This window comes from Ceratotherium simum, chromosome 1 (genome assembly GCF_057802395.1).
Source record: "Ceratotherium simum simum isolate JZ-2026a chromosome 1, ASM5780239v1, whole genome shotgun sequence".
Lineage (NCBI taxonomy): Eukaryota > Metazoa > Chordata > Mammalia > Perissodactyla > Rhinocerotidae > Ceratotherium > Ceratotherium simum.
The window spans coordinates 38,804,034-38,948,212 of NC_141900.1; positions in this window are offsets into that span (position 1 = coordinate 38,804,034).

Sequence of the window (144,179 nt, forward strand, 5' to 3'; positions counted from 1 at the left end):
ACATGATCTTCCCTCTACTTAGAACCTTTCCTTCCTCCTTCTTACCTCCAAGCTCCAGTTTATATCTAACTCATCCTTAAAACCTCAGCCTAACCCTGCCTTATATAAGAAGCCCCCACCCAAGAAAGCTCCCTTGTTGAGTTTTATCACAGCACATTGCAGTGTCCTTTCCTTTGTTATGATCCCCACTCAATGTCTGCTTTGCCCAAAAGACTGTGTATTCCTTGAGGAGAAGGAGCTTATCTGAGTTGTTCATAGCTATACCACAGTGCCTGGCATGTAATGGATGCTCATCAAAATATTTGTTGAATATATGAACATATTATTCAATTAATTAATTTGACATACAAATAAAAATGCTACAAGTGCTACTACATTATATATCATTGTTAGTACTAGGATTTATTTAAATTTAATAAATTTAAATCAAACTATATAGGATTATATAGTCTATTTAGGGAAATTGATTAATATGTCAAATATTACTCTGTGGGAAGACAGGACCTGAATTCTAGACAAAAAAACTCAGCAATAGGGCCGACCCCGTGGCTTAGTGGTTAAGTGCGCACGCTCCGCTGCTGGCGGCCCGGGTTCAGATCCCAGGCGCGCACCGACACACTGCTTCTCCAGCCATGCTGAGGCAGCGTCCCACATACAGCAACTAGAAGGATGTGCAACTATGACATACAACTATCTACTGGGGCTTTGGGGAAAAAAAAAAAAAAGGAGGAGGATTGGCAATAGATGTTAGCTCAGAGCCGGTCTTCCTCAGCAAAAAGAGGAGGATTAGCACGGATGTTAGCTCAGGGCTGATCTTCCTCACAGAAAAAAAAAAAAACTCAGCAATAATTTTCTGTAACACATCCCAATTATAATAGGTGAGCTTCCTCCCATGTCTTGACATTTACACACGATCTTCCCTCTACTTAGAACCTTTCCTTCCTCCTTCTTACCACCAAGCTGCAGTTTACATCTAACTCATCCTTAAAACCCTTAAAACTTCTCATGTATTTTTGTAATAAATGCTATTTTATGTTGTGTTATTTAATTTTTACATTTTTTATTTCCTATCTCTTCAAATAGATCATAGGGGCCTTGAGGACAGGGAATATATCTCTCATTTATTTGTATTTTCCACAAATCCAAGCAGTTTCTGACACATACCAGGACTAAGGTAAATGTTGGTCTATTAGATTTAATTTCTGCCTTAATAAATTGGGCATGTTTAATAAGATAATCAGTTTCCATGAAAGGAATAAATGACATCTGCCTCCTCTTTGGCTTTTTGAATTATTGCTCATTCATTATTCATTTGATCACTCAGTGTTTGTAGGACCTTTGCATACTTGGCTCTATGTTAAGAATTTGTTGTACAATGTGAATGAAAAGCAACTGTCTTCCTTTGAGGAGTTTGTAAGTAAATAGATAATAGTAATGTGAGATAAACGCTAATGGTATAAGCCCAGAAGCAGCATTAACTCTAACTAAGGTTGTATATGGGGTCTTGAAGGGTGGGACGACAGTGTGCCCAGGTTATTGTTTCTAACAGTATAGGGGCATATGAAAGCAGGGGAGTTAAATGGCATCCAGGATATAGGTAGGATAATGGTAGAGAATAAATCTGGAAAGGTAGGTTGAGTGTGGCCTGGGATTGTGAGCTACATTAATGAGTTATAATTTCATCCTCTTGGGTGGTGTGTAGATGCCATAAATGCAGTCCAGATCCCCCTTTGAGAATAAAAGACTTAACTTCCCCAGCTGCTAGGACTGCTGCCAGCAGAAAGCCCTTAGCCCTCCATTGTTGGCCCTGTCTGGGCATTGCTTCAGCTGGAGAAAGCCAAGGTCGTGCCTCCTTCCAACCGTGGCCCACATTCAGTGATTGATTGACATGGGTAGATAAAGCCTGGTTTCTTGACCCCAACCCAGGACAACTGAGAAGGGTTATCTCAACCTCAGAACTCCTCAACTGAGGCTCCACTGAGACGGCTTCTCATTTTTACTTCTCCCTCTGCTTAATTCTGCTGTTTTTTCCTTCCCTCCATCAGTGCAGACCCTGAAACCATCCCCTAATAAAACTCCTACACAGTAACATAGTTTCCAAGTCTGCTTACTGAGGAAACCAACTTGCAACAGGTGGTGGCAGGGAGTCATGGAGGAGTCTTAAGCAAGAAAGTGACATAATCAAATATACATTTCTTCACCACGAGCTTTCCCACACATACAAAAACTAATTAGGCTTTAAACAAAAATGCACATCAATTAATTTATTTCATCAGGGATTATTCCTGTAGGGCTGAAAAAGCTGGTATGGGAGCTGCAAAAACATGTAGTGTTGATATTTTTCAATAATAGATCATTTTTCTTCATTATTGACATCATATTCATCTTTTTTAGGATATTTTTTAAACATCAGAATGCATTAAACTTTGTCTCAGAGCAAAAGAACTACAAAGTAAAATCTTTATATTCACAACTTGATAATCAGGAAATTATCCTGATTAAGAAGTAAAATATATTTCTGATTTTTAGAATATCATCCTAGGTAGAATGTGGGAAAACAAGAAATTTTCCACAACATTTACCTTAGTTTTTAAAATTCTTTGACTTTACTACGGCAAAATTAATAAGTAATTCTACAAAATGGGATAGTTTTGTTCCACCATCAGATGTTTGAAAAATGCATACTTTTAATTCTGTCTTTCAAATGGTCAAATCCTAAAGACAGATTAGGTAAGCCAATGGAGAATCGTATGGAATAAGGGTCACAGTTGACCTTTCATATTCCCAGTCTTTTCTTCCACCTCTGTTGAGTATTATCAGATTACCTTTACATCAATCATTCAATCTACAGCTATTGAGAATCTATTATAAGGAAGGCGCAGAGGGTGGTCATAAATAAAACCCATCCAAACCTACTAACGAAAGACCCAGCGCTTGTCTTTGCCTCCTCGTCTGCTACTGGGAGTGTCTCATGTGAGTTCCCATAAATCCAAACACCGTGGGTTCAGCGGTCATGTTGGGCTCTTGTTTTCTCCTCTTCTGCTCTGGCTCCCTCATGCTGAGCACCACCACTATTACTCCTATGGGAGTTTTCCACACCCTGCTGGCACAACAGTCTCCTGCAGGCACCCCTGGGGTTCCCTAAGGCCTGGAAGAGTGAAAATTCTCTCATGGCAGTCTCTGCGGATTCTCTTCAGCCCCAAGTTGAGGCCCTGGAGCCCCGAAGTTGCCAAAACTCTACCTTTAGTTCAAACAGAGGAAGGACTCTTCTCCTGTTCTGTGTTGCACTCTATTATGGGTGTTTCCATTTTACTTATTCAGACATTAGCCCTACGTCATTACAGGATATGAGCTGAGACATGGGCACCGAATGCAGACTTGCCCTTCCCTTCAGTGACTAAGGCTTTGTCACGACTCCTTCTTCTCTTGGAATGATTTTCCTTCCAGGACTCCTCCTGGTTCCTTAAACACACAGACACATATGGATCTAATCCATAGTTCACTGTTTCTGAACCCTGTGGTGGTCACAGTCTGGACTGGGCGTACTACAAAACATTAAATGACTATGCGATATCTGCCTTAAGAGATTCTAGGGTTTCTCTAATTGCTAACCTACCTCAAAATGAGTCAAAGCCATCAAATATTTGTAAATAGCAAGGAGAACAAATTGCTGCTATTTCCAAATAGTCTACTCTCTTTTTCTCTCTCAGAGTGTCATAAATTCTAGATTTTTATTAATATATTTTTTAAAACAATAACTGATTCAGTATTGTTCCAAATTGTAAGAATTGTCTTATTATCTCACATGAACAAGGCTTAAACATTTGTGTGGATGAGGGAGATTTATTTAAAAGGTTACTGAGAAGTTTACTATAATACTTTAGAGACTTGACAAAAGGTGATGGTGAACCATTAAAAGGGCTGTCATCTGAAAAATGGAAAGAGGATTTGTGCCACTTAAAGCCAGGAAAAAACCTTTAAAAATTGTATTATAGGAAAACATTATAATTTCTCAACAGAAAAAAATTAATCCCTATTCATCATTCAGTATATCGTCATTTAATATGAAGGACAGCAGAATGCACTTATTAAATGCTGAATAAATTTGCATTTTAGAGTAATTGAATTTTCACTGATGTAATTTGGATGACTCAAGTGAAACATAAAGGACTTAATCCAGCAGATTATTTCAGGTATGTTAGTCCCCCCTTATAGGCGGTTTCACGGTCCCCCTTACCTGCGGTTTTGCTTTCCGCCTTTCAGTTACCCAGGTCAGCAGGGGTACGTTTTCGCAGATAACTGAAACCTTGGACAGAGAAACTTCGGGTAAGGGGGACTATGGTATAAATTTTACAGACAAAATATATTGCCAGGTACAACACACATTTTTATTCCTAAGAATAATTTTGAGCACTTTAAAATGATAATCATGTTGCAAAAATCATAAAGTTCCAATAAATTTGAATGGTTTAATTTCAATAAGATTTTTTTTCTTCCTTTGTAATCATGAATTGGACCTCTACCTCCAGCACTTCCATTGTTCATAAAACCATTCTATTTCATTCAGAATTGTTTCTTCATACACTGATGGTTTATCGCAGAGAATTACACAAGATATTAAGATTTGTTAGAAGGAAAAAAAACAATCAAAATTCTATTTGAATAGACAGCAACACCAACACTAGCTATCTGGATTTCCAATTCCAAACATTTAGGACCACTTGATTTTCAAAGACATGTAAGGAAGAAGTCTACAATATTTCATCACTTCCAGCAACTAACAATTCATATTGCAGGAAGTTAGACACAAATGCTTGTTGTGATACGTAACATATACCATGTTTTTCTTAAAAAAAAAAAACAACAGAAAAGTCTGATGTTATCACCTTGTCTTTTCTTGAAGGACTGGGAGTTAAAAGCTTAGGGGAGAGAAGTCAAAGCGTTGGTAATATCTAACAGAAGTCAAGATCTTTACAGAAAAGCAAAAGGACATTAAGAGACATTTTATTTGGCTTGAATTTGGAAGTGCTCTTAAAAGAGGTTGGAATGCCTAAGATAGAATGATCCTTTATTTTTTTAAACTTGGAACTGTATGACCCTGTCTAGTACAAAGGGACTCATAGTATTGCTATGAGCCAACTGGTTTCTTACAGCAAGTGGAGTTTGCCAAATCCACGATATTTGTAGATTTCTAGACATGTCTACATTACACCATACCACTTGAATATATGGTCAGAAGACAGCTCATTCTTAATTTTAGCACATGCAGAAACAGTTAAAAATTCTAGACCAAAATGACAAAATATTTAAATTACACATCTAAGGTTTGTATCTCCCAGAGACAACTTAGCTTAAAATGTATATGACTATTAAGGTTTTTATTTGGGGGGACGGGGAGGGTATACACAACATATGCATACATTTGCAACATATATGTCTTTTGGCTTCCAGATTTTGAGAATAATTTTAGCAATGTGAGCTGTGGTTTTTTGTTTTTGGTTTACCTGATTTCAACATTATGCCACGTGTAAAAATTAAGTATGATAACGTTTATAGGTCTCCATGCTATTTTAATTCAGCAACAATATCTGAATTTATGGATATTTAGAGGTAAATGAGACTCCTTCTTTTCTCTTTAAGTGTCTCAGACACTCTATCAAAGCCAAAAATTTAAAGTGAACTCATTTTACTGTGGTAACACTACCAAAGTAAAAAAAAAAATCTGCCCCCGTGTCGTACACGGACTTTTCCATCTTATAAAGCTCCCCACCAAAGAATAAATAAAATAAAATAATAAAATTAACTCAACATTTGTTAGCATAATTGAAATATATTTGAAAAATATTTCTACTTCATCAGCTAAATGTTCTATGAATACTAAAAATTGAAAGTTAGCTGAACACTTGCTAACATAGTTGATATGTATTATAAATATTACTTTAAAATACTTCTATTTTATCAGGTAACTTTTTAAGTGTTTAAGAACCTTTTCAGGAACTAGCCAAAAGTTTTCAGAATGCAATAAAGCTGCTTATAATCATTTCTTTTGATTTACAAAATATAGAAAATGCAAAAATTGAGTAAGTGACTGTAACAAAGTTAATTATTATAAAATATTAATCTAACAATAATATTCCAATATATTTTTGACTTTTCAAGTTATCCTGTGTATACTGTAATGGTACCATTTGACAAAATACCTTTATCTTCATAACAAGTCCTGTACATTTTTCAGATATAAGACATATGCCATCTCTGTTCCAGCCATGTTGAACAGGTAGCATTATGAAAATTTTAAAAATCATTTATATTTTAAAATATAGCATTAGCAACAGTGTCAGTGAACAGTGAATGATAAAAAGAAAATCTTTTCAAAGTTTTATGGTTCCATCCATAAAATATAACTATCCTTATTTGAGATGCCTGTATTTTTTCAGTTGAAAATATTTTTATAAGAAAATAATTCTTCCTTCGTGTTTTCATGCATTATTGATTGAATAATGTAATATCATATATTAATGTATCTAAATTAATATTTATAACATGTTACAGTGCTTAATATTATTAATATTTATTAAATTTATTTAATTTAATTATTTGCAGCATTTTAATGACCATGATTTTTGTGGTCTCCTCTGTTGATGTATGGTTTACATAGTTTTGAATTTTATGAGAATAGTTTTTAATAAGCATGTGATCAGTTTTTTCTCGTTGTGGCCAGATCTATTTTTGTAGTGCTCGTATTTGCACATAATTCTCACAAGTCATTTTTTAGAGTAGAGAGACAATTATAACATAATTTATGTTGATTTCCAGAAATCCAGGAAGTTTAAGCAGATTTAAACATTCACTTCACAACAATTCACAATGAGCCTCATGCTGTGGCTGACCACGTTTAAATCATAACAATTCTCGTGACCAGAGTTGTTGCGGTATTTGAATGTTTTATGTTTTGAGCATCAGCTTGATTTTGGGTTTTGAACATGATAAACCATTATTTCAATCATTATCCCCAGTTGTTATGCTTTCAATTCAGTAAGGAACTCTCATTCCTTGTTAATTCATTAGTTTTATAGGCCAAGCAACTTAATTGTGCATCTCTAAAATAAATATGAAGTTGAAAATACTGTTTGAAGAAAAATATACTAATATTTATTAGTAGATTTACTAATAATTACTGCTATACTACTATCAATGAACTGTTACAGATTGTATGCAAAAGACACAATTCATACATTACATCTTCTTTCAATAAAAATATATTTCTGACTACTACAGAGCATATTCTTTCTTGTGTGACAAACCCTTAATACACTCTGCCAAATGATGGCTCATTTCTCCTAGCTTTACCACTGGGTGTCCTTGGGTATGTTATTTAACTTCTTTGTTCCTTATCTATAAAATAGGGATAATAATAGTACCAATTTGCAAGTTGCTCTAAACATTTGTATTAGTTTTTTATTGCTGCCATAACAAATTATCACAAATTTGGCTTCTTAAAACAACACCCATTTATTATATCTCACAGTTCTCTAGGACAGAAGTCGAGGTAAAGCATGACTCAGTTGGGTCCTCTGCCTAGAGTCTCATGAGGGCGAAATCAGCAAGATTGTGTTCCTTTCTGGAGGTTCTGGGGATGAATCTGCATCTGAGCTCATTTAAGTTGTTGGCCAAGTCCAGTTCTTTGCAGTTATAGCTCTGAGGGCTTCATTTCCTTGTTGGCTGTCAGCCACCAAGGGTCAGTCTTTGACTCTATGGGCTGTCCTCATTCCTTCTCACACTTTCCATGTGGTTCTCTCCAGCAACAGTGGGTTGAGTCTCTCTCATACTTTAAATCTCTCTTACTTCCGTGCATCTCTCTGATCTCCAGCCAGAGAAAATTCTCTGCTTTTAAGGGCTAGTGATAAAATTGGGCTCATCCAGATAATCCAAGATAATCTCCCTATTTAAAGTCCATAACCTTAATTACATCTGCAAAGTCCCTTTTGCTGTATATGTAACATAGTCACATGTTCTGGGAATTAGGATGTGGACATCTTTGAAGGGCTGTTATTCTGCCTCTACCACAAGATTAAATGAATGAATTAATGGAAATTGCTTAAAACAATGTTTGATACAATTGGTTCTTATTTTTTTATATTGTAGTAGCTGTGAAACTTCATATGTACAGTGCACCATGACATCATCCGTATCCAACATTTTGTGCAAACCCATCACTAGCATGTATTAGTATGATTGACTATGGCTGTAATATTAGCCCACAACATTAGGAAAAAAAAAAAAAAATTGCTCTGCCACATTATATTTGTGGTGTCAAAGTAAAGTGATATCTTAAAATATATTTAAAAGCTAAAGTCAAATCAGGATATATCTTTCAATTATGAATTACCACTTTAGAAGAGAAATTTTGTGTTTATGACTAAGAAAATAATTCAATCTGAGTACTCAATGGACTTTGGGCTATTGCTATCACTTTGCCATTAGGAAGTTAACAGCAACCAGGCAAGCTCATTAACGCGTTCAAAAAAAAAAACTATCACTTTAGGGTACCAGTTTGATCAAAAACTCAAACACAGACATGTTTTAACTCTACAGCAGTTCTTGGTTATAGGAAAGTCATCCCAATGTTCTCAAATAGGACTCTATTAATATTTCCAAATGATTTTAAAATTGTAACATAAAATTTAAGATATCTCATAGGGAATTAGAAAATCCTTGATAATACATGGAGTCCAGTTGGAGAAATATTTCGGCCTGAACAAAATGTTTCGTAGAACTAAAATATACTACAGTTGCTTATGTGAATCCTCTTCTCTGGCTTAAGCTCTTTAAAAAAAGAAACTGTACTTCTTTTTACATTTTGTAATCCTTCATTCTACGTAGAAACTTTCTGTACAAAGTTGGTTAAGTGAAATTTAACATATTGCTTAATAAACATATCAAAGGAAAATTAGCCAGGCTTTAGTATCCATACATATGTTAGGATTTTCATTTTGGCTTACGTATGAAGTATGATTAGTTCTTCAATTTCACAGAATAAAAATCAAAATGAAATAAACAGAGAAAATTTCTAAGGTACTATTTCCCTTTCAGTCTCATCAAAAGATTAAAATCTGTATATCTCAAGTGTTGTATATTTTCCAGATGCTTTTCAAGCATTTAATTTTCTGTTTATTGCTGCAAGAGTCTGTCATTACTTTGATGGGGCAGATGAAGAAACCAAAAAGCTATTTAGCATGCTAAAAGCTAGTGGCAGAGCAAGTAGCCAAAATAAAACAGAAAAGTATACACACAAAAAGCCGTCATGATCAATATGGTCCTCACAGACTTAGACTGACATCTCTCAAATCCTTTAAGTAACAAGATGCTTGGTAAATACATACATACCTTGTTAAATACAATGGCAAATTGATTTGTTCTGAGAATAACCTCTAGGGCTGAGAGGAACTAGTACTCCCCTGGTTCTGACTCTGAAATCTACACTAATTGGAAAAGTTCAAATAGAAAAACAAAACTTCAATAAAGGAGGATTGAGACAGAACTAAAAAGGAAACATTAAAAAAGAGAAACAAACAAACAAAAAACAAAACTGTTCAGAACATGCCCCTGGAGCCATTTATAATTCCTCAATATAACTCAGTGTTTAAATTACTTGTCTGTTAATTATCCGGACTGCAACTTATCATGTGGCCACATGTTTTAGGCAGAACACAGGCTAGACCAGAACAAAATACTGATCAATGGGAATTAGTTCCATGATGTACTATTGATTGTATATGAAACAAGGAGGATTTAGGGTTGATCCCACTGCTGACAAGTGTTTTTTTTCTTCCACAGATGTGGCCATTAGTTAGGAGCATAACATATGGCTGGAGGGTAATTGAGAAGCTGGTGCCTAGCAAAATACAAATAAATAAACTGGAGGATGCAACCATGTCACCTCCCTCTTCCCTACTGGTCTTTGTGACAGAACTTGCCCCATGAATAGTGGTTCTACTTGATGACATGAGGGACTCCAAGGAAAAAACAAGCGTAGGGAAAAGAGGAGAGGAAATCCACAGTACAATTTGCACATGCTAAGTTTAAGTGTCTATTAGACATTCATGTGTAACACGGATCAAACAGACAGATATTCAAATTGAACTCAAGAAAAAGGTTAGGGCTGGAGATATAAATCTGGGGGTTAAGATATAAATGATATCTAAAGCCACTGGGAAAGAATGAGATCACCCTGGAATAAGTATAGAAAATAAAAGTATAGAAAATGAAAGACAATTGAGGACTGAGCCCTGTGGTTCTCTAGCATTAGATGTCAAGAAGAGGAGAAAAACCAAAAAAGGAGACTGATAAGAGACAGCAAGTAAGGACGAAGAAAAAAGAGAGATGCTCTGCAACACCAGTAGAGGTGTTCCAAGAAGAAGGCAGTGATCAGTGAGAGGCCAAGTCAAATGAAAACTGAGAATGGACCACAATGTTGGGTAACATGGAAGTCATGGACGACTTGAAAAGAGCAGTTTTAGTGGAGTGATGGGGACTGGAGCAGGATGAGAAGGTGTTCGACATCATTGCTCTTTAAAGATGTTTTGCCATAAAGAGGAGCAGAGAAATGTGGTAGCAGCTGAAGAGGATCTGTCAAGTGGTACAATTGTAATTTTTTTTTTGATTGGAGATATTACAGCATTTGTGTATGCTGTATCGGAGGGAAAAGTTGATAACGAAAAGTTGATAAAAAAGAGAGGGATACTCATGGTTAAGCAGAGTTCTAGAGCAGGTGAAAATGGTACTCCTAGAGGAACTAGCCCTAAATAAAAGCCAGAGAGTTCATTGTCCATTATAGGAGAGCAATTATTGATAATGATAAGGACAAGAAGGCAAGAAGGTCTTGATCGTTAGGGCAAGTGACTAAGGCCAGGTGCATAACAAGATCACAGGAAATGTGAATGTGAAGGAAGTGGGGGGGGTAAGCTAATGGATGAATCATCTTGGCACAATCCACTCTCCATAGGCAATAACTATTAGAAGTTCCCAAGAAGTGTTTTACACAAAACAATGAATGAGAACAGAGCGTCTCTTGTCTCTGATCATAGCTACTCTGAACTCTTTCCATGTTGGCTACAGATGCTCCCCAAACTTAAGAGTGCTAGGACAGCTCTGCAGTCTACCTCAAGACACAAAAGGGAGAGGCCGGCCCTCTGCTGTGTTACACTGTTTAAATGTTGGGCCTGAAGGTGCTGCTCTTGCTTTAAAATCACAGCACATTTTCTCCCTGGGGGCTGTTACACCACAGGAGCGGTGTGGTCCGGGTGCTTTGATTACATTCTCCCTCCAACTCTCAGACCTTATCACAGAATCCTGCTCATTGTGTCCGACTCCTTTTTTCTTATTATAAATTTTATCTTTGGGCCCCAGTTATTGAAATTATTTATGTTTTTCCTACCGAAACAATATCCCGCCCTATATAAATTAGTCATTACAAATACGTAATGGGTGATACCTGCAAGCTATGTCTCAATATCAGTTACAGCCCTGCTTGGAAAACCAAGGTGCCCATCATACGAGACAATACAAATAGTAGAAAACATGCAGGGCTTACGGTATAATAGTAGAGCCTGATGGTCAACATTGGAACATGCTCTCACGCAGTTTCACAGAGCACTGTCTGGTGTGGAGATTTCAGCTTGCATAGCCTTGATTTTAAAAGTATCCTCTGCATATAGGAATATTCCCCTGTTTGACCAAGAGCGCAGTTTTGATGGGAAGTACATAGAATGGTGAGAAAAATGGGGACACACTCCGGCCGGATAGATGACCTTCTGAATAATGAGTGACAGATGCTACAGCTTGATCACTTTCCCAAGCAGGAGGCTGAATCCATCCTCTACATTCTGGGGACAGCCAATATGGGAAGGAAAGCAGGCATTACCAAGAGGAAAGGAGTTGGTTCCGGCATCCTAAGTATTTCTTGTCTCCGTCAGGACTGGATTTCAGGGACAGAGGCTGATAATACGTGACCTTGACTCATTGTTAGTATTGCTGATAAGTCTCATAAAGCAACTGATTAGAGACGTCAAGAAGGAGAAGATAAACATATTAGCAACTGATCTGAAGTTAGAAATAACACAATTTATGGATATTGAAGTGCATAATGGATATTGGGTTAATTTTCAATATAATTCTTCATAATGAAATTAGAAATCATATAAAATCGAAGTCACAGCTAAAAACGTCAGAAGTAGCTAATTCGTTTTGTCCTTTTTGAGGCAATAATCTTAGGCCTTTATATTTCTTGGAGACACCAGAATCTAGGTATACATTTCAATGAATTTCTAATTTACGAGACATCTTGCCTAAAGGGGAAAAAAAACATACCTATTGGAAATGTATCTTTTTCTTTCCCTTTCAATAGGAAAAGTTCAGCTAGCTTGAGAAAGAGAAGATTTGGAAGTCCACACTGCTTCTGTAATTCACATCATGACATTTAACTGTCAGCTATTATTTCTAAACTATTAACTTTTATGAAAGCTATTTAGACACTGATGTCAATGGTTAATAATATTGGCTTCAAAAAACATCAGTGGATAAAGGACACAATCCTCACAGCAGCAGTTTCTTGAATTCTGAATCTTTCTTTTTTGGAGGAAAAATTGGGGGCAATAGTTGGGCATCATCACATTGTCTTTCACTTAGAAGCATTCTTTTCTTTTTTTCATATTAAACACCTTCAAGGATTGATGCTGCCCTGAGAGCATCGTAAGAAGATTTTCAAACTTCATGTTAGAATGGTCCCCACAGGTGACTTCAGTGCCATGTGCCTGGTGCACAGTAGGTGCTCAAGAACCAGCTGCTTAAAAGGGGATAGTAGCTGGAGTAAGTGCTTCATCCCAATCGAGAGTTGATAGCAGTGTGGGTATTAGGAAGGAAAGGCCAAAGGCAAAATCCATGCAAAATATTCCTCTTATTGCATTAATTTTTTGGCTCTACAGTTCCTTTCACAGTTTCTGCTTATAACACTGTGAACAGTTCCAAAATTCCTTAGCCAAGTCAGTCATTAATTCTTTGAGAAAATTCAATTTATTTTATTAAAAAAAAGCAAAAATTTCTCTAAATCTTGTTAGTTGAGTTGTTTGTTTCACCAAACTAATCTAACAATACAAACTCAGGGATTTTTAAGGGTATTAACTAGAGAGACTTTTAAGGATACTTGGGGATTTTATGAACCGTAAAAAGAAGTTGTTAAACTCTAACATTTTTAATTCATTTTTCAAATATTAGTCCATTAAGACATTTCTTTTCTCTCATCTGATTTTTCCCCGAGGCAAAAAAAAAAAAAAGATATATTTGTTTATGTAAAGGATCAATAGAAAAGTGATTCTCAGACGGAAAATCATTAAGTTCTCCTCCCTGGAGGTAGATAGAGCTCTACTCAATAAGGCATGAAGTAGTTTTATTTCTTATTAATAACTCCAGACAAATGATTCTTATTTTTGAGTGTGCCTGTGTCTCCAGGTTTAAGTTAAAATGCTCACACTCTTTGTTGGCGATTGTCATTCAAAGCACAAAATGGAGCCCGGGTTCTGTGCACCTTCACAGGGAAGCCTTAGGGTATTCTCTCAGGAGAGATGATTTCTCTGCCCATGATGGCAAAACAAACCCAGACTTCCAGAAGGGGTCAAGGCCAGGGTAGGGCAAAGACAATGAGACCATCCCTAACACTTTCAGCAGCACAGAGGCAATTTCAAGGCGTTGCCAAGCAGCATTTAGAAGACAGCCAGAAGTAACCAATCCTTCTCGTAAAAATAAAGTCCGCTAGAGGCTGAGTGAGCGGTCTATTTAACCAGGACAGGATTTTTAACAATCTTTAAGGATAACTCAAAAATTTGAAGAAATGTCACCTACAACTCATACAGCAACTTTAAATTTTCAAATACATTTTTATTGACACTGTCCTAATGTGATCCTCAGATCACACATCCATAAGAGATATTTTATAAATGGAATCATTGGTATACAAAATAGTGAAGTGACTTTTCTAAAGTCACGTGGAAATTGAGTGCCATTCAGATTTCGTGATTCTGAACATCAGGCTCTGTGTATAGTTCAGTACTGCCCTTTTCCAAGGAAAGAATTTAGAATTCTCATCTCTGCCATCATGACAGAGACATTTGGAAAACACAGACTCACTAATTATCTACATCCTAGAGCAAAATTTGAGTTAATTGTCACCATTTATTTTCATGGAGGAATTTAGTCAAGTGATTATGAAAATTATTTCAAAGAACAAAATCTGTTGGCAATGATGGACTCTAATGAGCAAATATTAAGCTGCTACATTAGCTCTCCAAAATTAGTGCCCTTTCTATTTCGTCCTTAAATGTAACAATTTCTGCAAGTAGAATTAGATATTATTAGTCCTTGACGTCAAAAGCCATGGGGAGTTAATTACATAAAGTTGAATGAATATCTTAACTTTGTTGTGCGGCAGGCCACTGCCAGGCTTGTTCATGAAAAGCCCCTAAGTAGACGTAAGTGGAAAACACCTGGACTCTATAGACACAAAGAAGGAAGAGTGTAATTGTGGCTGAAGATGGCCAGCTGTTCACAGAACCCATTTCCTCTTCCTTCTGTGCTATTCACTAAGGCTGCAGGTAGCCACACGACTTAATTCTAGCCAATAGAGTCTAGAAACAGAAGTGATGGGCGCCAATTTCAGGCCTGGCCTATAAAAACTCCTTCAAGCCATGTCCCCGTTTGCCAGGTTGATGAAACAAGCACAGTGGCCTTGGAAGCCATGTGCTGAAGATGACAAAGCCACAAAATGGAACAAGCCCAGATCCCTGAATCACCACATGGACAAGTTATCTCCCAATCAGGAACACCAATTTTGGAAGTTATGTAAGAACTAAACTTCTATCATGTTTGAGCTATTATACATGCTGGAGTTTGTGACAACAGGTACAATTACTTCAATTAATGTGTGTGACTCCCTGCATACCCACAGAAAAGAGAACTTTGCATTAGAATGGTTCAGCAAGATTTCAGGACTTGGAATGTAGACAGCTTGAGTGCCAGGATTTTGACGAATAACAGAATTATTGTCTTATATGGAATTACATCACATGAGTATTAGCGTGCCCCTTTCAGGAATAGTAAAGTTTAAAGTCTGGTGTAGCCCTCTGTTCTGGTCCCCTTAGACTGGGAATATTCGTCTCCTCGAGCAAGGTGTAAACCATCACTGCCACTCTGGGTGCATTCTCAAGAGGAATGAAAGGAGGATCCGGGGAGACGATGATCACTCAGATATATCCATTGTTGATGTTCTTCTCATATCCCTTTGGTCTGTGATAAAGCTTGTCAGTGGGACTACTCGTTGTTGGTGATTTCTGCCATCAATAAACTGAGCCCCAGTCTTCTCTGGTCATTTGTATGTGCAAACACTATGTATAGAAAGCAGAATTTACTGTGTGGTAATCAAAAAGCAACTTTATTTTTATTCTCATTGCACCTTTAAAAGTATACTGTGGGGGCTCCTTTGTCCCCTGCCCCTGGATGAAATTTAAGGAATGTCCCATCATTTTTCTGAGTACTGTCACATAAAATATAGGCTCAATTAAGAGATTGCCATGGCTAATCCACTGTCACGTTTAACAGTTTAAAATTTTTTTAAAGTTTCATGTTTGGTCCACCTTGTTCTTCTGCAGGATAGCCACCTGCAGTGGCAGAGTAGAGCATATCTCTTTCCCCTCCTTGTATTTAAAACTAGTTATAAGTATTTAGACTTAGAGGAATAAAAGGTCTGTGGATATTATTGTGTGGAAATATAAAATCTGATATCTAATAATCCAAAGGTATAAAATTAATATAATAAAAGTGAAAATATCTACACTTAGAGAAAATTAAATTAAAATTTTTCTCTGTTAATGGTTATAATCATATCTTAGCTACTACTCATTAGCAACTATTGAACATCAGCCAAACAATAATTTTAAATTCTAGGCCTTAAATCTTAATTCCATCCAGAACACTGTGTTTGTTTTTAGGAAAAAATAATATACTTTCTCACTGAATTATAATTCAGTGTGAGAATGCGTTACCTCAGGCAACCATATGAGATACTATTAAAAATGCAATTTATTCTACTACATAAAAAATAACTAAAAATGCTCCAAATCACAGAAGTGATGTAAGCAGTGAACTGAAACATATTTCAAAACCATTAAATGTCAAAGTATGTTCATTCTTCTATACACAAACTAGCACTCAAGAAAGTTGATACTGTTTATTAAAATCTAAATTTCATTATAAGAAGAAAACGTTTTGAAAAATGTTAAGAATTGTTGAACTGGGTGAGGAGTACATGGGGATTCACTATATATTCTTTCAATTTTTATTTATGTTTGAAAATTTACATTATAAAATTTTTTGTTGTGATAATTGTGAGAGCTATATTATTTGAATAAAAATATATTTATACTTGAGCCAATTTATTTAGCTACTGGGAGGACATCAGAGTGGCTCTTTCTCTGGAAGTCAATTTCCAAAAGGAAATGAGATAAATAAAGAAAGTGAAAAATATGGAATGGAAATAGTTGCCAATCAAAGGGGCAGACCATTTCTAGGAAGTGTAGAAGATTGGGTATCACCCCAACACCAGGTTCAGGTGTAGCACAAGAACCAGAAAAATCTGAAGTTAACACATTAAGTGTGCACCTTCGTCAAGGTGAAATACCCCAAAGGCACCAATTGGTCCCCTGGCCCATCCGAATTTAAATGGCCATTTGTGTTTCAATGTCTTAGCAATGTTAAACCACCTATACCATTAATAACCAGAATCCTAACTTTTGTGATAACCAGTGACTTGTTTCTTGGTAATGTTAACATATAGATGCATCCCTAAATGATATATTGCTTAGTTTTGTCTACTTCTGAACTTTATGTGATTGGAATAATATTATATGTATACATTGTTGACTTGTTTCTTTCATTTAAAAAGACATTTGAGAGGTTCATCCATGTTGAAGTGTTTAACTGCAGTTCATTTATTTTGTTTCAATTCTTTGGTATGAATATATCACCAATTTATTATTGTTGATTGTTCATTACCAATTTACTTTTGATGAACTTTTGGGATGTGTTAATTTTCTGGTTATTACAAGCAATGCCACCTTATTAATTTTACGGTATGAGTTAATCTAGGACAAATCTAAGAGTGGAAGTTGCTCAGTCAGGGAGTACAGGTTCAAGTTTTTTAGGTAATGTCAAACTGGTTTCCAAAATTTTTGCGCCAATATATATCAGCAATGTAGAAATTTCCCATGGCTTTACATTCTTACTAATACTTTCACTTTCACCATTCAGGCATATTTTCAAGTTTAAATGAAGCAATGCCTATGATGATAAGCACCAGGAAAAGAGAAAAATAATGCAATCTAAACCCAAGTTTATTACTAGCCTCAAGAGTTTCACATTTTTTCAGACTTTTGCCAATAATAATTTTAAAAAAGAAAGCAAAGGATACCCTCTGGGAGTTGCAAGACAATTACTTCTAAAGTAAGTCAGGAATAACTGCTGGGAAAAGCTAAAATTAAGGGGGGCAGACTTTTTAAATGAATAAAAATGAATATTGACATTTAGGATGTAGTACTTATATTCGATATCTTCCATTGCCCATTTAGACCAACTTTCACACTTCCCCATCCTGCTCTCTGTTCTGGGAGGCTGACCTATAAGGGCAAGATATCAGTGGGACCCATTGCCTTATGACTTCCGGTTGGACTCAGGCAATGGAGAGCTCCAACAGAAAACAAGAAGGGGAAAGCTTCCTCTTGTGGGGCAACCGTGACTTGCTTGGCCTGTATCCCAGAGGTTCCAGCTTCTCTCAAGGCATCACCTGCACAAGACCTTCCCATTTTGGACTCTCACTCCCCTCATCCTTTCAGGCATAGGGATGGTAACAGCTTGGCTATTACAAGCTCCAGGGTACTCCATTATCCTTTGTGCTTCCCTCTCACCCTGGCTAACATTTATAAGTAATTCCTTTATTAAAACTTTCTTGAGTTGTCCTAATTTGAACATGGCATCTGTTTCCTGCTGGGACACTGATTGACAGACTATTCCAGTAGTTCTCAAACTTTAGTATGTACTAAAGTCAGCTGGCAGACTTGTTAAAACGCAGATTACTAGATACTCCCTCTAGAATTTCTGATTCAGTAGATCCGGGTTGGGACTTGTGAATTTAGATCTCTAACAATTTCCCTGGTGATGCTCAAGAACCAAACTTTGAGAAACACTGTAATATTCTGTGTTTCAAGTTTAGCAGGGCTTAGTCACCACAGATCTGGAAGAAGTACCAGGTCCCTATTACAAACACAAGTTCCTTTGAGGAAGGAATGTTGCTTGAGTAGGGTAATATGCCACAAACCCTAGAATCTTAAGATTAGGGAAAGACGCTATAAAACATCTTAGGTGTTAACAGAAATATTCTCTGTCTCTCTGTCTCAATCTCTCTCTCTCTATCTCAATCTCTTTCTCTATCTCAATCTCTCTCTCTCCCATTCTCTCTCTGATTTCAGTGAATGAAAGGAAAAAGGCTATTTCTTTAATTTAGCTTTTTCCTTCCCTGAAATAAATGAAATCTATTTTAGTCGGAAAAACTTCATATAAAAATTCTTCCTTAGCAGCATAAAAATATATCATGTTAAATTATGTAGCTTGGAAAATATTGTTAATTTTCTTTTACAAATGGAAAGTGGAATAGACAGTGTGTAAAGAGAAAAATATCCAGGTGAAAAATATACTGTCTTTAAAGCTCTTTAGCCTATTGGAAAATGGTAGGAAGAAGCCAATATTTATTGAGCACCTATTACTTGCCAGTCTTTTATAAACATTGACTCCTTTTATGTGCTCCCTAAAATCTGTGTAGTAGATATTATCACCTGCCATTTAAAATGAGGAAATAGACCATGAGAAGTGAAATATCTTGTCCAAGACCACACGGCTCGTGATAAAGTTAATATTGAAACTCAACTCTGTCTATCTCCAATGACTGTGATTTTCCCACTAAGTCACACAGGTCCCAAAATAGAATATAAAGATTGTCATGGCTGCTATGCAGCCCTCAGGACTGAAGGACTTTGTCCTTAGTGGCTGGAAATGTTGCCAGCTGACAGCTCTCAGGCCTCAGTTATCTCGGAGCATTGCGCTCAGCCAGAGAGAACTGCTTTGCCCACCATCACACTCCTTCCTGAGGAAGCCTGCATCTAATCACTGAGGGAGTCGTTCAGGTAGTATCAAGTCCTGGATCCCGTGGCAGGCCTTTTTGTGATTGGACCACAGTCCAACTACTCCCTCTACCCAGTCCTACTTCCTTCTTTTCCCTCCCACATTGGCTGACCCAGACGACATTCACTAATAAATTGTCAACATGCTAATCTCCATCTCAGCGAATATTTCCCAGAGAACCTAACCTATGACAAAATAGACCCTTTTGCTGTTTTAGATTGATGACAGAATAAGGAATGGCTCATAAAATCATAAACTTCCTTATATTGTTGCATGGTTTATCATTTCTGTGCTCAAAGCTCCATTAAAAATGTTGACAATGATTTAACTGAAAAGGTCAATAGCTCCTATGCCCAGTCTTGAATAAATGGATGGATTTCTAAAAGAATAAACAAAAACAGAAAAATTCAGGACCAAGTAAGATCCTTAAGAAAATCTGAATATGCATTTTCTTGCCCTATCTCTTTCTCTCTCTTTTTCTGAGGTTCTCTTGTTCTTGTATTCTCTCTCTCTTTCTCTATCTTTCATGTTCCATTGCTTTGTCTCTCTTTCTGATCCTTTCTCTCTCTTTTCTGTAAGTGTGTGTCTTGTGTTTCAGAGACGATTTATTTTTCTTTTCTTCTTCTTTTCCAGCTTTTAAAGGGAGTATCGGCATTTACCACAGTCATTTTGATTAAAGTTATTTTCACGCCCTTGTTTATTAAATTCTGAAAATAATCATTCTCTTTTCATTGTGGTGGCAGCAATTTTATTGGCTTTCTGTCCCCTGAGATTCCTAATCTCTTTCCTCAAGGTCGACCTTAGTTAACCTTACAAATCCCAGGAAGAAGTTTTGTAAATTCCAAAGTTGCTTATTCTATTATAGAACATTGATTTGAACCTAGATGGGGTAGATGCTCATTTATCTAACATGATTGGAGCTAGTAGTTATTCAGTTAATCAAAAACCAGTTTGAAATGAGTAGGCATGCAAGTAATACATACATCTTAAACATTTTAACTTAAAAATTACAAATATGTGTTCATTTGCCAATTTTTGCATGTGGAGCTAAGGTCATTTCATTAAGCATGGATCAGATGATCAGAGTTCCATATCATCTTTCTTGACTAAACCAGTAATGTATCATCCTCAAGTTTTAGTTTCACTTTCTTTAATGTGGAGCAAAAAACTTCAAAGACACTTGTGAAGCAGACTGTATGAGGAAACTTCCCTGACACACACCCCATCTTTTCAGTGTTCTTATCCACACCTAATAGGGCCAGAATTATGTTAACCGTTCACTTTTATTGAGTATTTCCAAAGTATGCAACTTAGGTTCCACATAAACCTCTTCAAACTTATATTTCATTGTTTTGTTTTCATCTACTTAATTATCATAATTTCAATGTCATTTGGTACTAACAGATTTGGTAGCAACCACAACTTACTCTTGGTAAGTTTCCAACTCAGTTGGAAGTAGCAAAAGTATGTGGGCTGGCCAGAGAGTAGCCTAGTGGCCATAAGCACCTCATACGCCATGGACATCAATAGGGATGATTTACAGAAGGAATGGAGAGTGGCAGTTAAGCTGGCAGCATGGTTAATTCAAAGTTGGTTAAGAAAGCTTCTCCTGTATTTCCACACTCAAAGAGTTAACTGAATTATTCCCAAGTTATCTGTATTCTCTGAAAATTCATTTATTCACTTTTCTAAAAGGTTATTTAATTTTCATGATTTTCACTCAATGCCCCTTCCCAACATACTTGCCGGTAATACCTATTGTTTCCAAAATATCGTGGAAGAATCCTGTTCTATGTGGTCATCACCATATTATATATATTCATAGAACGAGTACTTAGAGAATTAGCCAAAGTGTGTGTGTGTCTGTGTGTTTGTATGTGAGTGAGGGGGTAAGTTATATTGGTGGAGCCAAATTCAGGAGATATTTCAATCATAATATATTTTTCACAATCTCTGAATACTTTCAAGAAATGTCAGTGTGTTCTGCTGGCTGATTGAGTTTTGACATTCCTCTCTATCTTTACTTCTCAGGGATTAGGGATGAACTCACAAACTAATTGTAACCAATTTGGGATTATTTTATCACTAAATATAATTTTACAACCCGTGGTGAAGTACCATCATTTTAGGAGAAGAAATTATTCTTTTCTCAAGACATCAGGATGGATAACAGCTTAGACGAGATAAATGCTAATGAAATTATTTGAGTTGGAATTAAGAATGAAAATTTTTTAAGTAAATTTTTGAGGTATAAATATTAATTTTTCTCTGAAAGTAGAGTTACACAGTAGGAGAAAGGAATGGTAGAGAGAGGTAAACACCTTGAAGTATCTTTTCATTAAGCATGGATCAGATGACCAGAGTTCCATATCATCTTTCTTGACCAAACCAGTAGTGTATCATCCTTTTGTTTCACTTTCATTGTTTCTAAAAACAATGAAAAGACCTTAATGCTCAGCGCATCTCCCTTTCTTCAGACACAGTGTTCCCAAAATACGGATAAAATTAGGTCAGAGCTTTCTAAGAATCCCAAGATGAGAGAGAAGAGTTGCAATCCCTCTAAATGCATGACTCTCAAACAGATCAGAAGACAACCCATAGTAAAAATAATCTCCCTCCCCGCAATACAATCCACAAAAAAGCCCTAGGTAACGTACACGTATTATCTGAAATTATGCATTTTTAAAAATGATAACTAAACTTGATGAAAGTACAGAAGCTCTGGAGAGTTCCTCTGTGTCTGTCGGGTACCTGAGTAGTTCCAACTCCCACACCAGCAGAGTGAGCATTTTAGTGAGCTCAAGCGGAAGACTCAAAAGGCCTCTCCGACCTTGGATAGCACTTCTTCCCCTGAAGACCAAAGAATGACCCAATATTGGGTAGACTGTCCTCACAGTGAGGGGGCAGTCATTTGCCTCTACCACAGGTGAAAGCAGGAGGTTAGTGAGACTGTCCCATGACTGTCACGTTCTGCCACAATTGTTCCCAGTATTGAAAAATCACCCAGGGGAGACTGCACCCAGTACATTTATGAAATCTCATAAGTCGTAATAATTTATGTAAGATACATCTAAAGAAATGATTGACTTTAAAGTTAAATATATTTTGAAATTATCTAAAAATTCTAACAGAGCATTTGAGCCCCTAGCTAGCACTCTGTTACTCCATCCCAAGAAAAGGGAGCCCGCAGTGTGAGAAACACACATTTCCTTCTTTCAATACCCACTCAAACTGAAAAAGAAAAAGCATTAAATTTTTTAAATGCTTAGAAGAGGAAAAGAGATTCATTGGCAGGAGGTAAACAATATAATACTCTTTCAACACCTGCGGTATTTATATGATAAACAAATTTACCAAATCCTAAATCATCTGATGACCAAATTTACCAAACCCCAAATCAGGCGATATGTTGTGATAGATATGAGCATATTTACACTAATATGACTGTATGAAGTTGGGAATATGCCTAAACAAACAGATTCACAGAGAACAAAATTATATAATCAAAAATTAGGACAGAAATTTTCAAGACATTTTCTAGAAAATGTATGTTTGCAAAATTTGCATGTTTGCAAATTTCATATTCATTTCCAAAATTTTTCAGGATTCAATAAACCTGTACTTTGGCATGCAATTTCAGTTCTCTCTGTAATTGCCAGGAGTCTGGCTCATATAATAGCAAGAGCTCTAGAATGACAGACCTGATTCCAGATCTATTGATTACTAACTAGCTCTTTTCATCTTGAGCAAGCCTCTTAAACACTCTGCTCCAGTTCCTTCCATTTGTGAAATAAACAAGAATAATTCTTGTCTATCAAGTCAGAATGAGAATCAAACAAATCTACAAAAACTTTTTGAAAATTAATGATAGCTATAGATATATAAAGTATTATTATTGCACAGAAACCACTTGTTAAGGTGAAGATTAAAAGTCAGTTAAAGTCATCTTCGCTCATGGTGTGGCACAGCCAGGAGCCTAACTACATAAATATATCACCCATCACAACTTCCTTTTCTGCCTGTCTCTTGTAATAAGACAGATCTCACTTTTCTGGCTTCTTCCATAGCTTCTTTGGTAATTGTTATATTCCAAACCCTTTCATTGACACATTGACATATCCTTCTCCTAAAATGCTTCTCAGAGACATCATCATTGATCCCTTTAAGTCTTCTTCCACTTGATAGAATCGTGCCTGCTCGGTCTCTGACACTGATCACTTCATATTGATAAGTATGAAGACAAGAATAGCTTCCATTAATTTAAAAACAATGGTAGGGCTCTCTTTTAACTGATTTCACACTGAGAAAAGTTATTCTGATGTTTTTAAAATTGCTTAGTTCTATTTCAAAATTCGAAACCAGCACAATTTTACCTAAGTATAATAGGGCATCTAGATCTGTAAGCATATTATTTTTGAATGGGGTAAAGGGCTTATTAACAATGCAGGCAGAGTTCCTCTCTCAAATCTCAAGCAATAAATCATCCATGATGATTTATGATAAGAACTTTTACTAGGGCAGTGACCACGGGAAGAAAGGGGGGCTATGACAGGATCAAAAGTCCTGTGGAAAACAAAATCGATAATACTGATTGTCATAGTACGTATTGGGGAAGAGAAAGCCAGATATTTTCTAGGTAAATAATTCAATAAATAATGGTACTATCAACCCAGTACAGAATGCCCACCCTAAGCATCCAAGCTAGCTAACCATAGGCTGTCCTGGGTATGCAACTCCCCCTCCAGAGTCTCTTCACATTTGCACAAACTGGGCCATTTGCACTAAATGTCTCTTTCTTCCCTTGTCTGCCTAGAAATCTCCTTCAAAGTCATGTCAAAAGTTTTTGTCTCTTCTAAGAAATTTTCTTTGAGTCATCAGGCACCTATAGGCTCCTCTCTCTTGCTTCTTGATCTACTTCTCATACTTCTAGTATATTACCTACATTTTATACTATAATTATTTACAAGTCCATCTCCTGGTCCTCAAGGACAGGTCTGTGTTTTACTCATCTGAACATCCCCAGGGCAGCGAACAATATGTGGAATTTGCTACAGATTCTACAGATATTTCCTGAAAACATGAATGGAAAGATAATGAGTGAGGTTTGGTTTCTTGAGTATGAATGTGGAGACATTAATTACAGAGTTGAAAATATGGATCAGAAACACAGAGGTGGCCCACAGATATGGATGCGCAATTGATTTAGATCACTGAGAAAGAATGTGTACCAGAAGCGGGGGAAAAAGGGATGGACAAAAGTTAAGGAGGCAGGAAAAGAGACAGAGCAAAAAGCGGCCCCCAAACCGGGTGGAGAATCAGGAAAGAGTAGTTTCACAGGAACTAAGAGAGGAAGAGAGTCCCAGTGGAGGAAGTTGTTTACGGTGTCAAGCAAAGCTGTTTCCTTCTTTATAAAATGTGGACTATAACACCTAATACACAGGAGTATGTTGAAGACTAAGTGGAATATGTGACAATGCTTAAAACAATTCCAGGGACAGAATGGTGACTGAATAATTATTTCGAAATCAAATACAATGAAAATTGAGATGAGAAAACTGGATCTGGCAATGAAGAAGTAGATGGAGATGGCCATTGTGGGAACAGCTTCATTAGAAAGGAAAGGACAGAAGCTAAATTTCTGTGGTGAGCAATAAAAGTGGAGTGAGAAAATAGAAAGCAAAAAGAGACTTTCCTTTTAAGAGCTGTATTAAGGGAGGAGAGAGGTTGGTGGCCTCAGGAGGAGGCAGGCTTGTGTGGGAAATGTTTGGTTGTAGGACATGAGAATTTTGAGCATGTACCTAGCAGCGGAGAAGGAGCCAATAGAGAGGAAGAAATATTAGACCAAGGGAGGACAGAAAAGTGAGGTTGAGATAGCGGTACATTTAACGGAAAATTAAGGGAAGTTACAAGAGTTCTCTCTTTTCCAAGGGATGGGAGATTAGGTGTCCTGATAACAGTGAGGATGGTTTTGGGGTTTAAGAGAAGTCATAAATATGTGAAGTGGCCATCATGAGAATGGGAAAGGAAGCTGTTGAGGGGTAAGCAAAAAAAAAAAAAAAATACTAAACTGCATTGGTGTCTGTCAGTCTCTGCCTGCTGCTCTGATGTTTTCATCTGATCCCAAGTATTGCCTGCCACCCACAGAGTTACCCCTTCATCATTGAGAGTCCCTTTGTCCTGCTGGAGAAGAGGGAAGAGTCCAGAGAAGAACTCTTGTTGACCAGGATCTTTCCCTCTAGGGCCAAAATCACAGTGGGGCAGAGCCCTGGGCACTGAGAGCTGATCCACGCTGTCCACAGGACTGAATCAAGCAGATGAATTCCAGATGGTCAAGCCAAACTAAGCCTAACATTACCTGGATTCAAAGCGTGAAATAATTTTGTAAAATGTAGTTTTCGTTTAAATGGTATAATCTGATCCCAGTGTTTTGAATATGAAGCTCCCAGTCTCCCAAAGATGACACAAGGAATCGGACTCAAGGCTTCACAAAATCATTTCTACCCTTAATTACAGAAAAGTAATTTTCACGTGCTTTGTTGCCCCCAGGTCATTTCAGTTTTCAACAAAACCTCTGCCAGGGAGTCCGGATCCTCGACTCTCCTGTATTTTTTCTATAACAGCTTCTTTATGCTCCACTACCTACCCCTCCCAATCAACTTCAATCAGGAAACCCTCAAGGAAGAGGCTTCATCTAATCCTTTTATTTTTTCACTTGTTTTTGAAGGTTCCCAATGTCAATAGTACCCATCTGATCAGTTGTTCAAGAAATTCTTAAGGACAGATGAAATAAGATAGGTCCATAAGAAGAATATGACCTGCACTCAGATATCTCCACTCAGATATCTACAGTGTCCAAGGCTCTTTCTCAGGTGCATCCGGACTTTGGTTCACTGCCACAAGCCCAGAAACCCAGCCTGCTTTCCTCTCCTTCAGCAAAGGCCAGCAACCACTCTATCCCTTGGGTTTCTGAGCCCTCCCCCAATAGCTGGATACAGAACCCGTCACATTCTTCTCAGCTCTTCCTACCTCCCTCCCTTCTACCCACTCTACTCATCCTTTCTTTGCTTCCACTTTAGACAAGCACCCTGGTATTCTTACATTTAAATGTGGAACTGCTTAACGTCAAGGACAGAGACAGGAGGTGATCAATATAACAAATGGGTAATTACAAAGTTTAAGGTATCTCACAAATCCCTGCAGTAATTATCCCTGACTGCAGGGGTGAGGTGGTAACTGGAAGCCTTTGGGCTTCAGCTCTCTGCTTTGACTCTCCCAAGGGTACATGGATACCTAATGTCACCCAGCCAGTGGGCAAAGCAAAGCCTTAATCTTAGTCTGTCAGGTTCCAAAGCCAATGTCCACAGGGGTAATGCTACTCTGGTTCAAGGAGAGCTTGAAAACCTGCCACGTTATATTACCTTTATTTACCTGACAAGTATTACCTATATTTACTTGATGAGTATTACTCTTAAGGATGGAAAAATTATCGTTAACTTCCACATCTTTTTCTTCCCCAGTATTACTTATAAACGTAGTTGATAGGAATCCAACTATACGCTGGTGTGGGTCTCCCAAGCACCCTCACATAAAGGTGCCTTCTGGCCTTACAAGGTGAGTAGATCTTCCATTGTCAGAGCAGCTAAGGGTTATACTAGAAAATCACAGACTATTCCCATGGGCCCTCACTTACCCACCTATAAGAAAATACACAAGTAGGCAGGGGGAAGAGGTTGACAGATGTTCTACCTTTCGTCTGTACCCAGAAGAACACAAGGTTGGCTCTACGTATTAGTTTTCCATTTGCTGCTGTAACAAATTACACAAATGTGGTAGCTTAAAGCAATCCAAATGTATTATCTTATATTTCTTTAGTTTAGAAGTCCAACATGTGTCTCACTGGGCTAAAATTAGGATGTCAGCAGGGCATAGTTTCTTTCTGGTGGCTCTGGCAAGATTCTGTTTCTTTGCCTTTTCCAGCTTCTAGAGGCTGCCTCCATTCATTGGCTCATGGCCCCTTCCTCCAGCTTTAAAGCCAGCAGGGCAGCATTTTAAATCTCTCTCTGACTCTGACTGGTCTGCATCCCTCCTCCACTTTTAAGAACCTTTGTGATTACATTGGACCTACCTACATAATTCAGGATAATCTCCCTATTTTAAGGCCAGCTGATTAACAACCATAGTTCCATCTGCAACCTTAATTCCCCTTTGCCATGTGAGCTGAAATATTTACAAATTCTGGGAATTAAGACAGAAATATCTTTGGATGCTATTGTTCTGCCTACCATACTTTTTTAGGAATTGTACTTGAGAAATAAGGCCCACCAGTCCAGGGAGCCAAAGACAAAATCATGTGGTACATAAGAGAGCCTTCTTTTTTTTTTTTTTTTTTTTTTTTTTTTTTGTGAGGCAGATGAGCCCTGAGCTAACATCCATGCTAATCCTCCTCTTTTTGCTGAGGAAGACCGGGTCTGAGCTAACATCTATTGCCAATACTCCTCCTTTTTTTTTCCCCCAAAGCCCCAGTAGATGGTTGTATGTCATAGTTGCACACCCTTCTAGTTGCTGTAAAGAGAGCATTCTTTTTTTTTTTTTTTTTTTTATTTATTTATTTTTTCCCCCAAAGCCCCAGTAGACAGCTGTATGTCATAGCTGCACATCCTTCCAGCTGCTGTACGTGGGACGCGGCCTCAGCATGGCGGGAGAAGCGGCGCGTTGGTGCGCGACCGGGATCCGAACCCGGGCCGCCAGCAGCAGAGCGCACGCACTCAACCGCCAAGCCACAGGGCCGGCCCAAGAGAGCATTCTTGAAGCAGAAGCTTGAAGCCAGAGCATCTCTCCTCTACTTTTCTCTCTCTTCTCCTCCTCTTCCCTCCTCTCCACTCCTCTAGCACATATGAGACTATAAGGCAATATACCAGCCAAGAGTATTTTCACAGCAGGCAGAAATCCAGAGAGAAGAAAAGAGGTCATTCAGTTGAAGGTGTGCAAAGTTGCGAGTTGCCTACTGGAAACCAGGGTAGATAATTTGGAAGGTTCATCTTTCTCATCTGCTAACTGGAGTTGCTGTTTGCCTCTCAGGTTTGCGTGAGGATCCAGTGAGATAACAGACTCCATGCACTTAGCACACTGCCCTATCATCTTCTGGACTGCTTCATGAGTGCAAGGATGTTACTCGTTTCACATCTGTCCAAGGACAAAAAAAAATGTTTTGTTTCTCCACAATTTTTTAGAATTTTAGCTCTGAAAAGGAGACAGCAAGATTTAAATTTCTGGTTCATAAGCAATGAATTATAAAAGCTGTTAATAGGTGACATTGACCCAGGGTTTATTGATTAGGACATCTTTGTTATAGTCAAGAGAATACAAAAAATAAATTTTTCTATACACTTAAGAAAAGTTCGCTGGCAAAGGAAGTTTGCATAATCTTTAGGAAAGGGTGCATATAGTGAAAATAGGTATTTATCATAATTCTTACTAGCAAGCATCTAAAATTAAATCATGCATAGTTAGTAATAATGTTAAAACCCATAATATTCTTCAATTATTATAATGATATCTTACCTTTAGCAAATGTACTACAAGTCTCAAAGCACTTCAATTTACATTAGTTCACTTTTAATGCATATATAGTTCCTGTCCTAACCTAATTTCCAGTTGGCCCATAAATTGATTTATTTATGGTACTTAGCTCTTGGGATTAATCAACTCTTGCAACTCTTTTGAATTTACCTAAATAAATAGGGCTTTCCAGATACAATTAGTCCAACTATTATGAAGTAACATGGAATTTAACATGAATAATGCTTATTTTCCTAGGAAATGTCAGACTTTTCACAGTACAGTCTAAGCAGTTTTAGCCTCCTACCCCCACCCATTTGGCGTTTATAGTATATGCATAATAGAAAATTATGCTACAACTCCTAATCAGATAGAAGTTCTACACAGCATCTGTGCTCACAGATTTAGGATTTTTGAAGGCAGCGTAAAAATTTGCTACAATATTCCTAAATCCTCTTGCTAGAATAAAATCCTCTAACAGTGACTTTTACACAGTGATCCGTAAGCGATAGTTCTGCTGAACCAGCTTACCACTGATGTGGTCACCTCTCCCAGTGTGTAGCTAAAGGAATGGACTCTCTGTGAGTCACAGATCATCTGAACGGGACTTATGACTAACCTGTAACATGTGCTCACCTTTTATTTCCTAACCTAAGAATGGTCAGTGTAATGACACAACTCCCTTACTCTCCATCATGAATGTTCTATGTGTATTCACAGACTAGATATATGAAACATTTGGCTTAAGCATTTTTCCCATGGGATCAGCACCCTAAGCTGGAGGTGAGGAGGGGAGTTAAGATGGGGATGTAGGGTCAAGGCTGCCTACTTCCTATTGGATCAGAATTCTTTGAGCTGTACCAGTGAGAGGGATGTTTTAAAGTCATTTTATCAGAAATTATTCAGTTTATATTTAGGATGAAAACTGAAAATGGATTCTCTCCACTGCAAGGAAAATGGGTGCAATGCCATTAGACATTTCCATGGAAAGAGTATCTCACAATGCTTCCGTCTGATGGCTTCACACCCAGCCTTACAGGGTTGAAGCCTAGAAAATAGTATGTATTACAATGTAAAGCCTGTAAATAATCACTTGAAATAACTTTTTGCCAGTGATCGATGAGAATATTAAGTTTATTAGCAAACTCTACTTCTTATTTTAAAAACTATCTTTTTTTAAATTCTGAATAGCCTCTCATCCAAAAGACATTTAGACTATTTGATAATGTTGACAACTTCATCTCTCGGTTTGTTGCAGTAACTGAATTCTTACAAATACTATGTGTCTAAGTTATGAACACATGTACATACTCATGGCTAACCACAGGTGCATGTGCACACACATACAGTTTCTTGTGACAGCATTTCCCTCAGCCATAAGTTTGTCATATGGAAAAAAAATCCAATTTTACATAAAAGTAGGATGTGTGGGTAATTATTTTGAGATTTTCTTATCAGTCCTTGGCATAATTTTTTCAAACAATCTAAAAGATTGCACCTAAAATACGTTTATTTTTAATATAACTGTTTGCCTCTAGGCAGTTCAGATTGAATCGTTAACAATGTTTCCCCATTCTCTCCTATTTAAACTTACTTGATAATGGAATGTCATATTGTTGTCTTGCTTTTAAAATTTTTTAATAACAACACTGGAAGGTGAGAATCCTATTGTGGAGAGTTTCAGAAAAACATCTCAGGTCAATAAGCTGATACTTTTCCCAGGACTTAATTTGAAAACTCATAGCAAACACGGAAAATAGCGTGAGAAACGCAGATGAATCACCAGCATCACCCAGCAATCCCTGACATGACCAAGAACGCGCCTCCAGCCTCTGTCGTCCAGTCCTGCCCCCGACTCGGTGCTCCTGCCCTCTGCCCTTCTGTTTCTGATAAAGTGTAATACAGCTTCCTGTCCAAACCACATGTGGTTATAGTTCCCTGATCTCTATAGTAACAACAAAAAACAAAAGAAAGAAAGTTGACTCCACTACAAGTGAACCAGGAAGTTAGAAATTCTTCTGGGCTGATTAATCATCTATCTGCTACTGAACCTTCCTGTCCTTAATCTAAGAAATCCTGTTTACGTCACACTATAAGTGAGATTGCAGACAGCAGTGTCTTTCTTAATGAAACAAAAAAATTAGGTGGGATGCAAGGCATTCATGGGAAAGTTTACTCTTTAACAGTGTAGATTTGGAGGGGTGATATTTGATCAAATTCCCTACCATATAAAAAGGCAATTTGGGTAAAGCATTTGTTCTCACCAAAATGCTGTTACACACAGGATCTTTTTACAATAAACTTGAAAGAATTGTCTAAGTTTTTTGAATAAAACGTTGTTTGAAGTTGAAATTTCAGCTGGAGACTGATCTCATTTTGTTACATGGAGACTTTTTGGTAACAGCTTTATTGAGATATAAGTCAAGTACCATACAATCCACCAATTTAAAATGTACAAGTCAATGGTTTTTAGTATAATGAGTTGTGCAACCATCACCACAATCAATTTTAGAACATTTTCATCACCCAAAAATAAACCTCTGTACCCTTTGGCTATGACACCCACAATTGCCTCACCTCCCATCCCTCAGCCCCCAGCCCTAGCCAACCAGTAATCTACTTTCTGTCTTTATAAATTTATCTATTCTGGACATTTTATATAAATGGAATAACATAATCTTTTGTGACTACCTTCTTTCATCAGCATAATGTTTTCGAGGTTTGTTCATGTTGTAGCATGTATCAGTACTTCATTCCTTTTTATGGCCAAATAATATTCCATTGTATGGATATTGTTTATCCATTCATCAGTTGATGGACATTTGGGTTGTTTCTACCTTTTAGCTGTTATGAATAATGACTGCTATGACCATTCTTTTAAAAGTTTTTGTGTGGACACGTTTTTATTCCTCTTGGATATATAACTAGGAGTGGAAATGCTGAGTCAAATGGTAACTCATTTAACTTTTTGAGGATTGCCAGAATATTTTTCAAAGTGGCTGTAGCATTTCATGTTACATAAGATTTAATTTATCAGAATTTGATTCTATCATTAGTTGCTGCTTCTGTGTTCTGGTTTGGTACTTAGTCTAACATATCTTAAAGCTATTTGTCTGGTCACCTCAATTATCAAAACTCTGATGGAAATCAGAAGAGAAGGCGGGGGAAGCCCTGAGGGGCCAAAACCAATACCAAGTGGTCTACCCACTAAAATTCACATCTATGCCTAGAAAAATCCCATAAGCTCTCCCTCATAGTCTTTGGGCTAGTTATAATAACTTCTTTTCCTGATTTCCTGAACCTTTGAAGATTAGAAGAAAATTAAAAAATTGGTGAGAGCTTCTGGAGACCAGATTGTTGACAGCAACAAGAAAAGACAACTGAATACCTCATAGCAAGAAAAGAAACTGAACACAAAACCATAAAAAAATACCTAAGGCTTCTAAACACTGGGAACTGCTTGGTTTCAGGGGAGAAGCCCCTGTAGACCTATAATTACTCTGAGAGGTTACTGTATTGCATCATAGTACAGTTATTGACACTTAGATTTATCACAGTCTTCAATAATTAAAAAAGATACAATTATACTATTAAGAAAAGTGTGGAAGTTTTCAGTAATGGTTTGAAGGGTTACATCCAAAATGATGCAATTTTTGAAAGCTCATCTGTTAAAATTATAGACTCTCAGGGCTGGATGAGACTTTAATGATCCTCTGCTTAATGTGATGCCATACAAAAATCTAATAGGCGGATCGTAGAGGACTGGTTGAAGATCTGTAGGTTTGTGAACTTGAGCACAGAAGAGTAAATTCAGGTCTTATTTTCATCATACATAAGGTGCTGGATCTGAAATGGATAAAATACAAAACTTCTGTTAGATTTTTTATTCTCCTCTACCTCTTCCTCACAAGGAAGGCTCTATGAAGAGTTAGGCATATTCTAATTTCCCAAAAGAAAATAAAAGAATAAGATACTTTGAGTACTTTGAGAATCTTTTTGAACTCATAGACTCTTCATTAAAAACAGTCATTCAGGAAGCATTAAATATCTACTAAGCATCAGGCTTTCTGATAGGCTCTTGAGATACAAAAATGAAGAATGATAGTTCTTTCCTTCAAGAATATGCAAACCATGCATCACATATCTATCATTACGAATGACAGAAGTTTACAGAGGTAACAATGGTAACAGTGGATCTCATTTATTGATCATTTTCTATGTACCAGGAACTGTGCAAAGAGCTTTACACAGTTTCGTAATTTAATTCTCATAACTCTGTGAGGCAGACACTATTATTATTCTCAGGCACAGAGAAGTCAAGTAAGTTGCCAAAGATCAAAGAGGTGGTCTGGTTCTAATTCCAGAGAGAACACAATAGGAAGAGAACAGTTATACTGGGGAGGACCTAGACTTTCAATACATCTAGTACTTTCCTTTCCTAAGCCCTTCCAGCAGCGCTGCACTGGAAGCATGTGATAAGGATGTATTCCACTATTGTATAAAAGTTCAGATGCAGGCAATAGAAAATACTTTAGCTGTTTTTTTTTTTTTTTGTGAGAAAGATCAGCTCTGAGCTAACATCCATGCTAATCCTCCTCTTTTTGCTGAGAAAGACCGGCTCTGAGCTAACATCTATTGCCAATCCTCCTCATTTTTTTCCCCAAAGCCCCAGTAGACAGTTGTATGTCATAGTTGCACATCCTTCTACTTGCTGTATGTGGGATGCGGCCTCAGCATGGCCGGAGAAGTGTTGCGTCAGTGCGCACCCAGGATCCGAACCCGGGCCGCCAGTAGCGGAGCGCGCGCACTTAACCGCTAAGGCACGGGGTTGGCCCTACTTTAGCTGTTTTAAGCAGAAAAGAATTTAATACAGGAAATTAGAAAAGAATTTAATACAAGGAATAAGGTATTTACAAAATTGTTACAAGAGCTGTAGGAGCTGGCTCTGGGCTGGGCCTCCAGGAATGACTCCCAGAACCACACAGTAGAACTGGCCTGCCAAGAGTATTACAACTTCTGGGAGGGAATTCAGGAGCCAACTCCTGACTTCAGAATCACCCTTGCCTTAGCTGTGATCTTGGACCAAGAGTCCACCACTGCCACTGTCGGTCCCAGTCATGCAAAACCTGCTAAATCTGCACCCGCAAAATGAGTGTCTCACACTCTAGGCCTCGCTCCTCCGTTAACTCAGTTCTGAATGCAAATGTCATTTGAGAGCGTCTGATTGGCAGGACCTGAATCACATCTGGAATCCTCACTTCAAACACATCTGGGATTTTCTCTTTTTCTTTTCAGCCTCTGATTATTAGAAGGAGGTTGAAATGGATGTTTAAAAGAGCCAATCCAGCATATCCACTATAACCAAGAAAAAATTCCTGGGCAAACTCCACAGTTCCCATCAGAATTTCATTCCAATATTTTAAAAGTCCTTGTGGTTTCCTCCACCATTCTTGATGGATCTTCCCACATTTTAAAATGCATTTCATGGGCCGGCCCCGTGGCTTAGTGGTTAAGTGAGCGCGCTCCACTGCTGGCGACCCGGGTTCGGATCCCGGGCTCGCACCGACGCACTGCTTCTCTGGCCATGCTGAGGCCGCGTCCCGCATGCAGCAACTAGAAGGATGTGCAGCTATGACACACAACTGTCTACTGGGGCTTTGGGGGGAAAAAATAAATAAAAATAAAAATAAAATCTTTAAAATGCATTTCTTTTTAAACATGTGGTCTTATTACAACTCCAATTTTTCATTTTATTTTTTCTTACATATAAATGAACAAGCAAGAAATATTTTAAATAAAAGTAGCTGCTTGGTGGTTGGTCCTCTAAATTTAACTTGATAATTACAGTATTTTTTTTTTTTTTGGCAAGAGTAAGCATTTTCTAATGCTCTTTTTTGGAATCTCACATGCTGTTATTTTGTCCATGGAGTTGTCATTTGTATTTGAATCTAGCAAGCTGCCTGAATTTTTATGATATTCCAGGTTTGAGGGGAAACAAATGGGAGCAAGTTTCTGGTTTCTTAGGGTCCTTTTCTGTGTAGAAGGACATTCTCAAAGTGCTGAGATTCACTTTCCTAATCCATCCTCAGGACCCCCATTGCAATGCCCAGTGCTCATTGGGGTTACAAATTCCATCGTCAGTGCCCACCCGCCTCCCCGTCCCGAGATCACTGGATACCGTTAAGATCCTTCACTATTCAGCCCATATTCTGGTCTTTTTGCAATTTTGCTTCCTTACCCTAAACCACAAACACACATCTCTGATAAGTAGAAAAATGTACTAACCTACAAAAGGTAGACGTGTTGCCTAGAGAAGCTCATCTTTATGGAGTCCCTGAATTGATATCTATTAGCACATGCAAAGGAAGACTAGTGCCCCCCAAATCAAGTTAAATCTTGATGAACTACTATAATTTATTTCAGATTCCAAATTTTTAACAGAGCATCTTCAAAAACTAAAAAAAGCAAAATATATTCTGTAGAAAATGTTAATGATAGAAGGCTTATGCATAGTCCCTAAAATTTGGAAAGAATATCATGTTATTAAAAAGCAGAAAACTTGAAAATGATGATAGACAATACACTTCTCAGCAATGTCCTCTTTAGTTCTTATTAAGCTGTTAATTTTTTTCCTGATTTTTTAAAATCATGTCATTTAAAGATGATATCCTGGCATGCCCCTAACACCCCATCTCTGCTGTTATGTAGGAAGGTAATGAGGCAGCAAATATACTATTTTCCCATAGGCTATTTCTTGTTTTCTAGCTTTATGGAGCAATTTTAAGTACTTGTACTTGCAACCAGAGCCACTATATGCTTCTGATCTTTTCTAAATGCCAGCTACCAGATAGATAGATAGATAGATAGATAGATAGATAGATAGATAGATAGATAGATAGATGATAAGAACCCATGCTCCATTTTCATCAGTCTTAGAAAACACTTATCACTATCATAAGTCCCAGGATCTGGGTGCTGCTGAGAAATTTGGTGCCCCAAGAAACAGATCAAGATCACGTGCTAACCAAATGTTCCTATGACTGAACATATCACTAGGTACTTACGAACCTGGTTCCCTCCCCATTGTAAATGGTACTAAGCTGTATAAATAAAATTACATATATATGTTTGTGCGATTCTGTGTGAGTATGTGTGTGTGTGTATTTTTTACTGGGCCAATCTCATCCAGTAACCAAAAAAGATTTGGAATCTTTTTTGACACACAAGGAGACTAACTGGTAGACATGATGGGTTTCAGTCCTGGTCACAGATAACCTGGCTTATGTGATCATGGGAAAGCTTCTTATGTCTGCAGGAGCCACACTTTTTCATGTGTAACAAAAGAGTTAAAGTAAATGCTGAGATTCTGTGTGTCTATAACTGAATATGACAGAACACCTCTAACTCAAAATAGAGTATTTAAAGGGACTCTTAGAGGAATCTACCTGAGATGCAAGTGTATGTATAGTACGGTCCCTAACTGCTTGACTTGATGTTGTATATACGTTCAGTCTTTCCATAAAGTCAATAGACTACAAATATTATCCAAAATTCTTACAGTTTAAAATCCACGAAAGAAAACATAATTTGGGGAATAACGAGAAATATGCCATTCTTACTAAATTCCATCTCTTAGTTGCATTTTCTGAAATGTCTAAAATAGTCATTAATAATCACAAGGGCTCTTCTCCTCATTACAATTATTTTGCTTTTTGAGAAACAAAGTAACACACTGGTTACCTCAGTCGTAGTTTCCTTACAAATGATTTCAGTTTTCTAACTGCTAGTTCTCAGAGTCTCTCATAAACTGTACTCCTTGAAAAACTTATAAAATGTATTCTATTATCATCTTAAAACCTCTTCCAAGTTATGCCATCTTGGTAAATTCAAGTAAAGTGTTCCTGGCGTTAGTTTAACCATATCAGCTATTTCCTATCTGTAATTCTTCTAGAATTTAATCCTTTATTTAGGAAGATTCAATGACTTTGTTCTTTCACATAATCACGGTTTTAGTAGCAAACAACATACATTGTATACTAAATAGCATCATTTATTTTTAAGGAACATTTACATAATGGTTGCCATATGGATATTGAAAACAAGATGGGTAATGTAAGTCTATTATGTTGCTTAAAATATATTATGAGCATAACTAAAGGAAATATTGAGCCAATTTGTCACAGTTGTTTATTCTAAAGTAAAAGGAAAAAAAGCCTTTCTTTTATAATAAACGGATACCCATGTCAGCATTGGAATTTAAATCACTTTGCTCTTCACTTTTCAGATAGCCTAGTTTATTTGTTGTAACTTTATGAATTAGGTATTTTTCCAAAGAGAAATTTTAATTCATAAATTCACTGAATTACCGTTAAGATGTTCACAGTTGTGGATATAGACATAATGCAATGATTTCCTATAACACATTGCTTATTCCAGAGATGAGCAGATTCTTTCTCACGAGGGCTACATCTCTTTTATATTTACAGCCCACGTGAACCCCTACGACATTCTCGACACTTATTTATTCAACACTTATTTTCTCAGTGTCTACTATGTGACAGATATTTTTTGAGGTGCTAGAGAGTCCATAAGTCAAAAGGCTGAAAATCCTTGCTCTCGTGGAGGTATAATTCTAATGGGGAATTCAAACAACCTACAAAATAAATAAGTAAAATACGTTGTATTTTAGAAAGTGATGTGCTTAGGAAACAAATAAAGATGAGGAATATGAAATGTCAGTGGAGGTAGCTATTATGGAATGAATGGTTGTGTCCCCCCAAAATTCATGGGTTGAAACCCTAATCCCTAATGTGATGGTATTTGGATCTGGGGCCTTTGGGAGGTGATTAAGTTTAGATGAGGTCATGAGAGTGGTGCTTTCATGATGGGATTAGTGCCCTTATAAGAAAAGGAAGAGACAGGAGAGCTCTCTCTCTCTCTCCATGCACACCCACAAAGGAAGGGTCACGTGAGTACTCAATGAGAAAGCGGCTTTCTACAAGCCTGGAAGAGGGGCCTCACCAGACACCAACCCTGCTGGCACCTTGATTTTGGACTTCCAGTCTCCAGGACTGTGAGAAATAAATTCCTGTTGTGTAAGCCACGCAGTCTGCAGTATTTTGTTATGGCAACCAAAGTTAAGATGATGCCCGAGTTTGAAGTTTTAAGTAGAGTAGCCAGGGAAGTAAAGATGTGAAGGAAGTGAGGAAGTGAGCTATGCAGATACTGGAGGAAGAGCATTCCAGGCAGAATGTACAGCAAGTGCAAAGGCCCTGAGGGAAAAAGAGGATCAAGTGGAGAAAATAATGGGGAAGGCAGTAGGATATAGGACAGAAAAGTAATCAAGAATGGCTTTATAGCTCATAGTAGCTATTTTGGTTTTTATTTTGAGTGAGATGTGAAACCACTGGAGGGCACTAATCAGAGAAAGGAGAGATATAATCTGGTTTATGTTCTAACTATATAAATCTCTCTGCTATGTTGAGAATAGATTAAGTAAACCAAGGTCGGAAGCAGGGAGACCAGTTTGGATTCTATTACCACCATACAGATGTGAAATAATAACAGCATAAGCCAAGCTAATGGTATTTGAGATGATAAGAAGTGGAGGGATTCTGAGCATGTTTTGAAGGTAGAGACGACAAGATTTACTATCAGGCTGGATCTGGGTTATGCAAAAGAGAAATTAAGGATGACACCAAGGTTTTTAGCTTGAGCAACTGAAAGGGTAAAGTTATCATTGAAAGGGGCTGGTTTTGTGGAGAAAATATTGGAAACTCAATCTGGGTTATGTGTTTTAAAGAGGAAAGAGTAATCAAATACCTCTGTTTTATCCATTAAGATGAAAACTCAGAAATGACCGTTCGCCCTGAGAACATTGAGGTCATTGATAACTGTGATAAGAGCAATTTTAGGGTAGTCATAAAGCAAAAGCTAGATTGGAATGTATTCAAGAAAATATGGAAGGAGAGAAATTAGTAGTGAGCATAGGTTCCTCTTCCAAGGAGTTTTCCTGTAAAAGAGAGCACAATATGGAGTAGTGAATGGAGACAGAATGTAATTTAAGAGAATTTTTTAGAGGGGAAAAGCAATAGCATATTTTTAAACTGGTAGGAATAAACCAATAAAGAGTAAGAAATTGATGATGCCCCAGGAAGGGCATGATGAACGAACAGGTGAAAGAGCATAGACTCTCATGCACATACATAGAAGCTGGCCTGAGCTACAGACAGGGACAATTCCCTCCATAGTATCTGGTGAGTAGAGTTTATAGGCATAGGTGCTGATGAATAGGTGAATGTGGTGGTGGGAACTTTTAGAAATTCTCTTCTGGTTGCTTCAAATTTGAGGGGGTTAGGTAAAAAGCAAGATTATCCATTGATATGAGGATGAAGAAGGAGATTTGAATTTAAGGTGAAAGAAAAAGGTATAAAATAGTTGCCTGGAAGAATGGGAGAGAGGACAGGCTAGTTATTAACTGGACTCTAAGATCTACTATTTTTGCATGAGTAAGACTATGTAGTAATAATACAACTATTTGCATAACTAAAACCTTATTTAAGAAAGCAAATACCTCAAATCAATTTAGGGTCACTGGTTGTCCAGATTTTTCCCACTGTGGTCCTATCTTTAGATTAGGATATACATTGTTAACCATGCCAAGAGGCAAAAGTCTGTTTTGTGTGTGTGTGGTCAATTTTACATATCTTCATTTGTATATTCCAAGAAATAGGCAATGTTTAATATCACAAAGTATAGAATGCTAGTATCGTGAAGTAATCTGGGCCATTGCTGTCATTTGACAGATGAAGAAACCAAATCACAGAATGATTAAGTGACTTTTCTTATATTGTGTGTATATATATATAAATCTTATATTCAGCTGCTTGCTCAGGAAAAACCAGGACACAGTTCTTCCAACTCCTAATTCATTGCTCTTCTCCAAGCATTTACATGCTAGCTTACATATAAAAAGTGAGAAGGGGGCCAGCCTGGTGGCGTAGTTGTTAAGTTCAGGTGCTCTGCCTTGGCAGCCCAGGGCTCGCGGGTTCGAATCCCAAGTGTGGACCTACACACTACTTATCAAGCCATGCTGTGGCAGGTGTCCCACATAAAATAGAGGAAGATGGGCACAGGTGTTAGCCCAGGGCCAATCTTCCTCAGCAAAAAGAGGAGGATTGGCAATGGATGTTAGCTCAGTGCTAGTCTTCCTCACCAAAAAAAAATTGAAAAGTGAGAAGCTACATCTACACACATATTGTTTATATTTTCAAAGAAAGCAATTGAAAGAACAAATTAAAACCTAACAAAAATGATTACCTATAAGCGTACGGAAGAAACAGGGTAGAGAAGACAAGGTGGAAGCTAGATTTGTTTTGTGTGTGTGTGAGGAAGATCAGCCCTGAGCTAACATCCGATGCCAATCCTCCTCTTTTTCTGCTGAGGAAGATTGGCCCTGGGCTAACATTCATGCCCATCTTCCTCTACTTTATATGGGATGCCGCCACAGCATGGCCTGACAAGCGGTGCGTTGGTGTGTGCCCAGTGTCCGAACCTGTGAACCCTTGGGCCGCTGCAGCGGACGGTGCACACTTAACTGCTGTGCCACCAGGCTGGCCCCTGCTAGATTTTTTTGAATGTACCTGGTTGTATAGTTTGGCTTTCAAACCATGTAAATATTTTATATTAAAAAATTAAAATTTTCAAAATCAGAAAAAAAATTAAACAAATAGATCTAACTCTATACTAAGTTGTTTGCATAACCACACAGAGAATTATTTCAAGTGACTCCAAAACATAGTATTTTGACTGTAAATCCTTAGGTGGATATAGCCTAAGGACAAAATGAATTGCAAAGTAATCTTAAACTACATTCAGTTAGTTGTAATAATATTTTTGGTATTTTGAAGCTATTCTAGGCATATTATAGAACCAAGCAAATAAAGATTATGTTAATATCATTAGGAATCATGATTTTCAGTGAAAAAGAAATACAAGTCTAAAATCAAGGAAGTTAAGTGAAGTCCTACAAGCTTAACTCAAATTGAAAACATCAATATTTTCTTTATCCTTTCTAAAAATGCCTAGTTCCTAGCTGTGTCCATGGAAATGCCCTAGCGGCAATGATAATTCAGGAGGAATGAGCATCCTCGGTGGCCAGATTCTGATCTTTAAATACCATTTCCCATCCTACACTCCTCCCCAAGAAAAAAACACCAAAGCTCCTTGGAAAAATTCGTGAATCTAGGTCAAGGGTTAGACATGTATAAAGTGAGCCTAGTTCCTTTAGATGTGCCAAAAAGCAAGAAACTTCTCAAAAAATGAGAGTTATGTCAAAAGGATGGTAGAGGCAATTTGAAGGGGCTTTCACTGGGCTGATATAGGTAATTTGTGCATCAAAAGAATAATGGCTGCAATAGATTGAAACACATTAGGAATATGAAAATCCACAAGTTCATAGTGATGTAAGCACCACACAGGCACTCAATGATCCTCATTAGAGGCTTCTTGGAAATCAACTCATTATTCCAAAAAATAACAAACAAAGGCAAATAGTGAAGCTAGTCTTTGCTATACAAAATCTACTTCAGTGTAATCAATCAGTTGATAAGGGAAAATTCCTTAAAGAATTCCAGCTGATAAATGCAAAGGGAATGACAGGATTAGAAAATCACAGTTTTGCAATCCCTAATGAAATAAGGGATCTATGCAACTACCAACATGGACATAAAACAACCAGTGAAAAGTTGTTGGGGAACTCGATAATGGATGCATCACGCTGACATCATCTGGACCCATCTGGATCTTAGTATCACTTAAACAAAACAATCAGGCATTTTGCAACAGGAAGTACATAGCATCCCTTATGCAATGCTCTTGTCAAAACTTTTTAATCAAGTCTATATATCTACCATTTTACAGTAAATATAAGGAAATGAAGAACGAGTTAAATGGCGTATTGAAAAGCAATCAGCTGAATTCAGTTTGTGGGAAATTCTACAATATAAATGAGTTTCTTTGATAAATAAATGGTGTTAAAAAAGAGGGAGAGGAGGAACAGTTGCAGATTAAACAAAAGAAGAAGAAGCTAAAAGACATAATGAACCAAATGTAAAATATGAAATTTAAGATTTTAATTCAAACAAATCAAATCTAAACAGACATTTTTGAGAAAATTGAAGAAATTTAAACATGGGCTGGGTAGTAGATAAATATTAATAACATTCTAATTATGTTTTATTACAAAGTCTTTATTTGTTAAGTATACATACCAAAGTGTTTGTGGAATGTATCATATTGTTTTGGGCTTCTTTAATATACTTGGTCTCCACACCTGAATAAAAGTGCAATTCTCCCAAATAAAAGTACAGGGGAAGACAGATGAAAAAAATTAGCAAAATGTTGGTGATTGTTGAAACTGGGTGATTTAGTTAATAGTTCATTATACCATTCTCTCTCTATTCTGGTATGTTTAAAAATTTTCCATAAAGAAGTTTATTTTTTTAACAAAGAAGAAATACAGCAGCAGTGAAGATCATTGTTCATAAATCTTTGTGCTCGTATATTTATCCACTTAGAATAATTGCTTAGAAGTGTAATTGCATATTTCAAGTTTTGACATATGTTTCTAATTTGTATTCTGGAAAAAAGTGTCAGTTTATATACTCACTCCAACAATGCATGAGCAAGTCAATTTCCATTCTCTCGCCAATCTGAGTTTAATAAATCTTTTTAAATTTGCTAGTCAGAAAGGTGGCAGTATCTCATTATTGTGTTTGCGTGTGTTCATTAGATTACTAATAAGGCTGAAATATATATATAATTCACTGACCATTTATACTTCTTCTTTGGTGCATTTCCTGTTTATATCTTTTTGTCTATATTTCTTTTCAGGAATCATCTATACCCTGTTCAGTTTTAAGAGTGCTTTGTATATTACAAATGCTAACTTTTTTTCCATCACATTCATTGCAGATTTCATTTTCATCAGGCTTGTTTATGGTGTTTTTTGCTGAGTAAAAGTTTTCGGGTTTTATGTATTCAACGTTTTAAATCTTTAGTTATATACCTTTCTGGCTTTTATTTCAGGCTAAGAAAAGTCTTTACCATTTCAAGATTTTAAAAGTGTCCCTTTATATCTTCTTCTGGTTCTTTAATAATTTTATTTTTACGTTTTGTCTTTGATCAATCTGGAATTTATCTTTGTAAGGACTGTAGTAATGTTCTAGCTTTATTTTTTTTTAAATGGCTGGTTAATTATCCCAACTGTTTATTAGAGAATCCATCATTTTTCCTACAAATTTCAAGGCCATTTTTACCATATGGTTATTTCCCATATGTACCTGGTTCTATTTCTGGAAGCTTATCTACTTCATTGATTTATCTATTAATTTATGCATCAAATTTACGTGGTTTTAATTACTTCAGCTTTACAACATGGTTTAAAATGTAGTGGCTAAAAGTCATTTCTCAGAACTTTCTCTTTTAATTTCTGATTCTTCTCATATATTTTGTCTTTATAAACATTGGAAGAGACTTGTCATGGTTCGAAAACGAAATAAAGTTTCATTGGGTTTGGCATTGTTAGTGTATTAAAATCATGGATTGATTTAAAGAAATTGACAATTTTATACTGATGAGTCTTTTTATCCAATAATAAAGATGCAAGATGAGTCCCTTTTTAGTCAAATCTTCTGTTTATATCCCTAGTAGAGTCTTAAAGTTCTTCATAATTGTCCTTGATATTTCTTGCTAAGTTTAACCCTAGGTAATTTATACGCCATGTTGCTATTGTAAATAGTATCTTTTTCTTTTATATTTTTATATACAATAAACGGTACTTATTTAAAGTGCCCAGTTTGGTAAGTTTTTTTTGTTGTTGTTGTTGTTGTTGTTGTGAGGAAGATCAGCCCTGAGCTAACATCCATGCTAATCCTCCTCTTTTTGCTGAGGAAGACCAGCTCTGAGCTAACATCTATTGCCAATCCTCCTCCTTTTTTTTCCCCAAAGTCCCAGTAGATAGTTGTATGTCATAGTTGCACATCCTTCTAGTTGCTGTATGTGGGACGCGGCCTCACCATGGCCAGACGAGCAGTGCGTCGGTGCACGCCCGGGTTCCAAACCCGGGCCGCCAGTAGCAGAGCGCGCACACTTAACCGCTAAGCCATGGGGCTGGCCCTGTTAAGTTTTGATGTATGTATACAGTTGTGAATCCAACACCACAATCAACACAGTGAACATATCCATCACCCCCAGAAGTTTTCTTGTGTTCTTTTTACTGCCACCCTCCTCACCCCAACCCCCCACCCCGTCCCCAGGCAACCACTAATCTTAATTTTCTGTCACTATATGTGCATGTTCTCAAATTTTATATAAATGGAATAATATAGTACATAGTTTTTGCCTACCTTCTTTCATTCAGCATCATTATTTTGAGATTTATCCATTTTGTTGAGTACATAAATATTTCATTCCTTTTCTTGCTGAGTGATTTTCTATCATATGGCTATACCACAGTTTCTTTATCCATTCATCTGTTGATGGACGTTTGAGTTGTTTCCTCTTTTGTCTATTACAAATAAAGCTGCTAAAACATTCTTATACAAGTCATTGTATGGGCATATGCTTTCATTTCTCTTGGAGTGGAATACCAAGGAGTGGAATGGCTGGATCATATAGTAGGTGTGGGTGTAACTTTTTAAGAAACTGCCAAACTGTTTTCCAATGTAGTGTCATTTTATATTCCTACCAGCAGAGAATGAGAGTTCCAGCTCCTTCATATCTACACTGATACTTGCTATGGTCACTCTTTATTTATAGCTATTTTAACAAATATGTAATAATATATCATGTTTTAAATTGCACTCCCCTGTTGACTAATGCTATCGCACATCTTTTCATGTACTTATTTGCCATCTGTATATCTTCTTAGTGACGTGTCTGTTCAAATCTCTTTCACATTTTTCTTGGGTTGTTTGTTTATTATTGGAGTTTTGAGAGTTCCTTATGTATTCTGGACATAAGTCTTTTTTCAGATATATGATTTACAAGTATTCTCTCCCAGTCTGTGGCTTGTCTTTTCATTCTCTTTACAGTGTTTTTTGAGGAGCAGAAGGTTTTAAATTCTGTTCATGTATAACTTATCAAATTATTCTTTCATGAGTCATGATTTTGGTTTTTATGTCTAAGAAATTTTTCCTAACATAGTGATTTTTGACCAGAGCTATTTTGCTCCCTAGGGGATATTTGGCAAAGTCTGAAGACATTTTTGGGAAGACAACTGGGAAATTACTACTAGCTTCCAGCAGGTAGAGGCCAGGGATGCTGCTAAACTTCCTGCAATGCACAGGACAGCCTCCCACAACAAGGAATTATCTGACCCCAAATGTCAGTAATGCTGCAGTTAAGAAACCCTGGTCTAACCCAAAGTCAAAAAGATTTCCTCCTTTGTTTTCTTCTAGAACATCCATAATTTTAGATTTTACATCTAGGTCTATAACCTATTTTGAGTTGCTTTTTTGTGTATGATGTGGGGTATGGATCAAAGGTAATTTTCTTTTTGCATGTGGATGTTCAATTGTTCTAGCATAATTTGTTGAAAAGACTATTCTTCTTCCACTCAATTGCCTTTGTATCTTTGTCAAAAATCAGTTGTCCATACACATATGGTTCTATTTCTGAATGCTCTATACTGTTTCATTGATCTATTCGTCTATTTTTATTCCAATATCACACTGTCTTGATTACTATAGGCTTAAAAATAAGTCTTGAAATTAGGTAGTTTTAGTCCTCTGAATATGTTGTTATTTTTCAAAGATGCTTTGACTGTTCTTGGTCCTTTGCATTTCCATATAAATTTTAGAATCAGTTTGTCATTTTCTACCAAAAAAATGTCTGCTGGGATTTTGATTAGAATTGCATTTAATCTAGAGAAAATTGGGAGAATGACAACTTAACAAAATTAAGTCTTCTGACCCACGGTCATTTATTTTAGTTTTCTTTAATCTTCTCAGAAATGTTTTATAGATTTCAGTGTACAGATTTTGCATATCTTCTGTCAAATTTACCCCCAAGTATTTAATATTTTTGGTGCTATTGAAAATGATATTGATATTTAATTTCAGTTTATATTTGTTTATTGCTGACATGTAGAAATATAATTGATTTTTTTAATATTGCCCTTGTTTCCTACAATCTTGCTAAACTCACTTATTATTTCTAATAGTTTTATTTCATTAGTTTTGTAGATTCTATCAAGTTTTCTACATACATGATCATGTAATCTATGAATAAACACTGTTTTACTTCTTTTCTAATTTAGATGTCTTTTATTCCTGTTACTTGCTTTATTGAACTGGCTAGAACTTCCAGTACAATGTTGGAAGTGGGAAAAATGGAAATACTTTCCTTTTTCCTGATCTTAGAGTGAAAACATGTTGTCTTTCACCATTAAGTACGTAGCTAGCCATAGGTTTTTATGTGTGCCCTTTATCAAGTTGAGGAAGTTCCATTCTTTTCCTAGTTTGCTGAGAATTTTTAACAGAAATGGATATTGGATTTTGCCATGTGCTTTTCTTGTCTCTATTGAGATGATTATGTTTTTTGCTTTTAATTTGACGGACAGTTTATGATTTCTATATTTACTGGTCTTTTATATTTATTGGTCTTTTATTTTTTCTATTTCTTCTTTAGTTGATTTTTAATTTATTACGTACCTAAGAAATTATTTATAATTTCCATGTTTTCATGTTCATTATCATAAAATAATAAAATTTTTTTTTATGATTTCTTCCTTCTTGGTGCTAATGTTATATATTGCTCTTTTTGTAAAGTTAGGTGTATTGGTTTGCTAGAGCTATCATAACAAAGTACCACAGACTGGGTGGCTCCAACGACAGAAATATATTTTCTCACAATTCTGGAGGCTAGAAGTCCAAAATCAAAGTGTCAGTAGAGTTGGTTTTTTTCTGAGACCTCTCTGTTAGGCTTGCAGGTGACCATCTTCTCCCAATGTCTTCATATGGTCTTTTGTCTGTATAGGTCTATATCCTAACTTCCTCTTCTTTTTTTTTTTTTTTTTTGAGGAAGACTAGCCCTGAGCTAACATCTGTTGCCAATCCTCCTCTTTTTGCTGAAGAAGATTGGCCCTGGGCTAACATATGTCCCCATCCTCCTCTACTTTTTTTATGTGGGACACCTGCCACAGCATGGCTTGATAAGCGGTGCATAGTCTGCGCCCAGGATCCGAATCAACGAACCCTGGGCTGCCAAAGCAGAGCGTGTGAACTTAATCACTGTGCCACCAGGACGGCCCCCTAATCTCCTCTTCTTATGAGGATACAAATCATACTGGATTATAGTTCACCCTAATAAACTCCATTTAACTTAACTAACTCTTTAAAAACCCTATTTGCAAATACAGTCACATTCTGAGGTACTGGGGGTTAGGACTTCAACATTTGAATTTGGGGGGAACACAATTCACCCCATTATATTAGATTAGCTAGAGGATTATATGTTTTATTATTTTGGAGTTTCTGTCTAATTAACAAACTCTTCGCTTTCCCTAACTATTTCTTGTTTGGGTTTGGTTTGGGGGTTTTTTTCTACTTACTATTGTATTAGTACTCTAATATGTCTAGAATTCTTCATTACAGTAAAGTAATGCTTTTAAAAACATTTCATTTTTCTTAAACCTCAAATTCAATGCTTTGATATAATGTTAGCAGTCATACTTTCTTTCTTGCATATCACATTTTCCTGCTATATATTTTTCTCATCATTTACTTTTAGATTTTTAAAGTCACTTTGTTTTAGGTGGGTGTCTTTTAGACCAAATAGTTTTTTTTAATTATTCTAGACTCAGTCTCACTCTTTTAATTAATGAGTTTATCCTATTTTTATTTGTGTTTATGACAAATACATTTGTCATCTCATACATTTTCAGTTTTTTATGTGTTCTATTATTTTCTTATCTCTTATCAGATAGTGTGCTGTTGTCACTGCTGCTGCTGTTGTTTTCCATCCTTATGTGAGCAGTTCTGTCAGGTATTCAAGCAGGTTTCAGATGCACTTGTAGTTACCTTTTGTTGAGCTAAAAACAATCTCTAAATTTTCTGTATTGGAAAGATACCTCTTCACAGTCATAATTTTTCAAGAAATCTTTTTTATTTAATGCCCCTCTTTCTGTTTTGTATTCACCATATTCAAGGACCTGTAGTATATGCTTAATCTGTTGTTATTATAGCTTTTTGGGCTATACATTAGAACTTTTCTGTCAACATCTGGATATGATGACAAAGCATCACTCCAGGGCATTTTACACATTTGCCATAATGGGATAATTTTTGCCTTATTGTATTTCCATCTCATAAAATACAGAGAATAGTTTTTTCCCCACAAAAGAGTTTTAAGGATCTTATTATTCCAAGTTGATTATGCCTTGTCCTGAAGTGAATAATAACCATCATGGTCTATCTCTAGCCAGATATGAAGGTTACATTAAAAAGGAATAAATTCTATAGGGTTCCTTTCCTGACAAATATTTTTATCAAGCATCTGCGCTATGATGAATATAGCTCCTAATATTATTCATCTTAAGAAACTTGTTTCAGCAGATCAACTTACTGTTTACTTAGTGAACAAAAATGATAGCCTGGCTGAACGCTGATACAGCTTTCAATTTCCATACAAAAGTCCTGCTTTCTAAGCAGACTACTAATTTCCTGGCTTAATTCTCAGTCAGACTCTAACTTTCAGGGAACCTGTGCTGTTGCTGGACTGTAGGGCTATCATCTCTTTAGGCAGCTTCAGTAGTCCTCGAAGACCCCCAAAGGCTGAAGGAGAACAGAATACAGCAAAATTTATGATTTAAAAGTCAGCTTTTCAGTCAAAAATAAGTTGAATAAATGAGCAAAGAAGTCTTTAAGAAAGTCTTCATTTGACAAAGTAGAAGTATTCCATCTTCTCTCTCATTTATACCATGACTTAGAAAATACATTTATATTACGAGTCATTCCTTAGACAGTGCATCCAGATAAATAGATATCAGAAAGGGCACCGAGATAAATAGATATCAAAGCTGGCTCTCTCTTGCTTTACCAAGCTTTATTTCCCACAGGCACGTCAACAAATGTGAACTAAATGGTATCATTCCACAATTCACCTCTTAGTGCTTAAGCTGGGTGGTGACAATTCTGAGCCTATCCACCTTGAATAATAGATTAGCAAAAAAATATAAAGAGGAGTTGTGAGCTGATAAATAGACTCAATTCTTCTGTTTCTTAGATGGATGAACTAAAAATCAAATCAGGCTAATCTGAGACTTCACTTGGGAGTTATGTTAGTTCTAGGATGAAGCTGCCGCTGAATAATGCCTTGCCTAAAAATAAAGTCTTGCAGTCAATCCTTTAGGGCATGTCTCATTCAAAGGTTCTGCCTCCATGATTTTTGTGCTTGGTTGTCACTGTGATTGAACTGTGAGCTTGTTCTTCTTGACCTCCAGACACTTTGAGAATTGTCTAAAAGATTTTTTAAGGTCGAGATGATATTGAGAGACACTATTCTATGTAGATAAATCCCATGGAAAGAAGGACAAAGTAATCAGTTGTCAAGACATAAAAGAAGAGCAAGATTATAGAAAAAAATATTAAACGTAGTAAACGTAAAAAAAATTAAAAGGTGAGTGAATGAGAATCCTCTTCAGAAAGAAAAGGTTGCACTCTGAGGGAAGATGAAGGTAAAAGGACTGGAGAGCTTCCCCAAACAAAGAAATATTATAAACTCCCTTACACCATAAATGGAAACATTTATGTTTCAAAAATCTTTGATTGGTATTTGAAAATTCTTAATTCAGGAGTGTCAATTTTTTTTTCCTGAGAAATTGCCCCAGGGAATTGAAATTGCTCAATAAAAACATTTGTACATCTATTCTTAGAGCTTTGAGTTCAGAAGTTAACAGCTAGTCAATATATTGTGTAACTTCTAGGCAAGGAAAGAATTAGGCCTTTAATACTAATTACTTTCCTCCAATATTAGTACAACATTAATCTGGTGTCTGGAATTCCCTTAAAATGTCATTGGAAATCCCCTGTGTATTTCTTGCACTGTGAAAAAGTCGGGGAATTGTTATGGGGTTGTTAAAGCGATGTAGTTGCTAATATTGCTCATCCAAACGCTAAGTTACCAAATCCAAATTCCTTCCAATGTATCTGTGTGGAAACAGGGCTTTCAAGAATGGGATCCCACTGGGTAAGACGTATATAAGGAAGGAGCTATGGTGAATGGGGTGGGAAAAAGAAATGCTTAAATATGATCTGATGATGTAATGGACTTCACGCCGGAGAAGATTTTAATACTACAAAAATCAGAAGATTTGAGATTGAGTTTAGCTCTGCTGTTTCTGTACAATGTAACTTGGGAAATATCCTGGACCTCTCCAAGCCTCAGTTTCTCCTTTCTTAAAATGAGTTTAACATTACTTATCTTGCTGGGTTATTATGAAGATTAGGCAAAATAATGCAGTTGAAAATACTTTATAAGCTCTAAAGGAACTGCTGTTATTGTTGTTGTTGCCATTGTGTTGTTCTTGTTGTTTGTATACAGTTTATCAATAGTTCTCAAACAGGGCTGTGCATAAACATCCACAGTGGAACATCTTCAAATGCATGTCCCTGGACTTCATTTAAGTGTTGAAGGTGGGCTCAAACATATCGATTTTGGAAAGGACACCCAGGCAATTCTGGTGTGCAGTCCTTGTTAAGAACCATGAGGTTTACGCTCTACTCTCAAGTCTCAAACTTCCTGGGCCTTAATGTTTTATTATGACCATGAACTAGAAGACCACAAGGAGACATCCTTTCTTCTTCAGTCCCAGAATTCCATCAATGGGTATTTTATCCCATAAGGTTTCAGTGAACTGTTGAAATATGGAATTTACTACAATAGGGAAGATTTTTATTTTGGGGAGTAAATAATTCTACAGCTTAAAGAATGCCAGAATTTTGTTCTCCTTCCAATACCTAGCTAAATATCCATTTCAATTCTATGCATCTAGCTATCACAAAGCCCAGTCCTAGAGTTGGTTTGTCTGTTTGTTTGACCGACAATGGTCTAATCCTGAAGATTAGCCATCCTTTTCTCCATGTTGCTGTTAGAGGTATGGAGCTGTCAGGGTACAGGGCTCTATTTTGATGCTTACCACAAGTTTCCACATCTCTCAGTGGAAGACAAAGTTGAAAACTGCCCCTAAACACACTCACACACACACAGAATCACCAACACTTACTCATTTCACTATATCCATATAGTCCACATATTATATGACAGGCCCTAAATTCCACTTAGGGAATACAAATAAGTTGGTTTTGCTGTTGAGGAATCCCTGTTGAGTGCACTCACCAGAAGGCAAGTATGAATGCTAGCAATTATAATTTTGTGTAGATGTGCAATAGAAGGAAGATGAACAGTGTCTTCGTGTTAATTTAAACCAAAGGCAGAGCTTGAATAGTGTACCATCCATCAAGAAAATCTCACACCCAAAGCTGTGATGATTAATATTCATGGTAATCACTGAGCATTCTAACCCCTTCCACGGCTTATCTCTGTTTATCATAACACCATTTATTACTCTTTACTGAATGTAATCGGGTATGATTCTTTCCCACCAACTTCATTTTTGCCATTCATTCATACTGGAATCTTCTGTCTGGCTAACTCATATCCATCCTTCAAGTTCACTTCAGAGTCTGTTCTCCTCAAGTCTTCTCTGATCCCTACTCTGTTCCCTAAACTTAGGTTGGTCCTCCTCTCCTTTGCTCCTCCTTGCTGCACCCATAGCATGCTATTGAAAACTGTCCTCTAGATAAAGGTTTCAAAGTGCCTACTTAATAATTAATGAGTACGGAAAAGATCTTAATTACTTTAACTTTCTTTCATTCCTAGAATGCCTTGCCTTTCTTTTGCCAACAATTATCAAATTTCTATATTCCTTATTTTTTTGTTCCAATTGTTAGGAGATCTTTAAGGACTTCAATCTCACAATTTATCTTTTAAATTGGTTCCGAGTTTACAAACTAATATGTGACATCACATACTTTCACATGAAGAAATGCATGAATTGACATATCTTCAGTCTCAAAACATTGTTTTGCTCCAAACTTTCAAAGAAGAACATAACTTAAAGATAAGGAAACTGTGTGAGTGTTTGTATGTCTGTCAGCTATACAAGCAAGACAAAAAAATTTGTCCCTTTTTCAAAATTATGACATCAAGTGAGTCTAAATCAGTGATTCCAATCTCAAATATGGGCCTGTCATCCTAAAAGATGACATAAAAGCAATATAATAAGATTAATTTATTTTAAGATAGATATATGTATAAATATATAGCATTTTATAAATATTTTATTACATACTATTATTTGGTTGATGCAAAAGACAAAAAAAAATCAAAGCAGAAAGTTAAACTCCACATCCTCACACCTTGTAATAAGCACTATAGCTTGGCATACATTTCCAGACTCTTTCTTCTATGCCTATAACACACATACATGCACACAATTTTACATAAATAGTATCATACATCAATTTGATAATTCACTCTTTTCACTTGACAATATATTGTGGATACATTTATATGTCATATCTAATATATATTAATGTATATAATATAACAGTGGCATAATATACTATTGAATATATTCAGACCTTTTGTAGAAATAACAATGATATAATACACTGAAATAAGAGGGCATCAAAACTGCGGGGTAATCCAGACCTTTCCATGGCAGGAAATGAGTGCATTGAGCCATCTGGGAAAGCTCTACATCATGAACCAAGCTAATATCTTGTCAGCTCATAGTTATTCATGCCTCAACTGTGAGAGACCCCAAGAAAAGGAAAATAGATGCATGATTGTCCTGCCTAACTCCAAACTCCCTTTGATCCATCTGGTCTCTTCATCATTCCTGGTTTGACTTATCCATCCTCAGCTTTAACTTGTAACTTTCATTGATGCCACATGGTCTTTAAATTAGCTTCAGGTTTGGTTTCACACACCCACCAGATATTCATAAACCCAGCTCAAATGAGTGAGTAGCATATGTATTTTGAAGGCTGCACCGGGGGTAGAGCTAATGAAAACCAGACCAATCAACCTAATCATACCAAATATTCAGTAAAGACAACAGTGGAGTCAGAGGACACACACACACACACAACACACACACACACACACTCAAACACATGAGAATAAGCCAGAATAAAGATTAGACTAAAGTCAATAAAAATCAAAAGTTTCTGAAGACCATCACGCTCAACACACTAAATAGGAAGTAATTTCTAAAAAGGAATGAAAGAGGAATCTTGGTTCATGTGCTGTGTTAGAAGTCTGAAGTTCTGAGTCAGTCATCAGTAAACAAAAGCACATAGAATATATAGTTTCTGGTCCCACCATGATCCCTCCAACATGAAAAAGCAACCCCCTTGGCCACTGGGCACAGTACTCACCCTCATCTCGGGTTTTCTTGGGACTAAAACTTTTAAATATATTCCTATCCTGTAAGCCCTTCGCTCTCACTCCTCCAACACATCATAATCTTCACGACACTGTGTACTTCCTTGCCCCAGCCCCAGCTTCTTGCTCTTATTCCATCTTTCATACCCTTTCAGTGCGCCTTATCAAATCATTATTTCAGAATTTGCCAATTCCTCTATATCTTTGTCCTCTTCTCTGAATTTTCCATCCAATTTCTGCTGTATCTGCAACCCAACTCTTATCTTGAAAGGCTCTCAAGCTATCTCAAGGAATAACATCACATTATTTTTCTCACACCCCATATACCCTCAATCTAGGAAGTAGGACTGATGTTGTCTTGTTCTCCATTGTTATTTTTAGATCATTACTTCCTCATTCCCTTGAAAAGGAAAAGACAGGAAAACAAAAAGACTCCTTTGACGCTTACATCATTCAGTCACATCAAACTCTCCACCTCTTAAATGCTGCCGGCTTCTGAACTCAGGATCACTGCCTGTAGATCACCAGAAAATTTGATTCCTGGCTTGTAATTGTTCCCACCATTGCCAAGACACCATCCTTGTGTGTCATCCAAGTCCCCTTGGATCACCTGGCTCAATGCTTTGGCCTTTCAGTTCTTCAGTCTTTGCATCTCCAGTGAGCATGATCTTGCCTTGGACTTTATATATCAGAAGCAATAATTTCAATATGTTCATATTCTTTGACCACTAACTCTTCTCCTCTCAGCTTGGTTTTTTAAATTACTTCTATTATAATTCTTTGACTTCATCACGGTCTCCAGTCTAATGCTCCCTCTTCTTCCTGCCAATTTATCTTCCTCTTTCTTCTTTATTTCCCTTCTGAGGCCATTTAGAATACATGCTCCATTGTTTCAATGATACTCTTGACAATGCTATAAATTTCATTGCCTTTCTGTGTTATTCATTATTACTCCCCTCTAAGGAAACCCCAAAACTGAATGTGTGTGACTATCTGCTTTCTTGATGCCTGCCTCAAGCCCCTGAGTGCAGTCAGAGAAAATCGTACAATAGGCCAGACTGGCTCCATTGTAAATCCACAATCACCAGCCTCAAATGGTGCCTTCTGCACCACCTAATAAACCCATCACCTTTCCTTGGCTCAGCTCGTTCACTCTTGTGCTCACCTCAATGATTATGTCATGAGTTTTTCATTCTCCTCAAACCACTCTCTTCATCTCTCAAACTCAGCAAATCACCTTTCATAAAGATGTAGGAACTTTACGGAGAACATAGCATCGGGAGAGAATTACCTCATTTCCTTGATATCAGACAAACATCCATCTACATTTTCAATTATTTAGCTTTATTTTTTCCTGAGAAAATAAAAGAGCTGTCTCTTTTCCTTGCTAAATCTAAATTCTCTCCCACCTGTGCTTTGGACTCAATGTTTCTCTGAATTATTAAGAACCTTTTGCTACTGATTATCTTTCCTCTCTCTTGTATATTCAACATCTCTCCTCCTCAATTGAACTTTTCCATTGAGTTTTATACAGTCTAAGTTTCTACTATTAAAAATGAAAAATCCTCATCAGTTCTTCATTCCTTTCCAACTACTGCCCCAATCTCTCTTTTCCTTCATAGTCAGACTTCTCAAGTTGTCTGAAATTTTGTCTATGTTTCATTTCTTCACTCCTCAGCCTAATCCAATCTATCATCTGGCTGAATGACTTCCCCAAAATGGTTCTCAAGAAAGTAACAGACGTCCATAATAATGATTAACTCAACTGACATTTTCATCATATTTGATTCTTCAACTAAATATGTCACCATTAACCACTCTGTTCTTCATGAAATACTGTGATCTCTTGATAGGTGAGAAGAGGAGAAGGCCTAGGAATTAAACTCAAGAAGCCTCTTTAGGTATTGGCATGGGAGACAAAGATGACCTTCTGAATATAGCAGATTAGCCCTATGCCTTGTTGTCATTTCACCCACATAAAGTTTCATCCTGGTAACTTCATCAGCATCTAAAGCCTCAATAGCCAATACCCATATGACTGGAAAACTTGTACCTCCAGCCCGTATGTTTCCTCTGGAGTACCATATTCAGCTATCTATACCATCTATACATCTCGTCCAGGATATTTCAAAGTCATTTCAACAAATATCCAAAACCAACTACAAAATATTCCCCCAAACCTGGCCATTTTTCATTGTTTTTAAACTCAGGACATGGCGCCACCAACCAAGCAATGCTGAAACCAGAAACCTACATGTTGTTATTGACATTTCACTTTCCCTCCACTCTACATTCCAAATTCTCATCGATTTCTGGTAGTATTATGTCCTAAATACCCCTCAACATTGTCCATTTTCTCCATCTGCACTACTACCACTCTAGTCCAGGCTATCAAGAACTCTCTCCTGGATTAACGCAATGGTCTTCTAACTGGCTGGTCCCCATTCACCCTAACTCCTTCTAATCTATTCTCCATGATAAAACTAGAGTGACCTTTTCAAATTAAAAAACTGATAATATTACTCCCTTGCCTGAATCCTTCAATGTCTCCCAGTTACTCTTAAAATCAAGATAAAAATATGTAACAGGACCTAAGAGGCCATGTGTGGCCTGGCTCCTATTTACTTCTCTAGTTATATTTCATATTATATACCCATTACTCTCTCCTTTCCAGCCACATTGACCTTCTTGCAGCCCTTCAGACTGAGCAGAGCCTTTGAACACAGTTTCTCCATCTTTAATCCTCATCTACCCTCCCTTTACCTACTTATTGCCTTTATATCTCTCAGTTCTCAACTCAGATGTCCCTTTCTGAGGGCAGCCTTTCCTGACCTTCAGCGGAGTTACTTCCCTTCATTATCTCTCTATCTTGGCCCTCTTCAAAGTTGCATTTATACATTTGTTTGTGAAATTGTGTGATTAATGTTTTTATCCCCATGTTAAATGGCAAGTGACGTAAGGCAAGGGCAGATCTGTTTTCTGCCCATTGTTTTATCCCTGGACTTAGAACAGTGTTTAAGTAAATAGCAAGCAGTCAGTAAATATTGGTTGAATCAGTGACTTGCCTGAAGAGGATTGAAACTCTTTTAACCTGGGTACAGCATTGCTTTATCCCAGAGAATTATTTTATGAACTCAATAGCTCCCAGAGTCAGTTCTCAATTCTATGATTCTATCCCTCCTCTCAGAAGCAGGCACTTCCCTTCTCTACTTGCCCATCTGAGAAACATCATCAGTAGAGAAGATAAGTAAGGAAAGAAAGGAAAATATCAACAGGAGACATGCCCCTTACTCTTCTGTTAAAATTATAAAAGTTAATTTTCCTGTGTACCTGATTCAATGTCACCTACTCAAACTGTACGCAGGTGCCTATCAAGGGACACTAGAGGCTATGGACTAAATTGGGCTATAGAGAAGTTGTTGCTCCATCCTGGGGGACAATTTAATGAATATCCATGCATCGCATAGCTTCATCTATTATTCTAGGAAAGTATAAGCTTAAAGCAACTCGGCACTATTTGTCCTTATGATATGGTATGGGACTCTCGGCTTTAATTGTTTATCTAACTTATTTGCAAGCTCACATTGCATGAATTTAAACTTTGCCAATTGTCACTCCTACTTCACTCTATTATTGATGGGTATGGTCTGCTTTAGTCTATTTAGCACATTATATCAGATGACATTCCAAAAGAGTAAATGCGCATTTTCTCTAAGCATACACAATAGATTACAGTCCCAATAGCGTTTTAGGCACAAATGTTGACTCTGGTAATTTAACCATGACCCTATCTCTGAATTTGATCATACAGCCTTTGTGCACTTTGGTAAAGCAATAAATCTCAAGCAGCCAAAAAGACGCAAAATGCTAAAATTGTAGCACTCCAGTCTTGGAACCAGCCATTTCTAGCAGAAATTTCATAGGGAAGGTCTTTAATTTAAAAAGGAAACAAAGTAAAGCCTAAGTAACTATGGGTATGAAACGGAATTAGCACAACCCCAGTCTGCTGCAAATAGAGGTGGCAGGTGTGAGGGATGCATGTAGCAACATAGGCTTCCTAACTTCTATGCTGGGGTGGACCTTTTTTCATTTTCATTTTAAATTCTAGCTACCAGGTAACCTTCACATGAAAGAAAAGCCCCAACCAGTGTAAACTGGTACAGTCTTTCTGTGAAGAAGTTTAGCAGTATGCATCTAGAGACTTTAAAATATTTTTACGCTTTAACTCAGAATTTCCATTTCTGGAATTTATCCTAAGGAAATGTTGTAGGAGGACTACAGAGGTAAAAGTACAGAGATTCTAGTTAAAGCATTATTTACAACAGCAAAGAAAACAATTGGAACAAAAAGAAAATGATTCAAATAATTATGACAATGTATACGACAAAATAAATATAAAATGCTAAAGCCAGTTATTAAAAAATCACTGATTTGAAGAATATTTAACAACCTAGGGGAAAAAATGTATAATAAATTTAAAAATCAAGTGTTATAATTAAAATTATGATATTAGCTTAACTAAAGATATACTATATAAGCACATAAGGTATCAGAAAGGAAAATCCTCCAAATATTAAGTGTTTGTGAGCAGTGGAATCATGATATTTATTTTCTTCAATATTTTTGGTATATTTTCAAAACTTTCTTCAATGAATAGTATTATTGTCATATGGTGTTACTTGTTAAATAAGCAGGAGAAATTAACTTTTAAACATCTTTCCACCACCCCAGTAAGTCTCAGAATCAGCTAAGAAACATGCCGGTAGCCAGAGAGGAACTCAAGGCTGTAGCAGGGAGGATTGACCACCGGAAAAACAATAGGACGCTGAGTCAAGAAAGAGACTCTGCTTGCTCATTCAGACTTGCCTGTTGAAAACTTAACAAGTGCCAGACAGAGACTGTGCTAGCTGCTGTGGGTACAATAGCAAACACAACAGACAGATGCATATCCAAGGAAGGACAATTCCATTGCCTGATAGAGGATGATGAGTCACGGGAGTAGGGAGAGAACCAGTAGAGAAATAAGAGAAGACAAAATGAGGACAGTATGTCCTCTGGTCTTATCTAGCTATGAGTTCATGAATTTTTGTTGAGAAATGACTGGAAGTTACTATCAGAGCTCCACTGTTTATTATTTGTCATTATGTTGCACATTAAATGTATACAATTTGTAGACTTCATTGTTCAGTGCTAGGTCAGCCAATCTCATTTAGTTATCTTCTTCAAGTTCATAGTATAAGAACGCTTGGATCTTGTTATAGACGGAATTCAAGCACTTGATTTCAATCATCATGTAGTTATGATTCCAGTGCCTAAAATGAGCAAACCAGATCAACTGCCCTTCTTTGTTACTGAATGGCAATTTCCTTCTGGGTATGCCAAATATAGCAGCAATTGCATGCTATAACAAAAAGATTTTAAAACCTAGCTATTGCTTTTTTTTTTTTTAATCTGCTTACTGTTTAAATACTAGATGAAGTGATGGCAGTGTTCCCTAGAGGAAATTGAGTTTGTCAACCTTTGGAAAATCCCTAGAATAGGCTATTTCTAACTGAATTTTGAAAACTGAAACTTATATTTTTCTTTCCAAACATAAAGAATATTAAAAGTTAACAACCACATTTGTTTCCTAGAAAAATTAACTGCTTCCTAATCAAATGTTAGTATTAATGAAAATTGCCATCACCTGTTATGTCCTCTCTCCTAACAAAGTCTAAATACTTATATGACTAGCAGGCTAATTGCTTAATAAACACACCACAGCACTGTCAGCTACCGAGGGAAGTCATTTCACTGACTATAACCTAGTCCTAACAGGAGAAAGGGATTCGTTTGCCATGTCAAGTGAAATTTGTGCAATGGGTATAGCCCATAGGCTCTGGTATTTTGGACAAAGAGGAGACTCAGAGGAGATTTCAAGGAATTGAGGGAAATTCTGAGACACGATTCAGGAACAGACATCCTGAGTTATTTACATTCTATAGTCCTCTGTTCCACTGAAATTCTGAGACACGATTCAGGAACAGACATTCTGAGTTATTTACATTCTATAGTCCTCTGTTCCACTTCCAGTACTATCTGCATGGAGTTATTAGTCCCCTCTTTAGAAGGTATAGCACAAAACACTGTGACTCTGCTCCAAAGCTTCAAGGCTGGATTGCCTCCTAACTGGATTATGTTTGATGATCAGCAGATCATTTAGTCCACTAATTTCTCTATATGCAATTGAGTATTCATTACCTGTTTGTGTAATGGGAATATTTTCCCTTTTTTTTAATGAAAATGCTACCAGTATATATCAGGGATACATTAACTTCAATGCATAGTCAAGCTAACTTTTAAAAATTGAAGAAATATTTATGCAAAAAGGTATATTCTGCATGCTAGGGAGATGGGGAGAGGAGGTGGTTATCATGAAGTGGTAATGAGGAAGGGAGTTAGGGCTTTTCACAACTGCCAATTGTTCAAGATGGTAAAAGCTTGACTAGATCTTAACTCCCCTGCCAGCATTTTTTGAGGGGGGGAGTGGTGGATGCAGACAATGTATTTTGCCTATATCTTCTGACTGCTTCAAAGGGGTAGGGGTTCTAACACAATTTTATATTTTTCCTAGGTCAGAAATGAATCACTCTGTTAACCTCAAAATTCCACCATCTTCTATGGAATGGATGGAATAGTCAGGTGCCTCTTTTCTCTAATAACAACATTAAACAGCAAGCTGCAAGTCGAGAGAGAAACTTCTCACTGGAAAATCTTAAGAGTTAAACGGTTCATTTGCCACAAGATGTAAAATATATCTTCTGGGAAATATGCACAATAATCTTAGTGTGACTAATTCTAGAGCCATAAAGGAAATTACCATTTGTTAATTCCATTTGTTTACACGGAGAGAAAAAAATCATTAATGGGATGGCAAGTGTTAGAAACTTTAGCCCTACAAATGAGCATTTCACTAAAGCTTTCCTGCAAACGTCTGGTTTGGATGGTATCCGGCTGGTGGCACACTAGGAAGTAGGGTAGAGTCAGCAATAGCTTAGGTGATAAGATGCGAAGAAGACTAAAAAGAGCTTTTCCCACCAGGACAATACAGTGCCTAAAATTCCCATCACTAATCATTCCTATGAGTGAAATGTTTTATATCTTACATTATATTTTTTTAATTACTTGTTTCCCATTGCATGTTTTCATCTTCATTATAATCCTAATAATTTTAGATTATAATTAATGGACCATCAGAAGATCCAAGTCATAATTTAATTACTAATGACATAGGTGGTAAGACCTATGTGGACTTTTTTAGTACAGGACTAATTAAAAGCATATATTTTGCAGCCTGTCAGGCTGCGTTTGAATCATAGCTTCACCCCTAGCTGAGTGATCCTGGACCTCACATTCCTCATCTGTAAATAATAACTTTAAAAAAAAACTTACATAGAGGGTTGTTCAAAGATTAAACAAAATAATCCACATGAAAATATAACATGTACACAATAAGTATTAAATATTATCACATAGAGAAAAACAATTTCATAAAAACATCATGTATTTTTCTTCTCTACAATTTTCAGAAACAGTAGAAAAAAGTGCTTATAGCTTGAATTTCATACATATTCAACATAAAAAACAAAAAACACCTACAAATAATTTTTAGTTATTTTTTTAATCTATACCTTCTAAAGAGGGCATCTCTCCTTTAGCCAACAAGCCCTATCACCTCTCAACCCCTCAGTTTTCTCCTCTATTAAATAAGATGTATGGATTAAGTGTGCAGTTTTTCAAAATTTTTTATTGTTTTAGATGACGAGATACTATTCATTCAAATGAAAATTTCCTAGAAGCTCAATTAGTAAAAATAGATAAAATTGGAGTTGCCCTGTTTCGAAGTTGGGGTTGTGTTGGGAGCAGATCTTCACCTACCCCACTAGACCAGAATAAAAGATAAGTTAACTTCTGTTAATATTCTGTGATCCTATATACAAACTCAATGGTTTTCAAAACAAGATGGGCAAAGATTGAAGGCAGCTGCTGATAAATGAAGTGATAAATCAAGAAGGAAATTTTAATAGTATTATTTGCTTACTGGCTTCATTCCACTGGTTATTTTAAAACTAGGTTTAAAAGAAACAGCCCTGAATTTCCTACTGTAAAAGTCTTCTACAAAACCATGTTTGCTCAACAAATGAAGACTGTGGTATTGTGGAATAAGATTAAGCATTTTTAAACACTATAACTATGGAGAAATAATAATAATAGATAATAAATCTATTTATTGGACCTAGATATACCATGCAGATAGTTCTAGGCTCTTTATATGGGTTAGCCCATTTAATTCCCATGACAATACGTACTATGGAATCAAATGCCTTTTATGATATTATAGAGGAGCAGAATTTGCCACCCCAAAATGTGTTTCTTCGGCTTGAGGATTATTGGGCTGATTATTTTTAAGAACAAAAAACTCAGGAAGAAACTTTGACCTTCCCCCTAACTGTCTAAAAGAATTGAAGATAGAAGGCCTGATCTGGGAAGGAGCTATCACCATAGATTACCATAGTATAATATGAACTAGCTGTGGTAGACGGAGAGGAACCTAGCAAGGCCCATTTGATCAACATCCTCTCCAAGTCCCATTGTCTAGGGATGGACCAACAAACATTTGTTTACCAAACATTAACTCTTTTCATCTTCCTGTAAATTGCATCCTTTCCCTTGGAAGGCCCAGACCTTTGCCCCCTTCTCCTTAGTCCAGAATGACATATATACCTCATTTTGCCTGACTGTCTTTGGAATTCTTCATGTGAATTCCCCATGAGCACGTATTAAACTTTGTTTGATTTTCTCCTGTTAACCTGCCTTATGTTATTCTAATTATTTGACCAGCTATAACAACCAAGAGGGGAAGGGGGAAAATTTCCCCTCCCCCACAAAATCCTATTTTACAAATGAGAAAACCTCAAAAATGTTAAGTAATTTGATCAAGCTTGTATAGTTTAGTAAGTAGTGCCACTGGGATTTGAACGTAGACAGTTTGAAACTCTACTAATATGGCCTTAAAAATACTTTAAAGATCTTATGAGATTTTGGTAAATAAAAAGAGAAGAACCCCATAGAGGCACACATGAAGTAATAATGTAAAATCGTTTACATATAAATAAAATGTACTAAACTTCATAGAGGCTAGAGAATTTATTAGTTGGTTATTAGGAAGTTAAAAAAATTTAGTTGTACTTTCATGATATCTAATATTTATTTGTGTTTTATTTTCACCATTCAGTTTATTAAAGTAATTTTGAACAAGAAAAACAAAATATTTAATTGTAAATTTTTTTAACAAAGCAGATTATTACAAATTATAAAAAATATTTTGAACTTTTCGAAGAAAAACTGGACGAAGTTTTTAGATTTCATATTAATAATGCTTTATTTCCTACAGTAAGTCTATAAATAAGCTCAAGAGCATCTGCTGTGAGATCTCTTCTTCCTTCCCAGAAAAGGACAGGATTCTAGTTGTTACGAACTAAGGACGTATCAGGTTTCCCTTGAAGCGGGCTACTCTACTTTCCTTTGAGAATATCCCCATCTTGTGGAATCTCCTATGCCCTGAGGGCCTATCAAGTGGAAATTCCCGTCTGCTTTTAAGACCAGCGGCTGGAGATTCCTCAGATAGATACAATCCCTGATGATCTGGGCAAAAATCCCAGGTTCCGAAGGGGCGTCTATACATTTTGAGTGTATGTGCCCCAAAGCGTCTCAACCAGAGAGATCTAGAGTTCTTCCAATGGCTTCCAAGTGTCTTTTGGAAGTCTTATCTCCTGTGTCCTGATTACTTTGGCTTACCAGCAGGAAGACTGTATAGCTAAATTAATGCACAGGAGATGCGAGGGAGATGAGTGTCCTCCCTGTGGAGAGGAGGCAGGAGGGCTGGCTGCTGTGGCAGATGCTGTCTGTCTAAAGACCCGGCTCCCAGCTAAGTGCCCGAACGAACCTTGAGGAAGACGTGGGAACCAAGGTTGTCAAACCGAGCACCTTCGCCGACCTCACGGCTTTCCTCCTTGGCTCGAAGCTACTGTGTGCTTTGCCGCGCCCCGTTCTTTACAATGGCATTAAAGTCACAACACCAGAGGCGTAATAGTCAGGCCCCCCTAGGAAAGAGGTGAGGTTACCCACGGGATAATTAGTCCATATCTGAAAATAAGAAGAAATAAATCAAAACCTTCGGAGCGATGAGGAGCAATGTTTTCATTTCCGATACGTCCAATTCAAGTGGTTTTATAACGTGAAGACAATCCATCCATTAAGCCATCAAGTCAACCACTTGAACTCTTAGGAGTAAGGACAGCTGATATCCTTGTTCAGGACTCCCAGTGCACGTGGGTGAGGCTTGTTCTAGGGCAGCTTGGTAAAAAGTAGCTTATGACTTCTTAGTGAACCATAAAATCAATTTTGTGAGGGGAAAAATCATCTCTTCTAAAGATGAAAAAGGAGAGAGAAGAATTAAAACATCCTCAACCCATATTTTAAATGTATTATTTACTATAACATACTAAATGTATGTAACATACATGTAAGTTATGAAGCAAATAAAATCATGACCACCCTTCCCCCCAACCGTTTACGTGAATATTACCTATCTCTGTATAGTGTTCAAGTCCAGATGCGGTCCTTCCATATCCTGTCTCTTCCTCCTCATCGCCACCCAGAAGTAACTACTACCCTGAATTATGTGTTTCTCATTCTTAATGCTAATGTTAAGGAACACAATCCCTTATTGGAAACCTGTAGAACCAGATATGTTTCAGATTTGGATTTTTTGTTTTTTCAGAAAGATTAGATAGGTCATATCCTGTGTGTTATGAACGCTCCCCCAGTCTGGAGAGAATTCTGTAGTCAAACTCATTATTACATCCAAGGCAAAATGGGTGATTATTCGCATCTGTTATAAAGAAACACTGAATAGCCTCATGTCTGTTTTTGCCACCAAATGAGGTTGCATATGAAAATAAACTTTCATATTTCACGGCTTTATGGATTTTGCAATTGCAGTTAAAGGAGCTTATGACTACAGTTAAATTTAAAACTTTTCTCATCTAGTTAATCCTTCTTGTATTTTGTTTAAGAAACATTTTCCATCCAAAATCATGAAGATATTCTTTTAAAAATATTTTTCTTATTGTAAAATTTTACCTTTCCTAATATTTAATTTATACAGAAATTTTTGTGTGTGTTATGAGATAGGATTCTAATTTCTTCTTTTTTTTTTCTCTATGGATAAATAATTATCACTGTTATATTTATAAGACACCGTCTCCGTTGTATATCTTATTTCCATATTTGAGGAGATCTGTTTCTGGACTTGCTACTCCACCGACCAATTTTCACCCTTCCACAAATACCGCACTCTCTTAATTAGCTTAGCTTAATAGATCTGGTAGCTGGTAGAGCAATTCTCTTAACATTATTCTTATTCATCAGGAGTATCCTGACTCATCTTGACCTCTTGATCTTCTATTTAAATATTATCATAAGCTAGTCAGGTTCCTCAAAAACCCCTTTTGGGAGTTTGATTGGATTTGCCCTGAAACTCTCATTTAATTTAGAGAAAACTGACACTTAGCAATATTGATTTTCCTACCCCTGAATATGGGGATCTCTGCATTTATTTATTTTTCAATGTCTTTCAATAATGTTTTATAATTTTCTCCATACTGGCATATACTGTTAACACTTATTCCTGAGTACTTTATAATTTTTGTTTACATTGAAAATAGTCTTTAAGTTGCTTTCTGTACTTGTTGCTAGTGTTTAGAAATGCAGATGATTTGTGTATTTGATCTCATATCCAGTCTCTTTCCTAATTTTTCTTATTAATTCTAATAAACTATTTCTATATTTGTTTAGATTTTCTCTACAAACAATTATTTGTAGATAACAGTTTTGTTTGTTTCTTTCTTTCCAAAGGTTATCTTTATTTCTTTTTCCTACATTTGATTGGCCAGAAACTCCAGTGCAATGTTGAAAAAAGAGTGATGATAGGAATCCTTGTCTTGTTACTAATTTTAAAAGGAATATTTCCAAAATTCATCATTAAGAATGTTTGCTGTACGGTTTTGATAAATACTTGTATTGCTAGGTTGGAAAGGGTGATAATCATGAAGGGATGTTCAATTATACTGAATGATTTTCTGCCTCAAGTGAGATGATCAAATGGTATTCCTCCCTTAACCTGCAAATGTGGTGAAACATATTAATTGATTTTATAGTGTTAAAATACCTTTACAGTCCCAGGATAAGCTCAATTTGATCATGATGTATTATCATTTTTATACACTGCTGCATTTGGTTTGATAATGTTGTGTTTTTCATTTTGGCATTAATGTTCATGAGTAAGATTGGTCTGTAATTTTCCTTTCACATACATTCCTTACCTGTGTAGAAAGGTTATACTTGTATTAGAAAATAAGTTGCGGAGGGTTTCTTCTTTGTCTGTTATCCAGAAGAATTTGCATACGGTAAGAATTGACTGTTTCCCTTAAAAATTTAAAGAATTCATTGATAAAATTGGGCTTGCTATTTTCAGTGTGGGGAGATTTTAACTACTGATCTGGATTTTCATTTCTTATTGAGTCAATTTCAATAAGTTATAGTTTTCTACAAATCTATTCATTCCATCTACGTCTTCAAATTTTTGATAAAAATTGTTAGTTTTACTTGTGCCTTGTCTCTTTGACTTGATAAATTCTGCCACAGGTTTATCGATATCACTAGTCCTTTAAAAAAGCTTTTTTCTTTGTTCATCCTCTTCATTATATTTGCTTTCTATTTCATTAATTTCTCTTATTTATTATTTATTTTCTCTGCATTTATTTTGTTGATTTTTTCCCTAGAATCTTAAGCTTAAAAATCAGCAAGTTAATTTCCAGCCTTTCTTTTCTATTATAAGCATTAAAGGCTACATATACACATTACCTTTAAAATATTCAGTATACTTTGTTTTGTTATATGGTAATTTTATTATTATTCTGCTCTTGGTATTTGTTATTTTCCAAACAGATAGTGGTTGTAAACTTTATCCTTTAATGTATGATTTCTATCTTAATAGTATTGAGATCAATATAATACAATTCTTTGAAAGGCATCAAGTCCTAGTATATAAGCTTCATACGTAATGGAGAAGAAGGCGTATTCTCCAATTGTTCGGAATGTGGTTCTATGTATGCCCATTAAATCAAACTTGCTAATACATTGTTTAACTCCTCCATGTTGTTACATTTTTTCTTCTGCTTGTCCTAAAAATAACCAAAGAGAAGGAAAATTTATGAATTTCCCTTATAGTTCTATCATGTGTTGCTTTATGCATTTTGGTCCTATTTAACAAGATCCATACAAGTTTAGAATTGTTATATTTTTCCGGTTAATATAGGAAAAATCACTATATCACTGTTATATAGGGACCTACTTTATCCTTACTAATTCTTTATGTTTTAAGGGGTTTTTTGTTCAATTTTAATATAGCTGCCACAGGCTGCTTGCTTCCTTTCTTCCTGGCTTTTTACCTTTCTTTCTTTTTCTACCTTTACATTCACCAAGTTGAGCAATAGAATATTCCTAGTTCCCCAGGAGCCCCTTGGTGTCCCCTACCAATCACTATCCCCTCCATGCTCCTGAAAGTAACCACTCACAACTTCTTGTTTTATTTTGTGTAGTGTGTTCCTGGTTTTCCTTTTTTCCATTCTTTTATCATCAATCTCTCTAAGTTTCTATGTTTTCCTTAAATTCAGTCTGATAGTCTCTTTTACCTGATAATAATTAAATTGCTGTAACTGGGGAAATCATTAAATTTCTATTTATTTATAATATAAATAACTTGTGAATTTAATATAATTATATTTATTGCTCTTTTCATCAGATTGTTGTTTATAAATATTCATATCTTTTCTTCACATTATGGAAGGAGAATATTCGCCCCTTCCATCAATATTGAGATAAGTCATAGGACTTGCTTTGGTGAATAGGATGTTAGCAGATGAAATGTAGCATAGGACTGAATTATGCTTGTATGTTTCTCTGCTGTGCCAGGAGGAAAACATCCCTAGGTTAGCCAGCTGGTCGTAGGAGAAGGGTGAGAGACATGTAGAGCAGATCCAAACCATTTTAGCTCAGCCAAACCTTGATCACCAATCCTCAATCCATCTAAAGACCCATAAGCATGGAAGCTTATGTGTTAGTCCACTGAGTTGTGAAATTATTTGTTTCTATTTTGTGGCAATAGCTAAATGATACATTCTTATTGATATACTTTTTTTGCTTCCACTATTTTGACCTTTTGCTTCTTATTTGTCCCACTATTTTTTCCTTTTCTTTTATGGAAGGTAACATAATTGAGGTCTTTCTTGGTTTGCTTCTTTTCTTTTCTTTTCTTTTCTTTTTGGTGAGGAAGATCAGCCCTGAGCTAACATCCGATGCTGATCCCCCTCTTTTTTGCCCAGGAAGACTGGCCCTGAGCTAACATCCGTGCCCATTTTCCTCTACTTTATATGGGACACCGCCACAGCATGGCCTGACATGTGGTGTGTCCCTGCACACCCGGGATCTGAACCTGCGAACCCTGGGCCACCGAAGGGGAGCGCATGCACTTAGCCACTTGAGCCACTGGGCAGGCTCCTATTTGCTTTTTCTCATTGTAATTCTTCCCTCTACTTGTCTGGAGGTTGTACGTTCTATATCTATTTTTATGATAAATACTCTTGAAATTTTATTATGCATATTAAACAAAGTCTGAAGTCAATATCTTATCTTTTCTCCTAAAAAATAAGTAGGAATTTCAGAATAATTCGATTTCAATCACTCCTTTGCACCATACATGCTATTGTTTTCTAGTAGGTTAGTTATATCTTTTTTTAACTCCCAAATCAGGTGTTATTAAAATTAGTATTCTAAACAGGTTATTTTTGTCTAGATTTTTTTGTCTTTTTTTTAGATTCTTTAAATAGCTCCTCTTTCTTTGCTCACTATTCTTTCTTGCAACTCAGACTTTTTATCTTTTTTTCCCTAAAATATAGCCTTTATAAGTGAAAGCTTATATTTATTAATGGTACATTCTGCCAGTTTTTATTTATTTTGAATATTTTTATTTTACTCATTTTTAAAACCTAGTTTTGATAAGTACATAGCTTTTCCCAGCATACGGAAGATATTAGTCTACTGCCTTTTGGCACATATTATTGCTAATCAAAAAGTCTGCTTAGTCTAATTGTTACTCCTTTATGCATAATATGTATTCTCTCTCTGGCTATTATCAAGATCTTTTCTTTGTCACTAATATTTTACAACTTTGCTCAAACATTACATCATATGGATTTAACTTTATTTATCCTATTTGGAATATAATCAAATTCCCATGTTGGTGGATTTCTGTATTTTATCAAGTCTGAAATTTTTTTTAGCTATTATATTTTTAACTATTTCCTCAAATTAGATGCATGTTAGTTCTTTTCATTCTAACTACCATAATAATGAAAGTTTCATATTTTTCATCTCCTCCTTTTTCTGTGTTGCTTTTTGAGGAGGTTATTTAAATTTGTATTTTAGTTCAGTCATTCTCTCGTCAGTGGGATTAACTCTGTAGTTAAAATATCCATTGAGTTTTCAATTTCAACATTTACATCTTTTATATTTAGAGGTTCTATTTGGATGATTTCCAAATATGCCTGGCTATATTCATATATTCTCATTTCTTGCTCAATTTCTTATTCCATATTTTACCTTTTAAAAACATTTGGTTATATATTCCATATCTGCAAATTCTAATACTTGAAGTCCTTGGGGGCATATATCTGTTGTTTGCTGTCCTTCCAGCTCTCACTCATAGTGGCTAGTTTCCTTGGGCATTTTACTATGAACTTATTTTGTTAAACTTGTTCTGTGGGAATCACAAGTTTCAAATATGAGCATACTTATATCTAGAGAAGATTTTTACTTACTTCTGCTGAGACTCAGAAGTTTCTACTAAGCTAGGACTTTATCCAACTTTGAAGGTCCTAGACTAATATGAGATTCTCAAGTTCATCTCTTCTACCTTGCTGCTCACCCGGTGCTTATTTTCCACTCACAAAACTGATGCAGACTTTTGCCTGGACAACCTTAAATTTCACCTCTGGGGTTTGTTTCCTGTTTCATATTTAGCTCACTGCTTTTTTTTTTCATTATTACTTATCATTTTGTTTTGTTGCTTTGCCATAGAGATTTCTCTTACTCCTTAAGAAGAGAAATAATCCATTAAAAATTCTGTTTGTGTAATTATTGCAGCATCTAAATATATTTGAATGGTAAGACTTCAAATACCTAATGACCCACATTGTCCCCAAATATTTTCACTCCATAGTCTTACTAAGGCTTTACAACGATTTTGTTAAGGATGGTGCTGCATTTTCACCAATATCAGATCAGAAAGTGGAATCTCAAGTGAGTTATTACTCTAAGAAACACATGCCAAGAGTAAACGTTTGTCAAGGCTGGTACTTGGGAGATAAAATAGAATTTGTGCATTGTAGGACTCTGACTCAAAGAATCTTTAAATGTAATGTGACATTTTTATCAAATCAATATTTTGTTCAAATGAAATAAACTTTATTCCAATTAATAATAATATCCTTTTGATTTTTTCATTTTTATACCTAGAACCTTTAAAAATTGTTTAAAAGTTTCCTAACTTACCATTTAAAAGTTCCTCAAAAGTTGCATTAACATTTGCATCAACAGGCATTAGGATTTAGTGATAGTTTAATTTTAAAAATTATTTTTAGCTATAACTTCATGGAGGCTGAGATAACAAAAAGCTGACATTTTTTTCCCGAATAAGCCAGTGCTCCAGAGTAAATGATTTTGAAGCCAAAGAGGGATTTCAATCTCTATATGGAGCCTTAACCATAACTTCTCTGGGGAATTTTCCAAGTCTGCAAAATAATACTTTAAAATAAATACTTGAAAATCCATAGCACTATTCATGTGAGCCTAAGCGTCAGTAAGCCTTAGATGACATGTTCCATCTTGCAGACAGTGATATAGAAACACAGAAGCATTAAGTGACTTTGGCAATGCCACAGAAGGTCAACCAAAGCTGACACGCTAGCAATATTTTTCAGAAGTATCTAAAAGGAGAATCAGTTCCAGGGGATTCTCAGTCTTAAGAGACTCTGAAATATCTTAGGATAGTGTTTCTCAACAATATCATCTGGGAACTTTGAAAGAAGTGCAAATTCTCAGGCCCTACCTCAGGCCTACTAAATCAGAAACTCGGGGTGCAGCAAGTCATTTGTGTTTTCACAAGCGCTTCAGGTCATTCTAGCACACCCTGAAGTTTGAGAGCTACTACTGTAGACAAAAGTGTAGACAAAAGGCATGACCTTCCTCCTCTCACCTCCCTGGACCAGTGGCAAGCTGTAATAACTTTCAGAAAGGATGAGAAACAGGGATCACAGATTGCAAGGTCCATAGATGCCACCACTGTGATTCTCTATAACGATTCTTTGTAGGACTGGTCCTCAACCTTGATGTCAAGCTAGACTAGACTGCCATTATTTGTGAAGTAAGTAATTTGTTACTAATAATAATATAGTTAATTTTATAAACTATTAACTTGCTGTAAATAGTAATGAGCTTAAGGATATCCTTACAATAATATCCTACTCGATTGTGTATATTCTATTTCCCTAAATTCAAGAGAAGTATGTGGAGTTACATCTCAAGCACTACCCTTGTCTACATCCTCAGGTTGTCTTATCTATCCTATAGCTGATAGTGAGAATAAATATTAATTAATATTAATAAATTAATAAAGCATGTGCTAATAATTTTGGAGATTCAAGATTGCTAGAGTACCACACTTCTGGAAAACTCTGTATACATCCACACAATCATATTATGTGAAAACAATTACATATGCTAGGCTAAAAACCCCACAATCTTCTAATTTGAAGTAATTTGAGTGATCAGTACAAAGCAACAAGGGGTATGAAAGGAAACAAGCAAGTCATGACCTGGGAAGAAGCCAAGTAACATTCTATGTAACCTGGGGACAGAGAGCAGAGACAGAGGAAAAGAAGATCATGTCTTGTACTTTTGCCTACAGCAGTAGCTTTCAAACTTCAGGGTGTTCTAGAATGACCTCAAGGGTTTGTTTTCCTTTCCTCTATCTTGGCCACACAGACTGCTTTAGAAAAAGCATGTGATATAACAAGTTAGCTGCATTTCAGAAATTGGACAGTGTCTTAGGGAGTCCAACCCTATAGGCAAATGTGGCCAAGGAAGAGAGTTGACATTGGCAAACACTCTGGGAGAGTAAGTCAGGGATCAGGAGTGCAGGAGACCACACATGAGCATAGAATCACCCCCCAGGACAATATTACTGAGGGCTGAAGGATGGTTCAAGCTTAACTGTGCAATAAACATTGGGGTAAACTGGTCAGAGATAAAATGCCAAAATAGTAAAAATCTAAGATGTCAATGTAAGAAGTAGAAAATTAGTGCAAACCAAGATATGGGAAATAAGATCCTAATGCAGGTATTATAGAAGAGCAGAGAGATCAGCAGAGGACCCAGCTGAAAAGAATACGATGAAGAAGACAGAATTTTCTGTAGAAGAAAGGAGAGAAAAGATAGCGACCTCAAGCAAAAGGAATTAAATTTTTGCTATACTCTCTCACATCTGATACTCTACTTCTCCACATTCCCAACTACAGAGATGGTTCCTGTAGCCCTCAATTTTTCCCAGATTGTGCATTTGCTGTAGACTACACAATCAAAAGCTAAGTTCAGGCTCCTGACTCCCAAACTTCGCATGGTAAAATAATAACATCCAAATATAACAGAGAGAGATCTGCTTTGGGCCCTGACTGAGCAGTTGGTTTTGGTCTTACCGCCACAAACAACCAAAAAACTTGTCACACTTATCAGATATCAGTCAGTCCATAAGATGAGTCTGGGGCAATTTCCTGGCCTCAGCATAGAATACTGAAGCTCAACTGGAGACCAGAGGTGTCACTGAGCTAAGAAGACAGAAAAAGTAGTTCAGGGCTGCTGAGCTGGTCAGAATTTGCAGGACAGGTTATTAGAAAGGAGGAAGCTTCATAGAGGGCAAAAATAGCAGAAGTTTCCATAGGGTTTCTGCTTAAGTTGATGGCTGAGGACGGAGATGTCATGCACAGTGAGAAATACCAAGAGGCCAACCAGAAAATGTCCACAATCAGACTGAAAGCTGAGCAGATATTGGAGGTCATGCAGTTCTGGGAGCTGTTGGAGTTCTGACTCAGCAACAGTGAATAAATCTCATTGAGCACCTCAGGCATTCACTTAGGACCTCAGGAAGTTCATGTCCTAAAGAAAGGGCCATATCCTAGATACTAAAGACAGAACAGAAATAGATTCACCCTAACAAAGCATTAAAAAACCAAGCATGAGAGTATTAAGAAGAAATACCAGTAATTTGACTACCTCCCACAACAAAATTCAACAATCTCTAGAGTAAGACAACATAATTCAGCCTCCCTACTGTGTGAAATCTACAGTGTCCAGCATACAATAAAAATTACCAGACATGTGAAGAAGCAGAAAACTTGACCCATAATCAAGAGAAAAAGGCAGTCAATAGAAAGAGACCTCAAAATGACCCAGATGTTAGAAACAACAGACAAGGGGTTACCGGTCCCAGGGGAGGACTCCAAACACTTCTGCCCATTGCATCTTGGTATCAGAGTTGCCAAGGAAAACACAACACATTCAAGCCCTAAAGGAACAATGCCTTGCTCACGTACAAAAGAGACACAGCAGGGCCAGCCCCATGGCCTAGTGGTTAAGTTTGGTGTGCTCCACTTTGGCAGCCTGGGTTCAGTTCCCAGGCGCAGACCTACACCACTCATCAGCAGCCATGCTGTGGCGACAACCCACATACAAAATAGAGGAAGATTGGCATAGATGTTAGCTCAGGGCGAATCTTCCTCAGCAAAAAGAAAACAGAGAGACAGAGCAAGATCAGCTTCATTAGTGGGCATTGGTCCTTCATGGCTAGCAGCTGATGCAGGGCAACTGGCCTACATGTACCCTCTCGTCCCACAGTGGAAGGACACCAACCCCTCCGCCATGGAGTCTGACACACTGAAAGTGGGGGGTGTGCCTGAAGACCATCGGCATACATGCTTAAGCAGAGCAAAGGAGTGTACATTGAGTCTGAAACAGGGAAAGATATTCCCACACAAGGTGATCACCCCAGCATAGGCTGTCTGGGCTCTTTGTTTCTTGGCAAGGAAGTGTTCAAAGTTCAAGGCCCATTCTTATGTGGCCAAATGAGAGTCAAAAGGCTGCATGCGTGAGATTGCCTTTCCCAACAATTATGATTTTTTAAAATATTACTTTAAAATATTATTTATTTTGATTATTGAGTTTTGGCAACCACTTAGATTTTGTACTTGAAGAGAGCACCTCATTCACCTCACCCTAATCTACCCCTGGAGATTATTGTTTTAGAGACCAAAAGCCTGCGTCCTTGCCTAACAACCCACTGCAGCCCATGATTCCGATGGTAGAGGGAATAATGGCCCCTACAGATATCTACATCCTAATCCCCAGAACCTGTGAATATGTTACTCTGTGTGGCAAAAAGGACTTTCTAATATGGGTAAGGACAAGGACCTCAAAATGGGGAGATTATCCGGGCTTATCCACATGGGCCCACTCTAACCGTGAGTCCTTTAAAGCAGAGAGCTCTTTCTAGCTGCAGAGAACCAGAGAGATGGCAGTGCGAGAAGGACTCAATTTGTCATTGCAGGCTTTGAAGATGGAGGAAGCAGACCATGAGCCAAGGGATGTAGGAGGCCTTGAGAAGCTGTGAAAGGCAAATAAATCTCCTCAAAGGAATACACCCTACATCTTGATTTTATTCCAGTAAGACCCACTTGGGACTTCTGCCCTACAGAACTGTAAGATAATGAATTTGTGTTGTTTTTAAACCACTAAGTTTGTGGTGATTTGTTACAGCAGGAATAGAAAAGTAAAGCAATCCTTTCTCTTTCTGCTAATTGCACATCTCTGCCACTGGGACTCGGGACCGCCTGGGTTCACTCCCTAACAGGTTTTCATAACTAAAAATCTCCAACTTCTGAAAGAAGAAATTAGTGTCTTGGTGCCTTTTAAATCCCAGAAATGTTTCTCTTACAAACTTTCCAAGGCCCTCCTCCAGAAACTTGCAAATTCCTAAAATCACTAGCTTCTCTCCGAGGAAAATAACAGTACAAAAATATTCAAGTTTGAGAAATTCTCAGGATTTCTTGAAATGGAGTATTATGTCCCTCCAATTACATTCCTTTAAATTAATTACCTATACCGTTTTATAAAATATTAATGAACTGTGGTGCTCTAGAAGGCATACAGTGGGCAAAGAATGAGGGGCAGTGGGCACAGAATTCAGATGTGACTCTGCCCAAGTCACATTAATTCCCTAGGATAAGGTTTGTTTTTATGACTGAACCCCCATATGAACACCTTGGTCCTTTCCTTTGAAAATAAAATATAACCTTTCTTACAGACACAGTTCAAACCCTGACACTTCATCGCTCAGACAAGATCATCTTAGAGACTAGCTTAGAAACACGTCTGAAGTGGTCAGGCTTCAGTGGACTTGATACAGAATAGAGAAGGGAGAGGAGATGAGGGAATTAAGAGGGGCTAACACAGCAGGAGATGTGGTGGGGTCAGCAGGCAGCCGGTATCCTTAACCATTTACAATATCGCTTGTACGGTTTAGCCCTTCACAGGGCCTAAAATGTCTAGATAAAAAGCGGGTTCAATAAACGTCTGGCTGCTCACATAAACCGTGTTTTAACTTAAGGAAAAAAAAAACTTTTAAAAATCCAAAAGTGATAAACTGCAATCTCTAATATTAAGCTCATTCATGAATAGTTCGATTCACTCGATTTTTACTAAGCTTTAAAATATGAAATGCATCCACAAAATCAATTTCCCATCTGCATGTCTAGGTAGGAAATGGAAAAAACAGAAATAGTTTTAACTGGAGGTCATTTGTTTTAAAAAAGTTTTAATAAACTTGGCCATAAAACGGTATCTGCAAATTGTAAGGGACTATTTTACATAATAACAGAAAATTGTATAATCTTGGCCTGATGCAAGAGATTAGCAGATTGGTCCAAATTTGCCATCTGCACTTCCTGGTTTTAGAAGTGATTCTCAAATGTATACTTTCACATCCATAGGCAAATAAATGTTAAGTGTCATCAACAGCTTTTTTGTAATTTAAAGTATTCTTTCTTTAGCTTAAAAACAGAGTCTGAAGATTTAACAAAATCTTGAAAATTAGCTAACTGATACCGTCTCTTCCACTCAAGTGACAAACCTTTCATTTCAATTCAATACCTAGAAGCCAAAATAATAATGCTTATGGGAAACCCAGAAGGGTTGTGTCCAAAAAAAAACACAGGCTGTCAGGTTAAAAGCAAATTAGTTCATTGTACTTTTTGTGGAGTTTGATTCTTTGCATTCCTAGGAAAGAGAGGACGGGACCGGTATCCTTCCGGAGTTTTTAGAGAACAGTTTCTTCCCACTGCCGGCTGTGCAGAACCCGTGATTCTCAAGGAAATTCAGTGCTGCCAAGAAAAATCTCTGCCCCCCACAAACCAATGAGCCCTCATTCCCAACCCAATAGAAATGTGTACCTTTGTCTTTACAGGGAGAAAACAAGGATGGTCCAGGTAGAATTGACTATCAGAAAAGAAATGCTGTAAATCTTCATGTTCTTATTTATCTAACAATTGAGCTTCCTTTCCCACATACTTAATAGAAAACTATATTGATATAAGATATCAGAAAATTCTAAAAACTTGACACAACTTTACAAATGACAATCTTACAAAACACATGATGCATACTCTTGTTAATGGACATTTTCCACACTTGATGTAATAATATCCCCCCAAATTTATTTGAAGAAATTATGGGGCAAAGAAGCATTAGGTGTTTTTCTCTTAATGAATCAATAAAATCAATATAACCCTTCAATTATATTTTATGTGCATATGTTGCATAATAAATGTTCATGTCTATTTTATTGATTTTTTCTTTTTTTAATTTCATTTTATTTCTGATTAATACTTTCTACTAATAAGACATCTGGATCTGGAATTCCATTAATTGGGCAGCGACTGTGCACCAAAACACATATGAGGCAAATTTCCCTACCTTCAAAATCACAGTACTGAGTAACTCTGGAAGAAAATGCATTTTCTAACTTAGGAACACTTTCTCAGAGCTTAAAAAAGAGAGTGGCTTTTTTTCTTCTATAGAAAAGTGTTCCAGAATGCCTTCAGAATTTTTGGAAACTTATCATCATTCCCGTGTAATGAAGCCCAATGGTATATGGAGACTCCATTAATCCTTTCTTTGGTTTAACAGAGATTCCTGTTCAGAAGAATTTAGTACTAAGACAGTGGACCCCAACTCCAAAAGCTTTACACTTTAGAAATATACACGCAATAATATACATTATTTTTTTCTGAAATGTATTGGTTGTATATTTATGCAACCAGTTTTATTTCTATGCTGTTAAGCAGTATCAAGCAAAAATTGCACTGGACAAAGTTAAACAGGCAAGGAAGACTTTATTCAAGCTATTGCAATAGGGGGTAGAGATTGAACTCAATTCTGCAGAAAGAAAAGATGGGAGAGTTTTTAAGAGCTGGGGTGAGCTACCTGAAAAGTACTAGAGGACATTAGCAGAAGGTTGATCCCTGTGAAGTGTGGAACACACTGAGTTACTCCTGAGTTTGCAAATGTTAAGTCATCTGAGTTTGCTTGTTGGTGGCCATCAAAGTTAGGCTCCTACCCTCCTACAGAGACTGGGAGACAGGGGTGCTATCTCCTTTGATGTTTACATTTCAAAGACATGGTTCTCTGGGCCTTAAGACAGACATTTCCTGGGTTGTAAAACTGGCAAGAGACTGGGAGAAGGTTTACATCATTTCGAAGGGGCAGAGAAAGAATTTATAATTACAAGTTTTCTAAAGTCAGTGCTCTAAGAAAAGGGAGGTCAGGGGCCTAGAGTAAGGAAGACTCTAAAGCTTAGTCAAGCTGAGGGGAACTGTAAGGCCGTCCTGGTCAGTAACAAGAGAAGAGAAAATCGAACACTGAAAAAGTTATTTTAAAGGAAGAAAGGCACATAGCCTGATCGAAAGGAAGGGGCAGAGGTCTGAGGCTGAGGTGGGCTCTGCCAAGAGCAAGCTGACAAGTTTCACTCAAGGACTGGTAAACAGAGCCTGGGGGCCATAGCAGAAAGCCTGAGCTGCGGTGAGGATGGCCATTAGTTACAGGAAACTGGAGAGTGAAGGGCCTTGACACCTGTGATTAAGAGTGTTAATTTGGCTTGAGAGGTAATTGGGCTTTGGCGAGGGACTCTGAGAGGGGAAGTAATGCAATCAAAGAGAGGTCCCGAGAAAGATGACTGTGACAGCTGTGAGGGATTTGAGGGTGCAGAGGCTGAGGCAGAAGACTGATGAGGAGGTCATTATCACGCTCCCTGGACCTTTGGAGCGCTCCATCTCCCTACTCACTCCACTCTGCCCCTTTTCCTTCCATGCAGCACTTTTCCTGTCTCTCGCCTTAATTATCTTTTCACACTGCAGTCCCTATGACCACCTTTTTAAATAATCCAAATGCCATCCTTGTTTCTTTGAAATCTTTCCACAAGACACACTTCAGCCATGAGATTTAAGACGTAATTAAATCATCAGATCCTTAAGGCAGAAGATGCAAAGCAGTAATTAAGATAGTTTCCTAAGTTTGCCTGATCATAAGACCCACGCTGGGATGGCTTTTTAATACAATATGTTTAATATGTTTTGGAGATCTTAAAATATAAATTCTTGGGCCCTACTCCAAACTGAAACAGTGTTGTCCAGGGGACAGGCTTGGCAATGTGTTTTTTAAAAAGATTGCCCCCAAGTGACAGTTATGATCTGACAGTTTGGGAAATGTGTGCTATGGGATAGCCTGTAGCTGGCAATGTCATGAGAGAGGCTTCATGGGAGAAGTGAATTTTTAATAAGTTGATTTTTAAACTATTATTCTCTGTGTTTTGGTTCCTAATGGCAACAGAATATTAGGCTATTGGTGGAATCCTAGTGAATGATGTTACCTGGAAAACGAGTAAAACCCGGTGGAAGTATGTTCCTGCCAGCCATTAGCTTGAGGGAATGAATGTAATCAGAGAAGTGTCAGGAAGCCTCTACAGGCACAACTACCACACTGGGGGAGGGCCAGAGGCTGGATATGAGAATGAGGCCCTGGACACACAGCCACTGAGGTACTTTTTTAAAGCTAAACTTCTATATCTCTTTAGCCCTATCCTGGTATAGAAGGACTGTAGTAGATAAACATCTGGATGAGGACATGAATATTATATCACATTGAAGCTGCCAGGTTTATACAGCTGTGCACCAAGTGAATCAATGATGAAAATGTTCCTTTAAAACTTCGAACAAATGTAAAACAAAGTGTCTTGAAAGAATAAGACTTAACATGCAGGATTGTTCTAATCAGCCCAATTTTCCCCATTAGGAAGAGCCATTAGAATATGTATCATGGGGTTTTATGAAAGCAAGCCGAAAGAATCTGAAGGAAGCACTTGGAGTCATGCAGAAAACAAGGGACAGTCTAGTGTCATTTGAACTTTTCCACTGAAGAGCTTACCACCCAGGTTCCCCTGGCCTAAGATGCACCACCAACAGCCAAGCAGAGAGCTGGTTAGAAAAGAGATCTGTTTTGATTTGGGATTTGAAGTTTGGACCAGAGTAGAACAAGATGATAACAACTCTCACCAACATCCATCACCTTCTGGCAAGCTCTGGCAGGACCCTGTAATCATCTGATATGTCAAAGACTATTTGACTATTTGTCAAGACTACCATTCTCCCTTTCCAGCTGATCTAGCTGTTGTCTTGCTGAAATTGAGTAATTTTCTTTTTTCAAGGGGTTGTCTTCTTTTGGTTAGGACCCTCACCTAATTTTCAAACAGAAACAAAATAATGAGTAGTCTCTGCAGAGCTTTCTGTGTCAAAAGTTCTTCTTCTCCAAGCATGTGGGGGAATTATGTATGCGAGATTCACGTACAGAGTGACATGCTCTATGCTAATAAGAGCCCCATCCTGTCCCACAATGGAGAGCCCTTGGGATATTTAATTTGCTTTTCAAATGCAGTGGAAAAATTGAAGGTTTTTGTTCCCTTGTATTTTCTTCTTTCAGTGAAAGTATTGTTCTGAAAAGAAGAAAAAGAAAACCTATAGGTAAAAAACACAAACAGTATAGAAGAAATGAAATGACAGAGAAGGCAGGGTATTGGCGTTCCAGTACCACAATCTAACATAACCACAGACTAGAAAAGATTTTTTTCCAGCTTTATTGAAATATAACTGACATATAACATTGTGTAAGTTTAAGGTGTCTGTATTAATTTGATACACTTATATGTTGCAAAACGATTAGTTAGTTAACACTTCCATCACCTCACATAATTACAATTTCTTTTTTGTGGTGAGAACATTTAAGATTTACTCTCTTAGCAACTTTCAAGTATATAATACAGTATTATTAACTATAATCACCATGCTGTACATTAGATCCCCAGAACATATTTAAAATTTCAGCTTTATTGAGGTATAATTGACATATAAAATTGTAAGATATTTAAAGTGTACACTGTGGTGATTTGCTAAATGTATTCATTGTGACAGGATTCCCCCATCTAGTTAATTAACACATCCATCACCTCATTTATTCATCTTATTTTTGTGTGTGAGAACATTTCAGTTCTACTCTCTTAGCAAATTTCAGTTATACAACACAGTATTATCAACTATAGTCACAGTTTGCATTAGATCCTCAGATCTTATCCATCTTATAACTGAGAGTTTGCCCCCTTCTACCAACTGCTCCCTATTTCCCCAAGCCCCTAGCCCCTGGTAACCACCGTTCTACTCCCTGTTTCTATGAGTTTGACTTTTTTTTTTTAGATTCCACATATAGGTGATAACCATGCAGTATTTGTCTTACAATCACAAATGACAAATTTGGAAGAATATTTACAAAAATTAAAATGTATGTATTCTTAATATAGAAAGAGCAGATACAAATCACTAAGACATGTTGTTAACATTCTAATTGAAATTAGGCATAAGCAGATAATACTCAGAAGAAAACTACTTATGAATAGATTCAATGGGTGTTCGATTTTATAATAATTTGCAAATTTAAAAATGAAATACAATTATTTAATGAGAATATTCAAGACTGGCAAAGGTGCAGTGATATAGGCACAGTGATATAGGTACAGTGATATTTCACATCTAATAAAAATATAAATGGGTATAACTTGGGGCTGGCCCCATGGCATAGTGGTTAAGTTCATGCACTCTGCTTCTGCAGCCTGGGGTTCATGGGTTCAGATCCCAGGTGCAGACCTATACACAGCTTATCAAGCCATGCTGTGGCGGGTGTCCCACATATAAGTAGAGGAACATGGGCATGGATGTTAGCCCAGGGCCAATCTTCCTCAGCAAAAAGAGGAGGATTGGCAACAGATGTTAGCTCAGGGCTAATCTTCCTCACACAAAAAAATAAAAATAAAATAAACGGGTATAACTTTTGTGAAAAATTATTTGGTAATATGCCCTGTAGTTTAGAGCTTTCAACTCAGTAGTTAAACAACTAGAATGCTATCACAGCCAATACATGATATGAAATGACACGTGCACAAAGGTAATTCACACAGAATTATTTGTAATAATGAAAAACAAAAACACTCTGATTTTCATAAGGAAAATTGTTAAAATGAGCTTGTAGAAGATTTCACAAAATAGGGAAATACAGTATGATATTGTTTAAATACATAAATAAAATTTAATGGGGCCGGCCCCGTGGCTTAGCGGTTAAGTGCGCGTGCTCCGCTACTGGCAGCCCAGGTTCGGATCCCGGGCACGCATGACACATCGCTTCTCCGGCCATGCTGAGGCTGCGTCCCACATACAGCAACTAGAAGTATGTGCAACTATGACATACAACGATCTACTGGGGCTTTGGGGAAAAAAAAGGAGGAGGATTGGCAATAGATGTTAGCTCAGAGCCGGTCTTCCTCAGCAAAAAGAGCAAGATTAGCATGGATGTTAGCTTACGGCTGATCTTCCTCACACATACACAAAAAAAAAAAAAAAAAAAAAAATTTAAAATACATGCATATATACAGTTATGATCCTAACTGTATATTTTAAAATATATTTATCCACAAGATCTGTTATTTGAGGAATACATACTTTGGAAGTCTCCAAATTTTTTAATATTACAATGGCTCATGATTTCCCCCAAAATTTAGTTTCTACAGTGCCTAGAACTTATTACTCTGGTGTCTACATAATGTGGGGTTCTTTTAGACCCATTTCCATCACAGAGTCAAGTCACTGCCAGATTCCCCAGTCCATTTTTAATTGGTCTAAATGTTTGATTTTCTAATGAACAACCATTATTTTCTCATACTTTCTACTCTCCCTTCATGTCCCTGGCACTAGATGCTGGTTTTCTTTTCAGAATGATTTTTACAAACAAACTGAAGTTTTTCTTACTTGATAAGAATAAGAGAATTGAAAAGAAAAAAGAATTCCTTTATAAGAAGCAAACTTTAATTTATTCTAGAAAAGTTCTAGAAAAAGTTGAATTTTAAATCTCAAATGCAGAGAGTCTACTGAAGAATATTCATCCAACAGGGCTGGGAAGAGGAGATTATGCTGTGGTTATCTCAGCCAAAGGACTACTGAAGATTTCATTCATTATTTATTTATGCATACTTTTTTATTTTCTGCAATTAACATATTTTGTTTATAATTATAATATATTAGATATTATAATTATGTTTATATACTTATATATTATATATATAATTTATATATTATATGTATAATTTATATATTATAATTATAAATCAACTTTTGTTTCTGACCCTAAAAGGCAGTGTAGCTAAGTAGGTAAAAGCACTAATTCTGGAGCCCGGCTGCCTGGTTCATATCCTGGCTCTGTTATAGCTATCTGGGTAATCTGAAGTAAGTTATCTATCCTCTCTGTGCTTCAGTTTCCTCCTCTGTAAAATGGGGATAATCATAGTACCTATATCATCAGGTTGTTGTCATGATTGATTGAGTAAAGTACGTCAAGTGCTCACTATAATTATTTTGTTCTAAATAAATACATTCTAGAATGTTCTGAAAACAATGGTCTAAAATTTAAAAATTAGAACCAATTTTGGAAAATGGAGGTTCTCAAGGCCTGGTTAAAAAGTATAATAATACCACTGCTAAAATTAGTTATCATTTACTTGGTTTTTACCTTGTGCTAGAGACTATCCTAATCACTTTACAAATATTTATTCATTTAATTCTCACAAAAAATGTTATGAGTTACATATTATTATCCATTTTATAGACAAGGAAACTGGAAAAACACAGGTTTAGAAACTGACCTAAGGTCACAGAAGAAGGAAGTGAGACACCAGAATTCAAACCCAGGTCTTCCTGACCCCAAGATTAAAAATTCCAAAGATACAGTTACTGGCGTGAGTGCACCAGGTTGTTTTCTTATTGCTGTTCCTTATACACCGATGTATTATTTTTTAAAAATAACAAGACTGGCACAGTACCTTGAATATTCGGGTAGTCTGACCCCAGTGGAGTGAATGTCTATTGAAGTGACCCATTTAGAAATGTACACGATGAGGAATATTTGAGGCACTGCTTCTTATTCTGGGAGTGGGTATCTGCACGCCCCATTCCCAAATATGCGTGGACTGAGGGGGCTTCAAAATGAAGGGCCAGAGAAGGAGAAGTCCCGTGTACTGGTTTAACAGCTTATTGAGCAGCGGAGGAAGAGATGCTCACCTTGGGACATCAGCAGCACCTCTCAAGGATGTGCTGTGTATTCTAACGAAGATATTCTTGGAAAACTCTTCATTACTAACAAAAGAACTAGCAAAGGATTGATAAAGCCTTGAAATTATCTTGTCCCTAATATAAATCGTAAGCTCTTCATTAAACGTATCAGAATATGTTCTAATGAGGAGTTTTCAGCTTAGAGTGGCTGTTCTGCCCCTCTCCACGTTAAGACCATTCCAGGGAGAGTAGATTCTATGATGAAGGTGATTAAGGTAATCAGCCAGGCTGATTCAGACACTCAATCCAGATGCTGCCAGTGGACCTGCTGGTAATCACCAGAAGAGTGCACTTTAGACGAGAATTTCTCTCTACAAGTACTCTTGTGTTTGTTCAAGTTGAAACTAAGTTGGAGAAAGAACTGTGCTTGAAAGTTTTCTAGCTGTACAGGCTACCAATTCCGTTAAAGTGTGATCCTGACCAGTAGGCCCTGACCACATACCAGGGCTTATGCTTCTGGGGTCTGTATCTCTTTCTAATAAACTGCTTTGCACACAGTGAGCCCTGAAAAAATTGTGATAAGGTGACTAAAAGAACTCCAACTTTAATTAATCAAGGTCACTTAAATCTCATGTTTCTATCATGAAGGCACCATCTTTGTGATGTGACTTGAGGGTTGATAAAACCACTCCTTGAGAATTTTTTTTTGTGGCTAGCCAAGTTCTGTGCTATTTGCTAGCCATATTGACAAAGTCCCTCCTGCCCAAAAGTTTGAGTCCCAATACTCTTTTCTTCTATCGACCCAAATGTTCCTACTTATGAAGACCCTATTGCTTCCATATTTTTAGTTTTAGAGCTGGAAGAAACCTGAGAGATAATTTAGTCCAACCACCTCACAATATAGACCTGCATTTTCCAGTATAGTTGCCACATGTGTCTATTTAAATTTAACTTGATTAGATTAAATTGAAAATTCAGTTCCTCAGTTGCACTAGCCACAGTTCAAGTGTTCAATACCACGATGCTGCTGGTGGCTGCCATATTGAACAGTGCAGATGTGGACTCATCAGGGTCCTGCTGGTGCTGCATAATGTGATTACAGGTGGTATACAAAGGATATTTTTTAAAAGGTATTTATTATTTTAATGTGTATTAGAAATTATATAACTTACAGGTCAAAGCCATTATTCCACAAGTATTATTGCTGAGGATAAAAGCTAAAATATGCATTTAAGTTTAAAATGAGAATTGGTTCAAAGAAAAATACGCTATAAGGGTAACCAAGATTTGACAAAATTGTGAAGGTAGTAGGTGAGTGAGGGAGGCTTGGGAAACTGGGGATTAGATTTTTAAAATAAAAATAAAAAAGAATGGGTAGAGCTTCCAGAAGGGCACAAGTGTCATCCTGGAGCATCTTATCTCCTCCTAACAAAGATTATCAGATAAAGTGACTAACAGGTAGCCAAGGAAGTAAATAAAGGAGGGAGGGAGGGAGGGATGAGGGGAGGGAGTTGTAAAGCTTCAGCAGGGCAGAGGAATGCACACAGAGAGAGCAGCCTAAATTAGCTGAGAGGGCCACGGCAGTGGCAGCATGAGGGGAATGAGCCAGAAAGACCATGTCTGGGCACATCAGGTACTTGCTGGGAAAAGCACAAACAAGCAGAGAGAGTACAACTTCCCAGTTTGGGCAAAGTCAACAGCCTCACGAAATCACCTCTCACAGTTTTTCCAGAGTTTTGAATTTTGATGTGTCTAATGAATTTCTGATGTGAACACATTTCCAAAACTCTCAAAACTATAATCTTCTTGCTACTTTCACTGGCTGCAGTAGAAATTTTATTAGAGAAGATTTGAGTGGAAAGGTGAATCAGTCACAATAAAAGATTATTTAATCTCCTAAGTAAATTTTCGAATTTACTGATCCTTGAGCTAATCCGATAAAACCTTCTGATCTTGCCAAGTCACATTTTGGGGAGCTATGGGTGCTGGTGGTGCTACTCCAGTGAGCCATCGAACAGCTCCAAGTGTTCATTACATGGTTAGCATGTCGATCAGAGAGGCTGTAACTCACACACTTGGTTTCAGTTTCCAAATCTAACGTCCCCTGGAGATTATTTAGTACTTTTAGCCAGACTCAAGAAGTCCAAAAGACATAAGGATCATACTGGCAGTGTCTACGTAGAGGGCAGAAGCAGCCTTTTCACAGCAAGCATGAGCAAAAGCAGCAGGGGAGGAGGTGTCTTCCTTGAGAAGCTGACAGACAAATGCTATCAACAAGGTGTCCTTGCAGAAGAAGATGGCACAGCTGTTGTGAGCACATAAGAGGTCACCCTGGGAATTCTAGAAATACTTGGACGGATTTTTGGAGGGGAGAAAGCAAGGTGTGAGGTACTGTGGTTTTGAAGATGGAAGTAACTGGCCAGCAAAATCTGATTATAAGAGCTAACTCAACCTGACTTGTCACCGCAGAACTGCACACATTCACGAGTTGCTTGAGTTGCACTTGGCAAACCTGTTTGCCGTTAATCTCACAGGAACCCTGTGAGCGTGTTATCCCTGGTGAGATGTCATTGCCGCTTCAATTGGAGGGTCCTGAGGTTCAGAGGAAATATGTTACTCAACTTGGTCCATCCCACGAAACCAAGGGAATCTGAAGCCCACATCCTGTCCACTGGACCTCACTGCTACTTTAGGAAGATGAGCTAGAGCCTTCAGTTTCGGGGAGCAGAGGGCGGGTCAGTTAGCAGGCACAGAAGATAAAGACCTTGGGTGGTTGGGGCTGGGGGGCATTCAGATTACATTTTACCTAGGATTGGATCTGCTTCCTGTGTGCAAGGAAAGACCCTCTAAATTGAAGGATTGGTATGAAAAAGCAAAAATCAAAAGAATTATAAAAGCCTAATGCCCACCTCTCCCCTTCCAGGAAATCTTTATCACTACAGATGGGCGTATACTGAGCTCCCCTAAAGATGGCCTATTCCGGTAGAAGAGTGCCTATTTTAAAGGGACATCATCAGACAAAGTCATGTGGTATGATCAAAGAGCTTCCCAAAGCTCTGACTTACACCTGCCTAGAAATATCTCCATACTTGGTGATTTCAGGGTCTAACATATCCACCAGAAAGAAATCATTCCCCTTGAATTTACTTTCTCTTTTGCCAAAAAAAAAAAAAAAAAAAAAATGGTGGAATTTATTTTTCTTTTTGGCCTACTAGCATTCATTTCCCCTCTCTAACAGTCCCAGATCTCAGATTTCTTTTGAGGAATTACCTTCACCCTTCCCTTGTGGGCAGACTTTGCAGAACAGTAAATCCAAGTGCCTGACCTCCTGCTATGGAAACCAAAGAGACTCCTCCCACCAAAACTTCCCATCACCACACCACCGTCCCATCCCCTGCAGCCAAGGAGTGTACACGTGACCCAAGCTTGGCCAGTTGAACTTTCTCTCCAAGGATTTTTGGATCTTGAGTTGAGTTGTTCGAGGATGGAAGAAACAGAGTCCACTCTTCCAAGCTGCAGTGCCTAGGATAGACTCTCGAGCAGTCCCAATCATTGAGACCTTTCAAAACTGCCTTATATCTTTTCAGTAAATTTCATTTTTCACTGAAGTAAAAGTTTCTGTTATTTGTAACTGTTATGAGCTGAATTATGTCTCTCCAAAATTCATATGTTGAAATCCTCATCCCCAGGACCTCAGAATGTGCCCCTATGTGGAAATAAGGGCATTGTAGGTGTCACTAGTTACGATGAGCTCCGACTGGAGTGGAGTAAACCCCTAATCCAATAAAACTGGTATCCTTATAAATAGGGAAATTTGGACACAGACATGCACAGGGAGAACGCCATGTGAAGACGAAGGCAGAGATCAGGGTGGTGCTTCAACAGGCCAAAGAACATCCAAGACTGCCAGCAAACCACCAGAACTTAGGCAAGAAGCATGGAACAGATTCTTCCTCACAGCTCTTGAAAGGAACCACATCTGCTGACACCTTGATCCTAGACTTCCAGCCTCCAGAACTGTGAGACAATACGTTTCTGTTGTTTAAGCCACCCAGTTTCTGGTACTTTATCACAGCAGCCCTAGCAAACTAATGCAGTAACCAAAACATCCAACCTGACTTTTTTTTTTTTTTTTTTAAAGATGAATGTTCCTGGGGAGTTTAAGGGACAAATTCACATGAAGTTATTGATTAGGAAAGACCTGAGCAGCCTGAGGAGAGGAGATGCTAAACTGGGGAACTCTATGTGGAAATAGCTTGACCCCTAAATGGAAATGTGAATTCTTCACAAAATGCCTAAGTTTCCCCTGCATTCACAGAAAAAAAAACTTTGATGAGATCAAGCAAATGATTTTGCAGTTAGCAGATAAAGAAAAGGCTGGGGATAAACAATAATCCAATTTGAGCAGTTTAAGTCTGAGAAAAGGCGTATGCTGCGCGATTGTCAGGATAAGTTTCTCTGTTATAAGAACTAAATTTTTGCTTCTGCTTGTGCCTGAAAAATGATAGATTGTATCCAGTATTCTCTAGTTGATACCTTGATATAATGTGAGCATCTGCTCTGAGTCAGAAGTTAATATGGTGTGGGCAGAAGGCCCGGTTTTGATCTGATTAACGTAACTAACTTTATCTTTTTAGTGCCCAAGGATTAAATGGTCCCTAATTAACTCTTATTCTTGCAGCAAATATCTATTGAGTATACACCCTGGGGCAGGATAGGGTGGTGAATAAGACAGGCAGGTTTTCACCCCCACACTGGAGGGAGCAGCAAATGATACAGAAATTAATGGTCAAGTGTATTGTGAGGAAGTAACATTTCACCTGCTAAGTAAAGGTCAAGCGAGAATTAGCAGGTCCAAAGCAGGGTACACTGTCTGAGGGGAGAGTGTTCCTGGCGGAGTAGAAGGTACTATGAAAGCCTAGAAATGAAAGAGAGTGCTTTGGCAAGGTAGAGACAGTGAAAGTAGCTCACCATGGCGAAGAGATGAGGAAAGGAAAGCTAAATTAAGGAATCTGAATTATTCTAACAATAACATGGGAAACCATCAAAGAGGTTTTTTTTTGTTTTTTTTTTAAATACCATGTTCTTTTTTTTTTTTTTAATTTTATTTATTTATTTTTTTCCCCCTAACCCCAGTAGATAGTTGTATGTCATAGATGCACATCCTTCTAGTTGGTGTACGTGGGACACGGCCTCAGCATGGCCAGAGAAGTGGTACGTCAGTGCATGCCCGGATCCGAACAGGGGCCGCCAGCAGCGGAGCACACGCACTTAACCACTAAGCCACAGGGCCGGCCCAACCATCAAAGAGTTTTAATCTGAGAAGTGATATGATTAGATTTGCCTTCCTTCAGATGATTCTAGTAGCTGTTTGGAGAAGGACACATGGAGCAGCTAGTCTAGATGCACAGAAACCAATTAGAAATCTGTTGGCATGATGAGAGAGACAGAGATAGATGGAACTAGGCTAGTGGCCATGGAAAAGGAGAGAGTATCACGTCTGGAAGAGGGAAATGCCATGTCACCTGATTGCAGAAGTTGCATTTCATACCAGTTTGGGCAAGACTAGCATTCTTGCTTGTTGCCTATTGGTTCCATGAGGATACTTGGTAGCTCCAACATGCCCCACTGCTGAGGATCAGTGAGCCCTCTGATAGATTTCCCCAAGCAGTGACCATTCCCTGTGAGATTTAGATGGGAACTCGGACTTCTGGCACATGCCCAACAGATTGTCCATGATCCGGAGCCTCTAATCCCTTGTGGCATAGCAGGTCTGGCAAGCCTAGAGCCCCCAACTCTTATACATTTTTGGACCACTCTTGGAACCAGGAAATGTTGGGTTGGGGATAACTAGAGTGTGTGTCCCAGCCCCAGCCCTCCCTTTACCTGGAAGTTCTGTCATCTCTCTCTTGAATTACCTTTTCCTTGTTTTTAACAGTACAGGGGCAGGCAGCAAGTCTACTGGCAAAGCAAATATCCAATGGAAACAAAATGTAAGCAGGGTGCAGCCATCTTCAGGAACACTGAGTTTCCCAAAAGGGAAATCCTTCTTTCTCCCCAGAAGTCCTCTTCTCTTGATTGGTGGTGTGGAGGGGATTATATTTGTGAGACTTATTTTCTGCAGAAAGTTGTTTGGTCCCAGCAACTGTTGGTTCCCTGCATTCAGAATTCTAGGTACCTGGTACCTTTTCCACACAGAGTTGGGACTTGCTACAACTCAGAGCAAAAATTAAAATCCCGTTCAACCTTTTGTCATAATAACGCAAACATTTTATTCTAAAATTCTTTGGGGTGTCTGAATATGGGAACATAAAATTTTAGCAGGACATTTTTAAAATGGCAGGATGGGTTAGCTGTCTATGATCTGATAGCATTTGACTGTGCTATATATTCTTTTGTTTTTTATTTCTTTTTTTGTGTGTGTGAGGAAGATCAGCCCTGAGCTAACATCCATGCCAATCCTCCTCTTTTTGCTGAGGAAGACCGGCCCTGAGCTAACATCTATTGCCAATCCTCCTCCTTTTCTTCCCCCCCTTTTTCTCCCCAAAGCCCCAGTAGATAGTTGTAAGTCATAGTTGCACATCCTGCTAGTTGCTGTATGTGGGACCCCTCCTCAGCATGGCCTGACAAGTGGTGCGTCGGTGCGCGCCCAGGATTCAAACCCAGGCCGCCAGTAGCAGAGCGTGCCGACTTAACCACTAACCCAAGGGGCTGGCCTATGCTATGTATTCTTAAGTGTTGAAATGCTTACACTTTCAGGTAAATACCCACTCACTTGGTAGGGAGTGACTACTGTAAGTATTTTATTTACAGATATATATATAGCTTCCTTGGTGGGATTGACAAAGAAGCATAACTAATTGAAAGAATGGCATTTAGGGTATGATCAGGCAGAAAAAATTGACTTGGGTGGCCACCTCAGCCCCAAGTCACCGATCTCAATTTTTTTTTTAGTAAGAGTTGATTAATAGACCAGGTCAGCCTGTCAAAAAATAGATTTTAAAGCATTCTTTGAATCTATTGAACTTTAAGTTCCAAAACTTTCCACCAGTCAAAGGTGGTACTTTACTTAAGTGGACACTGAGTTCTTAGTACAATTTAGGCTGATGCTTCTGACTGTCTTTCTGAGGTCACCATCCTGACGTGGCTGATTAGATTCCACTCCTGAGAATGGATACTAAACACATTTCCGATGACAGCAATTGCTTTAAATGCCTTAAAGCCTTCAAAATAGAGAATGTTTAATTTAGAGCTCTTAGTTAAAATAATTAGCAATTAAGACTCCAAGAAATTACATTTAAATCACTCCTGTAGAATCCTTGAAAAGTTCCACACCAATTCAGAAGTTCATATATGATAATAGATCGCTCTGTTAAATTTTTTGAACCATCTTTTTCTCTACCTTTTAAATTTAAATCTAATGTAACCCTAATGTAATTCTAATGGAGCACTAGGCTCAGGTGTATAGTTCTAGAATCGCTGAACTGGTGAAGGGGCACACTTGCTGGGGCATTTCCTTTGGCAGTTTAACTAACAGCTCCCCTTCAACTTCACCCTAAGACAGGAATACCACCCCTATCACAGATCCAAAGACTTCAAAACATCCTTCCTAATTACATAAAAAAGTCCAAACTCCTTCTGCCTCCAAGAAGCAGTTCTTCATTAGCTGGAATTTAAGAGATGATTCTGGGAGCTGCCTCATGAACTGTGGCAATGCTTGTCTTTGCTTCTGCTCTATCCTCCTCTCTCCACCCATTCCCAAGCACACAGTGCCCCAGACATCCTTTGAAATGGCAAGGATCCCCTCTAAGGCAGTGCTTTCCACACTCTAGCCCTTTCCTAGCTCACCTTTTGATCAAAACTACATGCCCTATATCCCAGAATCTTTCAGAGAGCCACCAATTTGACATGCTTATTTTAAAATCCATTTCTACTAAGGCATTAAGGAACAACATTGGCTTATCTTTCTCAGAAAACATTTGCTTTAAATTTCAGCCTTCAATACCCTAATCTGAAACAGTGACACTCTGGCAATAACAGAGGAAGAGATGTTGTGCGACAGAGGAGCCCTTTGGTTGTTCCTTGATTTGTATATTCCAGTCACCACTTAGTTTTCTAACTGACTTCACTCACATATTGCATAAAATTACAAAACCTGAGAGCCAAAAAGGATTTAGAGATAAATCAACACTTCCACTTAAAGAAATTGCAGCACAGAAAAGTTAAGAAAACAGTCCCACGGTTACTGAAGAGAGAGAGAAGCCAGGACTTCTAGCTCCAATGCCAGTACTTGTCTCTTTATCTCTCACACTCTGTTAATGAGCTTTCCAGGAAAATAAACACTCACTACTAATTCTTTTTATCTGTGATTCCCAATTGAGTGAGGCGAGATGGGGTTGGAGAGAGCGTATATAAGCATCTCCAAAAGGCATGTTCAGATTTAAAAAGCGTAATTAATGTTAGAATATACTTCAAACTGGAAAAATGAAAACACTATTGCTTTGATAACAAAAAGTTACAAGTAACTTGTAACAAATACTGTAACAAAACACTGGCAGGTAACAATTCCATCGTATGCATATCAGTGATTTTCAAAGACTAATGCTCGTGGGGCCTGGAGAGATATCAAAACCTCCCCAGGAGGAAGGAGGCTCTTAGCTTTACCTGAAAAATATAAAATATTTTGACTACCTTTTTTAAACTTTGGTTCCAATTATGAAATATTTCAGACAAATAGAAAAATACGGAAAAAGTATAACCAACACATATCCACTCACTATATTCAAAACATTAATTGTTCTATCATATTTGCTTAATATGCCTCTTTATTGTTTAAAGTTTAAGAAATAAAACATACAGGCACAGATAAATCTCCACCACAATGTACCTTCCTGCCCCTCTCTTTGAGTGACAAGCACCTGGATCAAGTGTGTGTGCATCTTTCCTCTGGATTTATTCTATTTTACCACGTATGCATGTAAGCATAAATAATGGATGTTATTGTTTGATGTGTTTTTAAAAGTTTATACAAATGATACTACTATTGCATGTATCTTTTTACAAATTGTTTTTCATTAAACATACTACTCGTGAGATATTTTTCATACTGCTATATGTAGATCTAATTAATTCATTTTAACTGCTGTACAATATTCATTGTATAAATAAACCCAGCTCATCTCTCCAGTCTCCTACAAAGGGGCAGTTACATTGTTTTCATTTTTTCATTTTTATAAATAGTGCTACAATGAAATCTTGGTGTATGACCCCTTGTGTGCATGTGCAAGAGTTTTTCTAAGATGTATACCTAGAACTCGAGTTTTAGTATACAGGCATTTCCATGCTTACTAATAATGAAATAGTGTTTTCCAAAGTGGTTGTGCTAATTTATCCTCCTGCTAGCATCACCTGAGTCCTGATTCCCTACATCCTTACCAACATTTGGGATACCAGACTTGTCTTTCTTATCTCCTGGGGATGAAATGGTATCTCATGTTATTTTATATTCGTATTACCTATGTATCAGTGAAGTTGAGCATATTTTCATACACGTGTGAAATACTCCAGTTTCCCTCTTTGAACTGATTTTTCTTGTCCTTTTCCCATTTTCTAATGGATTGTTTTCTTTTCCTTATCGATTTATAGAAGTCTTTATGTATTCTGAATACTATTCCTTTGTCACTTACATACATGGAAAATATCTTTTTTCAGTACAGGTTGCTTTTTGGCTCTATTTATAGTATATTTTGTCATGCACAGGTTTTTAATTTAACAAAGTCAAATTTATCATTATTTCACAATTTTTATTTGTTTAAGAAATGTCTCTTGCCTGATGTCGTAAAATATTATTCTACATTCTTTCTTGAAAATTTTAAAGGTCTTCTTTTTACATTTACTGTTTAATCCATCTGCAGTTTATTTTGTGTGTGGTATGAAGTAGGAGTCTAACATCTTTTTCTCTTTAGATAGCCAGTTGTTAGCACTGTTAACTGACCAGCCCAGCTTTCCCTCGCGGATTGGTATGGCCACTCTACTTTACACAAAGTTCCCACATAGAGATGGGTCTGTTTCTGGACACTCAATTCTCTTCCATTGACCTATTTATCTCTCCCCCTGTCAACAACACTGCTTCATTTAATATGATCACATAGTCAACTTTACTCCTAGTGGGGTCTCTTCTCTTTCTTCTCCTCCTGCATCTCATTCTCCTTCTCTTTCTATAAAATTATTTTAGGCCATTCTTGGTGCTTCTTACTTTGGTGTGACATTTAGGATCATTTTATAGAGTCCTGTGAAACTAAATTTACTTTCTAAATTAATTAGAGAATTTCCATTCTTAATTGTGTTAAGTCTTCCAATCCTTGCACGTCTTCTCTCTATGTATTTAACTCCTTTTTAGGCCTTTTCAGGAGTTTGTAATTTTCTTCATAAAGATATTATACTGCTTTTGTTAGATTTACCTTTAGGTATATTTACTACATGTTACAGAGGGTATAAAGGTACACTCCTGATTTTGTACATGGTTCTTGCATCCAGGAATCCAGCTGAACTATTATTGGTACTAATAGTTTAAAGATTTTCTTATACTTTTCCACATAGACAATCATATCATCAGGAATAATTATTATTTTGCTTTTTCTTTCTAATCTTTTCACACTTAAAAAGTTTTTAATTAACTTGTCTTACTGCATTGGCTAAAATCTCCAGTACAATATTAAAATGAAGTGGCAATAGCAGGAATTCTTTTTAAGGGATTTAGATGGAGCTTTTAATGTTTCCTCATTAAGTATGATATTTGCTGTAAGTTTTTTGGTTGATATTCTGTGTCAGATTAAGCAAATTTCCTCCTCTTCAAATTTTAATATAAACGTATGAATTGCTTTGTTTTTTACCCTGACTGGGTAGTAAATTTTATCAAATAATTTTTCTGAATGTGTTGAGGTGATTCTGTTTTTCATCTTCAATTTGTTCATGTGGTGAATAAAATTAATGGAGTGGTCTAACATTAAAACATCTTGGTATTTCTAAAATGAACCCCACCTGGTCATGCTATATATTTTAAAATATTGTTGGATTTGCTTTTTTAATATTTTAGTTATGATTTTGCACCATCTTCGTAAGTGAACTTAGCCAGCAGTGTTCTTCAGTGGTACTACGTACGGTTCTGACACGTTTGGGTTTCAAATGTTTACTGTCCTCGTGGAACAAGCGGCTCAGCGTTTTTTTTTTCCTACTCTCTGGAAGAGTTTGTTTTAAAAAAGTAATTCTATCTTTCTTAAATGTGTAGAACTTTTACATAAAAGTTCTGTAAACTTTAAAACCCTCTGCATCTGATTAATTTTATCTGGGTTTTAACTACTGATTCAATTTCTTTAATAGTTATAAAACTGTTCATCTTTTGTGTGGTCATTTTGCTAAATTTGGTAATTTTTCTACAATTTTATTCTTTTGACTACAGTTTTCAAATTTATCACCATATAGTTTCCAAATACACGCACACACATTCAACATGCAATTGTCTTTTTGATTCCTAGTGTGATTTATCTATGCCTATGCTCTCTGTTTCTCTATTAGTCTTGCTCAAAATCTTCCTATCTTGTCTCAATGTTTGGTTGTGTTGACACTCATTATTTCACTAATTTTTACTCATTTTCTTGGGACAAATTGGATATAAATATCTAGGCTTGGGTTTCCCAACAAAGTAAGAGTTGTAAAGTGAAATCCAAACTCCAGCAAGGCAAACGCCAGGGCTCGCAATTTCCAGGGAGACGTCTTCACTTGCGCTCAGCTTTTACGTTTCCTTGTTATCTCTCCGCGCTGCCCGGGTGGAGTTTTTAAGGCCACCTTTTCATTTAGACTGAAAACACTCCAAGGGGCTGGACATCTTTAGGCAGCAGTCTCAGTTTTACCTTCCTTTCCTTGCTTGGACCCAAGGCCCCCTCTCCCGACTCCATCTAAGAGTTAAAACGCCAGCATCTGGACTCCCAGGGACCCATATGCCCCTCCCCAGGCAGGGTTAGCCTCCTTCAGTTGCCGTTCAGGTTTCCAGTGCTTTCTTCAGTTATTACACATGGAGAGAGTTCCATTTCTTCCTCGGGGGCTCAGATATCCAATAATTTTGTTGTGATTTTTGTTGTTATTGTTAGATGTTGTCCTATTTTCTAGGTGTTTGTAGCAAGGTGTCTCTGTTATCCTAGTTGACCATCTTGTTAGAACAGGAAGTTCCCAATTTAGATTTTAAGACACATAGATTCAACATTTAGATAATTCATGCTTCTAATTTCCTGTTAGGTTATTTATATTAATAATTGCTACCTTTTACAGAATATGCAACATAGGTGCAAGGTGCTTTATTTATATTGCCGTATTTAGTTTTTACAACAACTGCTTTATAGATGAAAAAGCTGAAGATTAGGGATATTCAATAATTTCACCCAAGATCACACAGTTATTCAGCAGCAGGGCCCAGCTGATTCCCAAGCCCGTGTTTTTGGCTCTTCTGTTGTTCAACATCATCACTTCCTTATGCAAACCGACTAGTTCCAAGGATTTCAATAAAAATCTGAAGGGCAAGGAAAACTCTCTGTGGACTTTCACTTTAAAGTGCTTCTAGACCTCTATTTACCTACTGAAAATTAATAACTATATTTTGAATAATGATGATTTATAATTACAAATATTATAATTTAAGGAGAGAATTAAGACAGGAGAAACATGGATTCAGCAACAGGATCATTTTTGAAAGTGAATTCCAAGCATGCAAATGTATTTCAAACCTTCCCTGAGGACTGAGCACAAAGCAGCTGGCTGGTACTTTTAAGCCTCTCACAGTTCGGCACAGTGGCTCCTAATGCTGGCAGAGCTCCCGTGTCACCAGGATCTGCAGAGCGTGGCAAGCCAAATGAAAGAGGAAGTTTGCAATTAATTAAAAATAAATGAAAACAAAAATCTTCCCCCAGTGGCTTGCTTCTCATCTTGGTTGTAATCCACAGTCAACATGTGGAGGCCACGTGGGGCATTTGTGTCGAAGAGACCACAGACTGCCGCTCTGGACTACGCTAATAATTCTTTTAAATCCTCTCATTCTACCTTGTCAGGAGACACAGCAGCATTTTAAATCTGACTGACCCATATAAATTACCTTTCTACTCATCCGGCTGTGAAATTAACAGTCGAGGAAGACAGGTCCTGTCAAGCTTGGCTATGCTGAGCTGCTGAAGAGTTCAGAATAAATGGGAGTGGGGATAAGAGACACGGTGCTTGTGAGCCTGAGCTGCGATTGGCACAGCCAGCTCTGATACAGGCATGTGCTGTGATGGAGCCTGGTACCAGAATCGGAAGGGGTTTACCAAGAAGGCACACGTTGCATGCCACAATCTGTTGCACTGAAACACAAAGTTCTGTGAGCCTGGGGTCCCACAGCAAAGGTGCCTGGGACAAGCATCACGCCCCTCAAACAGATTAAGCTATTGGAATTTGAAAAACAAACCCAGAGGTACTTTCCATTCTTGGTGTTACCTAAACTCACTAGCGTCCCGGATAGGACATTGAAACTTTTTGGTCTTAAGTTTCCTAAATTTTTAAGTAATACTATTACTAGATATTAATAAAAAAAAAAAAAAGAAAAGAAAAAGAAGCTAACTCATAATGAAGCTACATCAATAAATTACTAAGTCATCATATACTTTTGTGCTGTTTGTTTGAAGACATGGTTTAGAAGAGATAGAACAAACCTCTTACTCCTAAACCCCCATAATTTCTTCCACAGCCTCACCAGTCTCCACAACGACAGTGTCAATAATGCCTTTCCTGTAGCCTTATATTGTATGTGGCTAGCTAGCCTGACTTTAAGAAGAATTTGAGTTCATCGTTCGTTCTACAGCAGAAAAAGACCAGTCTTGCCATCAAATTCTTATGTACTAGGACATGAAAGACAATAGAGTGGGAAAATCACTTTGCTGGCTCTCCACTGTGGGTACGTGCCTGTGCACAGGTACATGCACACACAGATACGAACAGAAATCTAGGCTGATGCAAATATAACAGCACCTATGCACAATTTAGTCTGCACTCTGCATGAGTTGGCCAAATGCCAGCAGGGGAGTGAGTAGGCAAGAATAGCTTTGATTGCATGGCATGCCAGCATACCAGAAAAGCATAAGCAAGACAATTAGTTAGCAATTGCTATAACCCATTATACTGATATGATTGGTATGAAGGATTACTCTGGTGGCCTTACATTCATTACCTCATGTTTTCCTGAAAAAGATGTGGGACAGGCTTTATTATCCCTCTTTTATAGATGAGACACTTTGGCTCTGAGATGTCATGTAATATCAAAGATTGCAACTTATAAGACAGAATTGGAATTTGAACCAAAGTCCGATTCTAAAATGTCACAAAGAGTTTCAACTCCATAGTCCACTGAAACTCAGAAAGAAAGAGAAGACTGATATTGAAACAATAATAATCATAATAATCAGGCATTAACAGTTCCTCCCCTCTTCTTTTTCCCAAAGCCTCTACTTCTAAAAGAGAAAACAAAAACAGGAACATTCTAGAATGTCTTGTTCTGCTCAGACTATTAAAACTGAAAAACCTTAGAGATCATTTTCCATATTCCTTTTTCCATATGGGAAACCTAAGGCTCAAAGGGCTACATGCCAACAGTCTCAGTCTTGAATAGAATAGCCAGGACTAGAAATAGGCAATGTAAATTCCTAGACCAGTGCTCTTAATTTTATATCCAAAAAATAAAAATGAAAGCATTTTCAAGATCAGGAAATTGCTTTCCTCATCTTTCACCTGTTTCAATGGTCCTCAATCAGAAAACCCTAGAAAAATTTGGAGGATGGCAAAGTTTTCTTTCTTTGCATACCCAACGTATGAATTTACAGCTAGTACTTTCATCCACCACAAAGGAGAAAATCAAAGCTATTACATGCAAAGATATTCTGTCACTTTCCTTCAAAGAGAGAAGGCTGTATTTTGACATCAATATATTTTTCTTTTCATCCTTAGCACTGTGACAAGGAAAGTTTTGAATGAGGTCAGTGGTGTTAATTTTACTTCAATTTTAACTTCTCGAGCGAGTTAGTCTGTACTGTTTCTATTTTAGTAATTTGAGTTTTAGTCATTAAATTGTACTGTGATATTCTGTATTCCATGAAATTAGACACTAGGGGGAATACATTTGAGACATGAAGAAGTCTCCAAAGAAGAAATTCATAATCTTCAAGCTAGAGAAAATTTGATTTATGGGAAAGTTAAACAACAACAACCAAAAAACCCAAGTAAAATAAATAGGAATGACTAAGGCAACGCTGCCTGTGTGGCTTCGTTTGAATAAATAGGCAAACATTCATATTAGGAATTAAATCCTTCTTTGAAAATGTAATTGAAATTGATCCACCTTTATTTGAGTTTCCAACTTAAGTTAAGAAAAGTGAGTTTTTAAAAGTAATTTTCTGGGCCATTTTCTCTCAGTTCCAAATCCATCCTTCTTTACTCTGTTTTGAGTAACTGGGGCTACAAGTCTGCAAAATGTATTTCTCCTTTGCTGGTTGGCTTCCTGTTAGATTCTGCAGATGGGAGGCACAGGAGGGAGACCGAAATAGAGAAGGGGAGAAGGTTATTTCCTCTTCCTGTTGGGTCCAGCCTCTGGCTTCCTTAGGCAATCCCAGAACCAGGGACATCACCCTCTCCCCAAGGATCAGACCACAAGGCAGGCAGCTCCCCAAACTCAAGCACAGAGCCCCAGCTTAACAGAGGCCTTCCTCCAAGCTGCTACAGTGCTGGCACCAGCGGACACCGTCCTCTTCCCAGTTGTCTGATTGCCGGCATCATGGGGCTCCTTCCTGAGCCACTGAGGTACCAGCCTAGCACCTCTCCTCAGAAGTCTGAGGGCCAGATCCACAAAGCTCCTCTTCAGGCTCCTGAGAAACCAGAAACAATCGGAACAGCACCCCTCCTCAATCCCAGCTCTGTAGACCCCTCCCCAAAACACTAGATTTCCCTGTGTGACCCCAGCGCTAGCCTGACAGCTGCATCCTGCAGTCAGGACCTCTGTGTTTTTGCTTTTTGCTTTTTTTTAATTCTCCAACTCCTGTTTAACCAATTCCCTATATTAAATTAACTTGTGAAATACCCTACTGTGTTTTTGGTTTTCCTGACTATACCCTCATGTAGAAGTAAAAATGAAAGACTGTGTGGAGAAATACATTGAGTGGGTGGCCTAAAAAAGTTGGAACAAGGAACGCTAAAGCAGAAAGCTCATGACTATTACTTTGAATCTGATGAGAAAATGAGGGACAGAATCTATCATTTACTTAAAATGTAACTGTCTTTGGTTTTTGAAGAGCTGTCATATGGTGGAGAACTCATAATAGTACAAGGTACCAAGGGAATAGAATGAAGCAGCCCAGAACATGACAGCATGGCAAAACAGAACTTCATTTTCCATGAAAAAGAACTTGTTAACAGTCAGCCAAATCCTTGCTTAGGATGGTCAGTGGATAGGGATATTGTAGAGAAGATTCAATTTAAGATTCTCAAAACCCCAAGATTCAATGCTTCAAGCAACAGTTGGAAATAAATAGAAAGGTAAGGGAGGGCTGTGTACTGGGGCATCCTGTATGCTAGGTTACAGACCAGAAGCAACCAGAGACCAATCTGATTGCCTGTAGGATCCAATTGATTACCCAGAAATTGCTCTCTAAAGTGCCTGGAAAAAAGATGCAAAGTGACAATTGATTAAGGTAATGGCCTCCTGTCAGGTATACCAAAGGCAATGTGAAAAGGAAGGTGTTATTTTTAAGAATTAGATAACGCAGAATTGAGGCACCAACTGCTTTCTCCTCAGTCACTCCATCAGAGTTGAGTTCCATCAAGGGGTGAACTAGCTAATGTGCAATAGGAAAGACCTGGAAACTGAAAGCACAGATCTTAAAAACAAATTCTTCTAATATCCTAATGTAACGCGCAATGATCTCATCTTGCTCAATATTGCGTTGATGTAAACACCAAGTCAGGAATGTCAAGGATAGCCAAGGGAGGCTCAACCTCTGATCAAGTTTATAACAGAACAGAAAAGTAAAAATGAAAACAGAGACCTTAGAATCAGCAAAGGTTTCTGTATGCTGTCCCTTTTCTTTCCTTTCACTCCAATATAAGTTTTCTCCCCAAATCCATGCATTTACACTATATTCCAGTATTCTGAATCTGAATTTTTAAGTTCTATGGTACAAGTTTGGTTGGCCTTTTCATCTTAGAAAAGAAGATTCTCATAGTATTCAAGTCATAAGAAATTCCCAAATAACAATAACTCTGCAGCAAAAAGAATTAGTTTTAAAAGACCCAATAACGTGTATGTTCAGTGTTGTAAAGGCTATCTGAATTTCAAATGTATGTCTCTCAGTAAACTTTCTGAATGTAGGCAATCGACACAGATGTAAGGGAGAGAAAAAATAGTACATCTCACCTTCTTTTCAATCCCTCTTTCTCTTATCCCCTTAAAGTCCTAAGTGCTGTCATTCCCTAACAGCAGTCAAAATATATGCCCATGATGGGACTTTCATTCAATTTTGAGAAACATTTCTGCTCCCTAAAAACCTTCTGGGAAGTTTCAGTTTCCATGCTCAATCAGAAACCAATGGAAAAAAAGAAAACCAAACACAATGCAAAGGAGCTAAAGTTTAACTCAAACCCCAGAGCCTAAGGATAAAGCTCTGTGATATTTTATTCATATTCCCCAACCAATAAATATTTTAAAATGCAAATATGACAAGACCCGTCCCAATAACCAGCATTATAATGTCATCTCTGAACAGCTGTTTCTTAACATACTATATGTTATAGAGAGGTTTCACAGCTTGTTTGCATCGTTTAGAAAACAGATTCTTCTATATCTCTGCAATTGCAATTACATGTGATGGCTCTTTGCAGTTTAGTTTAGTTTTGTTTTGGTTTAACAGGTATCAACACAATGGGCTTCAGGTTTGGCTTTCCCTTGAGCTTGTTCAGAGAGCACTGAATTCTGGTTTTGGAGACCTGCAGTCAAGAAGTCAGGTCTGCATACCTAAACGGGAGCATAGCTAAATGCAAAATGAGGGAATTTAATCAGCACCTCCACAAATTTGTTCAGAATATAGGTTGCTAGTTACTTCTCTTCATTTAAGCAAAAATGGAATCTTGTGTGAGTAGCCTATGAATTCAAAGCCAACCTGAAATTAACCTTCTGGAGGGCAATTACTGCATTCTCCAAAAGTTCTTGCCAATGCATTAGGCCACCATGGCCATTGTGGGGACTCACATGTCCATGGACCTAGAGCTCATATCACACAAAGATGCAGGCCAAAAGCAATCATTGGAGTAATTTGACAGATATGTGACAAAAACAATTATGTGGATAAACATTTTATTGCTAATGAAATTACAATCATAATATTATTCTATCCTCACAATAATGCTGAACTTAGGTTCAGGATTAAGTGATCTTCCAAATGTCCCACATCTAGCAAGTGGCAAAGTTGAGATGTGGACTCAAATCTGACTTCCAACGTTAGGGTCTTTCTATGATTCCACCATATACAAAGACAGTGGCACAGTATCCTTAGTTTTGATTCTGCAGAATGGAATTAACTTTTTTACCTTCATCTTTGTGAAGTGTTCTCATTCTTTAAGACTCAACTCAAGTTCTACCTACCAATAAATCTTCTTAATTATACTCAGTGGGTGTTCTCTCCATCCTCTGAAGTCTATAACATATATTACTTGCTTGGGTTGGCAATTATCTTGTCACTGGCATATTGTCACCTCCCCAACCAGATATTACATTTCCTTATAGCCTCTAAAGTGATAAAGACATAGTAAAAACTAAAGAGATGCTTACTCATTGGATAATCAATTGAAGGTTTTATCCAAAATCATTTTAAATACTCCCTCCAACCTTCAGTCCTTTTTTTTAAGGGGGAGGATCTGGATTTTTTTATTTTACCACTTTGACATTCCAATTTACCAGTTAGTTGTACAAGATCCTACCCTGGTTTGCATGTGTAGACTTAGCCCAGGGATGATATTCAAAATATTTAAAATCATTGTATTGGGGTACTGACCAATCCAAATGGACCAGGGTACCGGAGGCCACCTACTGTGTCAGGTATTAATCCTTTAGTTGATGAATTGCAAGCAAGGCCCAGGGATGTCGGGGGATGGCCAGAATGGCCAGAATGGCCAGAATGACAGGAAAATACTAGCAGACTTAGGACAAGGCCTCTCTACCAACAGGAATGGAAGTGTTTTAGTAGTTTTCAATAGTTTTACTACTGGTGTGGCCAGAATGGGGCAAACTAATAATTCCAGCCTTGGCCTGGCCCCAAAATCTTCAAAAGCAGCAATTGCCAACAGGGAAAATAAGCAGCCATCAGGCAAGGTCTATAGAAAATTGAGTCCTCACTCTTTTATATGGAGGTTTTTAAAAAACATCCTTTCTCCCAGCCTTGTGTAGCCAGGATTTACATGTACTTCAGAATTAATTGAACAAGAAACTAGCAGGACTTTATGTTTCTAAACTACAGCTTGAGGTAATGTATTTTAGGATTACCTAATGGCCCTTAGTTTTTGAATATTAAATGTTGTCATTTCCTATGCTTTTACTGACCCTTCTAACATTATTATGAATAATTATTATCTATTGGTACTCCACTTTGTTCTAAGAAAATTCAAAAAAGATACAATGCAATGAGATAAAATATATTTGTTATAAGTGAGATGAATCGATAAAGTAAACGTAAAAGGAAGAAAAGATAGAATTAGGAGTGATGTTTGTATTTAAAGTACTTACTATAAAGTCTGATACATTTGCAAAAAGTGAGCTATGAATTTGGGCTCTAATCTTTCTAGCAGATAAAATGCAGAGGGAAACATCAGTTATAAAATATACAGAGTCCATTGAGATAAAGACAAACCAATTGCTCAGAGAAACGCACTGATTCATTCTCCTGAGACTGCTATCAATAAGGAAGGTGTTTGCTTAAAATGGAATTCTTTTACACAGCTGTTTTCTTTCATCAAAAACTTGATGTAAAAAGCTAATAGACAAACAGCCTTACTTTTGCAAGTTTTCTGCTTAAACTGAACTTAGTTTATTCAAGCCTGTCTTCTCCCAACAACGTTCCAAGAATGATCCAAACTCTTATCCGTAGATAAACCAGTCTTACCATGTTGAATATTGGGCTAAGTAGTCCAAGCAAAATGGTTATTTCAGAAGTGTTTGTTACCTCTGAACTGTCAAAACCTGAAGGAAATAGACATGGATATAAATAACACATTTTTGCCCTCAGATCTCCTAAAAGAAAACAGTAGTCAAAATGTCAAGGACAAACTCAGACCTTGTAAACACGCCACGGCATTGCCAACCTCAGACCTCGAATCCCATTTTGAGCAATAGGTCTGTTTAATTTGAAATTCAATTTATGTAGCTCTTAATTCTAAGCAACACTACTATGAGAGAGAGGCTTTTATAGTATACATTTGGGATATGTCCCTCTGTGTTTCTGGAGAAGAGGCGCGTTTTAGAACTTTTTATGATAGATTGATGTAATTGGCTTTAGTGATTCAGAAGCAGCATTTATTTCTGAGGCATTTATGGAAAATACATATTAATAAGCAAAGAGTCACTCTTTCCTTCCATTTCCCAAGAGGCTTCTCAGAAGAAACTGGAAGGTGTGATTTCTTTCAGCCATTCCATCATGCTCTTTTCTCGTCCAATATACGAAATCAGGTAACCACGAAGAGCAATAATGGGGGCAGGGTTGGAAAGACACGGGCTTACGCATCACCATGATCACAACCTCCCGAGAGCTCAGTGCCCAGAAACCAAAAGCCCAGTGACCGGCATTGCAATGCCTGGGAGGCAGGCGATTAATGTGATGCAACAGTGGTGGGAGTGAGAGAGCAAAAGTGTGTCATTTTGATCATTTTGCTATTGATCCGCTATCATAAAACCCTCTGGGGCTTAGGTGGTTTTTTTGGTGACTTTATATTTTCAACTTTTTCTAAAACTCAGAATGTATAATTAGTATTACTTTGCTTATTTTAATTGTTCTCAAACTGTAGGGGACTTGAGAAACTATACAAAATTATTTGGTTTAATGAACTCAGCTTTCAACTCATCTGAGTCACTAATCTGATTTCCTTTAATAAGGGCATAAACAAAACTCCCCTGGCTCATTAATCCTGAAATCAGAAGTCAACTCCAAAGGGAAAAGTACTTAATATGCTTACAATGTTGAACACTTTTACAGCCCTTTCTCATACAAAATCTTATTTAAACCTATCTAATGAGAAAGGTTTTTTTAGCTTTCAGAGTTTTTGCTTAGTACAGCTATCCTCAATGGGCACATAATAGACCCTTAATAAGTAATTATTGAAAGGAAGGAAGGGGGCAAGCCTGGTGGCGTAGTGGTCAAGTTCATGCGCTCTGCTTCAGCAGCCCGGGGTTCACAGGTTTGAATACCAGGCACAGACCGATGCACTGCTCATCAACCCATGCTGTGGCAGCATCCCACATACAAAATAGAGGAAGATGGGTGCAGATGTTAGCACAGAGCCAATCTTCCTCACTGAAAAAAAAAAGGGAGGAGGAAGGAAGAGAGAGGTTCATTTTACCTATGAGAAAATTCAGAGGAGTCAGTAATTTGTCAAGGTATATTGGGCTGGCAGAATTCAAACCCCAAGTCTTTAAATCCATCATTCTTTATTACTCAAAACTACTTTTGTTCTGCCTAGAAAATAAAAGATATTGCATTTTCTAGAGAATCACAATATCATTATTTGTGATCTCCAAATAGTTATTCACTGCTAACATTTGATTTCAATTCTTCGCCAGTCTCTTATTCTGATTATTTTTATTATTTCACTCACTGTAATAAAATCTTAACTTTAGCTGCAAACATATCCCAAAATGAGACCAACATCGTCAAATGGTACTAGCAGCTTTAAGGCATGACTTCAGTATTTGAAACTTCTTATGCTTATCCTTAATTTGGTTCCAAGATTTTGGGCAGAAATTTCTCATTTGCAACTCATACCAGAGGGGCATGATTCCTTACTTTTTTATTGTTGCCAATTTCTCCATGTCATTCCTTTTAGCTCCTTAGCAAATAACTGAATTTTCCATTCAAACCTCTCAGAGACATCATAGTAAAATAAAAATACATAAAGGTACAAGACATAAACATGGAAGATAATGTAGTTTCCTCAGGTTTAAACAGAATAGTAACTGTGTGATCTTATTATTCCTTTCATACTGTTGTTGACTGCACAATTTCACTGCTGTGGACTAAATTGTATCCCCTCAAAATTCACATGTTGAAGCATTAAATCCCAATGTATTGGGATTTGGAGATGGGGCATTTGGGAGGCAATTAGGGTTAGATGAGGTCATGAGAGTAGGGCTCTTATTATGGAATTAGTGGCTTTATAAGAAGAGGAAGAGAGAGAGAGATCATTCTTTCTCTACCATATGAAACACAGCAAGGAGGCTGCCATCGACAAGCCAGGAGTAGAGCCCTCACCAGCAACCAAACTGGCCAGCACCTTGAGCTTGGACTTTCCAGCCTCCAGAACTATGAAAATAAATTTTGTTGTTTAATGCCACTGCTATGGCATTTTGTCACAGCAGTCCAAGGAGAATAATACATGGACCATCAATTTTACTCTAAAATCTGAGTTGTATTTAGTCTGTAACTACTGTAGTGATTAAGACTATATATTAGGGCTTTTAATATTTAGCAAATGTTTCTTGGTCATTTTTATTATTAGTCCTCACCAGCATCACAAGTAAGATGTCAATATTCTCACCTCCTTTTCATGAAGAAACTTGATGCAGGTAGGGCTATTTTTTTTTTTTTTTGTGAGGAAGATCAACCCTGAGCTAACATCCATGCCAATCCTCCTCTTTTTGCTGAGGAAGACCAGCTCTGAGCTAACATCTATTGCCAGTCCTCCTCCTTTTTTTCCCCAAAGCCCCCGTAGATAGTTGTATGTCATAGTTGCACATCTCTTCTAGTTGCTGTATGTGGAACACCGCCTTAGCATGGCTGGACAAGTGGTGCGTCAGTGCGCACCCGGGACCTGAACCCCGGGCCGCCAGTAGCGGAGCACGCACACTTAACAGCTAAGCCACGGGGCTGGCCCCCAGGTAGGGCTATTTAAAAAGCATGATAGCTTGCCAGCTTAGCCATTGAGTCAACCACAGAGACCAGACTTCAACTTGGGGGTCAAAGCTTATTTCTTTAGGTCCACTCAAACTCATTCTTTCTGAGTCATAGATTTCTGGAAAGGGCATTCAATGCTAAGAAATCAGTGATACAAATTAAATTGCCACCCCTCCTTGACCGTGTACATTCTTCTATCAAAGTTCCTATGACATAATATTGAATTTGTACGTATCAAATTCTCTCTCCTAGGCCCAAGACTATTTCTTATTTGTTGTTGTTTTTCTTCCTGGCACCCGACATGGAGCCTGGCACAAAATGAACATTTATAATTGTTTGGTGAGTGAATAAAGAATTGAATGAAAAGACCGAACTAACATATGAATGCAACATGATAAACTGAGTAAGAGTGTGAGCTTTGGAGTCAGGCAACATAGATTCAAATCCTAGTTACAACAGGTCCTAGATGGATGACCACAACCTCACTAAAATTTCTTTTCCTCATCTGTAAAACAGGGCTGGTAACAATATCTCACTCAAGTGAGGCTGAAACAAGGTAATGTACACAAAGGACTTCACATAGTATCCGGGATAAAACATGTTACTATCACTAGTTGCCTCACCTCTGTAAATATCTATGTTGCCTCAGCACATTTTTTTAATCTCTCTTGGCCCTAGTTCCTAGTAGGAAAAAAGAGGGTCATGAGGTTTACCTTAAAGGGTTGTTAAGAAAATTCACTTAGAGAAGATAGTGAGTTTGAAAAGACAATACAAATACTAGGAGTGATGATTATTATTTCACTGTCCAAAAAAGTCATCTCTTTGAAAGCAGTTGTGATAAAGTAGAATGAGCATCAAACTAGGATTTGAGAACCAGGTTCTAACTCTGGTTCTACCCTCATAATCCTAGATAAGGCCCTTCAATTCCGTGGGCCTCGGTCATCTTTTCTATAAAATAAGGTGGTAGTCTAGATAATTTCTCAAATCCATTCTACTTTTAAAACTGTATAAGCCTAAATCACTGTCATTTATAGATCTGAATTTCTATGGTTTGCCTGATAATATGGCTATGAAACATCACCACATCTCTTGGAGGAAAATGAGTAGTCAACAGTCCAGTCCCCAGTCCAGCCACAGTCAGTGGTAGAAGACACAGATTCAGAAAAAGAGACACTTATGCCCAGTTCAGGAAAATGCTTTTCCACTGAGTTTCAACTGATTCTATATTTAAAATTCTTCTAGTTAAACAAGTTATAGTACCTGTATGGGAATACAATAGACTCCTTAAAATGATGTGGTAGAAAATTTTTAATGAGGCAAAAAGATATCGCTAAAAAATTTTTACAAAATGAATATATTATATATCCAATATATAAACACAAACACACACACACTAGTCACTAGCAATATTGACAGTCTCTCAGAATGAAAGACATGAAGACTTATCTGGGTGGGGGATATAGTAAGGAATTGAAAGTGCATTAAAAACTCTGAGGATCAGGCTAAAGGATTGAGTTAAGTGTCTCTGGACATATACACAATTCCCTAATACTTCAGATTTTGTGCCTTATCTGGAAGCTATAAATGTGGATGCTATTGTTTGCTCACCAATTGCTTGAGAAAATGAAATGAGAGAACATATATTAAAGCCTCTAGCCTGGTGCCTGACCACAAAGGTATTGGAAAAATGTTAGTTCCCTTCCACTCCCCATGTGAGGCTGTCCTTAGTAAGGGCAAGAAAAATGAAATCCTGTATTCTTCTCCGTAATTTAATCCCATTTCTCCAAATGGCCCCCTGAAGAATCCTTCCCAAGTAAACCCATTTGTCTCTTGACTTTACAGTAAGTGTCCCCTGCTTTTACCGGTTGGGAAACAATAGTTTATCACTTCATTGCTATCTTCCTTTTTTTTTGGTTTAACTCTACACATTTACCGTATGGACATATTTGGGGAGAAAGATGTATGAGGTGCGAAAGCAAAGCACTACTTTTTAGCTGTGCCTACAATAGAGTTGCATAATATTGATTTTATAGCCTACGTTTTCATCACTATCTCTTTATGTCATTAAACGTTTCTCTGAGTCAACTGATAATCACTTCTTATTGCTGAACTTTCTTCATTTCTGACACTGAGACATTCCTCAGTCCTTCTGTACTTCTTTCTTTCCTTTTATAACATTCACTTATTAACAAAAATTGAAGGGGAAATTTCAGGGATAGAGTAAATTTTAGAGATGGGGAAACTGAAATTAACTAAATGAGTTACAATATAGCATTGTACATAAAAATATGAGAAGTCTTTTTGTGAATTTCATTGTCTTAATTATTTTATTTAACTAGCTATTATGTTCCTATTTCTTTTCCAGGAAACTACTATTCCTTCTGCCAACGTAAAGCCAATCATTTCTGTTGACCTCATGACCACATCATCCATTTCACGTTCCAACATTAGCTTGTGTGGGTATTATAATAATAGGATGCCTGTAACAGCTAAATCAGAGGCAACTGCAATTTGTATATTCCCTAAACTATTAAGATTTGGACTTCTCTAACATCAGGCCCTCCTCAAAACTATGTATCAAACTACAACCAACAAATTAGCTTAAAGGAGATAATCATCCATACTATCTTAGATCAGGGAAGTACAGAGGAATATGGGGAGGAGGAGCAAGAATTTGAAAGATTTGTTTACTACTATAAAAATTTGCCAGTTCCCTATAATATCTGCAGGTCTAGAACATTATGCAAAGCCTTACTATCAGTTAAAGGAATACAAATTAAGATAATTATTAAGGCAGTAGTTCTGAAGCTTTAGAGTGCTTAAGAATTGCCTTGAAAGCTTTTTCAACATGGGGATTTCCAGATCCTATCTCAAGAGACACTGAGTAGATCTACAAGAAAACTAGGCTTCTGAAACTTTTAACAAGCATCCCAAGTGATTCTGATACAAAGTATGCCCCACGCTTTTAGAAAAATTGATTGATAGTCCAAAAACGTGCCTGAGAAGTTAGAAAAATAAGTAAAAATGATAAAATCCAAAGTTGATGGGACTATGAACAGGGACATTACTTATCGCACTATGTATTTGCTATAGGTTAGAGAACAATGCACAGCAGAAGCTATTAAACCAGAGCCTGTTGCCCGGTATTTCTTTTTGAGGAATCACATCCCAGGGAAAAATCCTAGAACATTTATTTTAATGTTAATATTTAAAGATAGTCAGTGAAGTACTATTTATAATATAAAAATATTAAACAACAAAAATTATCAACAATAAGGCAGTTTTTCTATTTAATAAGTGTTTAGCGTTTCTTCTGAGAGATAAATTAATAAGCCCTTGACGAATATTACCATTTAATCCTCGTTTTAAGAAAAGCTTATTATGGCTAAACAAATAAGATTTATTAACATGAACATATACTATGTAGATATTTAAATCACACTTGTGTGAGTCATAATGATTCGTGGAGATATATAAACTAATATAATGTGAAAATGGCAGAACACAAAATAGTAATAACCTAATTAAAACTTTGTAATAGAGACATAGGGATTATCAAAGATTATCAAGGGATTAGTGATATGAAAGAATAGCAGTTTGTGAGTATTAAATATTTTTTATATTAAAGTATTTGCTTTATAATTTTTTAAGAACACAATTCTGGATATTCGCAAGCTAAGACAATGAGTGAAATAATTGCTGTATGTCAACCATACAAAGATTAGAGCATGGAAATTATAAAAGCAACCAATATATTCAAATGAATGGTGGTATTACATATAAAGAGAAAAGAGAATAAGTTTTATATGCTCTAGATTAAGATCTGAAGTTCTGAGTTTATTCTAAAGAATATTTTGAAACTGGAAATATTTTTCAAAAGGTCTAGGTAAATTTTAGAAGTTAAGTAAGCACTAGATTTCATCATTTTCCCCTACTTTCCTTCATCAGCTTTGGCCAGCAAATGCTGGTCCCGTTTCTCTTGCCATCAGCAAGACCGCATGAACTCCATGACCCAGACTCCCTTCTCTCAGCAATGAATCGTGACTTCAGTTATTCCCATACATACCATCAAAGAAAAGCTACAAGGACAGCTGTACAGATAACTCTTATGATGGCTCAGATCCAAAACTACATTTTATGTGCAGATCAATCTTTCACTGAGATTTTTTTTAAGTCCCTTTGAATTGGCACCTTGCCAGAATGGGGTTGATATTCTTGATAATTTGTTTTAGCCTAATGCATACACACACATATACACAAACACATGAATTTGCACTACTATCAAAATCCATAGGAAGACAAGTTATTTCAAGTTTATTGACATTTAGCCACTTGGAGGAAAACTGTCAGATTCATTCCAAAATAATTAATTTTTGCTGAAAACACTCAGAGGTCTAGTTTTCCCAAAGCAGCCCTGCGAGCCATGTGCTGCGCTGATAAGGACACACTTCATTGGACACCATCATTGCTTTCCCATCTGGCAACAGGTGGCCATTAATATGAAATGTTAAACTAACACTGAAATGAAATCCATGCATAATCAGTGATTTTGGAGAGTGCAGGAGGGTTTGAAAGTCTGAAAACTGCTCATTCTTCTAAACAAGCAAGCTTTCATTCCAAACTCTTCAGAAAGAGAAAATGAGCCACTGGTATCAGCTATAAAGAAGTGGTTTCTGAACTTTCTGCATTTGTAGAAATGGAATCACCTGGGAAAGTGACATGTAGAATTAGAATCCTTCTGGTTGAAAGCAGAGGAAGCACTGTGATGTCCCCCACAACCATGGGGGCCCCAGTGGGTGCTCTGTAGGCACATTTTATCAATCACTGTTCTGAAGAAACCTTTGGGCCCATCAGGCTTCTAAATGTGGTGGCAAGGGAAGTTAAGCAGAGAGCAGCTCATCCGCTCTACTCACCATGAGGGAGAACCTTTGAGGAATAATGGCTTCAGTCCTTATGCACATCGGTCCGTATAGCTGGCACCCTCAGCCATCCACGCTCCAAACTCAAAATGGGTTGGGACACAAGTTAAAACCATGGGTTATCCTGAATAACCAAGGTCTATGTGTTTGTTGAATTCTGGTTTAACATTATGCCCTTGATTTTATCAAGGACTGTTATCCAAAATATACAAAGAACTCTTTTTTTTTTTCCTGTATGTTTTTGTTGTTGTTGTTGGTGGTGGTGGTGGTGGTGGTGGTGAGGAAGACTGGCCCTGAGCTAACATCTGTCACCAATCTTCCTCTTTTTTTTGCTTGAGGAAGATTGTCCCTGAGCTAACATTCACGCCAGTCTTCCTCCATTTTGTATGTGGGTCACCACTACAGCATGGCTTGATGAGCAGTGTGTAGGTCTGCGCCTGGGATCCGAAACCACGAACCCCAGGCCGCCGAAGTGGAGCACACGAATTTAACCACTATGCCACCAGGCCGGCCCCCTACAAATAACTCTTAAAACTCAACAATAGGAAAACAAGCAATTCATTAAAAAATGGGCCAAAGATTGTAATAGACACCTCATCAAATAAGATATACAGATGGCAAATAAGCATATGAAAAGATGTTCTACATCATATGTCATTAGGAAAGTGTAAATTAAAACAACAATGAGATACCACTAATTATCTATTAGAATGGCCAAAATCCGGAACACTGACAACACCAAATGCTGGAGAGGATGTGGAGCAACAGGAATTCTCATTTATTGGTGGGAATGCAAAATGGTAGAGCCACTTCGGAAGAGAGTTTGGCAGTTTCTTAGAAAACTAAACATACTCTTATCATAAGGTCCAGCAATCGCACTCCTTGGTATTCACCCAAAGGAGTTGAAAATTTATTCCACACAAAAACCTACACACAGATGTTTACAGCAGCTTTATTCATAATTGCCCAAACTTGGAAGCAACCGAGATGTACTTCAGTAGGTGCATGGATAAATAAAACTGGTACGTCCAGACCGTGGAATATTATTTAGCACTAGAAAGGAATGAGTTATCAAACTATGAAAAAACAGAAAGAGACCTTAACTTCATATTACTATGTTAGAGATGCCAATGTAAAAGGCTACATACCATATGATCCCAACTATTTGACCTTCCGAAAAATTCAAAATTATGGACATAATAAAAAAATCAGTGGTTGCTGGTGTTTGGAGAGTGGAGGGATGGATAGGCTGAGGACAGACAATCTTTAGGAGAGTGAAAATACTCCATATTATGATGGATACATGTCATTATACATTTGTCCAAACCTATAGAATGTACAGCACCAAGAGTGATCCATAATGTAAACTATGGCCTTTGGGTGATTATAATATGTTAGTGTAGGTTCATCAATTGTAACAAATGTACCACTCTGCGGGGGGGGGGGGATGTTGATAATGGGGGAGGTTGTGTGTATGTGGGGGTAAGGAGTATATGGGAAATCTCTTAACCTTCCCCTCAATTTTGCTGTGAATCTAAAACTGTTCCAAAAATTGTCTTAGTAAAAAAAATATTCCAAGCAAAGTAGAACCATTGGATTAAGTGTCCATCCTCTCAAGTTGACTGCTTTAAAATATGTCATATTCATTTAGATATCTAATCCAAATCCAAATGTGTTTATTTAAGAAGTCTCAAGGCTTTAGAGGTACTTCCTATAAAGAACATAAGGTCAGAAACAAGATGCCTAAATTTTTGACATTCCTAAATGGTCAGTCATATGTGCATGTGTACATATGGTTACCATGCATTTACATGCCATGCTCTCACCAGTACAGCAGACCATATATATATTTGACTTGCATGTCTAACAAAACACAAATTAAAACATGAGAGAAACTTGTGAGAAGCCTGCATCACTCTAGGCTGATTGGAACTATGAAAAACAAATTTGGCTGTTCTCTGAGTCTGTGAAGCAGTATATTCAGTGAACCCCCATATGAGAAATATTCTGCTCTGGCCCTTATAGAATCTCTTCTGAAGAGCTAGGTTTGTTAAAATTACGTCCTTCTGTTTCAACATGTCCTTTTATGCAAATGATTCTGACTACCTAACCTGTTGTCTCTTTTCACCAGGATGCCTACTGCTTATTTCCATTATGTTTGTCTCAAGTTTGAGAATTTTGCCAAGATCATAAGCTGCTGGAGCAACCTTTCTCTTTTTAATTTCCTTCCTTCCCAACTAAAGCCTTAATCGTCAAAAATATTAAAATAGAGATAATCTCTCACTGGAGCATTTGTGAAAATTACACTGTCCTCAGTGACTGGGACCAGTTGCTGATAGTAACTCAGATAACAACGCCTTTCAAACAGCTAATCTAGTGAGGCTTTCTAAAAATATTAATAATAAAATCCAAGTGATTTAATTTCTGTAGACGAGTATAACGCAAGCTCACTGACTCCGTGCGTCATCGGGCTACAGTTGCTAGGAAATCCATGAATAGAACATAATATGCATTCAGCAACAGGCTGCAGGCACAATTTATCTCCATGGATGCTCCCTCAATTGCCTTTGAAATGACATTAAGATAACTTTGAAGCTTTCGAGACAAGCCAGAGTCAGTGAACACAAAGGAAACAGGCCATTTTTGGACAACCATCTGGACTTCCTGCATAGCCCTTTGAAGTTCACACTTCTTGGGCTGTGCATATCTTAACGTATGTTCTATTTGGTAGGGATTGTGGAGCTATGGCCATATTGTGAGCAGCAGATGAGGGACAAAGAATGATGCAAAAGTGTGGGCTTTGGAGGCAGATGCATGTCAGATCAAATTCCAGGTTGGTAACTGACTAGCTTGGGTATGTAAACTTTTCTGAGCTTCAGTTTCCTCTTCTATAAAGTGAGAGGAACAATACTCACCTTACAGAATGATGGTAAGCATTAGGCGTGTGTATCTAAAGCCCCTGACATTCTCACCAGAGCAGGTAATGATATAAGAAACTAGGAGAAGGGGAAGGAGCAGTGATAGGATAGAGGAATCCCAGCAGTAGCTGCAGAAGGGCAGTTATTACATCGGCATCACCATGGCTACGATAGCTACTCCTACTGGACATCACTGTGTAAGAAGAGAAGACTCCTTTAGCTTTAAAGCTTTGCACTATCATTGGGACCTCAAAACAAACTAAGAGAGATGTACTTCTGGCAGAATAGTTTATAAAGAGGCCCAAAGCAATCAGTTTCACCAAATTTCACTAAATTTAGAAATATTATCAATATTGCCTTAGAGAACAAAGGATGCGAATGATGGCACTACCCACTGGTAGGAAAATTTGTTGGTGGTAGAACTTTGATTTTTGTTTTGCTTGGACTATGAAGCCCAAGACCCCTAATTCACCTTATGAAGAATTCCTTGTTTTTATATCTAAGTAGTCCTCATGACAGAGACAACAAAGATTTAAAAAGTATCTGCTCCTTCCATCTGCACCGGGAGGTATCTCTGTCTTCCTTCATCACTTGGTCCAGAAAACATTTTAAAGGACTTGACTTTTAATCTATTTGAAGGGACTTTGCAAGGTCAATCAGGGTAACCTTCTATACAGTGGGTGACTTCTACACAGCCAGCCAACAGGAAGAGAAGTTAAACAATCCTTATGATTTAGAAGAGTAAACTTCTCCAAGATTTTCCCAGTGTGACTTGCATCCATTTCTTTGCTCATTACCAGGAAAGCTCTAGTTCTGTCTTCTTTCTAGGTTCTGAACCAACATAAGCTTCCCAAAATCCTAAATAAAGACTCATTTGATTTTAAATCACGGAAACAAACACTTCTTTTCTTAAAGGACCTCAGCAGATGATGCTGCATCAAAATTGTCTTATATACGTGATTGGAAGGATTTTTCCCCAGTTCTTCTGCTTCTCTGCCTGGAAATTCCCTCATAGCTGTACTGGACAAAGCAACAACATGAAAAATGTCTTGGGTATGCAGTGCTCCACATAAGAGAAATATTTCTTTTCTTTTCTTTTTTTTTTTTTTAAAAACAGATTTTTTAATTTATTTATTTTCTTGTGTGTGAGGAAGATCAGCCCTGAGCTAACATCTGTGCTAATCCTCCTCTTTTTGCTCAGGAAGACTGGCTCTGAGCTAACATCTATCACCAATCCTCCTCCTTTTTTTTTTCCCCAATGCCCCAGCAGATAGTTGTATGTCATAGCTGCACATCCTTCTAGTTGCTGTATGTGGGACGTGGCCTCAGCATGGCCGGAGAAGCGATGCGTTGGTGCCCGCCCGGGATCCGAACTCAGGCCGCCAGTAGCAGAGCCCGAGCACTTAACCACTAAGCAATAGGGCCGGCCCAAGAGAAATATTTCTTAAGGAAAGATAGATTATGAAGGTCACAGGGATGACTCTAGGAAAACTTATGAAGTATCTAAAGCTTATCTCCTTTCTTCCTGCACTGTTCTACTCATATTGAGTGCCATGCCCCATCCCACATACCTGGAGCATAGAGTATCCACCCACTAGAGTGTCTTGCTAGTCATGTCCTTTTTTTTTTTTTTCGTGAGGAAGATCAGCCCTGAGCTAACATCCATGCCGATCCTCCTCTTTTTGCTGAGGAAGACTGGCCCTGAGGTAACACCCATGCCCATCTTCCTCCACTTTATGTGGGACCCCGCCACAGCATGGCCTGACAAGCGGTGCATCTGTGCACACCTGGGATTCAAACCCGGGCCACCAGCAGCGGAGCACGCACACTTAACCACTATGCCATGGGGCCGGCCCCGGTCATGTCCTTCTTGACAGTGCCCTGTCAAAGACTCCTGTCCCCATCTCCTGGCTTGTACCACTTTTGGACCAGGCTAGATAATTTAATAAACTGTTTTACACTAAGGTGTTAAAGATTGATAATTATTTCATTGATTTAAAAATAGTTATAGTCTGGAGACCGAGGGCGTAGTGGAAGGGGCATTGGATCAAATTAAAGAAAGCTACAATTCTAATCTCTTCTTGAAGACTTGGAGAGTGGAGGTGTGGCAAGGAACATAGACCTTTTCCACATTGAGGAAAGCCAAAGAATTCTAGGCAATTAAAATGGAAGGACAGCAGAATGTGTGTTAAATGCATACAACACAGTTGGGCCTTCATTTTGTGGTCACAAGAGTGTTTCTGAAGGTTTGGTTCAGAAGAGTTCCATCATCAGAGTTGTGATCTAGGAAAGGTATCCAGGAGTATTAGATTTGCGTTTGCCCTCTCCATCCAGCTCAAAGATTGTGGAAGGATGAGCAGATCATCAGTTGTGGAATATAGCAGAACAGAGTACAACATAGGCACCTCTCTGGCTCTTGCACTCTCAGGATATTTGCCGATGCTATCTCTGTTTTCCCACACAAATCTTTACCTCGCTCATCCTCAGAAACAGTTATAAGAAATTCAGGAGTGAGCCCTGATGGTCTAGTGGTTCAAGTTCAGCGTGCTCCACTTCTGTGGCCCGGGTTTGGTTCCGAGGCACGGAACCACACCACTCATCTGTCAGTAGCCATGCCGTGGCAGCAGCTCACATAGAAGAACTAGAAGGACTTACAACTAGAATATACAACCATGCACCAGGGCTTTGGGGAGAAAAAAAAGAGAGGAAGATTGGCAACAGATGTTAGCTCAGGGCGAATCTTTCCCAGCCTGAAAAAAAAGATATATTAACAAAAAAAATGGGAGCCGGCCCAGTGGCATAGTGGTTAAGTTCGCACACTCCACTTCAGCAGCCCAGGGTTCACAGGTTCGGATCCCAGGTGCGGACCTACACACCACTTATCAAGCCATGCTGTGGCAGGTGTCTCATATAAAGTCGAGGAAGATGGGCACGGATGTTAGCCCAGGGCCAATCTTCCTCAGCAAAAAGAGGAGGATTGGCAACAGATGTTAGCTCAGGGCTAATCTTCCTCTCAAAAAAAAAAAAAAAGAAAGAAAGAAAAAGAACCTCAGAAGGACCTGTAAGCAGGCCCAGGAGAGACGTGGAAAGCTTGAGGATACCAGCTCCAACAGAGAAGCCATGGTTTTACTATTTTTTTCTATTCGCTATTTTCTAACTAACAGTGATATGGTTGGATATAACAAATGAAAAGGACAAGATGGAGAGTGACAGACCTCAGCAACCATTTCAACCAATGCCCTCAAAGTACAGAGGAGGAAACTGAGTCACAGAGATGTTGAAAGTCCTGTCCAAAGTTACACCCTGAAAATAAGAGTGATCCCCAGTCTCCTGGCTTCCCCTTCAATGCCATTTTCAGGCCTCCACCAAGAGCTCCCTGCCAGCAAGCTGTGCTTTGCCAGTGACAAACTGTCCAAGGTCACTCTAAGACAGAAATTTCCACCTGGAGATACGGAAAGGAGGATCTAGAAGGTATCAAGAGGCAGTCCATCAGTGTCTCAGTTGCAATGAGAATTTTTCTGATAATCATGAAATTTCTGCAATTTCTGGTTATCCTACACTAAAATCATTTAATAGTCATTTCAACATTGAAAGCCATAAAACTTTCTGCTCTATCTGTCAAAACTTTCCCTACGTGGATTGAGGTGTGATCGAGGATGATGGAGTGTGATCCAAACCCACACTCAGGTTAGTTTCTAACTCCACCACTGAAAATGAGGATTTTGGAAAAATATCCCTTCTCTTTTTAGTAAATGTGAAAAGTTAGGGAGTTTTGTTTGCCTGTTGTTTTTATTTTCTACCCTCTGCAGAGAGATGAGCATGAAGCATATCAAAGAAGTATGAAGGATATCAAAGAAGATTTGACTTATTCAAACAGCATTTGCTAGTTCAAGGGTGGCAACTTCTGCTTAAATGCATTTAGAAGTATTCACACGTTATACTGATCCAGGAAATAAAAAATCAGAAGTGACACCTAGACAGCTGATTTTTAAAAAGTGGTTTGGCTTGAAAAATTTCAATTTGAACAGGAAATTATAGAGCAGTGGAGTGAAATCGCGCTGAGAGAGCCCTGGGTTTGGTCACGGCTCTGGCCTCCGCTGTCAGGGGGGCTGTGTGGTGGGCTTGTAGCTTTGCTAAGCTTCAATTCCTCATCTGAGAAATGAGAAAATTAAACCTGCCCTCACAACCTTCTGAGACAGTTGATGTATGTTACAGACAAGAAAACTAACTCTCAGAAAGTTCCAAGAACTACCAAGTTCACATAGCTGGTAAGAGAAGAGCCAAAATTCAAAACTCAGGTCAGCTCACTCCAAGGATGACACTTTACCAACTGTACTTGTGTTTTTCAACCTGTGCTCTACGGTCACATGCAAAGTATTGGGCTGGGGAGGGAAGTAAGTAGCCACTGAGCAGGGATTCAGAAACTTCCACTCCAAGTTCAGCAAGAGTAGCTCTACAACGATCATTTGTATATATTGAGTTTCCATACACAATTTTGTCCAAAAAATTATTCCCTAGCAAAAATGTACATTGAAAAAAAGCTGCACCAAGCTGTCTTCCAACATATGCCTTTAGTCTCCAGAGCGGTGTTATTCCAATAGAATTTTCAGTGATGTTGGAAATATTCCATATCTGCATTGTTCATCCAGTAACCAGTAGCCATTTGTGGCCATTGAGCCCTTGCAATGTGGGTAGTGTTAAAAGCAAATGAATTTTTAACTGTATTAAATTTTAATTAACTTAAATTTATTTTATTTTATTATTTATTTATTTTTTGGTGAGGAAGATTGGCCCCTGAGCTAACATCCATTGCCAATCTTCCTCTTTTTGCTGAGGAAGATTAGCCCTGAGCTGACATCTGCCTCTATTGTATGTGGGATGCCGCCACAGCATGGCTTGACGAGCGGTGCATAGGTCCATGCCCAGGATCTGAACCTGTGAATCCCAGGCTGCCGAAGCAAAGCACGAGAACCCAACCACTATGCCACCTGGCCAGCCCCTAATTAATTTAAATTTAAATAGCCATATGTAGCTACTGGCTACCATACCAGACAGTGCAGTAATCTACAGCAATAGATGAAGAGAGAAGGCCCTAGGGTGAACCAAAATCAAGCTATGATGAGGATAAAACCTTCATTTTAAGGTTAAATATTTAAGGTTAAATACATTTCGCAGGAGTAATGAGAAGCTGAAGTGCTTTCACTTCAAAAAATGAAATAAGCAGATAGTGTGGCCTTTGTTACTGTTTGTTGTTGTTTTTTTCCCAGAGCTGATTAAATGGCTGTTCTCATCTCCACAATACGCAAGTGAGAGAGTTCGAGTTGAGGCTATCCGTGTTCTCTGCATAGAGGTTTACCACCACTGAAACGGAAGCTCTGTTTGTCTCCCTAAGTTATTTTCTATTCATCTTGCTATTTACAAACAGGCGATTTTCTAATGCAGCAATATTTTTTCTGTCAATAGGATTATTGAAAGACTAATTTCAATTTGCTTGCTCGTGTATTCTCTTAAAGCAGAGCCCTCTCTCCTCCTGAGCTGTGTTCCGCTCCCACCTCCCCTGGTGAAAGCCCAGCCACCTGGGTTTTATTCTCTGCTGGTCAAGCTACCCCACCCCAAAGGGAGAAGGGCCTGAGGCAAGGGGGCAGGCCAGGGAGAAGCCCCCACTTCAAGGCACAGCTCACAGGAGTGAGACAGTGTTCACGTCAAATGTCTGTCTCTAATGGATTATTGTTACAGCTGTTTTCTTTCTCAGCAACTGAATAAACACATCAGATTTCATTTTTTTACCTGATTCCAGAGAAATCAGTGCATTCATAGTTCAATTCTCTCCCCAAAGGCGTACCCTTCCCCACCCCACTCCATATCTCAGTGAATCAGGAATCAGGCCACCCGACAGCTGAGGCTGGAGCAATCATTTCTCATATTGTCATCCGAAGAATGCCTGAACAATGCTTCGTTTAAACAAAATCTGAGACTTGCGGTTTCAAAATGCCAGTACCTTTTCTGCAAGCAGTTCCACAGTGGGTCTGCATTAATTCATTCAGACACACTACAGTTACACATTAAAATAAAAATAGTCTGAATCAGATTATTCCTCTCCATTGGAATAAAAAGAGGTCAATGGATCAAGGCTGGAAGCTAAACGTACCACCCAGCCAGAAATAAGACTTGTTCAAGTAGAATTCTTGAAGGACACTGCTTACCTAGTTTGACCCACCAGAATCTTGACTGCAATCATCTGCAGGGTCCACCGAACTCAGGGTATCTATACCCTGATTGATTCTCTCGTGTAACCAATATTTATAGCTCAAGTATGATTAGTCCTCTATGGCGGGCATCCTGACAAATCATCAGAGCAGGCTATTGGACAAGACAAGTCTTCTGCTCTCACAGAGCTGAGATTTAATAAACAATTAAGTAAATAAGATAATTCAAGATTTTGTAAACATTAAGAGCTGTGAAAGAAACAAACAGGGTGATGTTGAGAAAGGGTATGGCTACTTTCAACTGGGTGGTCCAGGAAGGTCTTTCTCAGAAGGAAATGTTGACATTGAGACCTGAGGCAGGAGCAGGAGCAAGCCATGGGTTTGCTGGGTGATGAGGGTCCCCATGGAGCATCAGAAAGCAAAAGCCTGAGCAGAGAAGAGCCTGCCACAATGGAGGAAATGAGAGCAGGAGGCAGTGGGAACCAGATTCTCCAGATCTTCCAGGACTCTGAGGGTCATGGGGAGGAATGAGATTCACCCCCAAGGGCCCTGAAGCAGGCTGCACAATGGTTATGAGCAGGAGGGCGGTAAAAACTGCAAGACTTCTTGAAAATGACAAGCGGGGGCCGGCCTGGTGGCGCAAGCGGTTAAGTGCGCACGCTCTGCTGAGGCAGCCCAGGGTTCGCCGGTTCGGATCCTGGGCACGCACCAACACACCACTTGTCAAGCCATGCTGTGGCGGCGTCCCATATAAAGTAGAGGAAGATGGGCACAGATGTTAGCCGAGGGCCAGTCTTCCTCAGCAAAAAGAGGAGGATTGGCATGGATGTTAGCTCAGGGCCGATCTTCCTCACCAAAAAAAAAAAGAAAAAAGACAAGCAGACTTGTTGAGAATGACAGAGCCAGAACTCTGGGGGAGGTCAGGTTCTCACCAGGAGGCAGGAGGAAACTCTTAATCCACGTGGCTGAGGAGAGAGTTCTGGGCCCATCTGTCCTTTGCTTCTGTGAGTCCCACATTGCAGGCTTCCCTCCCAGCCACACCTCCAGCCACACCAGCCTCCTGCAGAGCCTCATCCTTTGCACCTGCTCGTTGTATCGTCCTAAAGTTCTGAGCTTCATTCAGTCCCTTGCTTTTCCCTCCACCTGGAATGAGCTTCTCCACATACCCACATGCTCCACACTTCCTTGCTTTCTTCAGGGATCTGCTCAAATTTCACATATTCGCAGGGGATTTTCTGCCCGCCCAATCCAAAACAGAAGCCCTTGTCCTTCTCTCTCTCTCAATCCCTCTTACTCTGCTTTATGCATCTTTATTTTTCTTCACAGCAATAATCACTACATGACATGTTATATATTTATCTTTTTATCTGTTTATTGTCTGTCTCCTGTAAATAGAATATAAACTCCCAGAAAGTGTCCTTCATTCATTCATCTTCCACGTCTATATTAGTGTCTAGCACATAGTAGGTGACTGATAAATATGTGCTGAATGAAGCGCAGCAGTCTTCCCTTGCCCTTTTATCCCTGAGAGCCCATAATCTGGTGCAGGCAAACCTGTCATCCGTCAGCGTCTTCTGCAGTGGGAGAAGGAGGGGAAGCCCATTCCAGAAGGAAAATCACCTCCTGCTCAGAAACTAAACTCAAAACAGATGCCCCCAGTGCCTACCCGGCAGATGCCCCATGCAACCTCTCAACTTTCCCTGCTGAGCAGCAGCTCAGGAGTTTACTGGGTAAACACTTCATGCCAGAATCCTCTATGGGTCCACCACGCAAGACATGAGAGGAAAAGATTAACATATGGATCAGCAAGAAGTGAAAACGCTCTACTGCAGGTGTATTAAAAGCCAAAAAGGAAGCATAAGAACCAGGCTCTGTCCATTACACTATGATTTTCTCATTGGGAGATGCCATACTTGTTCACCAGAGCATCCACAGCCCCAAGAACATAGTGGGTTCTCACTACATGTTTGTTGAATAACAGACACTTTAGTTGAGGGGACATGATTTCCATACATACAAAATCAACTGGAGAGCAAGCCTAGCACAATAGGGGTTGAAAGCCAGAGAGTGCCCACTTTACCTAAGCCCTCCAAACAAAAGTCACACGCAGAGAAATGAGTTCTCCAATGTACAAGGCTTGCCTCCTCCAGGAAGCCTTCCCTAACTGAGCCAGGTCAAACTAGGTTTCCATTGCTTTTATAATTGTTGTCACACCTTATATTACTCAGCAGTTTTTCAATGCTTTCAAACAAGGACCACTTCTCTCCAAGACTAATATCTTTGAGAGTCAGAACCGTATCAAATATTCTTCTACGTGCCAGACCAGTGCCTAAAACCACATGGGGAAAGTTAAATAGCAGAGATAATATTTTCTAGGTATGCTGTGCTTAATTAACAAGCAATCTTTTCCCATTTCCATTTCTCTAAACCATAAGCAACTTAACTATGTTTTTCCACTCTTATTTGCATATCTACTTACAATGTCATCATGTTTTACATATATATGTTCATTTTGCTTACACGAAATGAAGCTATTTTTCTGCAATCACCAGAGTACTGTCAACATCCAGAGCCTAGAGTTTCCCATCTGGTAGCAAATTCCACAACAAAGAGCCTTTTTGAAAGCTTGGTTAATGCTCTAAAGAGATGTTTTTCACAACTCAACTTTTATCTGATGTCAACAGAAACATATTTTTGCAAAGTGTGGCTCAGATGCAAGTATGCTGAATTCCTAGTTTAAAATACAAAAAGATGGAAGGAAGCCAAAGCCTCTGAAATGGGCTTGAGCCACGTTCCCCTGGGCCCACACTATAAACGGAAGAGCTTCCAATCCATTAACGTGGTCGACATTTGTCAAGCCCCTTCTCTGGGGAAGACCCCCTGTGGATGGTCAGTGAGGGGAGTTCAACTGGAAATGATAGACAAAAGCCAATAGAAAAATACCAGCAAGATGAATTCTTTCTTGTTTCCTAGATCCCTATTGCACTCTTTCTGCTCTCTCCTCAGATCTCTACGCCTCTTCCCTACCTCTCACTCTCAACTGAACTGGCTTCTCATTTCACTCAGGAGAAAAAAAAAGCAGCGAGAATCCAATTTCCACAAGCTCTGCCACAACCACCATCTTTACCACCACCTCTACCAAGATATCAGCATCTGGGCCCATCGACTCTAACTTCCCTCCATTACAATGGGTCGATATCAGGTCAGTACTCCTATCTAAGGCCAACCCCTCTCTTACCTACTGAAGGACACTGCTGCTGCAGTTGTCATCTCTCTCACACGTGTCATCAAGTTTTCTGTCTCTACAGGATCAGTCCATCATCACCCAAACAAATGTAGGATCTCCCACTCACACTTCCCCTAGCCGCTTCCTGAGTTCTTTGCCTCTGTTTACACTACAACACTAGAAATAATTGTCTATATTTGCTGCCTCCACTTCCTCTCCTCTCACTCAACTCACTCCTGTCAGGCTTTTGACCCCATGAATTCACCAATGGTGGAGTCCCCAATGCTGATCCAAAGGCAGATTCTTAGTCAGCAACATTGACACAGTTGGGCACTACCTTTCCTCCTGAAACCTCTTCCTCACTTAGCACTGTCTCTTGAGTCTCCTTCCGTCTCACTGGCTGCTCCCCTCAACCTCCTGTAACAGCTTTTCCTTATCTTCCCAACATTCAAGGGTCCCCAGGGTTCAGTTTTCAGACCTCTTCTCCTTTCCAATCTCATGCAATCTAATGACTTTACAGTGCCTTCTAGATACTGGCAATTCCCAAATATATACATTTCCCCCTGTATGTTAGACTCATATGTCCATTTACCTACATCACACCTCCAGGTGCATATGTAACAGCATTTCACACTCAACAAGTCCAAAACTGAACTCCTGATTTTATCCTCAAATCTGATCCTCTCACCATCTTTGTCAAGGAAATGGCAAATCTATTATTCTAGTTACACAGACCAAAATATAAGACTATAAGCTTTTGGGGGCCAAGGTCTTTGTCTCCGTAGCTCATCTTCCACACCTACAATACTGCCTGGCACATAGTAGGTAACTAACAAATACATGCTAAACGAGGCACTGCCACAGACTTTAAGTAAAGGACATCAGAAAGGGTCACTAATCCTAAATTTAAGGCAAGAGAAGGGGGGAGCAATTGGGAAATACTTCATGAAAAAATTTTTATTTCGGTCTTGAAGGATAAACAAGAATTTGACAGGAAAACAAGGGGGAAACATTCCTGGCAGGTGAACAGAATGAGTAAATATAAAAAGATGTGGAAAAGTGTGTTATGTTTAAAGAACCAAAGCTGAGGAATAGGATAAATGACAAAGCATAATGGGAGATAATGCTGGCAGAGTAGTTTAAGGCTGGATCTTGGAGAGTCTTGTTAAGAAACCTGGAATTTATAGGCAAAAAGAAAGCTGTAAAGATTTTTAGGCAGAGGAATAACACTTCATAGTGGTGGAGATATAGTAGATGATTAATAAATCTGTGCAGGGAAAGAAAAGCAGGAGCAGTGTGGGTGGTCGATTGGGGATGTCAAGGGGAGAGTATGGAAGTATAGGAATCTAGTCAACAGTAGTTCCAGCGAGAGACGGAGGGGCCTGCACTAAACTGTGATACTAAGAATGGCCAGTAGAGGGCAGCTGTAGGAGAGGCTGTGGAAACAGAATTGCTGGTGGCAAGTTAAGGGTAAAGAAGGGTACATAGACTTCTTCCCTGACATTCTGAAATCTTTTACAACAACTGGAGGAAGTGCATCCCAAACTCCTGGCACTCTCAGATGCTGAGAGCCAGATGAGGAAGAGACCAGCTATAGGTAAGGACAGGCTCCAGACATGAGGGCAGAAGCCCATTCCCAACGTTTGCATTCATTTCCTCTGCGTGGTGATCCCATGTGGAAGTCAAACGGCCATTTTCCCACCATCCTGGCATTACTTGTAGGTGGGATTCCACCGTAAAGGGCTTAGCTGAAGGTAGTATAAGAGGCGTGCCAAAGATTGGAGGTGAGAGAAAATTTCACTGTTACTAAATTTTGCCTATAATCAGCCTGGCTTCCAAGAAACAAAAGAAAATTCTTGCTCTGTCTCCCCCCTGCACCACAGGGCTCGATTCTGCCCTGAACTTCCAATTCTTGCCTGTCCTATTAGTTTTATATTAAGCTGTATTATAGTTTAAAGAGATTTGAAGGTCGAAGCTAGTTGGAAAACTCAACATCATTTGTAAAACTATCAGTATTGAGAAGAATGTATTGAGTTTTAAACTATAAATTTATAAGTAAACCTTTGGTACTTAGTCCATTAACACAGGAAATAGGATTTTTTATTCTGTTCTTTGTGACTCGTACTTCCAATTCTCTGTCAATTATTCATTATTACGCAGCTTCTAAGAGGGCATGAAGTTAACAGTAACAATTAAATTAATGATAGAGCGAGTTATTAAAATTTAGTTTAATAGCCACTATATCTGTGATGATAATTATGACTAACTATGATTATAGCAGCCATTGTAATCATAATAAGCTCAAGGATGGTTTAATGCTAATTGCTCCATCATAAAGAAATTAGAATATAGAACTGTAAGCGGATATAGTTACGACTGTAATGCAAAAGAATATATGTGGATATTAGTTACTAGTTATTAGCCTTCTCCGTGAAACTAGAGCAAAGAAAAATTTTGGTAAATCAAGACTTGGTTTAGATCTGCTTTAGACCTCCTGAGAAAAAATGAGTATCATTCTTGAAACTAAATGCCTTATATTGAAACTAATTTGAAATGTAGGGAATGTACTGATAAGGTATTGGGACCTTCTTTAATTCTAAGTGGGCTAGAAACAGAAAGTAGCCCCATGGACCACAGTCCTTGAAGCACTCTAATCAAAGAAACTGCTCAGCCATCGAGATCACAGGAAAATACCTAGAAATGGAACGTCCTGAGGGCATTTCTACTGAAAAGACTCCTGGAGCTCTCTCCCTGTTTCATGTCCCTTCACACAGCATAATGTTACTCTGGGGAACTTGTCAGTCTTATGACAACAATGAACTATGTGTGCCTGACAATTACAGAGAAGGATGCATGAGATTTTGCAATTTATAAATCTTATAAAAATCAGTATACTTGCCCACCAATTACCCGTCCTTGACTTTATCTCACCTTACTCTCCTTCTTGTCCCAGAAAGATGCCTCTTTGTAAAAACTCCTTGAATAGGATGAAAGAACCAGTAATTTGGGGTAAATTAGTTCACCTTTAGGCATCCAAGGTAGACGAAGGCAAACTGAGCCAACATGATCTCTATTAGATAGAAGAAAATGTCAAGCACAATGTTTTTAAAATAAACACAAGATATGCTCATTTTCACACATATTTGCTACAGATGGAAATTTCATTTAATGATGGCTGGTTGTGGACGCTGACCAAGGGCTTGTAAATGCCAAGAAGACATCATTATATGAGATGGCCACGCAGAGATCCCAAGAACACCATCAGAGCTGGTTTCTTATGAAACATTTGACAATAGTGATGACATCAAGTTGCTCCATTTGAACCAACATAGCTTGTTATGGAACTATAATAAAAACATTGCATAAGGAGAATTTCCAAGGAAGTTAAAAATAAGAGTAATTCTTAACAGTTAGGAAAGTGTTGATGGAGAAGGGAAGAAGGAAGGGAAGATTTATTGCTGATTTTCAGTGGTATGAAGTTAAATAAGTTTCGTTTATATCATAGGTGACGAGCATAAAGAAATCTTGAATTGATTCCTAATCTATAGTGAATATGCCAGCCAAGAATTTTCTGAAGCTTTGTTGGCTATCTGCACTCAGAAGGCTTTTCAAGCCTCGGAGGGCTGTCGCCAGTAGAGGATGCTGTTCTTCCATGCATAGCAAGCCCCCCACCCATCCCGAGTCCATCCAGAAAACAGTCCAAAGGGGGGAAGGATTCCTATCAGGCCATTTTGTGAGTGTGGTTTTGCACTTCAAACAAAGAGAAGGGAATCATTCAGCTAAAGTTAATTTAAATATTTTAGTGGTGATTTCTAAATCTATCATTTTTAAGGAACTGAAAATATCGGAGTGAAGTAGGAATGAACTAAATGCTGCTGCTAAAATATAAACATTAGACAGTTTTCTCTTCTGTGAATTTCTAGCTCCCATTAGTGAATCTGAAAACAATGCATTTCAATGAAGGGAGGGTGCTTCTTGAATTGATCAGAATTTTCCCTCCTGTGAATAATGAGGCCAAAGCAAAGGCTGTGGGCTGTAGAACAAATGAAAACAAGACAGTCATGCAAATTAATAATAATAATAATAATAAAAGCTGAAGGGGGAAAATTTATCTCCAAGGGAAAATGGAAACAAAAAGGGAGATGAGATTTGCCAGGAGGGAAGCAGAAATCAAACATAAAGCCCAAGAAAATTAGTATAATAAAAAAGAAAATAAGAAAAGAACTCATTCCTCTGAAAAGAAGAGCTTGTAAAAATACAAGCAGGATAAAATTAGACAGGGACCCTTTCTCTCCCAGTAAGTAGCCTTTCATGCATTTGACAAGCATTTCATGAGCGCCCTGCACGTACGGAGAACACTAGACCTGCAGGCGCAGAGCTGAAGGGCACGCAGGTCCTATTCCCTGGGATCTCAGAATCTAGGAGCAGAGGGAAACCATATAGAAATTATAGTGTAGAGAAGAAAGTAATAAATGTCATGAGAGAAATAGGTATAAAGTATTATGCATGACAAGAAGAGGGGGTCGCCCCTGTGTTGATGGATGAGTCAAGGAAGACCTCATAAAAGGAATAGGTTTGCAGTTGGACCACTAAACAATTTCTAGAGGATTTGGGCATTCCTTATAGAGAGAAGAAATGACATGATTAAAAGTTCAGAGATGGAAAAGTAATTTGTTTTTTAACTGTGAATGTTTGAGAAGAGAGGAGTGGGATGCAAGATTGGTGAGAGACTCTTAGAAACCAAACTATGAAGGCCTTGGAAAATTAGGCTAAGGATAGCCTTGATTCTTCAGGCAAAAGATTCTTAATCTGGGTTTGTGCATAATTTTCAAGGGGCCCATAAAACTCCTTAGGTATTTTTGTGATTGTGCATTTTTCTCTGGGAAGAGAGAGATGTTTTTATCAGATTCTCAAGTGAGTCCATAGCTCAAAACAATTTAGAACATAGAGAAGACACCTCTGATAGAGTATCTGCCCAGCTCAAAAAGCCTCCTCTTTTTTTGGATACTGACCTTGACACACAAGGACGTGGCCTCTAGCAGCTGTACAGTCTGACCTTGCTGCAGTAGTCACAGTTCAATGAACGGGCGAAACAACTGACCCAAGCAACCCGATCAGATCCCATCAGATGTGAACTGAGAAACCCGGCGCATCGTGGTGTGGGAATTAGAATTCTAGAGAAAATATTCATCTATTCCTTATTTTCAGGTATCTGTCACTACTTTGATTTCTGCACTTCTTGATGCTAGATTGTTCAAATCTTTCTTTAATTCTGTAAGTTAACTCCAGTATCCTTCCAATATCCTTTTTTTTTCTTTGACTAGCTAGCCAGAATTGATTTCTTTCACTTGTAACCAAAGGAACTTTGATTGATATAGAAACTGTATTTCAAATACTGAAATGAGGCAGTGAGAAAGTATTGAAATATTTGCACAGAGGCATGACATTATCTAAAAATTATTTCAGAGACATCATAGTTATCTTTGAATTTTTTTTCTCTGTCCCCAATCCTCAACATCCAGTCGACACTATCTTTTATCCATTCTGTCTGCACAAGATGTTTAGCATCCGTTCTCACTGCAGCTATCCTGGTTCAGGTCCTAATCATTTTTCTCCTAGACGATTGAAATGAGCTTCTGAATAGTCACACTAACTACTGGCTCCAATCCATTCCCCACGCTGCTGACAAGTGTCTTTTGCAATTCATATAAGATCATATGCATCAGCTCAAAAATCTTAGCCCGCACGTTTTTAGTGAAAAAGTCTAAACTCTCCAGTCCAGCATTGAAAGCTCTTCAGAGTCTGGCCACAATCTACCTTTTCAACATTATCAACCACAGATATTACTGCCAAAGTCACCAGATTCCATCTCAGATCAGATCATAATCTCCAGGTCTCTACCCATATTGTTCCCTATGTTTGAAATGACATTTCTCTTCTTCTTACGATGGCCATTCAACATAGATGTCATCTATCTTGTCCTTCCCTGCTCCATCCAGGCAAAATCAGTCTCTTCATCCTCTATATTCTTGTAGCAGGGGATTTTATTATAGTTTGACATATTATAGCTATTTACTCACCTCCGCCTTCTCCACTATCCTGTAAGCTGCTTGAGAGTATATCTTATTTATCTTTATATTTAGGACATAAAGCAATGCCTTCCAAAAGCGGGTACTTAATAAATATTTAATGGATATGCAGAAGGAATCAGTGGATGTGAGAATTAATGAAAGCAATCAAGAAGACACACGTGGAGAGGTATAGAGAGGGCCTGGTATGTAGCGTGGCTAATCGCAAAACAACAGTTCCAAAGGAGAGATTGATCAACAGTGTCCTAGTCTGGAGAAAAGTCAAGGAAAGGATGGAGGGTGGGGAAAACCCAGTGATTTCAGTGACAGGGAGGCAGTTGTGATGTATTCACAATGTGGAGAAGAGTGGCTGGAGAAATTAGAATGCTGGCGTGTGAGGAAGTGGGAAGGAAGCAGAAGAAAGAGAAACATTTGACTGCTTTGCGAAGTAGGGAAATAAAATGAGGTAAAACCAGAGGGACAGTCCAGTCCAGTGAGACAAGGAGGGAAATCAGAACGGTCCTGGAGAAGAAAGCAGAAATTGGAGGAGTTAACATTGTCGAGAGAGAGGAGCCTCCACTTTGAAATGGAAAATATGTCTGGATACAAGGAATATTTTGGAAGAAAAATGAGATATCTTAAATCCAAGACAGGAATAAAGAGGAAGAACTGCAGTCCCCTGTGTTATCAGTTTTCACTCAGCAGTACAAAGGGTACTTCCGCCGCCTCCATCCAGAACACTCCCCCAAGCAAAGTACGTCCAATATAGAGTCAAGATGAGGGTAGAATAACTATAATTTTGTAAAGGGAAGACGTTAAGGACGTAAAGACAGCAAAGATCACTTGAATTGTATCCGTTTCACGTCAAGGGCACCCTTATAATCACATTTAGTTACACATGGATGGGCTGTGGAAACAGCTGGGTGGACCTTAATTTAATTTAACTAATTGATTTATTGGTTTCATTAATTGCTGTCAAAGGATACAAATACTGTTCCCAAGGGCCACTGTTTAGTTGGTCATCACTACAGCTTCTAGAAAAGTAATTGGATTTCTTAGTTTAGCCCTCGAGGTGAGCTATCAAAGAGCTAGCAGGATTTAACAATACAGTGCTGTGGAAAATAAAGACAGAGAACTACCTACTGATATAAACAGAGCCTCCTTCCTTCTCATGTTCTCAGTGACGTGATCTTTTTCCATTAGTCTTTTCAAATTCCTTTTTATCAGGGTAAATTACATTCATTTATTCTTCAAGCACTCTCTCTAGTATCCTTTTCTTTGATTTCATCTTTCATTGGTAACCTTGGCTTTTTTCTAATTATCTTAGATGCCATCAAATCTTCTTTACACACAAGTGGAATATGAGTCAATAAATAATTGATAAAATCGTTAACTCAGAATCTTAAACTGACTGTTGAGTTTTCCCTGTTAAGTTGCAGCCTTTGGACATAGTATTAAAGCCCAGAATCTTGACTTATAAATGTTTCTCTTTCCTTTTTAAATAAAATTAATACCTACCCAATTTTTTAAGTGAAAATATCAAATATTGAAAAGAAAATGAAAATAATTCAGAATCTCAGATTTATTACTTTGATCTCTTTCCTATGTATATAGATATGTCCAAATCTCAAGGAAAAAGAGCTGTGAGTAAAACCTTCAAAGGCTGCTTCACTCTGTAACACACTAAGGCACGAGCAGCACTTTTAACCATGAAACAAAATCAGGGAGAAAAACATTCTCTTCCCTCCTTCCATTTTCCTTCCCTCCTCTCCTCACACCCTCCCTCCCTTCCCTACCCAGATTTGGCATCTCTAGGACTCTAAAGAACCTGTGGCAGTGCCCAGTAAAAATTAACAGTGCCAGACACAGTAGCTAATATACATGCATAAGCTAATGCATAAGCATCTCTAGATGGGAACTATAAGGCTGGGCAAAGCGAAGAGAGACTATGGTGTGCAGAAGTGTCACAGCAGTTCAAGGGAAGTTGCTTATCCCTGCACACATAGGACTCATCCTTTGGAGACATTTTTCAAAATATTTGGTAGAAGGATGGGCATTTTAAAGCTGTTTAAGTCCAACATTAGTCATATAAATAAAATGAACCAAGGAGATTTAGACCGTGAGCATATGACCTCATTCATCTGCAAAAGCTAGTAGAGCCCAGGGAAATTCAAGTGTTAAGATATTCTTAGACTTCAAGGGCATAATAAATTTGTGCCCCATTTCATACTGTGTGTTCTCCATTCTCCATACCTCTTCTATAATTAATGGATATGCCCACTACAAAACGTAGATTTCCCTTTAAATATTTAAATTTTGATTCCCAAATTAATTTAGGACTTCATTTCTTCTGAGAGAATGTATAAAAATTATCTTACACTGGCAGGATGAATGCAACAATGTATGTTGTGATTAAAGTAGGAATAAAAGGCAGAAGATACAAGGACAATCTCAACATACCAATGTCAACTCAGTCTAGAAAAAAGGTTTTACAAGAGAAACTCTCTAATGTCCAAAAGACTGCTAGAAATAAGCATGACTAGTTTAAATCTATAGTTCTCAACTCTCCTATTTAGTTTGTGGTTCAACACTGCCTCCCATGGCATTTTATGCTTGAATAATTTTATTAGATGTATATTCTGGTGCCTTCGCTATTGAACCATATTGTTGTTATAATATTACAGAGCTATTGAAATATTAGAATTGAGTTTTTGCAAAATAATATTACTTTAACCGCTTGTAAAATATAGTTTGCTTACTATAGTGACATTCACACTGAATTACAACACAATTTTGCATTCTACAATTTCTTAAGACCCTCAAGATGCTTTTAGCTTTTAAGACTATGATTCGGTTTTAACTGTACGTGTGAAATGTAACTATAGGAGCTGCAGATGATATGTTTTACATAATGAACCAAATGATCTCAATGTGCTAAACTATAGCCCAAGAGAGTCAGAAACCTTTGAAACCCTCAATGTTTTCCAGCCAGTGAACTTCCTTATCAACATCACTGTTAATATCATCTTGCCAGTTGGGGGCCTTTTTACAGAAGAACTTGTTAGGCAATATCTGGTGGAAATATCATTGTCATAGGGTCTCAAGTGGCTGTGCAGTTACCTAGACTCTCTCTAGGGCAATCAGATCTTTGGATAATAATTCTGAAAGTTGGTTCATGGGCTCTTTCAACTGGAAAGGCTCTTAAAGATCATCTGGTATAGACAGATTCCCTCAGTGGGGACCTGCTTCTGGACACACACGGATCTGTTCTACCCTCATTAGTTCACTGACTTTTGTGTGTGCAGTGCCTCCTCCTGCTCAGAATCCAGACCTATAGTAGCAGTCTGAAGACCTATCCCTATGGTGCTTCCAAATTTTATTTCATTTCCATTAAACTGAAAGCTGGCATTTCTACATGTAGATCTTTTTATTTAATATGAAGAAAAACTAGACTAACCCAGAGGCACTTTGCATGAGAAGCTAAGGCTGCATAGCTCCAAGGACTAGCTGCCCACCAGCCTGTAGCTTTCTCTAGTAACTGCTAGTGAATTGGGAATCAGTCAAAGACTACAAACTATGAAATGTTTCCGATATGAGGACTCTAAATCCTGTTCTTTCTTCAAAACCCAGTTTAAATATGTCATCCACCTTACTAACTAATACTAATAATTAATGTAGTTTCTCTTGAGTCCCAAGCACTTTGTAGACATCTCGACTGTAGTTGTTTAAGAGTCTGTGCCCCGGTGAGATGATGCGGTTTATTGAGGAAAGTGATTCTATCTTATCATGTTAGTATCTTCAGTGCCTGGAATAGAATAGCTGTTTAATAAATGTCGGAATGTAGAAGAAAATGTCGAAGAAACACATGAAGAAGATAGCATACTCTTTCCATTGACCATCAGGAGCATAAGAAAAAGAATGTAAAAATATATGAAATCTCTTCGCCTTTTTATAGGACCAGAAAAAGCCTGTGAATATAGTCAGACAATCCTAACCAGTGCAGTAAATTCATTTCTGAAAATGAGGCACATTTATGTTGCCTCTGCACCTCTGATAACTCTGGCCAGGGTTATTTAAATTGTTTCTTATTAGTTCAGATAATTCTCAAAGCCGCACATCCTCCAACAAAATTAACCAATTGCACATTCGCAATTTGTAAATGGAGCGGAGAAAAGTGCTAACATTTTCTTTTATAAATACACTACAGAGCACACAAAATTGTCATTGTAAGTCATTTTATTAATGTTATCTGAAAAACAGATTGACTTCAGGAGCTGTTGTCTGTGGTATTTGGCTGCTGTTTTCCCCCATTCTGCATTCTGTACTGTAGTCTTCACAAAAGAACACTAGAGGGATCAGCTTCATATTTTTCAGAGGCCTTTGTGTTAACCAAGCCAAGTCCAATTATGGCTCTTCCCAGAAGAAGGAAAGGATAATGTTGGCAATAGGGTGTTACCACCCGGAACCACAAAAAAAGGCTGCAAATGTAACCAAAATGGCTTTCTCAGCCTTTATAAACCCAGAAAACTACGTGGCATTTTCTATGGCTAGAGGCAGCACTTCGGGAAATTACCTTGAGAAAACCGGTTAGAGGTCTATTGAGCTTTGAAAAGAACCTGCAACCTGGGGAGGGCCTGAAGGAATAAATAAGCAGACGTTGTTTAATAAGGCTGCCAATTTTTTTTACTTCCAAGGGACAAAATCAAGTAAATGTCAAATTTTTCCCAGCTGGTAAGCACATTCAGATTTCAGACTAAAACTCTCCAAAAGGAGTAGGGCTGATACTGAGAAAGTAAGAAAAACATGAATTCCATCTTTTCAAAATAGAATCTAGAAATAATTCAGTCATCCTTAGTCTACACATTTTTTCTCTTCACCTTGCCTAAACCATGGCCATGAATAAAGACATAAATGGATGAAACAGTATAATTCTTGTGTTTACAGATGCATAAGAGGGGAACTAATCAAGCTGATGATCTAAGCCTGTCAGAACTAACAAGGTAACTGAATCAGATACAATTAAAGAAAAAAAAACCTTCTTGTCTATAGTGTCACACTGTAGCTTTAATTTGTCAATTTCGGAAAGACCTGTCAGCTCCTAAACTGATTTGATTAGTGAATTACCTAGCTTGCTGATCCTCTCATCCTCCTGGTCCCTGTAGTTTGTCCTGATTAAAATAAAAAACACACTGCTCTAATAATTTGATCGTACCATTTCTCTTCTCAAAACTTTGTGGTAGCTTTTAATTGCACGAAAACCTGGAATCCAATTTAAAATCGATATTGGGACTCTAAGTCCATCCATGTCTCAAATGTTCTCGTGTCTCTGACCCAACTGCTGGCCTTCCTGCTCTACACAGCCAGGGACGTCACTCCAGGCAGTCAATCTGCGTGACTCCAATAACGTCCTGACATGATTCCCCTTTTTCTCGATTGTACCTTTCTCTTCTCCAATAAATAAACACTCAGCCAGCGCTCAGCTGCAACGGCCTATTTTTGTTGGCAGTGCCGGGTTGTCGTTTATAGGATTTGACCTGCAATACATCTTGTCCTGTTTCTTCTGAAATCATAGGCTCCATGCTTTTTGACTCCTCGATAACTCCACAGCACTAACAGCACCGGGGGCTCTGTAAAAGTGGTCCACTGTTTCACTGGAAGAGATCGAAAGGAAGCGCACATCTTTATCTGTATAAGCCAAGAGTGATAATGTAGATTCAAAACTTTCTGGAAAGGCGATGTGATTTTCTTCAGCCATCCCCCTTCATTCCTCACTCCTGATTTGGTCCCTCCTTGCTCTATAAAAAAAAAAAATAGAAAAAGAACCCTGGCTTTCCTATATGGTGGAACTTTCCAGTAATGTTCTTCCATAAAAGGGATGGGTCTTGTTTCAGAGCCAAGGGATCTGCCTCCAACAGTTTGGGCTGGGTGGTGGTGGTTTTTTTTTTTATACTTTTAGACAACGTGGAAGTGTCTGGAATGGTCCCAGCCATCCTAGGAATTACTCAGTGTTTCAGGGCCGTGAGCCAGTAACCACCTCCCAACCACTGCCCAACCACCTCTGCCACGTTAGCTCTGACAGGGAGGTGAGTGAGCTGTGGGTTTAGGAAGGCCAGAGTGATGGGGTCTCCCATGCTGAGAGACCCTCCACAGGATCTACAGTAATTCTCACAGGCAAAAAGCCTCTAGTTCCTACCCTACCCCCTATAGAACTGTAGCAAGTCAGTGAATTGTTCAGATCTCACTCCCAGCTGGGCTCAAAGTTTAAGGCATTAAGACCCTTAGAAGCAGGGCTGCGGGCCACCCATCTAAGCACCCTGGGCCAGAGCTGCCCCCATCCTGGCAGGGCTCCTTTCTCTAATTTGTCAGCCAAAAGGAGAGACTCTTGGAGGGATGACTTTTACAAATTTCCTCCAGTGGTGGATAACTTATTCTAAAAACTCTACCTAGAGGAGCTATGTTTTGCTAATTCCCTCCAAGGTGCCATATAAAGTGGCACAGCTGATCTGGCCTTTCAGAGTGAAGTGGATCTTCATACAGCAGAAACACTTTTTTTTAAATTTTTTTTTATTTCGGGAGGTGGGACACTGGATCCCGGCTTTGGTGTTTGAGCCATCTCCACCAGGCTGACAGATGCTCCCTAACATCACAGTCTCCCCAACCTAGAGCTGGAGAACTTGAATCAGATGTGCATCAGTGAGTCTGAATTTCTATTGAAATTAAGAATGAAGAAAAAGGTGAGGCTTCATTGGGCTATGTGGCTTCTGCCAGAAAAATGGGTCTCTGTGGTTCCAGGCAATCTGATGAGGTCTCTTGCTCCAGCCAGATTTACTGCCCTGTGTAAAGAGCTGCTCCCTAACCAGGAGGTTTAATGTCCTTCTTACACACACACACTCTGTCCACTGTGAAGGGGAGTCAAAGTGGGTTTGAATCTTCTCTAACACTTATGACTGGGACCTGTTATTATCCATGAATCTCAGTAAATTCATCTATAAAATGGAGTAGAACTGATATCAAGCCCTCTCCCTCCCTTTATGGTCTATCCCCACTTTTCCAGTATTTTAACATGGGTGTTCCACAGTCTCCCTTGATAATCTAGTCTAATGTTCAATCATTGTTCTGGTCACGAAGTCATCTTCCTATGGGCAGGGACCTTGTCTGTTGTGTTGTTCCTCTGTATCGTCAACACCTGAAGGGCTTGGTACCACAAACACTGGTTGAATTAATAATTGTCAAGAAAACCTACTTCGTCTCCAGTCTCACCTGTGCCACAAACCAGCAAGTCATCTGAGCTGTCTTGGCTACAGTTTCTTCATCTGTAATACAAAGCCTTTGCAGTACAAAGAGTTTGGTTCTCTAAGACACTCTTTCTCAGCTAGGCGATTATTGCAACCTCCAGTTCTTTTCTCTGCTGAACTTGTATCATCTCAGGCATATCTCACATCATAAAGACATCCCTTGGTGATTCAGAATGCATGCTTCCAAGCCAGACTGCTTGGGTTTGTATCCCAGCCCTCCCACTAACTAGCTCCGGGATTTGGGGCAACCTCTTCAACCTTGCTGAGCCTGTTTCCTTATCCGTAAAATGGAAATATGATAATAATATCTCAAGAAGCTGTTCGGATGAGTAAGTGACTAAATTCATGTAAAGAATCAGAAAGTGTGCAACAAATAGTAGGCACTCAATCAACGTTTACTATAATTATATGACTGTCTTTCATTCTCACATTTTAAATTTAGATAAGTAATAGTGGTTGGCATTTGGGACTTTCGAACAGCATTCCAGTTTTTATTGCAAAGTTTTTTCTTTTTGAGCAGTGGTAGTCTAAATTCTACACATAGCAATCTAAGTGGGTGTCCAGTATAAGGATAATGAAAAAAAAAGTCCTGGATGCAACATCCATCTTATTTATCAAGAATATGAATAATAGCATCTTCTAAAAGATCGCAGTGTAGTATGTGTCCTATGCTGATCCTAAACCACAAGTTGAGGGATTTAACCAAGGTCGGCCCATCTTGACCTCCTCATCTTTATCCTCATGAGGAAGATTTTTATTTCCCTACATTTAACATCAGTTTTATTATTTTCCTTCATTAAAGGTATTAGGAATGAAAAAACATTGACAACAACATTGCTTGTTCTTAAAGTTCTTATTGTTATTATTATTAATCTTGCTCCAGCCACAGTACGAGAACATAATTTTCCCTTTGGTGGAACATGGTCATTTTGCTAATCTAGCAGAGTGTGTGAAGATTGAAGTTGCAAGAGCTGTGAACTATGGATAACCCATATATCCCTAAATGATTGTTACATTATTATTTTTCTCACAATTATCCAAAAAAAAAAAAAACATTTATTTGGAAAGGCTCAGAACAATGAAATAAATACAGTACGGATTTCAAATGCAAATGTCATGTCATTTCTAAATGAGTCAACCTTCAAAAGACAATGATAATCAGCCGGATAATTTCTGCGTGTCAGAGTTTTAAAGGTGATAGCTAGTAAATTGAAGTACACATCAAAGTTTCTCAAATAAAAATGTTAAAGATAAGTTACTTCTTCATACATATCTAAAACCTGTCAAGTACAGGGGAAAATAATCTGTCCCACCCTCACCCTTTAACTGAACACATCACAGAAGTAACTGGCATCTTTCCACCTCCACGAGTGGCCCCACGGTAGAGCAGCAGCCTCATAGTCCCAGCTGTGTGGGAGAGTCTCTGAGTTCTCGCCCGCCGGCACCAATCCTGGCAGGGCTGTGGCATGTCCAAATCCCAGTGGCCATGCCCAGGACGCAGTCAGAATGCCAGATGCAAAAGGTATTTCTGGATCCCTCAAGGCTCTAGGCTGTTGGGTTCTAGCTGACTGGTCATCTCAACCAGAAAGGATAAGGAGTGATTTCTGAATATACGTGCACATTGTGTGGAAATGCACTTGGAGTAGGATTCTCTAAAACACTGAACTTCATGCAGCCAAGCAAGCAGGGTCTTGGAATTTAAGGTGTGGGTGTTCAAGTTAATGACAACACCTGTTTTCACCAGCTCAGGAAGCCTGAGCCCCCCCCCAGGTTACGTGTGTCTTCCATATTTTGACGAGAGATTGATGCTACCTGTTGTTAATTTGTGAAGCGAGTAGGCTGAGAACTAAGGAGGCGGAAAAATCGTGACGTGCAAAAGATTTTTCCTCCCTCTTTGGATCAGAACCTTAATCATATCATAAATATTCTTATTCTCCATGTGGATGATGCAGGTGATCTCAGTATCAGAAGGGCATGTAAAATCCAGTATGTGTTTCTCCATTCCCGGGTGAAGGGGATTTTGAGTAACCTACTGCCTTTTCACTGGGATTTATGTCTATCAACAATGGCCACATAAACATCGCAGCTGGAAATTATAAAGGAGCAGCCCAGTGACTTCTTAGCACCCTTCCCCTATCAAGCCAGAATCCATGTGCTGTGCCTTTAAGGCAGGGGGGCTTGCTCCCAACTGCAGGCTGAACTCTGCCCTCCCTAGGCGGTGAGTCAGACTCCACAGGCTCAGACAAATGGAATCTCTCCCCGGTGAGAGCCCACAGCCATCCAGGGCGGGAAGACATCCGAGTGCCTGAGGGGAATACTTCCCCTGCTGACCGACCTCCCATCTCAGAAGCCACGTGTATTCTTTACCGATAGGGCCAGAACGTCCTAAAAGCCTCTGAAAACTAAAAAGTGTAATTCATGACACAAGCAAAACTTTTCCAACCCCCCCATCATCCAGGACCACCTGGGAAAAATATAGAAATGGGCAAGTGCCAGATTCAGGGCTGGGGACGGGGACCACAGCCAACTCTCTTTTCAGTCTTTCCACAGTACCTATACCACACACACACACACACACACACACACACACACACACACACACATCCATACAAGAAATTATTGTCTCGGGTTTGGTGGAAACAATATTTCAAGACAGGGGTGAGAAGAGAAATTGTGCTAGGGACTACAGCTCTCCCCCAACAATGTGTGTGTGTGTGTGTGTGAGAGAGAGAGACAGAGAGAGGGAGTTACATCTAAAAGCTGTAACTTTTAACCACTTCTTAGCTTGTTTTTTGCAGCAGTGTAACCTCTTTAGTTAATCTTGTTAACCTAGCAACAAATTTATCCACTGATCAGATATAACAGATAATATGAAAAGAAAGGGAGAGAGAGTGAGAGAGAGACGGAGAAGGAGGAGGAGAAGGATGAGGAGGGGGAGGAGGAGGGAGAAGGGCGGGAGGGAGAAAGGAAGAGGGAAGAGGAACAAGGGAGGGCCGAGAGAGGGAGGGGAAGAGAGAGCAAGATGATAAAACTGAAAGAACAATAAAAACAAAGTTCTTTCTCCCTTCCTCCCACACATCCAGATTTTTGGGCAGTTTCCAATCTTGCTAACATTCCCAAGGCTGAGTTTTAAAGAAATGCTCAAGAGGCCCACAGAACTCAGTGTGTGGACACATTGGAAACTTTCTGAGATAAGGGTCCTGGATGGCGGCTCTGAAACTGGGCGGTGGAGGAGGAGTCGCCTGTGACCATGAATGCCGAGCTCTTAAAAAGAACTCGACAGCACTGGGGAGCTGTTCCCTCTCCCTCCCACACCCCCAGGAGAGGTAGTGTGTTAGCCTGGGCCATGTCCACCCAAGGCCACAAGCTCAGGCCCTTCAGAGGAATTCCTCCCCCCACCCTACGATGGCTGGGGAAGCCATCGAGTACTTTTGTTTGTAAACATTTCTGTCTTGTTTGTTCAAATGTGCATACTAGTATCAGAAAGAAACCAAAAGGAATAGCTCCTTGAAATATCAAGAAGCAGTTGATGTCAACATGGATTAAGTGAAATAGGACCTTATTTTACATTTCAAATTGAGGAAATGGGATAGATTGTTTTTATAACTAAAAAGTTTCCCTGAAAGCAGAAATTAAAGTTTACTTAAGCTTTGCTTCCTAACAGTTTAGTGCAGTACTAATCTGTAAACTGGTGTGATATGTACTTGTTTCATGTTTCGTAATGTATTTGACTTCAGTTTGAAACACTAAGATGGCAATTAAAGATCTGCTAATAATTTATTCTTAATTTAAAGATGCAATCCAAGAAGTTGTAACTTTTAACAACTTAGAATATTTTCTGTTACAGGATAACCTTTGTTAATCTTGTTAAGCTAGCAACAAATTTATCCACTGATCAAATACATTAGACGATAATATGAAAAGATTCAGAAACCATTGCAATGTATTATTGATTTTATTTCCCTCCTGAAGGGATTTCCATTGGTTTCCTTTCTCCAACCAATTCTTTAGCCTGGAATTCAAAGCCTTTAATGATCTAATTACAACCTTCTTTCTTTCTTTTTTTTCTCCTACTAATGTCCTTATGAACTTGGAGCCAGCTGAATCCATCTATTTATTTCCCCATAGCTTCCCTCATGCTATTTCCTTTCTCTGGAATGACTCCCTACCCCCCACCCTCCACCCATCTCAATCCCGCCCATCCTCCAAAGTCTAACAAATACTGCCGTCTGTTTAAATTCTTCCAACTGGGTTTTCATATATAGATGGTCCATGGAAGACCTCTGTTGTGGCTGCTTATTTCTTATGCCCCTCAGTAGATGACATTTCCTGTGTCCTATTCATTATCATATCCCCCCCAACTATACCTAGCAGTTTAAGTTTAAAAGTTGAAGTTCAAAAAAAGTCTGAGTTTAAAAAAACAACAACATAATTCCCTAACCCCCACCCCAAATGAGCAAGATGGAAAGCACCAGAGCAGCAATTTTAAAATTTTTTCTCACTCATCTGCTAACCGTTAGCAGATGACGTTTCCTTTAGTGTATAGAGATCATTGCAATACAAACAAAGCAAAACTGTAGGTCTGGACCACACAGAGCTGTCAAGTAAAATGGTCGACTTGAATAATCACATCAAGCCTGATTCCCAGAAATCCTCCTCACCCTGGGTCTCCAGATCACCACCACACCGTGCACCTATGGGGATGTGCCTAGGAAAATTGAATTGACCAAATGTGTCCATTTGTCTGATCTGGTTTGCCTAATCAATACAAAACAAGTTCACTACAAGGACCAAAAATGTTCCTGTCCATGCCTCTAAAACTCCTAAACCTTAATCTGTTTTCATAGGATCAGCTCCTCGAAGTCTTCTTTATTTTCCAGAGTCTTCCATTTGGCTTATGAAGCAAGCCACCAAGTTGCCTAAAGGTGGATATTAATTTACTCACAGGAACTGAACTGTTTTTCCCTTAATTAAACAGTGCCTTCTCAACTCCATTATAGGCTTTTCGAAAGAAACAGACAAAACAAAAAGCTATACTTGCTGAAAGGGTTGAGGACTTTTAGGAAGCATTTCAACTGAGTTGTCAGAAAGCAATATGCAGCACAGCTGTTCTCTACCCCTAAGCTGGCCTCTCAGATTTCTTCCAGTGCCTTTCTTCCAACCTCTCTCCCCGCCTTCAGGCATACTTTCCGTCTCTGTTATTGCTCTTTCTTGCTTTCTCTCTGCCTGCACCCTTTCAGTCCTGGCTCCTCACTACTGTGTCCTAGAGAGAGGAGACACAGTCCCCTGTGAGCAGAGAGCACAGTCACCCTGGCACACACCCACATCCTTATGAACATGAGAAGAATTCACTAGTAATCAATCACTCAAACACAACCAAAGTATTAAACACGGAAGAGATGTATAAATACTTTTTCCAAACAACTCAAAATGATACACAAATTATCTCGCCCTTTATGAGGTTAAAAAAATAATGACCCTGCTTGGGGTAAATAATATATACCTCAGAAACTCCTACCAGATATAAATCAATGTGCTTCAGAAGTCTAGATTTTCCTGCATAAAATTCAGAACTTGAAGTTCAATTTCCATATTTCTAACCAAAACAACAACCAAGTCCAAGAGAAATGTACTTAAAATCAGAACATTTCATGGATTAAGATATTCTTCTTCATCAGTATTAGCTGTTTTATGTTCTTTCTCAGGAGTAAATTAAGAAAATAAATCAAACACAATCTTCAACCTTTCAAAAATGAAAACTAAAATGCTTGATCTAGAAGTATGAGTGAGTGCATTTGGGTCCGGGGAGAAAGGTGGGGGTCAGAATGAAGTGATGGTGGCCTCCCCTGAGAACTTATAGGTTTTACTGGTCCTCACAAGTGTTAAGGGTCTCGCAGAGTTGTATCCAAACTGGAGAACGGAGCCAGACAACAGGTGTGGTATCTTCCTCATAAAATGTCATCTATTTCTCTTTCTGTCTGCCATGCTTTACATATTCATTCAACCCAATAGTTATTCAGTGCTTAGAACATTCTAGGCACTGTTTGGGTTCCAGAGACATGGCAAAGAACAAAACAAAGTCCCTGCCCTCCTGAACCTTACCTTCAAGTCAAGGAATACAGACAAGGGAGAAATAAACAAATAGATAAATGGTATGGCAGATCGTGGTATGTGCTAAGAGGGTGGGAGCAGTTGCTGCTTTACATAGGTTAGTTTAAAAAGCCCTCACAGAGATGACATTTGAGCAGAGACCTGAAGGGAGTGAATGAGTGAGTCACATGGATAACTGTGGGAAGACTATCTCAGGCAGAGGGAACAGCAAGTGCAAAGGCCCTGAGGTAGGGGCACGCCTAGTATGTTTAGGAGCAGCAAGGGGACTAGTAAGGCTGGAGCAGAATGAGTGAGGAGAAGAGAAGTATGAGGTAAGAAAGGTCAAAGGGAGACAGTGCACATCTTGTAGAGGCCTATCAACGAATAAATGGACTTTGGACTTGACTCAGGAGGTGATGGGATGGTTTTAGAAGGCTTTGAGAAAGAAGGGACATGACCTTAACTATTTTAAAAGGATCATCTGGCTGTTGTGTGTAGCATAGACTAAAATAGTAGTGGTAAAAGTAGTAAAAAGTAGTGATGTACCTTGAAGATAGAGCTGCCAGGATTCAATAGATAGATTGGTGCAGAGGATGGAAGAGGGTGGGAGCAGCAAGAGAAAGAAAGAAAGAAAAGATGATTCAAAGGTCCTTGGCCTAAGCAATTGGCCATTTCCCATGATGTAGGATATAATGGAGTCAGGAGAGGAGTTTCTTCCTTCCTTTCTTTCCTTTTTTTAGTGAAAGAAATTACACCACGATTGTATTCTGATGGGGATGATTCAATAGAGAAAGAAAAAAAATGATGGTGCTAGAGAATGAGGAAACAATGCTGGAGTGATGTCCTTGAGTAGGGGAGAGGGGTTGGCACTGGCCTTGGTCAAGAAGCATGGCGAGGTCATCCATGGTCACAGGAGTGAAGATAAAGCT